The 116904-nt window shown below is 43.3% G+C and overlaps 1 protein-coding gene across 7 annotated transcripts; it reads right to left on the bottom strand.

Annotated features, from left to right (window-relative positions):
• Positions 1–1354: 1354 nt before the first annotated feature.
• On the bottom strand, positions 1355–115995 carry SNX9 (sorting nexin 9). Of its 7 annotated transcripts, none has more exons than XM_053293969.1 (18): positions 115786–115995; positions 64223–64309; positions 63210–63284; positions 62307–62420; positions 33811–33949; positions 33219–33372; positions 32168–32252; positions 31367–31492; positions 31094–31211; positions 25129–25259; positions 24138–24241; positions 14749–14852; positions 14443–14520; positions 13058–13134; positions 11485–11574; positions 10809–10923; positions 6461–6552; positions 1355–3269 (listed from the first exon to the last, which is right to left on the bottom strand). In XM_053293969.1, exons 1-18 carry the CDS (start codon positions 115801–115803, stop codon positions 3222–3224), a joined length of 1755 nt encoding a protein of 584 aa, XP_053149944.1. In that variant the 5' UTR covers positions 115804–115995; the 3' UTR covers positions 1355–3221. The 7 variants fall into 7 exon arrangements, with proteins under 7 accessions (XP_053149944.1, XP_053149954.1, XP_053149964.1 ...); XM_053293979.1 differs by having other exon boundaries at positions 33219–33369; XM_053293989.1 differs by lacking the exon at positions 115786–115995 and adding an exon at positions 95556–95948.
• Between the last annotated feature and the right edge of the window lie 909 nt (positions 115996–116904).

Genomic DNA, 116904 nt, shown 5'->3' with positions numbered 1-116904 from the left:
ATAATAGGAATATAAGCAGAAGAGAAGAAAGGGCCTAGTAAACAAGTCCAGAGCCAGCGAGCTGTAATGCGAGCCTTCTGGAGCAAAGGCAGGAAGTAGAACTGAGGAGATGTGCCCACATGCACTTGGTTAAGGATCTTCAAGTATGACTCCTTCCTGCCTTTTGGAGCATGTGGGGCAATGTAATCCCAAGCTTGGGTGACCTCCTACACCAGCTGAGAAATTTATGGTTCCACCATCTTGAATCAAGGTGGATGAAATCATCACAAACTACACCACTGAGGTGTCCCTGCGTGTCACTCACTACAACTGTACCTAATTTGGTTCAAATCGATTAGTCCACGTTAGTCCACTTGCACCTCAAATGTTCATGCATCGGGGTAGATGACATCACAAACAAGGCCATTGATGTGTCTACAGCTGTAGCAAATTTGGTTCAAATTGGTTAAGCAATTCACAAGTGAACTCACTTAAAAGTGTATGCGTCTGCCATCTTGAATCAGTGTAGATGACATCATCACAAACTATGCCATTGAGGTGTCCCTGTGTGTCACTCACTGTAACTGTACCGAATTTGGTTCAAATGTCTACAGATTAGCTGGCTTGCACCTCAGACATTCACACGACCACCATTCTGGATTGGGGTGGATGACATCATCACAAACTACACTGTTATGTCTCCCTACAGCTGTACCAAATTCGGTTCAAATCGGTTATGCAGTTTACAAATTAGGCCACTTGTGCCTCAGAATTTTATGCAACTGCCATCTTTAATCATTTTGGATGACATCATCACAGACTTTTGTTGAGGTGTCCCTGTGTTCCACTCACTGCAACTGTATATAATTTGGTTTAAATTATTTAGGCAGTCCACAAGTTAGCCTGCTTGTACCTCAGATGTTCATGTGGCCACTATCTTAAATTGGAGTGGATGACATCATCATATACCATGCCATTTGGGCATCCCTAAGTGTTTCTACAGCTGTAGCAAACTTGGTTCAAATCAGTTAAACAGTTCACAAGTTAGCCCATTTGCACCTCAAAGGTTTACACATCCACCATCTTGGATTGGGGTGGATGACATCATCACAAAGTATGCCACTGAGGTGTCCCTAGGTGTCCCTAAAACTGTACCCAATTTGGTTCATATTGGTCCAGGAATTTTGAAGTTAATAGTGGGGGGACACACGGACACACACACATAGAATGCTGGGTGATCTCATAAGCTTACTGGAAAGTAGGCTAAAGAAGGACAAATGAATTTTATTGTAGGGTTTTCATATTTTTTTAACTAAACAGAGAGAAAATAATGTACTTGCAAACATCTTATGTGATCCTTGAAACACACACCATATCATATTTGTATAAATATTTATTAACAATTTAAGGACTTGATTTGCTAGAAAGTTACAGATCTGCTTGTTCCAAATTATTTTGCAACACACATGGCTTTTCCACAGTGAACTGCCTCTTTCATTCTTATCTTTTCAAACAGTTTGTCTGTTAAAGATGCTGAGACCGCAACTTCTGTGTCATCAGGATTAACTCAAAGTTTGGTAAAAATGAATCCTCAAAAAGCCAGTTACAAAGAGTTTGACACAAAAAGTGAATATACAAAAGCTGAAAAAGTGGTGCTGTGAAAAAGTGCTTTTAAAATTTACTATACACTTTGCAATCATTTCATAAATTGCTTCTACATGCAAGATAGATCTTATTACATTTGGTGTAAAACATTTATACACATTCTTTACAATTTGTACATATATTTCAATATAACACTTTATGGAATTTTGGAAGACAAAACAAAATTAAGAGGAAAAAGTGTAGAAAAACAACTGAAAATGTGACACTGAAGAGCATCTAGCAGGGTTTACATTTTAGGATCTCTCTCTCTCTCTCCCCCCGCACCCCCCCCCGAGAGATATCGATTGATCATATTTTCCAGCCAGACACAGATTTCTCTTTATTGTTCTATTATTTATCACAAGAACACAAATGACAATGGCAATTAGAACTTACAGAATGTACCCATCATATGTAGAATAGTTTGGTGGGCAAAACAGTATATTATTTGCCTTGCTTCTCTCTACAGAAAAAGATTGCTTTATTGAAAGTTGCATTTGGCAAGGTGGTTGTGGCAATGTGTCTACCTTTCTTCAGCCTGGCCAGTTTTCTTATCATTCAAGTCTCTAGTGGTACACTGTTAACATACAGAGAGTGGCTGACACCCATGTCCTATTCCCAAACATTCCATTTTGAAATAACCATTTCTTGTTAGCCCATGTTTTGTTAGATATGTGGAAGATTATCTTTAAATTTTCTTCTGGAAAACAGACTTTTAGCCATTAAGGGATTAAGTGTTTTAAAAGATGGATCAACAGATATAAAAAGGACCCAGAAATGACCTTAAAATATGTTTCCATTATGTCAGCAGTGATGAAACACAAGCCACTAGTGATACCATACACTTGTTAAGGACCAAAGGGAAATTCCCCCAATACACAGTATGAGCTTCCATTTGGAAGTAACAGAAGGGCATGGCTAAGTTTTACATAAAGGGTAGAATTACAGGATGGAATATTTTCCAGATGTTTGGAATTGCTCTCTATAGTCAATTCTCTTCTTCATATAGCCAGGAAGGAAAATAATCTAGACTTCAACTTTTGAGGCATTTGTGGTACAAGGACAGGATATTAAAAGCCTTTTTGAGAGAGAAAATATGTATCAGCGATTTCATTACAGACACTGTATGCCACAGCTATACCAGCAAGAGGATGGACCTCTGTTCTCAATAGCACACTCTTACATTCCAACATTGTGATAGATGAATGCGGTTTTTAAGACAGCAGCTATATATCTACAGATTCTTTCCCAGAATTCTCCCCCACCCCCGCCAAAAGTATAAAGAGTTCAGGACGAAGCATGTTTTTGTAGTCCCTGGCAACAAGCCATTCAACTATTTAAATCCCTACCATATGAAGCACTTTCCAGTTTTGCTTAGGTAACTGATAGGATGAGAAAGCATTGATTAAAATATACATAAATATCAAAGGCATTTAGGCTAACAAAAAGTAAACGTGAAGTTTTCACTTTTTTTTGCATCTTGTATTTTAAAAAGGCTTTTTTGGATGGCAAATGAACACATTTTTCTATTTGCACTGCCCCGCACCCCCCAAATCAGAAAAGCACTTTGGAGTTTTCTTCATTATCCATTTCTGTATCTACGTCACTGGAAAACGACCGAGAGCCTGCCTCAGCTTTTGTGCAATCTGAAACAGACAGACACAGCACGTGAAGTAAATGACTATGCTACGCTTTAGACTAGTCAAGCTTTCATTTTTATCTCAAAGATCAGAGAAAGGGGAATATTAAGCAGTCGATTTGTCTCTTAAGAAATATCAACATGAAAACTACACAGGTTGAGACAGAATTATTCTTACATTTAGTGTTCCAGAAACACATTCAGATGTGAAAGCCTCAAAAGCCACAGCTCCTCCTAAGCCAAACATAATGGCTGTTATACCAATATACCTTGACCTGCTTATGTTATTGCAAGAAGACGGGTGGTTTTCATTCAATATTCAGTGCTTTTCAAAAGCAGCCCGTAAACAAGGTGGCCTACTAATTTGTCCCAAAATAAAAGCACAAGAGATACAGGCAACTGTTCTGCAGTTGTAATGGCAATTTTTCTGCTGCTCAATGACAATGGGCAATAAGACCTACCATGGCTGAAAAAATTCCCTCCCTCCAAATTGTTCAATTTTGTAAGTATGTTTTATAAATTAATTTGACATTTTGAACAGTATGCTTGTTATTTTTTTCTATTTTTAAATGGTTACAAGAATCTTAAGTTAGGATATGCAGTCACAAGCTACCAGGCTTTATATATGACTCTATACATAACATTTTATCTTTACTGTACTAACCTATGCATGTGTACTCAGCAGTCAGTCCCACTACATTCAATGGGGCTTCCTCCCAGCTAAGTGTGCATAGGATTGCAAGCCTTAACTGTTGAAAAATTGGCATATGCATGGAGCTCAACATGAGGACGGGTGCATGAACCTATATGGGGGAGAGAGAGGCAAGCCCTGCTTGCTCAAATTCCATATGGTCACTAGAGCCCTCAGTACTGTAGAATCACCAAGTGCTGGTCTATGGGAGGATAGGAGAGATGGTCTAGTGGTAGCAAGCACGAATTGTCCCCTTTGCTAAGCAGGGTCCACCCTCATTTGCATTTGAATGGGAGACTACATATGAGCACTGTAAGATATTCCCCTTAAAGGATGGGGCTGCTCTGAGAAGACCATCTGCATTCTTGAATTCAGAAGGTTTCAAGTTCCCTCCCTAGCATCTCCAAGACAGGGCTGAGAGAAAGACTCCTGCCTACAACCTTGCAGAAGCCACTGCCAGTCTATGTAGGAAATACTGAGCTAGATTGACCAATAGTCTGACTTGGTATATGGCAGCTTACTATGTTCCTAAAAGGTCTTTGATAACTAGTCAATCAACAAATACCCTCTAATTAGTAGGGCACATAACTGCACCTAGGTAAAGTAAATGGAGAGACCAAAATAACATTGCAAGATGTAAAAAGGGTACTCTTAAGTAAAGAGGGTTAACTATTTCGTTACAGGGTCTGTTCAGAAGACCCTTGTAACAGTCTCCCTGCCTTACATGTGGTGCAATTATTATTTTATTATTATTATTATTATTATTTTACATTTATATCCAGCTCTTCCTCCAAGGAGCCCAGAGCGGTGTACTACATACAGGTGAAACTCGGAAAATTAGAATATCGTGCAAAAGTCCATTAATTTCAGTAATGCAAATTAAAAGGTGAAACTGATATATGAGACAGACGCATTACATGCAAAGCGAGATAAGTCAAGCCTTAATTTGTTATAATTGTGATGATCATGGCGTACAGCTCATGAAAACCCCAAATCCACAATCCCAGAAAATTAGAATATTACATGGAACCAAGAAGACAAGGATTGTAGAATAGAACAATATCGGACCTCTGAAAAGTATAAGCATGCATATGTATTCAGTACTTGGTTTGGGCCCCTTTTGCAGCAATTACTGCCTCAATGCGGCGTGGCATGGATGCTATCAGCCTGTGGCACTGATGAGGTGTTATGGAAGACCAGGATGCTTCATTAGCGGCCTTCAGCTCTTCTGCATTGTTTGGTCTCATGTCTCTCATCCTTCTCTTGGCAATGCCCCATAGATTCTCTATGGGGTAACGTCAGGCGAGTTTGCTGGCCAATCAAGCACAGTACACTGTATACTTTTCAGAGGTCCGATATTGTTCTATTCTACAATCCTTGTCTTCTTGGTTCCATGTAATATTCTAATTTTCTGGGATTGTGGATTTGGGGTTTTCATGAGCTGTACGCCATGATCATCACAATTATAACAAATTAAGGCTTGACTTATCTCGCTTTGCATGTAATGCGTCTGTCTCATATATTAGTTTCACCTTTTAATTTGCATTACTGAAATTAATGGACTTTTGCACGATATTCTAATTTTCCGAGTTTCACCTGCACTTGAGTTTCTCCTCACAACAACCCTGTGAAGTAGGTTAGGCTGAGAGAGAAGTGATTGGCCCAGAGTCACCCAGCTAGCATGGCTGAATGGGGATTTGAATTCAAGTTTCCCCGGTCCTAGTCCAGCACTCTAACCACTACACCACGCTGGCTCCGAATGGGTCATGGGCTCTCATACTTTTCCATGTCTCCCCTGCTCCCTCACTACCAGGAGAGTGCATCACCCAGGTCAGGCATTACTTTCTATGTGTGAGGGCAGGAAGAGGACTGAGGCAGCCCCTGATCACACAGTTGTTAGAAATATTGTCCTCAAACACAAAGCACTCTTATCTACACCTTAGAAACTTTATTTCCTCCCATTTTCTCCTTCCCTTTCAAATCTTTTAGGATGGGAAGACAGATCAAAATCTGAAGTATGTTCCCCATCTGCAACAGACTGCTACATATACAGGATTGCTTTTTACTTTGCATGGTATATATGGAATGAGGGATTGAAGTTACAGAGCATTAAGTGGAATAACTGCACCCAGCTTACCCATTATCCCTTCTCTGAAAGGAATGAAAGAATTGCTAAGGAACTGCCAAGTACAACGCATTGTGCATCCCTGCCAAAAAGCAAGTGGCAGCTGCACAGTCTTGTCATGCGAAGTATGTAGCACAGGAAGGATTAGCAGTGCCAAGTGGCATTTTCCAAGGAGAGGAGGAAAAACTATTGCTTACATTTTAAAAATAAAATTTGTTCACTACAGGTTGTTTCTGAAACATACATGGTGAAGGATGCAACCTTTCACATACTTTTTAACAAAAGTGAAAACTGAAGACAAAAACTAACATTTGAAATAGTCCTTTTTAAAAGAACAAATGACTGCATGGCTGGAAGACATAAGGAGACAATGACAGCTTACCGTTTCATAGAACTGTGCTTGCTGCTCTAGATACAAGCGAATTGTGCTATTGTAATCATAAATCCGGTTACTGTGAAAATGATTCATCTCGGCTATAAATCAAAACCAGGAGATGCAAGTGTTAAATAACTCCAAAAAAGAATCTGTTTAACTCATTATTGAGGAATCTGACCCATTTCACACATTACTGCAGCAACATGCTTGCCACCACAAAATTGAAATTTTTGCCCCACCCCCACCCCCAGAACACTCATACCAACATCCTCAGAGAGATTAGACATTGGCGTGGGACCTTCCAAGTGTGAAGGGGCAGACATGTGTAAACAATCCACAAGTTATTATTATTACATTTAGTTGCCAACATATGGAACTAAATGGAACCAGAATATGGAACCAGCCACTGCCATGTTTAAATGCTTTTTAGCACACACAAGACCACTGCAGGTATATAGAATCTGGGACAAAGTTATTCCCAAAGCAGCTACATTGCAATATTTCACATTCTAAATGTAAAATGAACACTATTTTACAAATTGCAGACAAATAAAATTAGTTATCATCTACAAATCACTGAAATGTATTCACTTCTAGGTTAAGTAGTTATTCCATCTGCATCACTTCCACATGCATACATTTGTTATTACATACAAAGGAACAGAGTACAGAAAGAAAAATGGCAGTTACGATCAAAGTTTAGCATTGAGAGAATACTGCTGCATAAAATGGAAGTGTGAAGACAACTTCTGAGAAGAACAAAGGCCATCTAATGGCACAGTGGGGAAATGCTTGACTAACAAGCAGAAGGTTGCCAGTTCGAATCCCCGCTGGTACTATATCAGGCAGCAGCGATATAGGAAGATGCTGACAGGCATAATCTCATACTGCGCGGGAGGAGGAAATGGTAAACCCCTCTGGTATTCTACCAAAGAAAACCACAGGGCTCTGTGGGCGCCAGGAGTCGAAATCAACTTGATGGCACACTTTATCAGTGTTGAATTCTCTCTTTAGTTATATTATTAAGCTTTATCTGATTTTTAAGTTTACAATAAGCCAACTATTATGTATCTTAATCTTTAGACTAAGTAGTAAGCAGTCACAGCTGCTGTATTGCTAATGCCTGACACGCCTTAAGAGAGATGAGATGTGTTTTTTGGGTACTGGCAAGTGTACATCTTTGGAAATAATGTGAAAGAAACGACACACAATGTTAGACTTAAATAATACAGATGTAATTGCTCACGACTAAATTGCAACAAGGAATTTTTTGTGTATTTTTATTTTACACACAGACACAGTAAACAAAAGCATTATCAGCAGCATTTCCCTGCTATTCAAATTCCCTGCCGTCAAATTGGTGTTGACTCCTGGTGACCACAGAGCCCTGTGGTTGTCTTGGGTAGAATATAGGAGTGGTTTACCATCACCATCTCCCACACAGTACAAGATGACGCCGTTCAGTATCTTCCTATATCGCTGCTGCCCGATATAGGTGTTTCTCATAGTCTGAGAAGCATACCAGCGGGGATTCGAACCGGCAACCTCTGGCTTGCTAGTCAAGTCATTTCCGCACTGCGCCATTAGGTGGCAACTTTCCTGCTATTTAGGAGACTTGATTTAGTACACTAGCCATTATCAAGTTTCTATTAAAACACCCAGGTGATCTTTTGATTCCTATCCATATATTAGTCCTATTTAATAAACAACATTTGTAAAAAACTGTAGCGGATTAAAGCCTTCGTCTCAGTGCAAGCTCATGTGAGGGAAAGAAATGCTGAATCATCTCTGCTGAGCTGTCTGCCTAGGCTTCTCCTAAAACTCTTCTGGTTTATTGGTAGGTTCAAAGGCTGCCACCACCACCACCCTGCTTATCAATAGAGCTTGAACCTCCCTGGGCTTGGGGTGGAATCTCAGGGGAAAACTCTCTTTATTTTGCTATTGGATAAGTACAAAAACCTTCCATGTGTAAGCTTACATGAGATGAGAAAACTGTTAGCTGCTGAGTGTCTGAGGACGTGTTTCCACCACAGAAGTCCCCCCTTCAGCCCTCGCTTTTTCCTGAGTTAAAAACCAACTTGGAGAGGCTTGTGAAAAGAAAAAGCTAAAACACCCAACAGTTTTATTCAAGTACTGCAGACTGCTTCCATCTGAGGCTTTTTCAGCTTTAAATACAGCTAAGAATACCTAGTAAGTTACAAAAATAGTTTGTCTTAATCCACGCTTAAATGTTTACAGAGACTTTTGCAATGCCTAGGTGTATTGGGCGGAGGCTAGTATTTCAATTACGTTACAGGTAAACAATAATAGAATAGTATCAGGAATATGCAAAAGCACACACACCAAAGAAATAGAAATTCTAATGCAAAGTCTGACTAAACTTCCCTTTTCCCTAGAAGAAACTTCCCTTTTCCTTAAACTCACCAAACACCACTTGAGATTCAAGCCCCTGCAGTTCTATATTCCAAGAGCTGCAGTCATCCTCCTGCAGCCATCCTCCATGGCCACATGTGTCCTTTTCTCCTTTAACTAAGAACTGCCCTTCTTGTTCCCAGAATTCCCTGCAACCGCTCTCTAGGTCCCACCCACCTGGTGTACTGATTGGCTGCCCTGGAGTTCATCAGTGTATCAGCCAAGACAAGGGTTCACTCCCTGGTAACTCTTAAGGGGGAGGGGTGGCTGATCACTACAAAAAAAAAATTAAGTAGCAAATTGGGGAGATAATCCTCCACTAAAACTGGATTAAGTCAGAGATACCTCTTGTTTATCACTTGCCACAGCACTCAGAGCTGCTGAAAGCAGAAATGTCTAAAATCCACATTTTCTTAATTTAATATTTTAACAATCCCATATCTTTGTTCTTCCAAAATGAAGTGTGTGTGTGTGTGGGGGGGCGTGTTTGTCTTTGGCCCATTTACCTGCTCTTTCTTTCTTTTTAAACTGAGACATCATATCCTAGGGCCTACTTATATATTATTTGGCCCCAAGATTCTACCTGGAGTGGTGGATGGGGAGCTCACCTTAGATCTATAAGCTCCCTTCATAAATTACACCCCAAACCAAGTCACATTTTTAAAGCAGTGGTTATGGATTATTTCTTTTTAAGTTTTAATTCAGGTGGTACAAATAATACTCTGAGGACAATATGGATAAGAACATAAGAACAGCCCTGCTGGATCAGGCCCAAGGTCCATCTAGTCCAACATCCTGTTTCACACAGTGGCCTATCAGATGCAACTGGAAGCCTACAGGCAGGAGTTGAGGGCATAACCTCTCTCCGGCTGTTACTCCCCTGCAACTGGTACTCGAGGCATCGAGGCTGGAGGTGGCCTATACCCCTCTGACTAGTAGCCATTGATAGACCTCTCTTCCATTAAGTTATCCAAACCCCTCTTAAAGCCATCCAGTTGTTGGCTGTCACCACATCTTGTGGCAGAGAATTCCACAAGTTGATTATGCGTTGTGTGAAAAAGTACTTCAATTTGTTGGTCCTAAATTTCCTGGCAATCAATTTCATGGGTAGACCCCTGGTTCTAGTATTATGTGAGAGGGAGAAGAATTTCCCTCTATTCACTTTCTCCACACCATACATGATTTTATAGACCTCTATCATATCTCTCCGTAGTCGTCTTTTTTCTAAACTGAATAGCCCCAGGTATTGTATCCTTGGCTCATAAGAAAGGTGCTCTAGGCCCCTGAGTTTTATTGTGCAGATTTTTAACTGCTACTGCATTTCACACTGGTAATTCAGTGAAACCAGCAGTTATGCCTAATGATTTTGGTGAAACCCGGGACCCCTATAACTTTTAATAGGGTTGAAAAGTGTATATGGAGGATAAAAAAATAGACTGACGGGGGGCCCAAAACAAAACATTTCTTAGAAAGCGGTTGATTAATTTCTACCATTTGATGTGAAAACTCTTTAAAGAATTTTCAAAGTAAAGTCTACCTTAATATAATTCACCGTGAGGGAACCAATCATGGCAATCACTGCCATGCTGTATTCATTGGTCAAGTTCAATTTAGGTCTAGGACCTAAATGAAGTCTCCTACAGTTATATATAACTAGTAACATTTTTATCAATATCTGTTTTATTCCAAAAATGTACACTTGCCACTACTGAAGAGGGGAAACCCAGAAAGGAAGCAAATAGATAGTCCTGCCTGTCACCTTAATTTGGATAATTCCAGTTGCATTTTAGAGTAATACTAGCAAGTTTTAATATATTCCAATATATTTTCCATCCTCCCCGCCCCCCCCCCCATATATTTATACTTTTATTATTCTCTTTCACTATTCCTACCTGGCAGTTAACAGGGTAAAACATGCTACTGAACCCCAGGTATACTGTACCTTGTAGTGCATATGACATAGTGCTTACACGCTTCAGCATGTTTTGTTTGTCCTGTGGGGTAATTTTGCTGGTAGCAACTAGTTTATCACTTTCCTTCACTTTTTCAATTGCTCCCTGTTAAGACAAAATGCTGCATTGGTCATTGGGCATGGTCTGAAGGCTCATGATATCTGAAGTGAAGTGTATCTAAATTTGCTCAGTGCCTGGATGGTGATTGCCTGAAAACTCCATGTAGGTCACTGAGAGCCCCATGATGGAAGGAAAGCAGGTTATACACATAATGATAAAATACAAGACTGCTAATTGAGCAAACTAATTATGTCAAAACACACAACAATCCAAAAATATTCAAGGAAGTTATCTTGAGAGATTGTTTTAGCTGGCTTTTTAGAAAGTGTATCTGTTGCTTTTTATGGTTTCCTAACTGATGCTTATTGTTTTAATATATTTAAATAAGCTATTTTGTGGGATTCACATGCAAGTGATATACAAGAATACACACACAGAGTATATATACACAAACACACATGTGTGTGAAAATATTTAGTAAGAACTGCTTTGTTCACTTTGTTGTGAGAGAGTATAGATGGATTTTAAAGTGGCAAGCTTTATACTTACTTGCTCTTCAAAATCCATCTGTTAAGTGGCCATAATACAAAAGGCTTGATACCTCACCTTGTGAGCACCAATGATATCTGGGAAGCAACCAAGAAACCCTTTGTATTCATGATTGGTTTCCATCAGAAAATGCAGGTCTTTCTTTGGCTAGTAAAAGAAAAATATCGTAATTAATGTCACACCATTATTCTATTAGTCCCACATCTAAACTGAAATTTAAAGAAGAATGCATATAGGAACAAGTTGTTCTAGTAAGAACTAATCAGCCTACTTTCCTTTCACTGTCTCTACATCTGGACTAAATGGTGCAAATTAGATCTCTTGCACCTCAAATGTCCATGTGTCTGCCTTCTTGGATTGGGGTGGATGTCATCATTTCAAACTGCATCACTGAGGTGCCTCCGTGTGTCACTCACTACAGCTGTTCCAAATTTGGTTCAAATCGCTTAGACAGTCCTCAAGTTAGTGCCCTTGCACCTCAAAAATTTATGGCCCCCCATCTTGGATCGGGGTGGGTGACATCACAAACCATGCCATTAGGGCATCCCTATGTGTGTCTACAGCTGTATCAAATTTGGTTCAAATCGGTGAAGTGGTTCACAAGTTAGCCCACTTGCACCTCAAAGGTTTACCCGTCTGCCATCTTGAATCGGTGTGGATTACATCATCACAAACTACAGCATTGAAGTGTCCTTGTGTGTCACTCACTGCAACTGTACCTAATTTGGTTTAAACTGATCAGACCGTCCACAAATTAGCCCGCTTGTACCTCAGATGTTCACGAGGCTGCCATCTTGAACTGGAGTGGATGACATCACACATCGTGCTATTTGGGCATCCCTATGTGTCCCTACAGTTGCACCCAATTTGGTTCATATTGGTCCAGATATTGCAAAGTTGATGGGTGGGGCGGGCACATAAACACACACATACAGAATGCCGGGTGATCTCATAAGCCTACAGGAAAGTAGGCTGAAAATGATAACCTGAAAACCTTAAAAGCCACGTAATAGATCTGCATACATGCGAAGATGTTTTAAAAATGTTTGCATGTGTATGGATTTATCATATGATGAGTCACAGCTAAAAACATCTACTCCATGTTGTATTTCTTTTCAATTTAAAAAAAATAAAAAATGTATTTCCCAAGAGTTCTATCTAATAAAATATAAAAATAGTACTCTATTAAATGCAAGTCTTCATATTTATGCAAGTAAGTGTTGACCCAATAAGTGTTCATGAGCAATAGTCACAGCTGCATAGAAAGTCCTTTAAAGAGAAGACATCAATGAGCTGTTTGGCAGGAAGAGGAAGAGCAGGGTGGGGAAGACACTGAATGCAACTCCCGCAGAGACACTTTAAACAAAACCCAAGGTTATGTATCTGCAGCCCTGGCTGCTAGAGCAAGAGGGGGAACTTGCATACACAGCACCTGTTACAGTTGAGATTTCCCATCCTGCTAGGAATATGTACTGTATGCAGCAATTTATTCCTGTGGTTGTACAGCAGGATCAGAATGGTAGATTTAAATAATCAGGTCTTACTAAAATTCGTAACTGATTCATAATCTCTTGCAGTAGTCTATGTAGGCATAGGCATTTCCTGCATTTTGATTTTATAGCATATATACCTGTTCTGCAACAAGAGTGGCAATTTCTTCATATGTTTTTCCTGCTTCTGTTATTGCTTCATTGAGGTCAGTCTCCCCTAAAAAAAGAAGTCAAAGAACTTAATTTAAAATGAATAGTTCGAACAAAGATTGACCAACATGGTTTCCCCTGTTATGAACACCTACATTTTACAATAATATTTGCATCAGAAGTAAAATGAGGGGGGTTAAGCAAATGAATCAATATAATATTCAATAAAGCATTTCAGAGCTAATAAAACAATTCATTTTAGATACAATATAGAATCCATACATATATAAATACACAGTACACCAAGAGCAATTAGGATTAAAATTAATACACTTAATTCATACAAAGCACAATTTCAGTTCAAAACAGTATCTGACATCCAGATGCACCTTCTGCTGACACAACAATTTTCTGTTGCACAAGTGGTGATTTTTGCTGATCTCCCCTCCCCTCTGCAGCCCTTCTGTGTCATCGGAAACATTCTCTCTGAAGGTTGGAGAGGCCTTCAGGGAGACCGTCTGGGAGGCACAAGCAGCTGCAGAGAAAAGGAGAAACCACCAAAGATCACCCCACCCCCCGCTTGTATGATGCAAAACCCAGTTGCACTGGCAGAAGGTTAGTCTGGATGCTAGACAGTATCATCTGCACTCAAAACAGCTACACAGCATTTGACAACACAGGTAGTAATCTCTTATAATAACCAGTATAAGATAAGATAGATTTATGAATATTTCTTCACATATGTGCATAAAGCAAATCGCATTTAAGAGTTATCTGACTTTCAGGAGAAACCAACCTGCAAGCATTGGTGGGGGGGGGGCAGATTTGCCTTATAAAAAATATTGGTATGATTGAATATAGATCCTAGCAAAACAATGTCCAGAACTAACATTACATTCAATCTTATCTTCTTGTAAATTTTCAATTTATTTTTCCAAGCTATGCTTGGAAACATAATGGTAGGGACACTTACAAATAATAATGATAAATACTGGAACAAAAAGAACAGTGTTTCATATAATGAATGAGTTTAATTTCATAGTCGCAAACCTTCAAATTAGTTTCATAATGCATAGTTTCACCCATTTTTCTTTTACTGTAAACTACAATTTTTATTTTTATCTTTTAAGTATAAGTCATTGACAACCTACTCTAAAAACATACATCCAGATTAGAAAATGAGACTGTCTTGCTAGTAATAATTCCTCTATTTAAATCAAAATGTAATATCTAATATCCAATCCTATCAAACAGGGACAAGACAGTGCACTCTTCTATTTGAGGATAATTTATCCAATAAGTCAACCCAAAATATTTATTCTCCGATTAAAGAGGCTTGAATTTTCAAAACAGAACAGAGCTACAAGAAGAATACCTTGATAGCCACTGGTGCTGAAAACCAGTGCTAAATTCTGCAAAGCTTTTCCTATTTTCTGATATTCCTTGGGTAATGCTGAAAGAAAGAAAAATTCAATTAACAAAATAATCTCATTAACCCAGTGTCCATAAATAATGAACACTAGACATTACCTAAGCATATGGCAATATGGCAGACAGCATGGTCAAACTTACTTTCTGATAATCCTTGTATTCTCCAACTTCCTTCTCACTATTAACATTCATACCCTATGGCTTAGTTCTCTGCGCGCGCACACACACACACACACACACACACACTTACGTCCGGTACAACGTTTCCAGTGTTCATGGCCCACTGTCAGCAACTCCTTAACTCCATCATCCATAGCTTTGGTGAACCTGCCAACTGCGTCACATTTCTGATCACTGTGCAAGACACACAAAGCTAGTTAAGCATAGCATTTTATTTTTTTCAATATGTTCTTTAGCTATTTTTTCCTAGAATAGTCAACAGAGCATAAACTTGCACATCTACTCCTTTTGTACAGCTCACCATCCTTTTGCAAAGTCTAGAATAAAAAAAAATGTGCCTCTGAGCTTATGGCGAGTTCTGTTGCCTCAGCAGGCAACTACAATCAGCACAATTAGTAAAAGAGGTGTCAGTACTCACCATATGCTCAGAGGCATGTTACCAAATGCCCCAACTTTTGCTGCTAATGGATTGGAACATAGAGGACCTAGTCAAATTGTGTTTCCATGGCTATGATAGGCCAGTACAGTATCTCAGACTGGACTTCAGGTCTCATGCCCCCATGGGAAGAACAGCATGGGCCAAATTTCCCCCCTTTTTGCAGTTCAATTGGAGCTGCCACATCCATAACTATTGCTGTAAACCCAAAGTGTTCTGCTTTAATTGAATTTCCTCTCTTTTTAGAACAGAGGATCCCACATGCGCCACACTTAATATAAGTGTTTTCAGTTCAAGAAAAGTTAAAATGCTGCATCAGCACTGCTGAGTGCAATAAAAAGGCAGACATGGATGCTTACATTTACAACAAGCAAAAATTTTATTTGATCAACTTCAAATTAGTTAGAAGCCCAGCAGAGGGGGAAAAGGGAGAGTCCATCTATATCCCACCCAGTGCTGCCTGGAGTGAGAGAGCAGGTGGGTGCTGGGGTTCCTTTTGCTGTTGCCTGCCTGCTTTTGCTTCCCCTGTGGGGCTGCAGCCTCAGGTCAACATCTGTGGGAAGTGTGGGCAGGACTGGGACCAGCCCCTGAGTTATTCAGCTGGTCCTCGGGTCACCTGCTGAGTTTTGGGCTTTATAGGAAGGCTCCTTGTGGCGGCAGGCCCACCACCGGCGGGGTTGCCACCAAAGGGGCGACACCAAAGGGGGTCGCCCCTTTGGGAGTGCCACTTAGGGGGAGAACGAGGGCGAGGGCTAGAGGACTTCTGTTTAATTAGTTTTAAGCTGTTTTAGACTTGGGTTGAAGTTGCTATAATGTGTTTGGGTTCATCTGGAGATGGGGGGACAGGGGGCGCCTTCGTTGACTATGAGGCAGCTATCCTGGTGGTGGTGGGGAATAGAAGAAGTAATGTTGGCAGGTCAGCGGGCCATTCCAGGGGAAGGGTAGTCAGAAATTTAATAGCTGTCTCCCCTAGGGATGGACCCAGACTGGTCCGGAGGCCATTGAAAAGGCCTCCGAACCGGTCCGGACCTGGGTGGTTCGGATTTGGGGTGGGGGGTAGCTTTAAGAGCGGCGGGAGGATTGACTTACCCCTCCCGCCGCTTTCCCACTTGGCGCCGTAATCTGTAGAGTAATTGGGGCGGCAGGATACCTCCCTGCCGTCCCTCCCCCGCTGCTGGTCTGCAAAAACTCCCAGTAATCCTTTGCGTGCGCACACCACAGTGTGGCGGTTCCGTGCACACCCCTAGTCTCCCCTTCCGGCTGTCCTGCAAGCTCTTTGACCTCGGGGAGCACTGCCAACAACTCACATAGCTTTTCTCTGCTCCTCTATAATGCCAGGTCAGTCAAAAATAAATCTTAATTCATCTATGATCTGATCATAGATGAAGGGGCCGACTTGGTATGTATTACCAAGACTTGGTTGGAGAAGGCTAGAGGTCCAGCTTGGTCCCAGCTTCTCCCTCCAGGATATTCTGTAGAGGAGTAGATGAGGGGACGTGGGTGGGGAGGTGGAGTGGCTGTGGTCTATAAGGATAACATCTCCCTTACCAGGGTCCCTGTCAGGGTATTGGTCCATATTGAATGTATGTACTTGAGTTTGGGGACCAGGGATAGACTGGGACTTCTGTTGGTGTACCGATCGCCCCGCTGCCCAGTGGAATCCCTTACTGAGCTCACAGACTTGGTCGCGGAACTTGCGTTGGAGTCTCCCAGACTCTTGGTGCTGGGGGACTTCAATGTTTACTTCAGGCCAATCTGTCTGGAGTAGCTCGGGAGTTCATAGCGACCATGACAACTATGGGCCTATCCCAAGTGGTCTCTGGACCGAGGCATATTGCAGGTCACATGCTTGATTTGGTATTTTACTCTGATCAGGGTGGTGTTCCATGGGTGGGGACTCCTGTGATTTCCCCATTGTCATGGACAGACCACCATCTGGTTAAGGTTGGACTTACGACCACTTCCCACCTCCACAGGGGCGAGGGGCCCATTGGAATGGTCCGCACGAAGAGATTATTGGATCCACTATGATTCCAAGAAGCCTTGGAGGGATTTAATGCTGGCTTTGCTGGTGATCCTGTTGATGCCCTGGTTAAGAATTGGAACAACTTGCTCACCAGGGCAGTAGACACGATTGCTCCCAAGCGTCCCCTCCAACCCGCTTCAAATTTGGCCCCTTGGTATATGGAAGATCTACGGGGGATGAAGTGGCAAGGTAGGTGACTGGAGCGCAAGTGGAGGAAGACTTGACTCGAATCTGACAGATTGCGACATAGAGCACACCTAAAGATCTATGCTCAAGCAATACATGTGGCAAAGAGGCGGTTCTTTTCTGCCCATATTGCCTCTGCGAGTTCATGTCCAGCGGAGTTGTTCAGGGTTGTGAGGGGATTAGTATCTGCCCCCTCTCCCTTGAATCAGGATTTGGAGTCATCAGCTACCCACTGTGATGTGTTTAAAGAGTTTTTTGCAGATAAAATCGCTCGGATTTGGGCCGACCTAGATGGAGACTAGGGATGTGCATGGTCCGGACCGGCACCGCGGGGTGTGTGTGTGTGTCTCCCTTTAAGGGCGGGGGGGGTAAAACTTCCCCCTCCCGCCGCTCTTCCCCCTCCGGCGCTGTAGTATGCAGCGAAGTTTTTGGGGCGGCAGCGTTCGTCGCTGCCGCACCTGCCCCCGTTGTCGCCTGGCAGTCTTCCAAAGAGCAGTATGCATGCGCGCCCATGTGTGCGCGCGCCGTCTACATCACATATGACGTAGGCGGCACGAGCACGCCGCCGCTCCTGCATGCATACTGCTCTTCGGAAGACTGCCAGGCGACGACAGGGGCAGGGGCGGCAGCGAGGAACACTGCCGCCCCAAAAACATTGCTGGAAACTACAGCGCCGGAGGGGGAAGAGCGGCGGGAGGGGTAAGTTCTACCCCCCTGCCCTTAAAGGGAGACCCCCCCTCGGTGCCGGACCGCCGGACCGTTCTGGCTCCGAACCGGTCCAGAGGCCTCCAACATGGCCTCCAGACTGGTTCGTGCACATCCCTAATGGAGACTCCACAATTAATTTGATGTCTGAGCTGGAGGTGCCCTATGACTCCTCTTATGTGATTCGACTGGATCAGTTTCAGTTTGTGACTCCTGAGGATGTGGACAAGCTGCTTGGAGTGCTGAGGCCTACCTCTTGTTCTCTTAACCCTTGTCCAACATGGCTTGTTCGATCTAGCAGGGAGGTTGTTGTAAACAGCTTGGTGGAAATCATAAATGCTTCTCTGAGGGAGGGCAGGATGCCTCGTCTTAAGGAGGCAATCATTAGACCTCTTCTAAAGAAGCCTGCATTAGATCCCTCAGAGTTGAGCAATTATAGGCCTGTTTCCAACCTCCCACGGCTGGGCGAGGTAATTGAGAGGGTGGTGGCCTCTCAGCTCCAGGCGGTCTTGGAGGAAACTGATTATCTAGACCCATTTCAAACTGGTTTCCGGGCAGGCTACGGGGTGGAGACTGCTTTGGTCGGCCTGATGGATGATCTCCAATTGGCAATTGACAGAGGAAGTGTGACTCTGTTGGTCCTTTTGGATCTCTCGGGGGCTTTTGATACTGTCGACCATAGTATCCTTCTGGAACGTATGAGGGGGTTGGGGGTGGGAGGCACTGTTCTACAGTGGTTTCGCTCCTACCTCTCGGATAGATTCCAGATGGTGTCGATTGGAGACTGTTGCTCTTCAAAATCTGAGCTTAAGTATGGTGTCCCTCAAGGCTCTATACTTTCTCCAATGCTTTTTAACATCTACATGAAACCGCTGGGAGAGATCATCAGGGGATTTGGAGCTGGGTGTTACCAGTATGCTGATGACACCCAGATCTACTTCTCCATGTCAACTTCTTCAGGAGCTGGCATATCCTCTCTAAATGCCTGCCTGGAAGCAGTAATGGGCTGGATGAGGGAGAATAAACTGAAGCTGAATCCAGATAAGACAGAGGTACTTATTGTGCAGGGTCAGAACTCTAGAGACGATTTTGATCTGCCTGTTCTAGATGGGGTCACACTTCCCCTAAAGGAACAGGTTCGCAGTCTGGGCATAATTCTGGATTCATACCTCTCCCTGTTTTCTCATGTTAAGGCGGTGGCCAGGGGTGCTTTCTATCAGCTCCGGCTGATACACTAGCTGCGCCCGTTTCTTGAGATCAATGACCTCAAAACTGTGGTACATCTGTTGGTAACCTCTACACTGGACTTTTGTAATGCGCTCTACCTGGGGCTACCTTTGTATGTAGTCCAGAAACTTCAGGATTCAGAATGCGGCAGCCAGGTTGGTCTCTGGGTCATTTTGGAGAGACCACGTTACTCCTTTACTGATGGAGTTACACTGGCTGCCAATAGGTTCCCGGACAAAATACAAAGTGCTAGTTATTACTTACAAAGCCCTAAACGGCTTAGGCCCTGGGTATCTAAGAGAGCATCTTCTTCATTATGAGCCCCACCGCCCATTGAGGTCATCTGAGGAGGTCTGTCTCCAGTTGCTGCCGACCCGTTTGGTGGCTACACAGAGACGGGCCTTCTCGGTCGCTGCCCTGAGATTGTCGAATGCGCTCCCTGCTGAGATACGATCCTCCCCATCTCTGGCAATTTTCAAAAAACACCTGAAAACCCATCTTTTCACCCAAGGTTTCTCAGCTTCCTAAATTTTGGGGTTTTTAATATTTGGTCTATTTTAAAATTCAAAACCTGATTTTAGGGTTTTTAATCACTGTAATTGTTTAATTGTTGTTTTAAAATATTTTTAAATTGTTAATTGTTATGTTGTTTTTTAATTTGTTTTAGCTCTTTACTGTTTTAGTAGTTTGTTTTAATTGTAAATGGCCCTGAGCCATTTTGGAAAGGCGGTGTACAAATCAAATCAAATCAAATCAAATCAAACAATAATAAATAAAGTAGTGGTTTGTTTTAAATGGGGTGCAAGAGCACATTAACTATTGTTCTGTGCTTCACTACATAACAAGTGTGACACATGCCCCAGAACAGGGCACAGAAAGCGAGGCAGCTTGGTTAGCTCTTTACACTGCTGAGGCAAGAGGTTTGTTGGCCATTCCCCATCAACTGGGGACAATTGTTGCTGTCTCCCCCAAGGCCATGCTTCTTCTGTTGGTTCCAGCAGTCTTTTTTCTCCCTCCTGATTTATCGTCTCTCAATCTATTCAAAGGTCCAAAATATATATACCAGCACGAATGCAATGACAGAAAGGAAAGGCAGGTTGCTTATTTATAACTGTAGTAATTCTTGTGATCTGTGTATTCACACTGATGGGCTCAGGCATGCTCAGAGACCACATGTTGGAACTTTCTAGAAAGAGAACACACACATTTTGGCATAAGCCCCACCATCCTATACCTTGCTTCGGAGTGGGAATCACCTTAACACCTCAGTCAGAGCTCAATGCCACATTATAAAATAGAGACTATCAACAGAACTTCAGTGGAGAGGCAGACAGGTCATGTGAATACATAGAAAACCACAAGTACAAGTTCAGGTAAGCAACCTGCTGTGTTGTCTCTGTGCATTACACTGATGGGATGGCAGCAAGCTCTTATCTGGTGAAGGGTGTGGTGGAGTCAGAGGGTAGCCGATGGAGGATGGCTGCCCCCCAAATCGCATCCTTTCTAGCTTGGAGACCCCCAAGCAGTAATGCTTGACAAACATGGTGGGTTAGCCCCAAGTGGCAGCTCAACAAATGGCCTCCAAGGGAAGACTGGTAAAGAAGGCACAGCCATGGATCTTGTGGAATGGGCACAAACCTAGATAGGCAACAGTCTGTGGGACTGTTCATAGGCAAGCTTAATGGCTGAGGTTATCCATGCTGACAAACACTGGGCTAAAACTGTCCCCAGTTTTAGATGGGGACAAGATGGAAACTACCTTTGGGAGGAAGGTTATGTTGGGCTTAAGCAGGACCTTGTCTTTATGGAAGACCAAGTAAGGAATATCAGAGTGTAGTGCTCGTAATGCTGCAACATGACTAGCTGTGGCGATGGCCACCAGAAAAGTAGTCTTGAAAGAGAAACGTCGGACGTCCAAGGTGATTAGAGGTTAAAAAGGTTTCTGGGCAAGACATGAGAGAACCAGAGGTAAGTCCCATGACAGGGAAATCTTAGAAGTGGGAGAGTGCAATCTTAAAAGGCAAAGTGTGCCGTCAAGTCGATTCGACTCCTTCCTATATCACTGCTGTCCAATATAGTACCAGTGGGGATTTGAACTGGCAACCTTCTGCTTGTTAGTCAAGCATTTCCCCGCTGGACCACTTAAAGTGGTCTTAGCAGTCCCTTAAATATTCTCTGCATTGCAAGGTTTTGATAGAAGGAAATCTGGTGATGATGATCTGAGATGGCTGCTAGATCGACTCCTAATGAAGAGATGGGACAGGTCCTGGTTATGCAAGTATAAGAGCCAAGTCATGAGAAGAAAGCTGTAACTGGATTCATATTCTTAAGAGTTAGCATAGATGAAAACCTGCAAAATTTTGTAGGATTAAGAGTGATGGTTTAAATTTATGTTTTTTATTACTATTATAATAAGGGTAAATTTTATAGTTGTAATTTCACGAAGAGAGGTGAGCGGGAAGTCCATTTTTGTTTATCATGATGGTTATTATTGTTGAAAATTAATAAAAATTGAATTTGGAAAAAAAAGAGATATTATTGGAATTGGGGGGGGGGGAGGATTAAGAGTGATGAATAGATGGCTTCCTCGAATTGGGAAAGACCAGGTCCTCGGTTAAGTACTGCGAGTCATCATTCCAGACCGTTCAGGGTTTCGAGGTCTGGATGCCGAATTGTCCCATTCTGGAGGGAGATGAGGTCTGGCCAGGCAAAGGAATGCAAACCAAGTCGGTCGTGGCCATTAGGGTATGATCAGGATGATCATCTGTCTGGCTCCTCCAGAATGTTAGCTCAATAAGAGAAAAAGGAGGGAAGCGGTAAAGTGGAACTCAAGACCAGTTGCTGAGGAGAGCATCGCCCTTGGAGTCCGGATCTGTGCCTCCTCTGCTGAAGAAGCAGAGGCATAGTTGATTTGTGATGTCTCCAAACCCATCGACAAGAAGGGTGCTCCATAGCTCAAAGAGGTGATGCTCTATGATGGGATACAGTCTCTAATAGTGTGAGGGGAAGTGTTTCCAACAGAATTGGCTAGAACACTCTCCTTCTCTGGAATGTGGACAGCAGAAATGGAAGTGTTCATACTGAAACAATATTCCCAAATACAGATGGTCAGGTGAATGAGAAGCCTGGACTTCATGCCACCTTGGTGATTAAAATAGGCCACTGCCGTGGTATTGTCCATCAGGAGAACATGATTGCTAAGAAGGTGATGATGGAAACACCGAACTGCACTGAAAATGGCCAGAAGTTCCAGATAATTTTATATGGAAGCGGCATCTGGTGCTTAGGGACCAACACCCTGAAAGAAAGTGGTCCTTGCAATGAGCCCTCCAACACCAGAGGGACACAATAGGTGGTTATAACATCTTATTGATGAATTGGAAAGGGGAGACCCTCTTCCAGACTAATGAGGTCTGTCCACCAGTAAGACGCATCGATAACATGCAGGTGTTGGTTGTTGGACTGTGTGTGTCTTCCTGGTTTGAAGGTCCCTATGAAGCCATACCTGGATGACCCACATTCTTGCATGAGGGAGAATGGTGGTGGTGGTGGTCATGAGACCAAGCATTTTCTGAATCTGACAGGCTGTCAAGGTGGTTGAGTGAGTCATGTCTGTGGAAGCCTGGAGAATATCTTTTACACCGTGAACTATCAAGAATGCCTTGGCCACAAGAATCAAAGATGACACTACAAATTCTATTGTTTGGGTTGATATTAATGTTGATTTCTTTGTTTACTTTGAGGCCTAGAAAGCACAGTAGGGATGTGCAAAACATTTCAATGTTGAATGTTTCGACTCGAAATGGGCCATTTTGAGTGTTTTGAGCTTGAAACAAAAATGCCCTTTAAATAAAGAGCCCGAGTTCGGAACAAAACAACCTAATTTCAATTGAAAGGTTTTGAGCACCATTTTGGAAACTTGTTTGACACAAGTGCGCACTTCACTGCTAATCTGTAGAGCAGTGGCAGTGGACTGAATGCTGCTTTCCTGTCCCTCATGGCACACTGGTGGAGGCAGGAAAGTGAGGGGACATCTGCTTCTGGTGGCATGACCAGCCCCTTGCATGAAGCGAAGCATAGGTGGGCTCTGCTGCTAGTGGAGGTGCTAGATACTGACCACACAGCAGGTGAGCTTTCAGCAGCCAGGGATCACCAGGTGGGGAAAATGGCTGTCTGGGAAGACAAACCTTTGCCAAGGTTTCATGGTCACTGACAATGCTGCCAACATAACTAAGGCAGCTGAGATGGGTCAGTTTGTGTTCATCTGTTGTGTGGCACACACTCTGAACATAGTTGTGTGGGATGCGCTTGACCTTTCTGGGGCTGTAGCCAGGTGAGACATTCCTGCCGAAGACACTGAGCACATCTGCTGCTGCCATGGCTGCTCCTCCAAACTTAGCCATTTCCCCATGGATTTAAAAAAATTGACATTTGTTCAGCAGGTGATTTTGAGCTTTAAAATACCTGTTCTAGTATGATTAAAGCAAAATAAAAGCTTTGAGGAACCATAAAAGGTTGATGGGGTGAAACAAGGCAAGATGCCTTTTTACCTCTCCACTTATAATACATAGGCACTCCTGTTCCTGTCTAATCAGTTCATCATGTTCTCAATGGTGAAATGTATATAGATGAGCAGCGTTAACATCTGCACTGGTTAACCTTCTGCAGTTCTTAGTGAAATATATGTGAACATTGTGGACTTATAGCAAGCTAGCTAGTTGAAATAAGTGCACAGCGTTCACATATAATTCACTAAGACCTGCAGAAGGTTTTTTTATGCAAAACGAAATGCCTATTTATGCAGTTTTGTTACATTTTCAGCTTTTCTTTAGGTGACCACATATTCGCAATATAACAAACTGTATGTCTGACACCTTACATTTCTATCATATCCAAGTCAGGAGCTTCTGGTTCCATAGTAGAAAAGACCATAACACCCACAATCTCATCTTTTTCTGCCTTCCTTTTACCTGTTTTCCATTCCTAGGGATAAAAGCAAGGGTGGGAATGTGAGAGAAACACACTTTTGAAATGAAATACTGAATTAGATAGGGGCACTTAGTCTGATTCCACTAACTCTTAAGTAGGGACAAAAGACAAAATCTTCAGGTTTTTCTACAACAGTTCTGATCTTCAGGTTTTTCTACAGTCATGTCATGAGTGAAGTCTAGTCCTTATAGGCATGTGGCTGGTATTGTATACATATGGTACAGCTCAAATTATTTTTAAGGAAGAAAGGTTGATGCATATTAGCTGCTTTTGAAATCTGAGTAAGTTTCACAACATTTTTTGATGATGCTGTTTGAGAGAAGGACCCAAAATATAAAAATTTTTATATTTTATATTTTTTAGCAAAAATAAGATCTTGCATGTCCCTGAAGGGGCTCTAGATCATGACTTTGCACTAGAACACAAGAGCAGCCTTGCTGGATCAGGCCTGAGGCCTATCTAGTCCAGCACTGTTTCCCACAGTGGTCCACCAGATGACTTTAAAAGTCACACAACCAAGAAATAAGGACATGCACCCTTTCCTGCTGTTGCTCCCCTACAACTGGTATTCAGAGGCATCCTGCACTGGAATATCAATCTCAGCTGTATACATAGATAATATCTGGTTGCTCACTATCCACCTTACAACTTAAGACTCACGAGATGCTAGATACGATCTTATCTAGCATTCTTACTTAATCATGGCTTGGAAGGTAGCTAAGTCCTGCAAGCAAGCACGCACACTACCATTCCTACAAGACAATCTTCTCGAGGCAGATGGAACAAGCAGAATGTCCATTCCATGTCAAAATTAAATTACACATCCAAAGCTGAATTTTTACTATCTATGCTCTCAAATAAATAAAAAAACACCATCTTACCTTTTCATCACGGAAACTAAGAAACTGCTGAAAAACTTCACTTTCTGAAATAACTGGATGACGACACATTCTGGTCAACCAAGCTTGTAGTCTCTCCATACGCATTTTGATGAATTCTTCCTCAAAACGTCCTGCAGCACAATGAGCAATAGATGCTGGCATTCATATTTATGAATACCTACTTTTTTCCAACCAAGACAAGCTATTTTCAGATAAAGATTGGTAAATGGCTGAATACCTTAATAGAAATGCTTTTTGGTGGGGGTGGGGAATAGAACCATCTAAACCAGACATTTAAATCTCTCTCCTCCTCAGATCCCAGAGAAGCAATGCAATACTTAACCAGATGCCTGAATGAAGGCCAATAAAACAGAATGCTAATCCAGTCAAAGGCAAATGTTGGCAGTAGGTGGACTCTGTGAGGGCTTGGCCTCAGCTGGCCCTCAGTCTAAACACCTGCTAGGGATGTGCACAAACAGGTTTGTGCACTGGTTTGGCACTGAACCACAGGGAGGGAAGCGGCAAGCGGGATCTTTAAAAAAAGAAGAAGAGAGCAGGTCCTTACCTGCTTGCTGCCGCTAGATGCAGCTTCCTACTGCAATGGGGCTGCCCCCAAGAACCTGTGTGTGGCACAGGTGCACACATGGCATCCGCATATGCACGGACATCCCTAACACCCACTGCCACCAGTTTAGGATTTGGGTGTTTTTTTGTGTTTTTTAAAAAAATTTTACACTGGTTCAACTCCCAGTCACTGACGTTTCTGCCTCTCAAAAACAACGAAAACCTCAGTAGTGTGGTAAATCAATAGGGCAAGTAGGTGTGGGGTGGGAACGAAAACAGACAATGTTAAAGTATTAAAAAACTAAAAAAGCTTTTACTAGAAGAAATCTTCAAAACTTCAAACCCACAGTACAGGAACAATCGGGGAAAACTCAGGTAAGCAAGAATAAATTCAAACAGTTAAGCAAACAAGCCTGCTAGCCTTCTAAAGTAAGGCCTAGCAACTTCCACTAGGCCCAGCTCAGACACTGCTAATTCCCCAGGAGAGTCAGACCTTCCCTCTTCAGCTAGTCTCCCAGGCTTCCAGGCTGTCAGCTCTCAGAACAGTCTGCTGTTTTCCCCTTTTATTCTCTCCCCCGCCCCACACACCCTGGGCTTACACAGACCCATCAGGGCGATTCCTTCCTCAGGAAACCATAACCTTCTGTTTCTGCCTGCAGACAACCAACCAGAACATTTAAGACATTCCTTCCAAAACCCTGCAGCAAAACAACTTTTTATCGCGGACTTAGTTGTCGGAGGCTGCAACCTTTCAAACCCCGCAGAGCTTTACAGAACCCATAGGGAACATAGAACCAAACAATACAAAGAAAATAATCTCAAAAGTTGTTGCTGCTCAACTACAGAGAATCCTTGATGAAGTGGATTCCCTTGACCCTTTTCAGTTGGAATTTAGGCCATGGGCACAGAATTTAGGCCATGGAAACGGCATTAGTCGCTTTGGTGGATGACCTCTAACGGAGCCTCAATGAGGGAAGCGTGTCTCTCTTGGTTCTATTAGATCTCTCAGAGGCTTTTGACCATGGTATCCTTCTGGATTATCTGCGGGGTTTGGGAATCGGGGGCACAGTTTTGTGCTGGTTCCGTTCCTACTTTAGTGGACAGTTTGCATTGGAGGTGAGTGCTCTAGACCATGGCCTCTATCTTGTGGAGTGCCGCAGAGCTCAGTCCTCACCTCCTTGCATCTATCTATCTATCTGAAACTGCTAGGTGAGGTCGTCCATTGGTTTGGGGTGAGCTATCATCAGTATGCTGATGATACATAATTGTGCATTGCCACCCTGGGCTGATCTGGGGATGCCGTGAATGTGTTGACCCAGTGTCTGGAGGCTGTAAGGGTTTGGATGGACCAAAACAAGCTCAGGCCTAATTCTTCTGAGACAGAGTTGCTCTTGTTTAGTTCTTGATCTAGCCAGGTTCCAGTTTCGAGCGTCTTTCTTGATGGGGTCATGCTCCCCTTGAAAGAGCAGGCTCACGTTTTGGGGTCATCCTGGACTCACAGCTCCTCCTGGAACAGTAGGTGGAAGCCGTGACCAGGGGAGCCTTTGCCCAGTTTCATCTGGTGCGCCAACTGTGGCCTTACCTCAATCAGAAGGCCCTGGCAACCATGCCCCACATCACCTCTTGGTTGGACTATTGCAATGCACTCTATCCGGGGTTGCCTTTTAAGATGACTCGGAAGCATCAGCTGGTCCAAAATGCTGCGGCCCGGCTGCTTATGGGCAGCAGAAAATATGACCTTGTTTCAGCTTTGTTGCAGTCACTGCATTGGTTGCCAGTTTGCTTCTGGGTCCAATTCAAAGTGCTGGTTATCTATAAAACCCTTCAGGGTTTGGCACCTGTGTATCTTCAGGACCACCTCTCCCATCCAACTTCGACCTGCCCTGTGAGGTTGTCTCATGTGGTCCTTCTCAGAGTTCTGAGCCCAGGGGAGGTACGTGGGGCCTGGGCTTGTGGGAGGGCCTTCTCTGTTGCAACCCCTTCCTTATGGAACACCCTGCCTCCTGAAATTCATAATGCCACCTCCCTTCTGTCTTTTAAGAAGTTTTTGAAAACTTGTTTATTTTGACAGGCTTTTAGTTTTTAGTGTGTGTTTCTCTGTCTCTCCCTTTCCCCCTTTGTTTTTGTTGTTGTTTTAATTTATGTAAACTGCCTCGAGTCTATGGAAGTCAGATGGTCAATATATTTGCTAAATAAAATAAAATAAAAACATAATTTACAAAACAAAAAGAGAAGGAGTCTTTCACAGTTTTGATCAAGAAATAGATGTTTGGTCTGGTTTGTATGGGGTTGCACTCTCCCTGAAGGAAGCAGCCTTTAATTTAGCAATACCTTCTGGACCCAACTTTGTTACTTGAAGTTCAGGTAGCAGCTTTAGCCAAGGGTGCCTTTTTCCAGCTTTCCCTGACACACCAGCTATGCCATCATTTTGACAATACAGACCTGGTCTCCATTATTCAAGCCTTGGTATGTTTTAAACTGAAAAACTACTGTGCTCTGTGGAAGTAACTTTAGGAACACAGGAAGCTGCCATATACTGAGTCAGACCATAGGTCCATCTAACTCAGTCTTGTCTGAACAGACTGGCAGCAGCTTCTCCAAGGCTGCAGGAGGGAATCTCTCTCAGCCCTATCTTGGAAATGCCAGGAAGGGAACTTGGAACCTTCTGCTCTTCCCAGAGCAGCTCCATCCCCTAAGGGGAATATCTTGCAGTGCTCACACATCAAGTCTCCGATTCATAAGCAACCAGGGCAAACCCTGCTTAGCTAAGGGGACAAGTCACACCTACTACCACAAGACCAGCTCTCCTCTCTAACTCTGGAACAACAGTTTAAAAATTACAGCTTATTCAGAATACAGTGACCAAACTACTGACAAGGGCTGGCTCTAGGACCAGTCATTAAAGGGCAAAACGGATTAAAACCCTACATGATCCAGTGATTCCTCCCAAATGTTCATTCCTGTACTTTAGGATCTCCTGAGAAAGAGATTTAGTGAGCTCTCCCCAAGAAGCAGCTTGCCTAGGGAGCAAGAGGCAGTTAGTTCGAATCCCCGCCGGTGTGCTTCTCAGACTGTGCCTAGTAAATATGTATTTGTAGTCACCGATATCGGGCAGCAGTGATATAGGAAGGTAGTGGAGGCAGGTGCTCACTTCAGTGACAATGGCAAAGGCATCATTTTACACTGCGCAGGAGGAAGGCAATGGTAAACCACTCCTGTATTCTACCAAGAAAACCACATGGCTCTGGGGTTGCCAGAAGTCAACACTAGCTCAACGGCACAATCTTTCCCTTCCGCCCCCACCTCCCAGTCCCTCCATATGTGGTATCAGGAGAGGCTCTAAAATCCCGGGCATTCTCATCCAGAAAATCCAGAGCTGGGACACACCAAGGAAGGTCTATCTGAGGTCTATCTGCATACTTCCCCTCTTAAGTTTAAAATACAGGGCAGTTATTTAGGAGAACATTTGCCTTCACAAGAAATCTGTCTTGATAAAGAAAACAAAGTTGCAGCTATTTATAGCTTGAGAAGCTGGTATTTTACTATTTGCCTTTGATTTTTTATTGTGTTCTACACCACTGTTTAAAAAAAATTCTTACTTATTGCTTCACTTGTTTTTAAATTGATGTTATTGCTTTGAACACCTTGGGCTACAAAGCAGTTGATAAATAAAAGAAATCAGTACAATATAAACAATACATCTTTCATTTTTGCATAATAATCAATATTAACGCACTGAAAATGTGATTCTTAAGGCAGAAAGTATTAGACCTAAAATACTCATGAGCATATTGGTTTTCAGGATTGCTATTTAACACAGTCAGAAGGGAATAAGCATCCTCATTAGAAACTGAACAGGTTTCATCCTCACAATACCAACTTGAGAGAGAATTCTCTCTAAATTTAATCATCAATTATTCGTAATGGACTCAGAAGGTTCCTTGATCTGCTGTTTTCTTCCAAGATCATGCATGCATTTAAAAACATACTGGTGGGATTCCAAGCCTGAAGCTAGCTAGAAAGTTAAGTCACTTCCTCAGTTTTCAGTTTTTTTGGCATTCATCCCAGAGTTTGCATCAATGCTCAGTTTTCTCTCTCTACAGAATGCTTCTGCATTTTCAGCAGTAGACAGAGCTACATGGCTGGCTTTATGCCTGATTCCTTATTACTGGCTTCAAGATAACTGCTTAGAACAGGGTTCCTTAATATTGGGTCCCCAGGTGTTGGACAACAACTCTCATCATCCCCAGCCACAAAGACCATGGCTGTGGATGATGGGAATTATAGTCCAACACCTGGGGACCCAAGGTTAAGAAACCCTGGCTTAGAAGATCATGCCCAAGGAGAAGCAACTGGAAGAGAAAAATATACAGTTTAGAAGTTGCAGGCCCACCTTGCCCCACTGTAAAGAGGCTTACAATTTCCATAACCCAATATCCAAAATTAACATGTGAAACTTCATCTTAGTAAAACAAAACATGGCTTTGTTTTATAAAACTGGACCAAGTTCTAAAATCTGGCAATGTTATGAAACAGCCCAACCAAGCACCCAATGTTATCAAAAGGATTGACTTGACAATAGTCACAGTTAGTGATGTGCACGGACCAGTCCAGAGGCCATTCTACAGGCCTCCGGACTGGTCCAAGCATGGGCGGTTTGCACGAACTGGGGTGGGGGTTCCTTTAAGGGTGGGGGTAGGGTGTACTTACCCTTCCCACCGCTTTTCCCCCTCCGGAGCGCCTTTTTTGGTTAGCAATTGGGGCAGCAGGATACCTCCCTGCCGCCCCTTCCCCCTCTCAGCTGCAAAAGGCTTCAGGAAGCCTATTGCGCGCACGTGTCACATCTGCGACGTGCGCACGTGTGTGGCCGTGCGCGCATGTCACAGAGACGTGATGCGCGTGCCGTGCACACGCGCAAAAGGCTTTGATGCCTTTTGCAGCCGAGAGGGTATCCTGCCGCCCCTATTGCTAACGAAAAAAGGCGCACTGGAGGGGTAAAAGCGGCGGGAGGGGTAAGTACACCCTCCCCCCGCCCTTAAAGGAACCCTCACCCCAGTGCCGGGCCACAGCTCTGCGGTTCCATGCACATCTCTAGTCACAGTGGTGTATAAATATTAAAATGTCCTTTCTTCAGGAAGTGAAGCATAGCAGGCAGATTAAAAGCACTATTAGTTAACTTTTGAAGAAACCAGTGACTGTACTAACTATTATAGAATTCTTTGTTCTCATTCTTAGTTCTTATTCCTCCACTGTTCCCAGCTTTCAGGTGATAACATAATGGTCAGATTTAAGGTGAAAGTTCTCTCACTTCCAAAGTAAACTCTTTCATTAAGACTATTTTCCAACAACACAACACTCCAAAAAGAAAGAATGCTATAGTACAGAATTCAAAAATATTTACCTGTAACTTGTTTGTCTGGAAGAGATGGGATTGGAATGGCTGATCCAAACTTAATCAAGAGACGCTCATATAACCAGTCAAAGTGTTTATATCTGTGGTTGACAGATCGATTCGTGTTCTGTAAAAGTAGGTACACACAAAGTTCGTGCTTATAATGTCTCTAAAATATATTCCTTCAATGTTTATACTGCTCAATGTGATACTCATATTGTTTAACTGAGTATTTGGGACATTGAGATGTCATTTGTTGGAATGTCTCTGGTACGCACTTACTGTACATGTAAGCTGATATTCAATGTAGCTCTTCAGACCATACATTTTAGAACCCTTTTTTGGATCAGCCACAACACAGTCAAAGGTAGAGGTAGGATAAATCCACATTGGACCATAGTCTCCAATCTACAAGACATAAATAGCGCATGAACTTTTAACATGCTACACAGTGCTACAATATATCCAACACACACACACACACACACACTTAGATCCTCCAACCATTTCTTCTGAAAGCGCTTTTATCAACATTCAAAAGATGCTGTAATTTAGCAGAGTCCACATCAAACTTCATGCAGCAAAGGGCCAAAAGGAGTTTTACACCCAAAATAAAACAGGGTAGGTATTCAATATGCATCATGCAAACAGACTGCTATGGTCTTCTAGAGATTTCTATCTTCTCATTTATAAATCTGAGTAACAAAATTAAAGTGTGCAACATAGTTTAGCTTTGTGGCACAAAACGGCTGGCACAAAACGCACAGAAATGCAGAAGTGGCTTGATTGCACTACAAGATGCTGAACAAAGGAGGAGTCTTGGTCCATGATCACAGTTAAAGAAGCTGAATTAAAAGTCTGATTTCCAAAAAGGCTACTTAGACCTCTACAACTGAAGCAGATTTTTTATTCAAGCAGTGCTTGTACCAAGACAAATTACTGCTCAAGCGAAATATGAAGTATTTTGTTAAAAGTACATATTCTAATGGGTCATTTCGTTGCCACAGACATATATTATTTATTTATATTACATTTTGTATATAAACATATATGTGTATAAATATATATATAAATACAACTTACAATTACAGGAATTTTCTCTTTGGGTTTTACTAGCTGCTTTGCCAAAAGATACTGCTCTACTCCGGGTTTTGCAAATCCAGGAAATCTAATCAAAGAAATAAAGTGACTTAATCCTTTTTTCAGAGGCTCTTCGCCAGATTCACAACTGCCAGCCATACCTTATAGACTATCAGCCTTTCTAACGAGGTAAATGCAGCTATTACTAAGCTAATTTATCGCAAAAATGATCTTGTCACTGGCCGAACAATAGTGTATAAAGCCGCATCTAAAAGCCATTTCTGGCAGGCTGAATTCAGCCAATAAGAATAGAGCAGAGGAACTGCCACTATAACACCATCCACAAGGATTCTGAATTCTCCATCAGTTAAACTGACATTACTTTCTTCTTCAGTCCACACCACATTCATAAACATGCATGAAAAGCTTCCATGTATGCAGCAGTACTTTTTTCTCCTCACTACCTAATCAATTCAAACTCTTGATCACAGAGCAAATTGTTTTTTACTTCTTTTTACTTTTGAGTTGAAAAAGAAGCTCTTGATGCAATGCTGAATGACAGGACACTACTGTTAGGGCAAAAGCTATTTATACAGAAGTTCCACTGGGCAAGCAAAGCTGGTTTCATGCATCTCTTTATTGAGGGTAGTGCTAGCCTGTTCAGAATTGCTGCAATCAACTGAAGCCCACAAAAAAAAAGGGGGGGGGATGACTAGCAAATGATATGACAAACCATTAAATGCTCTATTTGAACAGTTCTGTATATTTAAGACTGACATTTCAGTCCAGCTCTTCCACATGAAAGTGATCAATTTGGATTAAGTGCACTCTTTTATTTGTGAATACAATTTTGGTTTGGGGATCTAGATACAAGGCTTAATTTTTCTCCTTTCTCCTTCAGCTGAATACTGAATGTATGCCCTTTTCACCACAGAATTTATACTGCATATGATACACCGGATGCAGAGTGTAAAGACAGCAAGCTGATTTAAATCTTTACTGTTCTCTTCAATATTTTCTATTTTTCTACCTCATTCAGTGCCATAAGCCTTACTTATTAAGTGGTATTTTCATAGCACCTCCACGACTATTCCCACGTTGAAGCCCTGCTGGGTCTGATGGCTCTGGCTCCTTATAACCAAGATAAGGTGCTGGTGTTGATTTGGGATCATCCCAGTCATCATCCCAATCGTCGTCATCATTTGCTGCTGAAGAAGAGAGGATACCGATTGGTTTCAACACAGCGTGCATGTACACACACCCCTACCTTGAAAACAGTGAAAGTAACGATAAACTTGTACCTTCCTAAAAATGCTTCCTCAACTAAAACAGTCTGTAGAATACTTTAATAAACCAAATACTTTAGAGGGCGGAGCATCCAATTAGTTTGCACTGCCAAGTTACAAGTGCCATAATGAAGCACTCACACCAAGCACCCATGCCCCATGACTAAATTCCAACAGATAAATACAAAAAAGGACTCGCATCTCTGAATGTCTAACCATTAATGGAATATGCGTTAAGAACCTGCTGCCCATTTGCATTCCCCTGTATTACCATAATTTTGAAATGTATCAAAGGTAATTATCTCAAGTCCCTACCCACTTTACAGTAATTACAGCAAATTAAAGTAACACTCAGCTGACCTGGACCTTGATAAGCCTGTGGATGACCAAATGCTGCTGCATCCCAGTTGTTTTTCTGCTTAGATTCAGGTTTTGCTGTCCAACCATCAGCAGCTGTTGAATTGTCCCAGCTTGACCAGGGATCATTTGTACTGGTAGCCTATATTAAAAGAAATGGGGCGGGGGGGGGAGAGAAGAGAGAAAAACACACCCAGATTTTTACTCTACAGTATAGATCAGTGTAGAACAAGATATTCTATAATGCATCTTTCCTCCAATGGAACAGATCTTTAACTTTGTTAGGACCTATACATTAGATACAGTATGTTTCATTTGCTAATTACCAAAGGAGAAGGAAGGTCATTTGCAAAAACTAGTCATTTGCAAAAACTAGTTCTTTGAGAGTGTCAACAGGCATGTGGATAAAGGTGATACAGTTGACATAGTATACCTGACTTCCAAAAAACTTTTGATAAAGTTCCCCACCAAAGGCTCATGAGTAAACTTAGCAGTCATGGGATAAGGGAACAGGTTCATGTGTGGATCAGTAACTGGTTGAAGGACAGGAAACAGAAGGTAGGGATAAATGGAGAGTTTTCACAATGGAGGAAGGTAAGAAGTGGGGTCCACCAGGGTTCAGTACTGGGACCAGTGCTCTTTATCTTGTTTATAAATGATCTAGAAGTTGGGGTGACCAGCGAAGTGGTCAAATTTGCAGATGACACTAAACTATATAGGGTAGTGAAATCCACAACGGATTATGAGGACCTCCAAAAAGATCTCTCCAAACTGGGGGTGTAGGTGACAAGATGGCAAACGGGGTTGAATGTAAGCAAGTGTAAAGTGATGCACATTGGGGCAAAAACCACCAACTTCACATATACGCTGATGGGATCTGAGCTGTTGGTGACTGACCAGGAGAGAGATCTTGGGGTTATGGTGGACAGCTCATTGAAAGTGTCATCTCAGTGCATAGCAGCCATGGGGGAAAAAACTAATTCCATGCTAGGAATCATTAGGAGGGGGATTGAAAATAAGAATGCTAGTATTATAATGCCCTTATACAAATCTATGGTATGGCCACATCTGGAGTACTGCTTACAGCTTTGGTCACTGTATCTTAAGAATGATATTGTAGAACTGGAAAAGGTGCAGAAGAGGGCAACCAAAATGATCAGGGGCTGGGAGCAGCTTCCTTATGAGGCTAGGCTACAGCATCTGGGGCTCTTTACCTTGGAAAAGAGGCGACTAAGGGGAGAAATGATCAAAGTGTATAAAATTATGCATGGAGTAGAGAGGGTGCACAGAGAGAAATTTTTCTCCCTATCTCACAACACTAGAACCAGGGGTCACCCTATGAAACTGAAGGTTGGGAAATTTAGGATCGACAAGTAGATGTACTTTTTCACACAGCGCATAAGAAGACCCAGACTATTACGCTGGTTGATAGATAATCATCAGCTTGAGCAGGTTTATACCTATAAATATCTGGGAGTGGTCTTGTATGCCAAAGGGACTTGGAAGGCTCATATGGAATATGTAACCTTGATGGCTCAGAAGTTCCCTGGCTATACAGAGGGAGTGTTTTTATACTGGAGGAGGCGAGATTATACTGGCAGCTCCCAAGTTGTTTGCAGCCAAAGCTAGGCGTCAGCTATTGTATGGTGCGCAGTTAGGACCCTATCCTTCCTATAAACCCCTGGAAGCTGTACAAAATAAATCTCTTAGGGCAATCCTGAGAGCATCCAGATGTGCTTCTACTGGCCTTGAAGCAGAGAATCCTGGATATTCAAAATCAACACAAGCTCTCTATGATCCCTGAATGCTCAAGGAGGAGGTTGGGTTTTTGTATTGCTATTAGAGTCCCACTACTTATTTGTATACGTTAGAGAACCCACGCTATCTGAGGGCTTTTTTCAGAGCAAGGTACGATATACTCCTGTCAGCTGTGCTTGCGGGGAGAATAAAGAGAATACCTAGGGAAGATAGAATCTGCCCTTGTGGCTATGGGGAGACTGAATCCATCCAACATGTATTGTTCCACTGCCTTTTTTACAGAGAGCTAAGATGCTCCCTGATATCTCCCTGTCTGGCACCTTTTCTAGGACGCTCAGAAGATTTTTGTGTTTCTTATCTTCTGGCAGATTAATTTCCCCTGTTACATATAAGCTGGCGAAGTTTTGCTCTAATGTTATGTGGTTACGTCAGCATTTTATTTCATGTGTATGTTCTCCTTGAACCTTTAGTCTTATATTCATACTTTTATTGCTAGCAATTGCTAGTTAAGTTTCTGTTTGGTACTGTATGTGATTGATGTTTTATTACTTTCTAGCAATTGTTAAACTTTTGCAAGATTTTCTGTATTTTATTGCCTGTAATTGATTTGTAAGCTGACCATGCATTGTAAAACAAACAAACAAACAAACAAACAAACAAACAAACAAACAAACAAACAAACAGCACATAATTAATCTATGAAACTCTGCCATGGGATGTGGTGATGGCCACCAGCCTGGATGGCTTTAAAAGGGGCTTAGACAGATTCATGGTGGACAGGTCTATCAATGGCCACTAGTCTGGTGGCTGTGGGCCATCTCCAGCCTCAGAGGCATGATACCTCTCAATACCAGTTGCAGGGGAGCAACAGCAGGAGAGAGGGCATGCACATACCTCCTTCCTGCCTGTGGGTTCCCCGGAGGCATCTGGTGGGCCACTGTGTGCAACAGCATGCTAGACTAGATGGACCTTGTGCCTGATCCAGCAGGGCTGTTCTTATGTTCTTACCTGGCAGCCAATTAAACTCTGCCCACTTCAACCTGAGCTGCTTTAAATTTGTGAAGGGAGAAACATGTCTAACCTTCTGGTCTACCTGTGCTGGAGTACTGGTTACAGTTATTAGATAGGCTTCATACTCCAAGTTTCAACAGACAAAAGCCGAACTGTGCCCTTTTCCCAACATTTCTTTTAATCAGGATGTGGTAGGCTACAGTTGTACTAAATATCAGCTTTCTATTTATGGAAGTACATTCAGTTTTGATTTAGTAAGTGAAAGAGTTAGTGAGGCACAAGAATCTGTGTATCTACAGATTATGGATACAGAATGCAAGTTTTATTTACTAGTCTAAAGATGTATGTAATATATCTGCACATGTATGGAAATATGAAATAAAGTACTGATTACTGTTCAGAATTAAACTTGGGTCATAGATATCTCTTAATTTTGAAAAATCTGTAATAAGCAAGCAAGAAAGCTTAAAGTTGCTTTCAACCTTTTAAGAGGTATGTTCAAACAAACAAGAAATAAAAGGGACTTTCCGGGGGGGGGGAGCAGCTACAGTATTACTTAAGTCTCAGTAATAAAAAGCGGGAAGGGAGAACACACACAAACTAGCCACAATTCCAAGGTCTTCATCTAGTGCAGGAGTGGGAATTAGGGAGCTAGGGAGCTCCTGGGCTTATCTGAAGCAGTTCTCCAGGCATCTGGGCATTCCTTTTCTTCCACAGCCTATACTGCAAATCTGATTGCCTGGAAGTATGACCACACTATTTTCTCTCTCTGCTTAGGGTTACTTTCATCCCCCCCCCCGCCACATTCATGTCTCTCCATTCCCTCCCCACCCCCACCCAACCCCAAAGAAGCCTCTCTTGCTTGCTTCACTTCTGCAGCAAAATCCTTCTGGGATTCATAAGTCTCCCTTTCCTCACCTTACTCAATGTATCCCCAATACTTCCCTGTCATAGCTCCTGCTCCCTTTTCATAACAAACTCACTGGTTAGAAGGCTGGCAGAAATGGAGGGAGTTGGACAGAAAACCAGGAATACATTTTTCTGTGTAGAACTATGAGCCTCAGTTTCCCCTCTAAAGTGAGGATATGACTAGCAATGCTGACACAACTTATTGTTCCTTAAAAATTGCAAATAAAGAATTCTCTGCCTTGATCTTTTCTCTCAGGCTCAATGTTACATCATTGTTTTTGATCATGTATTTGTCCAGCTCTGCTGGACATCTGATGTTAAAATTCCTTATTTTGCAGATGAAAAATTATTTTACAAGCTGCCAGTTTGTGACTGGCTTCTCCATCCCAAGTCACCATTTTGCGCTAAAAAAAAAAAAAAAGCTCTGGCAAAACAGCTCCCCAAAACCTTAAGTCTGCTCACCCCTGGTCTAATGCATAGAAAATGTAGCTCTTGGCTGCAAACTATTCTTATTACAAAGCTAGCAAAGCTATTTTAAAATGTGTCTGTTGCTAAGGCAAAGACTGAAACTATGAATGTGCTTTTTATCAACTGAACACAGTTGCATGAGTGAATAACTTAAACAGAAATACAAGCAATTTATACTCTGTATGAATATTTAGCTAAACTAGTCTAGTGAAACAGCTTCCAAAAATCCAAACGTGGCATGAAATTACCTTCTGAAGGAGCCTATCTGGTATGCATTACAGAAACCTGGCTGGGAGAGGCTAGTGGCACAGTTTGGTCTCCTATCAGCATATTGATAACACCCAGTTACACCCACTCTGTAGTGGAGCAGGTGAGTGAAAGTGAGCGGGGAGGTAGGATGGCTGTCGTCTATAACAGGGATTCTCAACGTTGGGTCCCCAGATGTGACTGGACTTCAACTCCCATAATCCCCAGCCAAAGGCCACTAGGCCTGGGGATTATGGGAGTTGAAGTCCAATAACATCTGGGGACCCAACGTTGAGAATCCCTGGTCTATAAGAATATCATCTCCCTTACCAGGACACCTGTCAGAGAATTGGCCTATATAGAGTGTGTATACCTGGAACTTTATTTATTTATTCTATTTCTATACCGCCCTTCCAAAAATGGCTCAGGGCGGTTTACACTGAGAAATAATAAATAAATAAGATGGATCCCTGTCCCTAAAGGGCTCACAATCTAAAAACCTCCACTTTGTTGGTGTGCTGATCACCTGACTGCCCAACAGAGTCCTTAACTGAGCTGACAGATCTGGTTGTAGAGCAGACCCAAGTTGTTGGGGATGTCAATGTTCACTTCGGGACTGGGTTGTTGGGAGTGGCTCAGGAGTTCATGATGACTATGAGCCTCAATTTGTCTCAAGTACAATGCATGATGCTGTTCACATACTTGATCTGGTCTTTTGCTATGATCAAGGTGCAGCTCCTGATCATCTCCCCATAGTCATGGACAGACCACCATATGGTCAAGGTAGGACTTGCAATCACAACCCACCTCTGCAGGAGTGAAGGATTTATTAGGTTGGTCCACCTGAGAAAGGTATTGGATCCAACAGGATTCCAAGAAGCCTTGGAAGAATTGGTTCTGCTAGTGATTCTGTTGATGCTCTGGTGCAAACATGGAATAATGAATTCACTAGAGCAGTAGACAATTGCTCCTAAGTGTCCTCTGCAACCTGCTTCAAAATCAGTGCCATGGTATTAGGAAGAACTATGGGAGCTGAAGCTGTGAGGTAGATGACTAGAGTGCAAGGGGAAGAAGCCTCAGTGCAGATCTGACAGGTCACAACTCCAAGCACATTTGAAGATCTATGCTCTGGCAGTGCGGGTGGCAAAGAAGCAGTTCTTTTCTGCCCGCATTGCTTCCACAAATTCATGTCCAGTGGAGTTGTCAAGGGTTGTGAGGGGGCTAGTATATGCTCCCTCCCCCTTGAATTTGAACTTGAAACCATCAGTCACTTGCTCTGACATCTTCAATTTTTTTTGCGGATAAAATCTCATATTCAGGTTGAACTGGATTCCACAGTTACTGTAGAGTCTACTATTGAGGTGTCCAGCAAGTCCTCTTATAGGATTAGATTGGATCACTTTCGGTTTATGACTCCTGAGGATATGGACAAGCTGCTTTGGACTGTGTGTCCTACAACCTGCTCTCTTGACCCTTGCCCATATTTGTTTATCTCATCTGCTAATCATAACTTGCAGAGACGTAGGTTTTGGGCAGTATAAAATATGTTAAATAAAATAAATGTCAGAGAGGGTCTGGTAAATATTATAAATGTTTCTCTAAGGAAGGGCAGGATGCCTCCTTGTCTTAAAGAGGCTATTAGATCTTATTTGAAGAAACCTGCTCTGGATCCTTAATTTGCCAATTACATACAGACCTGTTTCCAATCTTCCATGGTTGGGCAAGTTTGGTGGTGGCCTCTCAGCTCCAGGTAATTTTCCATGATACACATTATCTAGACCAGGGCTGCTCAGTTTTGGCCCTCTTGCAGATGTTGGCCTACAACTCCCATAATCCTTGGCTATTGGTCACTGTGGCTGGGGATTATGGGAGTTGTAGTTCAAAAACAGCTGGGGGGCCTAGGTTGAGCAGGCCTGATCTAGACCCATTTCAAACCGGCTTCTTGTGTGGGCTATGGGGCTGAGACTGGTGGGCCAGTGTGCGAAACAGGATGCTGGACTAGATGGGCCTTAGGCTTGATCCAGCAGGGCTGTTCTTATGTTCTTATGAGACTGCCTTGGTCAGCCTGATGGATGATCTCCAACTGGCTAATCGACAGAGGGAGTGTGCCTCTGCTGATCTTTTGGACCTTACGGTGGCTTTCGATACCACTGACCATGGTAGACTTCTGGGTAGCCTGAGGGAAGGGGGATTGGGTGGCACTGTTTTACATTGTTTCTCTTCCTAGCTCTCTGGTAGATTCTACATGGTGTTGCTTGGAGACTGCTGCTTTGCAAAGCAACAACTAATGTATGGAGTTCCACAAGGCTCCAAACTGACTCCAATGCTCTTTAACATCTAAATGAACCACTGGGAGAGATCATCAGGTGGTTTGATGCAGGGTGTTATCAATATGCTGATGACACCCAGATCTACTTCTCCATATTGACCTCATTAGGAAATGGCATTACTTCCTTAAATGCCTGCCTGGAGGCAGTAATGGGCTGAAAAAGAGTTTAACTGAAGTTGAATTCAAATAAGACAGAGGTACTTACGGTTGGAGGAGTCAGAACCCGAGAGATGGTTTAGATCTGCCTGTTCTGGATGGGGTTACACTCCCTTTGAGAGTGCTCCTGGATCTAAAACACTCTCAGATTTCTCAGGTTGAGGCACTGGCCAGGAATGCTTTTTATCAGCTTCAGCCGATACATCAGATACATCCATTTCTGGGAGGTAAATGACCTCAGAACAGTGGTGCATATGCTGATAACCTCCATTTTTGACTACTGTAATGCCCTCTATGTGGGGCTGCCTTTGTATGCAGTCCGGAAACTACAAATGGTACAGAATGCAGCAGTCAGACTGATCTCTGGGACAACCCGAAGAGACCAAATAACACTGATTTTAAAAGAACTGCACTGGCTGCTGATATGTTTCTGAGTGAAATACAAAGTGCTGGTTATTACCTATCAAGCCCTCAATGGCTTGGGTCCAGGGTATTTAACAGAGCACCTTCTCTCCCATGAACCCCGTTGCCTATTAAGACAATCTGGAGAGGCCTAGTTACAGTTGCCGCTGGCTCATTTGGTGGCAACTTGGGACCAGACCTTTTTAGAGGATGCCCTAGGCCTTTGGAATATGCTCCCTGTTAAAATAAGGGCATCTCCTTCTCTATTTGCTATTAGGAAGACCATCAGGACAGACCTGTTTTCTCAGGCTTTTAACTGAAAATAATCTTTGAAACAGTTTGTTTTGATCCAATGAGATTGTTTAAACTTTTTATTCTATGAAATTGTTTACACTATTTTATATTTGCAGCGGGGAAGCAGCCAGCCTAGAGAGCAGGAGGCTGTTGGTTCGAATTTCCGCTAGTGTGTTTCCCAGAATATGGGAAACTCCTGTATCAGGCAGCAGCAATACAGGAAGTTGTTGAAAGGCATCATCTCATACTGCATGGGAGAAGACAATGGTAAACCACTCCTGTATTCTACCAAGAAAACCACATGGCTCTGTGGTCACAACGAGTCAACACTGACTCAACGGCACAACCTTTCCTTTTCCTTAAGTGTTGTAGAGTTGAACATGTCAGGCGGTATATAAAGAAGATACATAAATTAAAATTTTGTTCAGGGAAATTATGGAATTTATGCTACTTAAGTAGAAGTGCACAATTTTAGCTGCATAATTTGATTTCCATTAAACCTAGGCAAGACAAGAAAGATGTGCTATATTACTGCACCATGCCCAGATGAAATCTCCTTTTCCTCATTTTACACAGGCAGCATGCAAACAACTGTAGCATGGCTCTTCTTCATGAGGTGCAACATGTACTCTTTTCAAGTGGTTTGGAATATCTCGCCTTATGCTGGCAGTGACTATCATGCCACCAGCGTAAGTGATGTCTTAATAAGTCATTCACTCAGCTTCTATAGAATTCTTTTATCCAAAAAAGTTATTCATGTTTTTTAAAGTATGCTGAAAAAGTTAAAGAATGCACAAGCATCCTTGTGTATATCCATGTACATTAGTTGACAAACCTAGTTTAAACAAAAAGGAGTACTGTACTGGTCACTCACCATGAAGGCTTCTTCTTGTTACTGGATTTGTAAACATCTCACGTGGGTTATCATTTCCATGTGCTCCAGTAGACAGGACTAGGATAATCAGAACAAAAAGCTTATATAGTCTGGGAAGGCTAGCCCCCACCCCCAGGTTGTAATAGCCAAGTCAAAAAGGTAGAGAGAAAGCAAACAAAGAGTCTAAGTAGAGGGAACAGAACCAGCAGGCGCAAATGCCCAGATGGGTGGGTCGAGATGTCCTCAAACCCAGCAGCAAGAAGCCACCTTCACGGTAAGTGACTAATGCTCCTCTCTCTGCTGCTGGATGAGGATATCTCACGTGGGACATGCCACAGCCAAGAGCACCAGGTGGGAGCTTTGAAGTCTACTGGGGTGAAAGAACTTGCTGCAGAACTCATCAGCCAAAGGCCATTTGAGTGGTGATGAAAATCCAGCTTGTAATGATGTGTGAACACTGGAGACATTCAGGTGGTGGCTTTGCGGATTTTAGCCAAAGGGGCGTCTTGAGAGGCTGCTGATGTCCCTGCTAACCTAGTAGAATGTACCATGATGTTGAGGGGTGGCCATATGTTTTGCACTTCATGTAAAGGTAAAGTGTGCCGTCAAGTTGATTTCAACTCCTGGCTCCCACAGAGTTCTGGTTTTCTTTGGTAGAATACAGGAGGAGTTTAGCATTGCCTCCTCCTGCGCAGTATGAGATGATGCCTTTCAGCATCTTCCTAAATCACTGCTGCCCGATATAGTAGCTGTAGGGATACTAACCGGCAAGCTTCTGCACTTCATAGGGCAGCACAATACATGCCTTAATCAACATGGCGATAGTAATGGGAGAGATCTTCTGATCCACTGATGAAGGTAGAAAGGAGACAAATAGGTGGAACGTAAAGAAGCAGAGAGCAAGAGGTAGGTCTTAAGACAGTGACAGATGACCAGCTTATGCCAATTATTTTCCATAGCATGCACCAGCTTAGGGCAGATGGAAGGAAGAACTATGTATGGAAGAACTATGCGTAGTGAAAAACTGATGCTACCTCAGGTAAAAAGGAAGGGTTCAGTATTAGGCGAACTGTGTTGAGTGAAAAAATTCATAAGTTAGGGTTGGCGGATAAAGCATGCAGTTCTGAGTCACGTATGGCTGATGTGATTGCCACCAGAAATGCTAGTTTTGGTGTATACGGAGAGTTTACAGAGAGGAATGGACCCGGTGGGCTCAAATGGCAGTTTATGGAGTACATGTAGGTCACAAAGATGGGGACCTATGAACAGTTGGGGCGAGATTAGTGACATGCTCTTGAGGAATCATTTGATGTGTGGGTGTGAGTGAAGCCCTTTTGCCAAGGAGGTAGAAAGAAGGCTTGCCAGGGAGACTGCTTGACATTTAAGTGCCTTGAGCCCCTTTATCAAGGCCCTCTTGAAGGAATTAGAGGAATTCTTACAGCTCACAATCATCTCCTGAAAGGGTGTTGCATCTGTATCAACCAAGAAAAACCCTCCATGTTGCGATGATTGCAATGTTCTGGTTGGTAGAATCTCTATGGGATGCGTAGATCGTGTCTGAAACTTTTGAGGTGTAGGCATGGCATCTCAGGATATTCTGTACAGTTGCCAGGCAGCAAGCTTGAACCACACTGGATCATGGTGGACAGGTCCTTGGTGCAGGAGGTCTTGTGTCACTGGAAAGAACCAAAGCAAGATGATACGATACGAGATGAGGAGATGATACGATACGAGATATATGAGGCCTCTGAACCATGGCCTTCAAGGCCAGTGTGGTGCCACAAGCAGCACCTGAGCTTGTAAGAGATCAATTCTGCGAAGCAGACAGCTGAGAACCAGTATGGGTGGGAAAGTTTAAAGTAGAACCGGCAGCCATAGAGCCAAGAGAGCATCCGCCGCCTTCCGCTCCCTCGTATGGGAACCTGAAGAAAAACCTGTGAAGCTTTGCACTGGCTGGTGAGATGAACAGGTCCACCTGTGACATGCCCAAGGTTTGCATCATGAAGTTGAATGCTGAGTGCTGATGCTCCATTCAGCTGGCTTGATATCCATCCTGCTGAGCCAATCCACCCAAGTATTTAGGATGCTGCTGACATGATGGGCTGTTAGTGAGGCTAGATTACATTTCACCAAGTGGAGCAAGAGCAATGCTTCCTGGTGTAGAGATCTGGGTCTGGTGCCCCCTTGTCAGTTCACATGGGCTTTCACGGTGTTGTTGTCCATCCAGACTAAGACATTTTTCAGAATCTGATGGAATGATGTCAGAGCAAATTGAATGGCTCTGAGTTCAAACCATTTCATACTGTGGCCCTGTTCTTGCACTGTCCATTTCTCCTGTGCCGAGAAGTGCAGGCAGTATGGATGTGCACAAACCTGATCCGAGACCCTTTTTAAGGGTCTCCGAACCGGTTTGAACAACCAGCTGTTCGGCCAGTTCGAAGGCATGGAGGAAGGCATACCTTTAAGGGCGGGGGAGGGTGCCCATACCCCTCCCGCCATGTTTCCCCCACCAGTGCTCCATTTTAAAAGTGTCAGTCGGGGGGGTGGGTGGAATAGTCTCCCTCATCTGGAGAGAAAAGGCATTCACTCTCCTTTCTAGAATCTCCCTCCACATCTGGATCATTTGTCTTTGGGATAGGGTAATCTGGTACAGTGTCTGGGCCATCTACATCAATAATAAATAAATAATAGAGCCTGGGTTTCTCGGGTTTAGATTCAGTCCCCTGGGGTGAAGATCTGGGGACTCACCCCCAACATTGCAGACTAGGATTCCCGGCCACCCTTACTTTTATTGTTACTCAGATTTCTTATTTTTATGAGATTTCAAGGTTTTCCTCTGGACCATTTTTTCCTCTTTTGGGGGGAGCTGGATGTGCAAGATGAGGAGGAATCCATGTTCTGCCCCATTTTGGGACGTGGTCTGGGCTTATCACTTTATGAAAGTGATTTATCTAACATGCCCTGAAACCAGGCCTGCCACGCTGCTGGCACTTTTGTAGGGAGGGTAGGTGAAGGATTAGGTGAAGAAGTGGGCTGGCCAGGAAGGACAGGATGGGATGGGCAACAAGGCCCAGGTCTCACACGGTGCTGGTGCTTGGTTATCCTCCAGATCTGGGCTTGGGAGCAGAAGAGATACAGTACAAGCCGGGTTTGCCTTTTTGCCCGCATCTGGGGCCTCTGATTTTCGCAGGCTTCTTCCCCACAGCCGCAGCCTGTTGCCTTCCCTCACAAGGACACTGTCCACGTGGAGCTTCTGCTGGTCCTCCATGTGGAGGCCCTGCCTCTGCGTAAGCTGGTCCGTCAGTCGTGGGGCTGTTGTGGTACTTGTCCTGGGTGGGGATAAGTCGTTCCGATGCAGGAGTTTTGCAGGTTGCATGGAGGAGGAAGTGTAGCCTGTTGTGATGGATGTGGCAGACTCTGGCTGTGGTGTCAGCAGCAAGCTCAAAGGGAGCAGTGAGTCCGCTGGGGAGGATGAGCCCCAGCGCCTGGTCTCTGTTCTAAAGCCCACATGGCCAGAAGGGACTTCCATTAGGTCCACACTGCCTCTGTGTTCAATGGACACTGGCAAGAACTGTGTGGTTGTCAGTGGGCTGGAGGAAACAGATCAGGGTGTTGTCAGCTGTTGTGAGGTTTTCCCTGAAGGAGGAAAGCTTGTGGTCTTCTCCCTTTGGGAAGTAAAATATGGCAAGTTCTGCCAGGCCATGAGAGAGGAGGATGGAAACGGTTGTTGTTGTTTTTAAAGTAGATAACAAGGGAATAAGCTAGAAAATGAAAGCATATTAGAGGGGTGATAAAGAGAATAAAATCTTGGCTAGCAGAGATAAGCTGCCTCTGAAGCTAAACACAGGACTATGAGAACTGGGAGGGGCTATCCTTCCCAGGCTATTTAAGCTTTTTGTTCTAATTATCATAGTCCTGCCTACTGGAGCATGTGGGAATGATGACCACATGAGATGTCCACAGCAGAACAGCAATTATTTTGGATAGTTAGCAACATATAAAAAGGTAAAGTAGTCTTATGCTTCTAGGTAACCCAATACACATAAAGCACATTTTGGCACTGAATTTAACAGTCTGCATTCATATAAAATCTGCTGACTACAGAAGACATCACTTCAGCTGTGTGCTATCAGTTTGACAGGACAAGCAGTAGATAGTCACCAATCATTAAAATGAAGCTATTAAGTAGAAGTTGAACATCTGTAGATGATGGGACAGACTTTTCAGGAACTCTCATTCCCAAGAACTACTACAAAACTGAACTACTTTTTGTCTACACAGTGCAACACCTTTCCAACAGCAAAGCAAAAAAAGAAGCAGGCTACTGCTAACAGAAGTTTGCAAGCTCTGGAACATGTCACTTAATTGTCCCAAATATTTTGAATACCTATTCATTTTTAGTAAGTGTACTCCAAAATGTAAACGACCTACCAAGTATCACATATTTCTCTGAAAGATCACTGATAATATTGATATGCGCAGTTAGAGCCTTTGAGTTGTGCTTTAATTGAGTTGTGGCAGAGTATAGAAGCACCTGCATTACACTGGGATGCTTAGAGAAATTCTTTCTATCCAGTATGTGGTGGACAGGGGACATCTTGGATTCATGGATACCCAACTATCTCCACCCACTCTCTCTTGGTATAAAGAGATGAGGGAATCTCTCTTCAGTATTAGGTTTCCCTGTATTCATGTTCTTCCCTGCATCCTATTCTATTACCTGTATTCTTCTTCCAATCCAATTACAGAAAGTGGATTCTGATGAACCCAATATTGTGCCAGGTAGGTTTATGAAACTACTTTACATGGCATCAAACAACTGGTCTACATTGCCTGGTACTGTGTACTCCAGCTTGTAGTGCCTCTACAGGATCTCAGGCAAAGGTTCAAACATTACTTTTTGCACAGGACAAGTGAGATAAGTTCATTCTCCTCTCAAAAGGGGTAGAAGAGTGTTATGTTTGAACAAAGGCACTGTTTTGTAACCAAAATAGACAGTTACTAATATCCCGGTGATATCACTTTTATACAGATTTACTAAGAATTCACACAATCAAGGGGAATGCCTCCTAGAAGTGGCCTGTAGTTTGTAAAATCAATTCTTTAGAAATATACATCTCTTTGGGATATGAAGAGGCTTGTATGGAATATTCCAGTGACCAAGGAGGAAGACACTTCAAACTAAAATGTTCTGGTGGAAGAACAAGCCAGTTTCCGTGCAGGTTGTTCCCCAATAGATCAAATGCATATCCCACAGCATCTAGTTAAAAAGTACACTTGTAAACCGGGAGCTGCACTGTATGGCGTGTTTATCAATTTTATGTCCGCCTTTTATTTGATCTCCAAAGAAAAATTGTGGTTAAAATTTAAGAACTCTACTACAGGTAGCATTCATTGCTTCTGCTGTATAAACCATGAAAATTCTCACTTGAAAGTTCACTGCAGCGTTCAAGGTCATCTTACGGCAGAGATTCTGACCCAGAGAGGAGTTAGAGAAAGCTGTATACTGGCTTCTTTATTTTTCCACTTTTATATAAATCTCTTGGTCTCTCATCTGAATAATCTTGCTTATCATCCGCCTAAGTTAGCTAAGAAACACCTAGCAATTCTGCTCTATGCGGATGATATGGTTCAGTTCTGTCAGATCCCAATCGGGCTAAAACATGCTCTTGGCTCCCTTCATATTGCTATGAGGAAGCTCTGGAGATTACTCACTCTAAAACAAATAACTACCGTATTTTTCGGACCATAAGACGCACTTCCCCCCCCCCAAAAAAGTGGGGGGGAAATGAGTGTGCGTCTTATAGTCTGAATGCTGGGGGTGGGAGGTTCCAAAAAAGGACAGGGGGGGCTTTACTTACCCCCCCAAGAACAGCCCCCTCTCAGCGCGGCTCATCGGCTGGCTCCTCTTGAATTCTTTCGAATTCTCAATCAGGCGGCAGGGTATCTCCCAGTCCCTGCCACCCGGCTCTTCAATGCCCCCGCTCGGCTGGCGGCCGCCCCCTGCGCAGCCCCAATACCCCTGCCGCCCCTTCCCTTCCCATTTCAAGGGGTCGGCAGGAGAACTCCCCTGCCGTCCCTGTCCCCTTCGCCGGCTGGGCTGCAAATGGCTTCTAGGAAGCCTTTTGCGCGCGTGAGCAAAAGGCTTCCTAGAAGCCATTTGCAACCCAGCCAGCGAAGCGAGCGGACGGCAGGGAGTTCTCCCGCCGCCCGCTCTCTAAAGTTTGAAACCACTCCGCTCTTGCCCGGCCGAGCTGAGAGGCTTGTTTGTTGGCAGAGCCCACCTCCGAAAGACGCCACTTGCCGCCCTAGCGGCTCGACGGAACAGGTGAGGGACATCGAAGGCGGGAAACGGCGGCGGCAGGTGCCTCTTGAGTATGCTGCCTGCTCAGGGGCGCGTTCCGAAGGCGGCTGCGCAGACTGGGTCTGTCCCGGGTTTGTCCCGCACCCGTCTCAAAACTAAGCTTGACATCCCTGCTCCGTTTACCTGCAGACATTTCCAGGCGGCTGAGGTGCCAAAAGGCAAAAGGAGTTGCTGTGGCACCTCAGAAACCAAGCTATACAGTATTTTTGCTACACACGGGTACTGCTTGCATGTCAGAAAGAGCACTATAGCCCTATCCAGACGACCGCTGAATGCGGGGCAGAGGTGAGGGCTTGCTCCCATTGGTTGCATTCTGACCTCTGCCTGTTCCCCTGATCTTCTTTCCAGAGGATGCTGGACTCAGGCTGAACCTGTCCCATATTGCATGGACTCTCTCCAAGCTTCCTGGTACTTTTCCAAGTGCAGTCAAGGGTCTAAGCGCCCACACAACTTGTAGACACCCATAGCTTCAGACAGACGTGCAGAGATGGGGCAGTGACAGCGAATTCGGAGGGGGCATTCGGGCTGGCCTCCCTTACCTTTTGTTCCCACTCCTTTAGGTACTGTCCTTAGGAAGCTATGGGGAGGGGATGTAATGTGCTTAAATTTGGGGAAAGTCAAGGGATGGGACTTGTGAATTTCATTAAGGGCCCCTCTACCCATTATGCACAATCTGAGCACAGGTGCAGCAGGTATGAGCCTGATCCCAGTCACGTTCAGTGGTTGTCTGAGTAAGGCTTATTTTGCCCTGTGCATGTGTCATGGGAGGCCACAGCCACTGCTAAAATAGTGTATATACTGCCATCATATATGAGATGTATATGATTGCCCTACACAGAAGATTGCCCTACACAGAAGTGGCAGAGCAATAGGTGTGAACTGTTGTTGTCTTGTGACATGAGCTTTTGTTATGAAACACCCAACAACAGCATACACAGAATTTTAGATTGTTAAGTACTTTTGGGACAGAGAAGCCATCCTATTAATTTGTTGTGTATTTTTCTGTGTAAACTGCTTTGAGAACTTCTATTTAAAAGTGGTATAGAATGAAGTGGACTTATAGAAGCTCAAGCCCTTGGGTATACTAAATATTTTAGTATACCGGTATATTTGGTTCAGAATATTTTTTTCTTGTTTTCCTGCTCTAAAAACTGGGTGCGTTTTATGGTCCGAAAAATACGGTAGTTTTTGCCAAATGACCTAAAATCCACTCATGGTACTTGAATAGTCATGAAATTGAGCAGGTTAAATTTTTTAGATATCTGAAAGTACTTTTTCAGTCTTCCGGTAGGAGTAGTGCTCATTTAGATTATGTATCTCAAAATGCTCAGAAATCAGCGTCTGCTATATAATATTTTCATTATTCCGAAGGTGCCTTATTTGTCCCAGCAGAAAGCAGGTTATTCCTAACAAAATCTCGGTCACAGCTCTTATACGGAGCTCAACCTGGCCCCTATGATAATTATACTCCATTGGAAACTGTCCAATCCAAATTCTTAAGATCTATTTTTCAGGTGCCAGGCTGTGTTCCCAATGTGGTTCTCCGCTGAGAAGCCAGTGTTATCAAGATAGAAACGGTGCTTTGGCTATGCATTTTGCATACTGGTTAAAGTTGATATTCTGCCTGGTCAGCTTAGTTTCCCTGGCCATGGTTGGTAACTATGACTTGAGGTGGAAAAGATCTTTAAAGCAGAAATTATATTTTTATGGCTTTTCGCAGGAAGAACCTAGGATGGGTTCTGATCAGTCAAAAAGAACACTCAAACAGCGAGTATTGATTTGGGAGGCTGTAGTGACCAGCCAGCCCTCCCCTAAAGAGTTAACCAGAAGTGAACCCTGTCCTCCTGACTGACAAGCTGGTGAACTCCAGAGATCAGCCAATCAGCACACCAAGTGGGTGAGACCTAGAAAGCTGTTGGGAGGAAGAGAAGAGTTCTTTGTTAGGAGAAGCAGGCTGGGAGTGCAGAGAGGCCAACATGTGGCCACGAGAACTGGCTGCAGGAGAATGTCCCTTCTGCAAGTCCTGGGAAGCCAGGAAGGCAGGCAGCTTGAATGTTCATCCAGGATTTGGTTAGTTTATGACAAAGGAAGCCAAGACTTTGGCTTCCGGAAGTTTAGTCCAGGGAAAGTTTGCTTAGTCAGATTTTGCATTAGACTTGGTTTATTTTGTGTGCACTTTGTATATCCTTGGTACTGATCTATTATTGTTTATCTGCAACGTAATCAAGCTAAGAAACACTAACCTATGCCAATCTAGCCAGGGCATTACAAAATACTAAGTTTTAATTCTGCTGTTATATTTTCCTACATACCTATTCTGGGTAACCACGATTTTTAAAGCGTGCCGCCACAACTTCATCTGGGGTGCTTTCTGAAGTATTTTTGTAACTTACTGAGTATTTTTATCTCTAGCTAAAAGCTGAGAAAGCCATAGGCAGAAGCAGTCTGTAGCATTTGAATAAAATTGTTTTTCTTTTTGTTCTTTTCTTTTACGAGCCACTCTGAGTGGATTTTTAACTCAGGAGAAAGGGGAGCTGAAAGGGGGCTTTTCTGGTGCAAAACCGCCTCAGGAGCTCAGCAGCTATTAGTTTTCTCACCACGTGTAGGCTTGCACATGGATTTTTTTGTACTTTTCTAATAGCAAAAGAAAGAATTTCCATGGGATTTCCAACCCAAGCCCAGGGAGGTGCAAGCTCTGTAATAGAGGGGTGGTGGTGACAGCTGTTTTTGAACCTACCAGAAATATAGGAAAGTTTTAGGAGTAGCCTTTGCCAGAAAGCACAGCAGGGATGATTCAGCATTTCCTTCCCTCAAGTAAGTTTGCTCTGAGACAAAGGCTATAATCCACTACAAAGGCCAATTAGATTTAGCTAACCTTCCAAGAGACATATTTCTGATTAACCAACTCTTCTCCTTAAAAGCTACGAATTATCTTAATAATCTAAAGATAGCAAAATTCAGAAGAGCTTTGACTCTTGCCCAATTTAATGTACTTCCTATAGCAGTATTAGACGGGAAATATAAGAAAATACCATATATAGTTTGGTTATGTCCCTGTGGTAGCAGAGCTATTGAAATAACTGCATGTTTTACTTAATTGTTTGTTTTATAAGGATATTTGCAATAGTTTTATTTCTTTATTTTCAGTAAAATATCCCAGCCATACTGATATGTTTTATCTTCAACATTTGTTGTCCAATTATAATGATTCAATTTCTTTAAATGTGGCTACATTTTGTTTTGTAGCTTGTAAAATTCGTAAAGATGATATCTTTACTTGATGTAGATACCCCCTTTTTCAGTTTCTTATGTATAATGATTACAGTATGATGTTCTTTAGCAGGTAGATGACCACAATAAAAGAATCCTACTATTCACACTTAATGGCTTTTTCTGGAAAGCAAGGAACTACCACCTTCGAACAGCCTAGGATCTACTATGAAGGTTAGTTTCTCTTACTAGAGCCCCAGAACCTTAATGCATTTAAATGGCATTACAACCGAAGCAGCAGCAGCAGAATCTATTCATAACTCAGGATTCATTTTCAAGATTTCACTTCCCTTATCGATGTACAAATAGCATCTATCACTCATATAAACAGGCTTTTCAACTTAAGTGAACCTTTTTAAGTGATCTAGGGAAAAGGAAAGTAAGGAATCTCTTAGCAGTTTGGGGCATCTTCACTAAATATTAAGAGTTTATCAAATATTGAATACATATATTCCTAAGAAGGCTACCTTATGAAGGCAGAGCTATTTCCCCACTCAGCTCTGTTCCTATCACTTCAGGAAGCAAAACTGTAATACAGACTTGTAGATAACTGAAAAACAAAGTAGGAGTTTATTGTGCCCTTTTTGTAACTTGCGTTTTAAATTTTACCTTTCTTGTAGAAGGAGTTGAAGGTGGAGATTGAGTAAAGATTTCCAAAATATCTGTATGAGTGGCAGATGCTAGAGAATCCACCTTAAAAATAAGAAGCGCTCAGTAAAGGAGAAAAGAGAAGCAGGAGAACCTACAGCACTTGCAACAGATTCTTCCAGGCAAGGCAGATTGTTGAAATACATGCATAGCATACAACTATCATATCAGAAGCACACATGCATACAAGCAGAAGTTCTTTTCTGAAGATGGCAAGATTTTGCCCACTCAGGCATGTTCAACCTACACTAGCTCCAGCTCCTAGATGTTAAAAACACAAGAGCAAAACTTCCATCCACATATTGAGTAAAACCATGCAAAGAGCTACAAGATATAGTTTTTGAAAGCCAAACAATGCCTCCCCATCATTAAAGTCACAGAGAAACGCTTTCCAGTGTACTTACAAGTGAACCTAATTTATGCAGCTTTCACACCACATATCACACAATTTATGAAATCCCAATATTACAGTGTTTCCATTGTAAAGGCCAGTGAATTCCTTCAGTGTTCATATTCTTCAGTAGAAGCATTAATATACTGTGTCATGGCTTAAAGGCTAGAATAGATAAATATATGTTCATTCATTCCATTAGAAGCCTTATGAGAATCTGAGATACTGAACATGTTCACAGGATATGAAAGGAGCCTGTTACATGCAACAATTAGAACAATGTACTTTAAGGATTTTTAAAAATGGATTAATGAAAATACATCAGATGATGATTTAAAAAACTGATCCTAGACTTTGCACACAATGCCAAATAATTTGTTTGTATTATGGTTTGCCTTATCATTTCTAGGAAAATGAATAAAATTTGAAGTGCTTTGTGAGACTGCCATACTTTGTGTATGATAGTACAGTTCTGTCATAACTGTAGCGAGAGTGCCACTCCATATTGTTTAAACATTTTTCTTCAAGTTCAACCCTAGATTTATCTGAAATAGTGTTTTCAGAAGTGCAAGAATTAATAAAACTACTGATTATTATACAATATGTCACTTTGGCTTGGTGCAGACAATGTTTAACTATGGCTAATGCTAACTACATTTTGTCATAAGTCTGGTTAGGATCCCAAACGTACAGTGAAACCATGTTCCAGCTGACTGAACCAACGCTCTACATCTAGAGGGAGTGTGTAGGGAGAAACCAATTGGTTAAGAGAAAGACCAGAGCTTGTCACCTCATTCATCAGACTTCTATTCTGCAGGCTTCGAGTTAGCTCGCAAAGCAAAAGGGGTTGAGAGGCAGAGAAGCAGTCTTAACCGCTGTTTTTCTGATGCAGGTATAATACTCAAGCACAACCCGCACCATGGTTCAAGATTCAGATATTCAGATAAAATGCTTTAACCACGGTTAAATATTATATCTGCATAGGACCGAAGTACAAAAAAGAATTTTAAGCATGTTCTACTGTAGGGGCAAGTAGAAGGTAGATTTGCATTTACTGGTAGATCTCTTGATGACCTGCAACAGATCAGCAAAGATTTCCATTCCCAATTGTTTAGAAAACAATGTTTTTTCTGCCTCTATTAGGCTTTTGAAAGTGAAAAAATATTGCTGAAAAATCACGAGTGAAGTGAACTTCTGGTACTAAAAACAAACTTCTGAGCTGAGCATGAGCGCAGAGGCCCTCTGTTATTTATTTCCAAGTGTCTGCCTGCCACCCCCCCCCTCTCTGCCCAGTGACTACTTTTTTTGTATCTAAATCTAGTTGGTGGACTTTGAAGTTATATATATATTTTTTAAAAAAACTGGATTGTGGCAAAGATCCCAGAAGCCTGAAATCTGCCCACCCCTTGTGAAGATGTTCCCAAGGACATAGAATATTTGGCAATGTGAAGTATAGCCCAGGAGTAAAAAAGTTATAGTTCAGCAAAGGGCAGTGTCATTTTACCTTCTGTACATGTTTTGAATTAGTAAAATAATTTTATTTACTAAAAACAGTTGTATTTTTACAGCCCTGGAGTGCCCCCAAAGCAGTTTACAATATCATAAATCAAATAAAACCTCCAAAATAAGAAACCAAAGCAAGGAACCATGTGACAGTTGCCAAGAATCAATGGCAACATCCCGATTAAGACTTCCATTTGTTGAAGTCCTAGTCAGGAGTCTACCTATAAACTACAGAAAGGATCATGGGAGACAGCAAATCAAATCAAACCAAACATACAGCAAAACCAAAGAGTTTAATAATCCAGCAAAACTACAATAAATAAGGGGCAACCAGGACTGTCAGGACAGAGGACCTTTTGGGAAGCCTTATTGATTTAAACCACATATCCCATATCAGCTAAGAGTACAAGTGTACATAAATGCATATTGAATACAAATAAGTATCCAAATGAAAGTAGAGCAATTCAAAGATAGTAAACAAAATGGAAGAACTAACAACCTCAGCAGTTTCAGCCAATAAGTGATGTTTTATATAAATCCAAACTAAAAAATTAAAGGCAAGAAATGACTCCATTTGAAATGCTAATATTTAAAAGGAAGAACTGAAGAGGCACACTCTCGCAAATTGCCACTTAATATTGGATCATGATGGAAATTTAAATAATGTTAATGCTAAAGCTTTTCAAATGAAAAGGGAGGGGGAGGAGGAAGGTACAGCAAATTTAAATACCACCTGGCCAAAAAAAAAAATCTCTATAAGAGACCCTACAGCTTCTTTCTACAGCTTCTCTTTCTATTAACGTAAAAGAAAATTAACTGCAAAATTCTTTAGTTGATGTGATGTTAAATGCCAGCAGACTATATAGGAGTGGAAATAAGGAATACCAGGAATATTTCCCACCTAAGGCTAAATTTTTCTGCTTAGTGGGAATACTCCCCATTAAGGTATATTGGAGAAAAATCATGTGTGTTTCCCATAGTCTGGGAAACATACCAGCGGGGATTCAAACTGGCAACCTCTGGCTTGATAATCAAGTCAGTTCCCCGCTCTGCCATTAGGTGACTACAAAACATAATATCTTCTATATTGCTGTACTGCACTCATTTCCGAGAGGTTCCATGAGTCAACAGCAGAATCTATCATCTGTAAAGAGATTCTTGCACTGAAATTAAGTAGTTTCAGAAAATTAGACCACAACTTTTCAGTGATTAATGAATGCCAGCACAAGCATCCAACTCAAAAGTTTGTTTTTAGATGGAGAGACCTAACAGAGAGAACACTATCACTCAGAAAGAAGCAAGTGTCATCCTGCTCCTGACCCAAGGACTACCACAAAGACCTGAATATACTAAAAGTTATCATGCACAGATATAAGCTTTATTGTGATATATTAAGGAATTTTGTGGTAGTGGCTGTGCAGTCTTTGGCTGAGCTCCAGAAGAGCCTCTGATTGACAGTAACTAAACTGCTGAAACATTAGGGAGACAGAAGGATCTTTAGGAAATGACAGGTAAAAGTGGCAAGGGCTTATGAGAGTAGGGGCTTTAGGAGGCAGCAAGCTAAGGGAAGCTGGGGGCTTAAGAACTGAGAGCTGCAACATAGCAGAATGAGTGGTCCAGAGGAATGAGGGTATGTAAGTAGGTGGAGGGTTGATGCAGCAATAGCAATGGCATACACAGCCAAACTCTTGGGTAGTTCATTTGACATCTGGCAACGAATGAGGAAAAAAGGCAGAACAAAGGTCAGAGGGAGCAATCAGAAAACTAGGAAACAGAAAGGGCAGAAAAGAGAGATACACATGCCCAGGAAATGCCTATTAACTGGGTAAGGAGGCATCTTTTAAGTGGTGGTTCTCAAATTCAGCAGGTGGAGAGCAATTTTTTCTATTCAGCCCAGCCTAGCACCTTCTCCAGTAGCTGGACTGCTGATGTCTCCCTTATATCTCTTTCTTCCCCTCGCAGATTATGATCTCTTGAGAGAGGGAACCATTTTTTCCATTTATTTTGCTATGCAAACCACTTTGTGAACTTTTTCACTGAAAACGGCATATAAACATTCATAATCACAATAATAATTATTATCCACAATATTATTGACATTTGAAATAACCAGCCAAGTCTTTGGCAGACGGCACCTAGGAACTGAGCTGATCTTAAAACACTCTAAGTGATAGGAAAAATAAAATAAGCAACACAGAATGTTCAGGCAGTTCTCTCAAGGGAAAGTAAGAGGTCATTTTGGCTGGGACTGGAACTGCACACTGGCTCTAGGGACAGGTGGAGTCATGTGAAAAAGGTATGCAAAGCCAAGACTTAAGACTTACCAGAAGTGTATTAGCCAAAGCACTACTTTACTGAGAAACTGCCAATACAGTCAAGCCAAGCAACAAGCCACATTATCAAAGCTGCCTCCTCATTCAGTTCAGAAGGATCAATACTACCACTCGTTTCCCCCCCAAACACAATCAAGTGGCTGACAAAACTGAATTCCTAGTGTTTCTCAAAAACCACTGTGCATAAAAAAAAGTATTTCTATACTACAGAGTTGAATCAACAACACTAATCTAAGTTTTACTTGGCAGTTGCTTGTAATAAGTTAAAAACTACAGAGATACCAAGCCATATAGAGTTTGGGTTGATGTAAATATAGCAACTATAACAGTCATTTCTCTAGTAGCATTTGTATACATGATAGTTACAAAGGAGTTCATGGTATTACACAGAGAAAACTATGTTCTTACTACACAAGATTCATTTTAGCCTCAGTTATACTAGAAGTTCAGATTTGACTACTTCAATGCGCTCTGTGTAGGGCTGCCCTTGAAGACAGTTTGGAAGCTTCATCTTGGCCAGAATGCTGCTGCAAGGATGCCCGTGGGTACAAGTTGCTTCATGAATGTCGCACCCATCCTGTGGCAGCTTCACTGGTTACCAGTATGCTTCCAGGCTAGATTCAAGGTGCTGGTCTTGACCTTTAAAGCTCTACATGGCTTGGGGTTAGAGTACCTGTCTGACCGCATTCGCCCATATGAACATGTCAGGGCCCTCAACTCAGCATCCCAGGCACAGCTCATGGCTCTGCCACTAACAGAGATCCAGTTGGCAGGGACAGGGCCTTTTCAGTGTGGCCCCTTGGCTTTGGAACGCACTCCCCAAAGAACTTCACTGTGTTCCCTCCCACAGATGCTTTTTAATGTTTTATCTGCTGCTTATATCTGGTAGGTTTTTTACTTCTCATTTTTTTAGCTTTTTATTAACTTAATTAGAATTTTTTTTTATTTGTAATTTTAAATGTGGTATTAGTCTGTCTTAACTTGTTTAATTTCATGAATATTTTACTTTACATTGTATCTATTTTATTAATGTTATGATCCACCCCAAGCAGTCATGTACTGGAGGAGCAGAGTATGAATATTTTAAATAATAATAAACTCCTAAATACATAATTTGTTATATTGTACTACCCTGTTCTGTCCCCAACAACTAGCACATCTGTTTAGCAAAGACTTGACAAAGCTTATAATTCCTTCAAGGATACTGGTATTAATTATAATGATGCTGTACTTTTATGAAGCAAGTCTCTCACTACAGATGTATTTCTTTAAAAGAAACAGAAGGAGACACTAAATGTACTATTGGAGAGATACCATTTCCCTCCACCACTGCCCAATGGGGTGATCTTGAGACAAATCGGGGAAGCTTCCTAAGAAGAAAGTGTTGTAATAATGGGAAATCTTCAACTGTCATTGTATTGACTGAATAAGTGTTCAGGCTGCAAAACTCTAGATATACCGTATTTTACGGACTATAAGACGCTACAGACTATAAGACGCACCTTAATTTTAATCCAGTTTTTCAGAGTTTTAACATATTAAACTGTTATCAATAGTTTACAAAGCCAAACTAAAAAAAACACCATTTGCCATTATTTATAAAACCAATCAGACCTTTAAAATCCCAGAAAACTTTCATCTGAACTTTCCTCCTCCCCCCTCCCACTTCTTCTTCTTCTTCGTCATCGTCCTCCTCCTCCTCCTCTTCATATAGAAAATGATCTTCACTGCCATCGAGACTATTACTTATACCACACTTCTTGAAAGATTTAACAATAATGGCTTCACTCACTCTTGACCACGACTGTTTAACCCACTCACATACTTGTTTGATTGAAGGTCGTTTTAAAGCACCCTTTGGAGTAAATTGATGTTGATTTTTATCCATCATCCATTTATTCCATTCTTCTCTCATATACACTTTAAAGGGTTTATTTATTGAGACATCAAGAGGTTGCAGTTGTGATGTAAGTCCTCCAGGAATAACAGCCAGCTCTGTATTTCCTTCCCTTAATTTCTCTTTCACTGAATCTTTCAAATGGCTACTAAACTGATCTAGTACAAGCAGCGAACTCTTCTTCAATAAAGCGCCTTTTCTTCTTTCCCACACTTTGGTAATCCATAATTTCATACCAGTCTCATCCATCCAACCCTTTTGATGTACGTGAACAACTACGCCTGGCGGTATCTCAGATGGTTTCGGCATTGTTTTGCGCTTGAAAATTGTCATTGGAATAAGTTTAGTGCCATCTGCACAACATGAAAGGACAACAGTGTAGTGCATTTTTTCATGCCCACTCGTTTTAATTGTTACAGTTTTATCACCTTTTGTGGCAACGGTTCTGTTACTCGGTACATCAAATGTCAAAGGAGTTTCATCCATATTTGCCATTTGTCCTAGTTCTACACTGGTTTTCTTTCGATGAAGAATGATAAAGCGATGGAAAGACAACATTTTCTCTTCATACTCTTGTGGCATTTTCTGCGATATTTTGGTTTTGCTTCTCATGCTAAGCCCATGGCGCTTCATAAACCTATAACACCAACCTACTCCACCTCGGAAATCTGTTAGGTTACACTTTTGCGCAAACTTACGTGCGTGTATTTGAATCATCTTCGTTGTAATTCCAATGCCATTTTCACGGTGTCCTTGAATCCATTTCAGAACGTCATCTTCTAGTTTAGGCCATTTTGCAGTTTGTCCTCTGTTTGCACATTTTGTCTTCTTCATTTTTTCTAGTTCATCCTTAGCAGCCCGCCAATCGCGAATGGTTTTTTCTGTCGGTGGAGGGCCGAAGTGTCGCTCTGCTGCCCTGTTCCCATGTTCTTCAGCGTATTTAATCACATTGAGTTTAAATCCTGCATTGTATGAATGCCTTTTCGTTTTCTCCATGATCGGTAACACAAGGGTGTGTACCCAAAAGTCCTGCTAGCTCCAGGAAAGGACTCTCAGCCTTGCTTCAGCGGGTGCCCCGAAGAAGGGCTGCTGTGTGTGTGCGGGCACAGAGTGATGGCCACCACTTTGCAATGGCCTTCAGGCGCCTTGAAGAAGGGCTGCTGTGTGCGTGCGGGCGCGCAGAGCGACGGCCGCCACTTTGCAATGGCCTTCAGGCGCCTTGAAGAAGGGCTGCTGTGTGCGTGCGGGCGCGCAGAGCGACGGCCGCCACTTTGCAATGGCCTTCAGGCGCCTTGAAGAAGGGCTGCTGTGTGCGTGCGGGCGCGCAGAGCGACGGCCGCCACTTTGCAATGGCCTTCAGGCGCCTTGAAGAAGGGCTGCTGTGTGCGTGCGGGCGCGCAGAGCGACGGCCGCCACTTTGCAATGGCCTTCAGGCGCCTTGAAGAAGGGCTTTTGCAGCTAGCATGCTCCTCAATCCTTGGAGGCCACCGGCTCGTCGGGGGAGGAGGAGGAGTCCATGGCCCAAGCTGCGGCGGGTGAGCTGGAGCGGCACGGGGGGGGTTAATAGAGGGTCGCCCCCTCCTTTATTTATTGTTGCATTTCACTTTAGCATAGGTACAGGCTTTGCCGGGGGATAGCCCACCACCCTCGAACCAGGCTTACGAGTTTAAGATTAAGTTTAAGACGCAGTTACAAGTAAAAGACGCACGTGAATTTGGGCGGATATTTTTCTAGGGAAAAAGTGCGTCTTATAGTCCGTAAAATACGGTAATAAATGACTGCTGATAATGTGATGTCAAAGCAAGGGTGGTGACCTATTATTTAATCCTGAGTGATATCTAGGATCTAGAGTGAAATGGTAAACCCCTCGCAAAGAGTGACCATAATGCTATCAACTTAAATATATATGTAAATAGACAGTTGCACAGGAACTGTACAACAGCTTATCTTCATAAAAGGAAGCTTCTAAAAACTGAAGGGACTAGTTAAAAGTGAGATATAAGAGGGTCAAATTTAATCATCATTTAAAAGTGTATAACAGCAGCTCAACTAAAATGTATCTCATACAAATTAGGAAAGGTACAAACAAGTCCAAGAGGAGGCCAGTATTGTTAACAAGTAGAGTCAAGGAAGCTTTGTTTTTTAACAAAGAAAACCCTTATCTAAATGAGAACAAAAAGGAGCAAACATGCTAGCAAAACCAAACCACCGCAAGTCAACTATAAGGAAGCCAAAAAACTCTACCACATAAGAAGAGCATATTGCTAGAAATCACTCCACAAAATCCAATTTTTTCCAGGCACAGCATCTGAAGAATTCAGTCAAATGATGACAAAAAATTAAGTTCTAGAGCTAACTTAGAAATCATTGGGTCCAGTTGACATAAATCTGAGAGTTCGTAACAAACTTAAGAACTGTTAATTAGGGATGTGCATGGACTGCAGAGGCATGGTCCGATACCGGGTGCGTGTGTGTGTTGCTGGTGGGGGGGGTTGTACTTACCCCTCCAGCCGCTTTTGCCCCTCCAGCGCTCCAGTTTTAAGCAAAATATTTGGGGCGGCAGCAGTCCTCCCTGCCGCCCCTGCCCCCTTGTTGTTTGCCAAATGCGGAAGTAACTTGCCGCCTTGACATGTGCGGCGACGGGCGCATGCATGGAAGTTACTTCGGTGGGAGGGGTAAGCGGTGGGAGGGGTAAGTACAACCCCCCCACACACACACCCGGTGACGGTCTGCCGAACTGCCAGACCAGCGAACTGGTTCGCAGGTCTCCAACATGGCCTGCAAGCCTGTTCGTGCACATCGCTACTGTTAATCTTCTAAAATATACAGCTTATCATTGCAGTTGATGTTAGCTGAGCGATAACAGAGATGACATCAATAGAGGGATGTCAGCCCTGAAAAGGGTGATGAAAAAGGAAGATAAAATGATCAAGGGGTTGGGGCACCATCCCTCTGAGGAGCAACTAAAATGCTTGAGGCTTTTTAGTTCATGGAAAGAAAGAAAAAAAAACACCAAGCAGAACATGATAGAGGTTTAACCTTAAGAGTGGATTGAATGAAATTTCTCTACCTTTCATAATAATAAAAATAAGGTTTTGATTACCCAATGCCATTAGATCCAAAATGGCATTAGATTCAGTACGGATAAGCGGCATGTACTTCATACAATGTATAGCTAACATGCAGAATTTCACACTCAGAAGATGCAGTAAGGGCCATTGTCTTAGATGATTAAAGGGATTAGATGCATGTATAAAGGCTAGATCTATCAAATGGCCATGACAGCTAAATGGAGTCTCTATGTTCACTGCATACCTCCAAACACTTGGAGGATAAACAAAAAGGAAGACCTGTTGCTTTCATGCCCTGCTTATGGCTTCCTGAAAATATCTGGCTAGCCATTATTGGAAATAGGATTTTGGACTAGTACACTCTTGGTCTGATTTGCAGGGCTCTTCTCTTATCAGCAGAACTTAATGCTTTCATGCCATTCTCAGCCGTCATGAACTATGGCCGATAGAAAGTTGTCTTTTCCATGCTTGTTTCTAGCAGTTGTTTTTTCCATGCTACTTCTGCTCTATACAGTCTGCCATGCTTTGGTATTCAAGAAATACAAGGTTTTTTTAAAAGCCCAAAAGATACCAACTTGACTATTGTTTTTCACATCTTCAGTGTTAGTTTGTGCAGTATTAGAGGAGAGGCAGTCAAAAAAGGCTTGATCAGCTACTGAAATTCTGTCTTTGGCACCTTCTTGTAGAATCTGAAAAGACAGAATGCTGCTGAAAAGACATATCTGAAAAATTAAAATTCCATATTTATAAATGTATATTAAATTGAATTGTAGACAGACAATATAAAACTCCAGGATCATATATTTACCTTCCTATATCCAGTATTGTATATTTACCTTGCCAAGTTAGAGCTATAATTCTATTCAACTATTCGCACAAAACACTGTTTCGACAGTAAGGAAGATCTCTTCTTTTTTAAGAGAGGCAATTTATATATTATGGGTATGATCCAATCATACAAATGCAATGGCCATGTTAGGGGGTGCTCATAGTATGAAGAGAGCTCCATTTCTCTCTGTGGCATGCACACAAGCATGCAGCATGACAGAGTCTTACTAGGATGTAACAGGATGCGGAGGCTCATTTGCAACTTACTTATTGCCTTCCAGCCCTTCCTTTTCTGCTTTGTCAAGGAAAACATGTTTAGCAATACAGCGTCCCTTGACCAAGCAGAGGACTGAAGGTATGAACAGACCTCCCATTCTCCATAACTATCTAACAAGGTGCCAGTGCATACAGATGGATGGCGTGGGTGAATGAATGGGGTCTCTCCATATGTGGGCAGTGTATCCATAGAAAGACTATCATTCCCAATTTATTTCCATCCACTGTTTCAATGCAACTAAGCTCTTGCAGTTAAGCCTCTCAGCAGACTGCAGAGCTCATTTATTGATTTGCAACAGAAAGCATATGAAGTTTCTAGTTTTAAAAAGTCACCTATATATGGAATTCCTAGCAGTTACATTTAATTATCTTACTTCAACGTAATCTGTTGGAACTAGTCCTCGATCTCCTTTGCTGTTTTTGCCTTCCAGCCAACCTCCACCTATATCCTACAATAATAATAATAATAAAAACACACCATACATTAGTGGTTAAATTATAAAGCCAGGAAGTTAAAAAAAAATTAAGAAAAAAATGTTTCTGCTATACATTTAGCGTGTTCTGTTGTATCTTCAGTATGAAATTTTTATTCCACTAGAGTAAAATATTCAATCACCATACACTGAATTATCCCAGTTTCCTCTCACAACCATGACAGTAGTTAGGTTTAGTTGAGAGAAAGCAATTTATTTCAGGCTAAGCAGCCAACAGCACAATTAGCTGGGAATCTGAATCCAGGTCTTGACACAATGTGTCCAGCCCACTGGTACAACAGAAACTCAAGACAGCTAAGACTGCAATCCTTTCTGTAAATTCCTTGTGAGTAAGCTCTGCTGAACACAGCAGGACCTACTTTTGAACAAAATATGCATACAATTGGGCTGGACATCTGATTCTTGATCACTGCAAACTGGGTCTATTCTTTATTACTACACAAGTATTAGACAACTGCAGCAGAATACTTTTTTAGTAGCAAATGTTATGAAAATACAAGTTGATATATCTATTCAAAACAATATTGACTTTGTTTTCATAGTTTGTTGTTAGAATTTCAGTTCTGGCAGGAGGTAAACAAAAAAGCCTCCTGTAGCAGTCAATCCTTCCACATCTACCCAAAAATAAACACCAAATTCAGAGGGATTTACTTTCAAGTGTACATTGCGTTACAGACCAAATCTCTTTACATCACACATTTGTTAAAGTGTATTTGCGATGCTGAGCAGCAATTCAAAGAACAGAACTAGTTATCGTCTACAAAAGAAGAGGCAGAGCTATCAACTGCATCTATAGGTTTCCTGGCTCAGCAACAGAATTACTCAAATCTTCACCAAAATTCCTAGAAGTTGGTTAGTGCCTAGTATTCTGATTTCCACTGGATACATCTTACCGGATTGGTAATGGTGATGATTTCTCCTTCATTAACTGTCAGTTCATTGTTTCCAGGTTCAGCTGCAAAGTCATACATAACCCGAGCCTGTAGGTGTGAAACAGATTATCTCAGTAACATTGCATGTTCAATTAATTAAAATTCAAGGCAAAAACTTAGCCGAAAACAGGGCCCTAAGCAAAAGGACAAACCTATGGGTGGGAAGAAAAAGGGCTGAATAGAATTGGTGACATCACTTGACAGGAGATCAGCACACTTGAAAACCTGAACTCCAAATTCTTTCACACAAAGTATCAGATTTCAGTTAACATTTTAAGTTGCATCCAAAAGATTAGGCAATCAAGAACTGAACCTCACTATCTCTAGATTTTCTTACTATCCCCTAACCAACTCACAAGCACTCTTCCCCAGATTAGTCTAAACCACATGAACAATATTGGCAAAAACAAGTGACTCTCCCTTCTACCAGGCATCCCATTAGGGATGTGCAAAACGTTTCAGGCACAGATTGATCTGTGCCCGAAACGAGCAATTTTGGGTGATTCGGGGCTGAACCGAATCACCCCCGATGCCCCAATATTTTTCGTGCCCGAGCCGAATCACCCCTGATTCGTGCCCGAAAAATTAGGGTGATTCAGGATGATGGCTCTTTGAATTTCCCGCCTTTTTGCCTCCATTGATCTGAATGCAAAAAGGTCTGATGTGACGTCAGCTTGAATTTCGGGTCCCAGGGGGAAAATAGCAGGGTGGGGTGGTAGTGCCTAATGGGTGGAGGCCACCACCCCAATTGCAGGGGAATTGGGCAAAGGGCTGATTTTTGGGGAATTTTTGAAGTTTTAGTGTCTTTGGGGCAGAGCGGGGGCAGAGCATGGGATCTGGGCAAAAAGAGTGGAGTGGGGTGGTAGTGCCTAATGGGAGGAGGCTACCACCCCAATTTCAGAGTGATTGGGCAGAGGGCTGATTTTTGGGGAATTGTTGAAGTTTTCGCGTCTTTAAGGTTTTTCTCCATAAAGAAGCATGGAGGTGTCAGCAAATGTATAGCTTCACGTCGGGGGCAAAGGGGTGGCCTAGAGCAGTGTGGGGTTGGTGGTAGTGCCAGTTAGGGTCAAGGAAGCTACCTGAATTTTTTCAAAGGATTTGCACAGAGGGCTGATTTTTGGGGAATTGTTAAAGTTTACGCGTCTTTAAGGTTTTTCCTCATAAGGTATAATAATGGAGCTTTCAGCAGCCCCATAAGTGCACTTGGGGGGTGCTAGGGTAGCCCAGAGTGAGTGGTGGTTTAGTGCACATAGGGTGCCAACCACCCCCATGGGTTTCTAACCCATGGGGTACAGGGTTCTGTTGTTTCTGAGGTATTCTGAGTGTGGATTCTATGATAGCAAATAAGATTTTCAATGAAACACCATGAATCCACTCTAATTCAAGTTCATCCCTGTTTTCTTACTCTTATCCTCTAAAATGATGATTGCCTAAGTGTTAGTTGCCCCTATAATTTGATAGCCACACAGTAGGCTCCCCATTTCCTTCCAAATATCCTGGAGATTGGAGCTAACAGATTAGCCAAACTAACTCAACAGCTACTAGTTGGAGGACTATAGGCCACCTCCAGCCTCAAAGGCAGGATGCCTCTGAGTACCAGTTGCAGGGGAGTAACAGCAGGAGAGAGGGCATGCCCTCAACTCCTGCCTTTGGCTTCCAGTGGCATCTGGTGGGCCACTGTACGAAACAGGATGCTGGACTAGATGGGCCTTGGGCCTGATCCAGCAGTGCTGTTCTTATGTTCTTATAACTGCTTGCCAAAGGGCCTTAACTGTAGATTGATTAATTTGTACAGTTGTGTTCCATCTTTTGGAGCTGATTCGAACCTTCAAGGCAGGTAATAACATCAGAAATTTAAAAATAGCTAAACATAGGAACCTAGGAAGCTACCATATAACAAGTCAAACCATTGGTCCATCTAGCTCAGTATTGTCTGCACAGACTGACAGTGGCTTTTCCAAGGTTGTAGCAGGCAGAGGTCTCTCTCAGTCCTATCTAAAGATGCCAGGGAGGAGAACTTGGAACCTTCTCTGTGCAAGCATGCAGGATTGAATTTTATTTTTATTTTTTGTATTTACAGAAGAACATACCGAGTTACCACAATTTATTAGACTTTGAAGACAAACCAGCATTTAAAGAGCTTTTAAAATTAATTTCCTGTGATGAAGTGCATAAAAATAGATTTTTTGGTGGGGAAGGGAGAAATGCTTAATATTCACTTTAGCAATTTGCGAAGCCACTTTCAAGACGTTGGGGTATTTTAGTGCATTGCCAGCTTAGTATTCAGAAGATGGCCATTTCCTAGTAAACCCCATTTAAAAATAAAATGAGTGAACTGAACAGTCACTGCTGACAGGCTCTGGGGATGCTGCTGGCCGCTCAAGCTTCAAAAAGCACAGCAGGCTCCACCTAGGAGTGCTAACACTCGCACACACACCCCAGGAAGAATTAATTTTAACAAACTTTATTTATTATTCGTTGTTGAATTTTTTTACTGCATTTCATAAAACATCCCAAGGCAGTTTACAAAAGTTAACACACAACAAAACTCCATAAAAAGCACATTTAAAACCTTAAGATCAGTAAAAACCATGAAACACCAAAATAAAAATAAAAAATAACCACCATAAAAAGACAAACAGAAGCAGGAAAGCGGAAAGAACCTGGCAAACTACACTGCAATCAGGGTGGATTTGATTTAAATCAAACTGATTTAAATCACAATTTAAATCACGATTTAAATCACTAGCAGGGTGGATAAAAATCAAAAAAATCTGATTTAAATAAAAAAATTCCGATTTTTTTGATTTAAATCGGATTTTTTTTATTTTTATCCACCCTGCTAGTGATTTAAATCAAATCCACCCTGATTGCAATCATGTCCATGATTTACACTTTAGAGTAATTTAATTCCAAAGTGAAGCTAACATTAACAAAGCTGCCTACTTTTAACTACAATCACGTCTGAAATGTCTCAAAATCATAGCAATGTTTAAAACTAGGGATGTGCACGGAACTGGCGGTTTGAAGGCGGAGGGACAACTTTAAGGGTGGGCGAGGGTGCACTTACCCCTCCCTCCGTTTCCCCCCGCTGGTGCTCCGTATGTAGAGGCTCAGTCAGGGCGGCAGCATAGCTCCCTGCCTCCCCGTTCCCTCTTTGGCTGGAAGTGCCAGGCACATGGGCGCTCACTCACACACCCAACACTTCTGGTCAAAGGGGGAATGGGGAGACAGGGAGGTATGCTGTCGCCTTTATGGAGCCTTTACACACATAGCACCGGCGGGGAGAAAGCAGGAGGGAGGGGTAAGTACACTCTCCCCCACCCTTAAAGTTGTCCCAACCAGCCTCTGAACCGCCTGGTGTTCGAACCTGTTCAGAGGCTCATAAAAGGGCCTCTGAACAGGTTCGTGCACATCCCTATTTAAAAAAGCAAGCGAGTCAAAATAAAAAAAGCAAAGCACAAGTATCAAAAGATTTTTTTTGAACGATATAAATATTATAATGTTATGCCCTGCAGCTGAAAATAATGTAGGACCTTACTGAGATTTTGCTCCCTTTGCATATATATTCCACTCACAAAAGGTGTATTAACTTGATGCGAGACCATGTATTCTACCAAGGCAAACCTTCAAAAGTAGGTAAATGTGCTCTGTTATTTTCTAGCATCAACTTCTTTTATCCTACTACATATAATCCAACTCCCTTTTAAATCATCAATATACAAACTTAATTCCAGCAATAAACTTCCAATATTCAATTTAACTAATAAAGCCCCATCCTAACAGCTGCAGTTAATTCCTCTGTTTGTGAAGGTGTCTCATTATGTAAGTTCATTGAACTTCACACATTCTTTCAGTTTTGGCATTAGACAGGAAAATAATTTATTCTTGTTGATGGCGAACAACACACTAGCACGAACAACAAGGTCTCCTTCACAGTGTTTAATTCTCTCATCCAACAGAAATTTATTATGGGCAGTCCCCCCTAACCTCCCCTTCCCCCAACATCTTATTTATTATTTAGTACATCTTGCCTGTTGCGGCGGCAGCGTGGTGCTGAGGCGGCTCTGGGCTACCGGGAATCGCCATCACCTCCACCTCCTCTCCATGCACCTCCACCCTCTTCCGGCTCTGTCTGCAGATCTTGACAAAAGTCTCGTGAGAGGGGACTTTGGACTCTAACAAGACTTTGGATGGGATCTGCAGCTGCCGGAGTTGGTGGAGGAGGAGACCTGGCCGGGGAGAGGGAGGAGGAGGAGACCCAGCTGGGGGAAGGGAAGAGGAGGAAGTGGCCACGGCGGCAGCAGCCTGGCTCAGAGAGGGGGAAACTGGAACCTTGGCAGGGAATTGGGCAGCGGTGGAGGGAGCAGCAGTGGGGCAAGACTGTGCGCCTCCCAGAAACAGCTGTGCGGGGAGGGGGCTGGTGTTTTGTACACAGGCACCTTAGAGGAAACAGTGTTTACCATGCTTCCACCCTCAGTGTTTTAAATAAACAATTGAAGATATCTTTTTAGAGAGGCTTTTAAATATTATTTATAAGTTTTAATTTTATACTTTTAAAATTTATAACTTAAAGTTAACTAAAACCATATTTAATTTTTCTTTTATACTGTATCTATTTTATTAAGGTAAGCTGCCCCAAGTCATAGTGTACTGGAGGGGTGGGCTATACATGTTTTAAAGAAATAAAAAACCAACAGATCAAACATGCCAAACATATTTAGGGCATTGAGAAAATTTGTATAGTAATTTGAGAAACATTATTTATTGTTGAATTTATTGTTGAATTTCTATACCGCCTTTCATTAAAAACAATTTCAAGGCAGTTTACAAAAGTTAAAAACATACAATAAAAATGACAATTAAAATATTTAGCTAAAAATATAAAACACATCTAATTTAAAAACTATAAAATACAAGCATAAAAACACATAGACAAGAATAAAACCACATAAAAGCAGCATAGAAATGGTCATGTAAAAGTCTGGGTAAAAAGCCAAGATTTAAGAAGCTTTCTAAAAACTGTGATGGAGTCTGACGAGCGAATGGCCACTGGGAGAGCATTCCAAAGTCTGGGGGCAACAACAGAGAAGGCCCTGTCCCGAGTGCATGACAGACGAGCCTCCTTCATTGTAGGCACACGGAGCAGAGCCCCCTCAGATGACCTTGTCAAGCTGGCAGCAACCCTTGGGAGCAGGCGGTCCCTCAGATACCCCGGGCCCAAACCGTTAAGGGCTTTAAAGGTCAAAACCAGCACCTTGAATTGGACCAGGAAACGAACTGGCAGCCAGTGCAGCTCTTTCAGGATGGGTGTGATGTGTTCCCACCGGGCAGCTCTGCAAAAAACCCTAGCTGCCGCGTTTTGCACTAGCTGCAGTTTCCGGATGTTCTTCAAGGGCAGCCCCATGTAGAGCGTGTTACTGTAATCCAGCCATGACATGACTAAGGCATGGGTAACTGTGACCAGATCTGCCCTCTCGAGAAAGGGACGCAGCTGGCGCACTAGCCGAAGCCATGCAAAGGCACCCCTGGCCACCGCCTCCACCTGAGCTTCCAAAAGCAGAGCCGGGTTCAGTAGTATCCCCAAGCTGCGTACTTGCTCCTTCAAGGGGAGTGCAACCCCATTCAGAACTGGTAAAATCTCCTCATCCCAATTGGCTCTCCTACTGACCAACAGTACCTCCGTCTTGTCCAGATTCATTTTCAGTTTATTAGCCCACATCCAACCCATAATGGCCTCCAGCCCCTGATTCAGGACACCTACCGCCTCCCTAGATGACAAGGAGAGATAGAGCTGAGTGTCATCCATATTTTGCTGACAACTCAGTCCAAGTCCCCGGATGACCTCTCCCAGCGGTTTCATGTAGATGTTAAACAGCATGGGGGACAAGACCAAACCCTGCAGGACCCCACAGGCCAGAGGTCACGAAGCCAAGCAGTAGTCCCCCAGCACCACCCTCTGGACCCTCCCCCCCAGAAATGAGCGGAACCACTGCAACGCAGTACCTCCAATTCCCATACTAGAGAGGCGGCCCAGAAGGATACCATGGTCGATGGTATCGAAAGCCACCGAGAGGTCCAGCAGAACCAACAGGGACGCACTCCCCCTGTCTAGTTCCCAGTGTAGGTCATCCACTAGAGCAACCAAGGCAGTCTCAGTCCCACACCTGAGGCGGAAGCCAGATTGAAAAGGGTCCAAGTAATCCATATCATCCAAGACCCTCTGCAGCTGGGACGCCACCACACGCTCTATCACCTTGCCAAAGAAGAGCAGGTTAGAGACCGGTCTATAGTTGTCCAGGTTGAAGGGATCAAGGGAGGGCTTTTTTAGTAGTGGGCTTACCACCGCCTCCTTGAGGCATGGTGGCATCCTGCCTTCCCTTAATGAGGCATTAATAGTCACCTCCAACCATCTACCTGTACCCTCCCTGGCAGCTTTTATTAAGCCATGAAGGGCAAGGGTCAAGAGCACACGATGTTGCCCGCACACTGCCCAGGATCTTGTCCACATCCTCAGGCCGCACCAACTGAAAAGAATCCAACACAATGGGCCCATATGGGACCTAAGGCATGTCTGCCAGAACTGCCAAAGCTCTGGAGTCCAAATCGACACGGATGCGAGCGACTTTATCTGCAAAGTGACAAGCAAACTGATCACAGCGAGCTGTGGATGATTCCTCCCCCATTACCTGGGGGGATGTGTGGAACAATGTTTTTACCACACGAAACAACTCTGTTTGTCTGCACTGAGCAGATGCAATGGAGGCGGAGAAAAAACGTTTCTTCGCCACCCCCACGACATAGTCCCTAAAATGGGCTCTAGCCCATGTTCGGTCGGATTCGTCACAACTCTTCCTCCAGAGTAGTTCCAGCCGTCGGCCGAGTTGTTTCATCGCCCTAAGCTCTGAGGAAAACCAAGGAGCAGATCGGGCTCCATCAAGCCGGAGAGGGCGTTTAAGAGCAACCGTGTCAACAGGCTGTCTCTCCATTCCAGAGATCGACCAGGGCCTCAACAGGGTCACCAGCTCTGGACACTGGAAACTCCCCGAGTGCCGTCTGGAATCCAAGCGGATCCATAAGCCTCCTGGGGCGGATCATCCTAATTGGCCCACCACCCCTGCAGAGGGCAGACGGAGCAGTCAAACTAAACCCCACCAGATGATGATCTGTCCATGACAAGGGAGTTGTCTCAAATTCCCCCACCTCCAGATCATTTATTTCCCGGTCGGCAAAAACCAGATCCAGAGTATGTCCTGTCACGTGGGTAGGGCCCGATACCAACTGAGACAGGCCCATGGTTGCCATGGAGGCCATGAAATCCTGAGCTGTACCCACTAGGAGGCCCTCAGCGTGAACATTGAAATCCCCCAAGACAATAAGCCTGGGGGAACCCAAGGCCACCTCCGAGACCACCCCCGCCAGCTCAGGTAGGGAGACTGAAGTGCAGCGGGGTGGTCGGTACACCAGCAGAATCCCCAGCCTATCTCGGAGGCCCACCCTCAAGGACAAGCACTCAAAATTCTGATATTGCCTGACCGGGCATTTGGAAACGGGGAGGATCTCTCAATAGATGACTGCAACGCCCCCTCCCCGATCCTCGAGGCAGGGCTGTTGCGCGATCTGGAAACCTGGAGGACAGAGCTGAGAGAGACCAACCCCGCCCAGCTCATCCAACCAGGTCTCCGTCACACATACCAGGTCAGCATGCTCATCCACAATCAGATCGTGGATGAGAGAGGTTTTTGCATTAACTGACCTGGCATTCAGCAGCAGCACCCTAATCCTCGGGGGAGTGTTCTCAGAGCTCCCTGGGGTCAGAGGGTTGGGAGAAGAGCTGGAAAAAGGAACAGGCCTCAATTGCCTGGACCATTTCCCCCTGTAACGGCCAGCCCAACTCCCACCGCCATACCTCCCTCTGCCCACTACCCGTGATATTTCTGCCCCCACTCCATCTCCATTTTTCCGCTCTCCCAGACACATCTCCCTAGACTAACCACCACAGCTCCTTGGCTTAATAAAAAACCAAATCCAGACTCAACTCTTGCCGACTTCTTGGTAACAGAAAGGAAGGTCTTCCGGGCAGCCAGCAGCTCGCCCCACAGCTGAGAGCCACAAGGATGAGAGCCTTTCGGCTCATGCCAAGAGGCTCGCACCCTTGGGCCAGCCTGCCCTATATAACAGCAGAGCCCCAGCAGCAGCAGCCCAAAGGAGATCCAAAACACCTGGAGGAGAGGTGGGGCAGAGGCAAAAGACAGCACAGTCAGTGCCCCACCCAAGTTGTTCCCTTCTTCCTTAGCTGTTCCCTTCTTCCTTAGTGCAAATGAGGGGAAGTTTGCATGAGAAAAAATTTCAATTCAAGAATTTCCAGAATACCCGCCAATGTTCTAATTTTTTTCATCTGTGTATGGAATGAATTTTGTTCTGGATGGTAGTATCAAGGCAGTGTGTGCGCACATGTATTCAGAGTGGGAACTGAGCAAGATCCAAAATAAAATGCGTGGACATTTAAAAACTTGTGAGCGTGCACACGTGCATGTGCCTTAGAGGGAACACTGATACCAACATCTCTGTGCCCTAGTAGTCTCCATGTTAGATTACTTAAAGCAGGTCTTGTCAAGAAAGCTTTTGAATTATGGTCTGTCGAGTTGTTGATATCACTTGGATACAATCAGGCCAGAGAGGTGATTAAACAGAGTATTTTAGATGCTGAATTTCAGAATGATTTAAATTTAGTTCTGAATGACATTAAGACTTGGATGGAGAGACATAGAAACAAACCACCTAATTATTTTTTCCCCTTCGCAATTGCTAAATATCGAAGATCTTTTTCTATATCACGATTTAGTGTGTTCTCCCTTCTGTATTATTGCAAGGTAGGTTTCATAATATAAACAACAATGTATATACCGCTTTTCAACAAAAGTTTCCAAAGCAGTTTACATAGAGAAACAATCAATCAATAACGTCTGCTAAGAGATTGTAAAGGGTGCTAAATTGAGGAGCAGGTGCAGGGATGTGGGTGGGGAGGTGGAGTGGCTGTGGTCTATAAGAATAAGCTCTCCCTGACCAGAATCCCTGTGGAAATGTCTGACCATATTGAATGTGTGTAATTGAGTTTGGGGACCAGGGATAGATTCCTCAGACTTCTCGTGGTGTACCGATTGCCTCACTGCCCAATGGAGTCCCTAACTGAGCTGAAGGACTTGGTCTCACGTTTGGTGTTGGAGTCTTCCAGGCTTGTGGTGCTGGGGGACTTTAATGTCCACTTTGGGGCCGATTTGTCTGGGGCAGCTCAGGAGTTCATAGCAGCCATGACAACTATGGGCCTATCCCAAAGGGTCTCGGGACAATGCACATTGCAGGTCACACGCTTGATCTGGTCTTTCATTCTGATCAGGGGGGTGTTCCATGGGTGGGGACTCCTGTGATTTCCCCATTGTCATGGACAGACCACCATCTGGTTAAGGTTGAACTCACATTCACACCCCACCTTCGCAGGGGCGAGGGGCCCATTAGAATGGTCTGCCCAAGAAGGTTATTGGATCCAATAGGGTTCCAAGAAGACTTGGAGGGATTTAGTGTTGGCTCTGCTGGTGATCCTGCTGATGCCCTGGTAGAGAACTGGAACAGCAAGCTCACCAGGGCAGTAGACATGATTGCACCTAAGCGTCCTCTCTGACCCGCTTCAAAACTGGCCCCTTGGTATATGGAAGAACTATGAGGGCTGAAGCAGCAAGGCAGACGACTGCAGCACAAGTGGAGAAAGACTCGACTCAAATCTAACAGATTACAATATAAAGCACATTTGAAGATCTATGCTTTAGCTATACAGGTGGCAAAGAAGCTATTCTTTTCGGGCCGTATTACATCTGCAAGCTCACGTCTGGCGGAGTTTTTCAGGGTTGTGAGAGGGCTAGTGAGTGCCCCTCCTCCCTTGAATCAGAATTTGGAACCATCTATTACCCGCTGTGACGTGTTTAATGATTTTTGTGTGGATAAAATCTCTCGTATTCAGGCCGACCTAGATTTAGACCCCACAATTACTTCAGTGTCTGAATCGGAGGTGTCCAGTGATTACTCTTATGTGGTTAGGCTGGATCAGTTTCAGTCTGTGACTTGTGAGGATGTGGACAAGCTGCTTGGAGCAATGCGGCCTACCACCTCTTCTCTTGACCCTTGCCTGACATAGCTAATACTATCTGGCACGGATGTTGTTGTAGAAGGCCTAGTAGAGATCATAAATGCTTCTCTGAGGCAGGGCAGGATGCCTCTTTGCCTTAAGTAGGCAGTTATTCGACCACTTCTGAAGAAGCCTGCCTTGGATTCCTCAGAGTTGAGCAACGATAGGCCTGTCTCAAACCTTCCATGGCTGGGCAAGGTAACTGGGAGGGTGGTGGCCTCCCAACTCCAGGCAGTCTTGGATGAAACTGATTATCTAGACCTGTTTCAGACCGGCTTTCAGGTAGGCTATGGGGTGGAGACTGCCTTGGTTGGCCTGATGGATGATCTACAATTGGCAATTGACAGAGGAAGTATGACTCTGTTGGACCTCTTGGCGGATTTTGATACTATTGACCATAGTATCCTTCTGGAGCATCTAAGTTAGTTGGGGGTGGGAGGCACTGCTTTGCAGTGGTTCCACTCTTATCTCTCGGGCAGATTCCAGATGGTATCCCTCGGGGACTGTTCTTCAAAAACTGAATGTCCCAGGTTGAGGCAGTAGCCAGAAGTGCCTTTTATCAGCTTCGGCTGATACGACAGCTGCGTCCATTTCTTGAGATAAATGACCTCAGAACCGTAGTACATCTGCTGGTCACCTCCAGACTTGACTACTGCAATGCGCTCTATGTGGCGCTGCCTTTGTACATAGTTCGGAAACTGCAGTTAGTCCAGAATGAGGCGGCCAGATTGGTCTCTGGGTCATCTCGGAGAGACCATATCACTCCCATCTTAAAAGATCCACACTGGCTGCTGATAAGTTTCCAGGCAAAGTACAATGTTTTGGTTAGAACCTATAAAGCCCTAAACAGCTTGGGCCCTGGATATTTAAGAGAACGCCTTCTTTGCTATGAACCACACAGACCATTGAGATCATCTGGAGAGGTTTGTCTGCAGTTGCCACCGGCTCGTCTGGTGGCTACTCGGGTACGGGCCTTCTCCATTGCTGCCCGAGGCTTTGGAACACACTTCCTGCTGAAATAAGAGCCTCCCCATCTCTTACAACTTTTAAAAAGGCAGTCAAGACGCATTTGTTCACCCAGGCTTTTAATTAGACATTGTTTTAATTATGTTTTAATAGTTTTAACATTTTAAATTTTAATGTGCTAATATTTTTATTGGTTTTTATTGTCTTGTAAACCACCCAGAGAACTCGCATTTTGGGCAGTATAAAAATGTGATGAATGAATGAATGAATGGAATGTAAATATTGAATATCAAAGCATGTGGGAGTTTATCCGGAGTTTATTTATTTGTCTGAAAGGTAAATGTGTTATTTTGGTTTTATGTATGTGTTTATTATGGTTTTATGTAGTTCTGATTTGGTCATGAACTGTAATAAACTTGAACACGAAGACTACTGTAATAAGCAATATGCCTCTGAAGAGCAGCTGCTCAGAAACTGCAGTAGTAATCTAGCAGCTGTATTTTGCAGTAACTAGGATTGACTGCTGGGAGCACAGCTCATTAGTATTTAAGAAACTTCAATAGCTCCCAATCTGCTTCAAAGCACAATTGGAGGGTTTTAAAATTGTAAAGTCCTCCATAGTTGCGGCCCAGGTACTTGAAGGAATGGCTGCTTCAACATGAACCTGCCTGCATGCCAAAAGTCATTGGAGGTCCTCCTTCAACTGCCCTACTACCTGAGGTGACTGGAGAGAGGGGGATCCCCAATTTTCACTGCTCGACCTTCTCTCCAGAACGACTTTTCACTTCCAGGAATATGTCTGAGGCTTCGCTTCTTGGAAGTGAAGAGTCCATCTGAGGAAGAGGCTAGTGGCAAAAAAATATCATTCCTCCTCTGCTGGGCTGTGCAACAAGGGTGCAGCATGGATTTACAACAGCCTCTTTGTGGTCCTGCAGTGCTTCTTCCAAGTCCATAGTTCTTTGAGACATATCAGCCATTGAGTTTTTAAATGTACTTGGTCTGGATTTTAGCACTGCAACTTTATTTGCTGCTTCGCTTATTGATTGTTTTGTTTTGTTATGTTATAAACCACCTTGGGAACAATCAGTTGATGGGTTGATAATAAACACTTTAAAATAAAATAAGTGATTTCTGTGTTGCTGTGCTAGAGTTGCAGGCTTCTTCTTTTTTTTAAAAAAAAATCCTTTTCCTGTACTTTTTAAAACAGCCCGATATTCACAGACAATGTATTTCTGGTCATGGCAATGAAGTAATGGGAATAGAGCAAAACAGTTTCACCAATGAATCTTTGGATAGGAGGCTGCTTTTAGAGATGCAAGGCATGGGACAGTTTTTAAAAAAATAGCAAATTTAGGAGTTGCACTCACAAGATGTATGCCTGTATTTAGATATAAAATTAGGACAGAGAAAATAGGCAATATACACATCAGCTACTAGAGAGAGATGTGTGGGGATGTCACAAGAGGAGAGCAGGAATGAACAAAATGCACTGTTCTCAACTCACAGTGTGCTACAGATCAGGAACAGGAGGTAGGGAGCAAAAGTCAGGGACTCTTCTTTCCCTAGAGAGCCAATTAACTCACACAAGCAAATAACAAGAATCCCAGGGCCCACAACACAAAGCATTAATCCCATATTCCCATTTCATAGAATATGTTTGCACAACCACCACTTTTTGAAGCATACTGAACCACACGATACTCCTAGGTTTTTTCATGCACAAAAGGGCTTTCCCATAGTCTGTGTCACACTTTTTAGTTGTGCTATATTGATTCAGATTCTTGTTAGAGCCTACTGAACCAAGGGAACTCTTTCCACCAAGAGCACCTTAAAGTAGAAGCCAACTTTATACTATAGATTAAAAGTCTATAGTAAAATAAAGTGGGCATGTGTCATCAGGGCAGTGAATTAGTAGCCCCCCCATAAAAATATGGGCAGATACAAAATCCTTATCTACCAATCGTTTTTCTCTTTATTTTGCACACAGGCACGCACACACGCACAAACTTTTCAAACTTGTATTAGAGTACCGCATCTCTCTGTCAGAGGAGGAACTCATGTCTGCTGCTATCTTTTGCAACATCCTGCTGCTAACCAGTAACTGCTATCCTAAAACCTGGATTTCCCCTTTGCCTTCTATGGATAGCTGTCACTTCTGCTTCCTTTAGATTCCATTTTTCCTGCCTCACAGCAAAAGGGCAAAGCTGTGTGCATCTATCAGTTGAGTCCATGGTTCAGAGCAGTTGAGATAGTAATGGGTCAACTGAAAAAGTAAGACAATGGATAGCAGACCCTTCAAGCCTTCTAACAGTTTATAGAAAGTGTTTCAGAATTAGGATTGAGGGAATGCCTTCCATGAGGTTAATAAACTCCTCTCCCTGCACTATACAGGGATGTTTCAGAAGGAAAGGAAAGTATCTGTTTATCTTATCTTCAGCCCCACTCCACTCCTACTACATAGCAATAAAATGCTCAGCTTTCAAGGCTGGCAGAGAGCCCCTGATCTGACCATCTACTATAATATAGTACAACAGAAAAAGGAAAAGGAAATGCAAGTCCTCCACCCCAACCCTGTGGCCCTGTTCCAGGCTGACTGGATTGCTGAACAGAAGCACTTGTTTTAGGGGCTGGGAGAGCAGTGCATTTTTTGGGGGGGGGGGCAGATCCCAGTTGCTTAAGCCAGTTGTTGAAGTTTCAGAAAATATACAGTCAATGTTCTAATTAGTGCACTAGAGAGATGCACAGTACTGCTTGTTCTAGACAGTGAAAGAACATAAGAGCAGCTCTATATCAGGCCAAAGGTATATTTAATCCAGCATTCTGTTTCCCATTGTGGCTAACCAGATGCTGCTGGGAAGCCCTCAAAAAATACATGAAGACAATACTCCTCAACTAGCTTAACCCATGCAGAGCATCTGCGCGCCTGTACTTGATTGCTCCCTTTACCCCCTGCCTCAGCCCCCTCACCTCAGAGTTCTCTCTACCCTCACCTGAGCTGCACGCTTCCTTCTCCTCCTCCTCCATCTCATTGCTTCCATCCCCCTCACCCCTCTTGGTCGCAGCTGCGGCGTTGCCAGTACCAACTGGCCAAGCCGCAGCCTCCTAACCCCAGAGACCTCCCCACCCTCACCTGAGCCCAGCTCCTGCACCTTCCCGCAAGAGTAGCAGCAGCAGTTGATTGGGCCCTTCCTCACTGCTGCCGCTGCCATGGCTGCTCGTTCAACTCAGGACGATTACAGGCTTGGGCCCGTCCCTCGCCTGCCCCCCTCTGGCAATGGCCTCTGTAACTCTGAGCAGCAGCGATGATTAACCAGGCCCTTCCTCATTCCCCTCAGGCCTCTGACAAGCCCAGGTTCGCCCCTCACCCTTCCTTCTTTCTCTCTTCCCCTCCCTTCTTTTTCCTCTCTCTCCTCCGCTTGCTCTTTCCTTCTGTCTTTCTTACCTCACTCACTCAGCTCCCTTCCTTTGAGTTAACAGATCTTGTTCATGTTGTTTCCTTATCTAATTCCCACAGTGGCAGCCTCCTTCTCCTGAAGGGGCTCTTTCCTCCCTCACAACCCCATTCTTTGCAGACCCCTGCCCACTATCCATATTTACTTATTTTTTCATTCTTCTCTCCGCTACAATCTTCCCACCAGTAACAGCTACATTCCAACTGACCTTAACAATCACAGGCTCCTCTTCCCTATCTGCATATGGAATTCCCACTGCCCAATCACCAAGGTGCTCCTGCTCTGTTACCTCCAATTGGTAAAGCACTGTGTGGGAGGAGTTTGCCACGGACAAAGCCTTTTATATATTCACCACCTAGAGATGTATATACCAGGTGGTATACACACACACACACACACACACACACACAAGCTGAACCTGCACAGAGCATCTGTGCACTAGGACTTTGTTGCTCTCCTTATCCCCCACCCACAGCCCCTGCTTTATTGCTCAGTGTCAGCCACCCCCCCCCCGTAACCTTTCCTTATGAGAACGTGCTCCTTCACCTGGTCATTTTGGTTACCCCCTTCCACAGCTCTAGTTTCATGAAATACTGCAGTGACTGTTAGATCCAGCTTCTTGAAGTTCTGTCGGTTCCAGCCGATGGTCACCAATTGCCCCGCTTCAGCTGCTGGTAGCTGGCAATTGTTTGGTTCTACAGCATTACTGTCTGATAGATGTCCTAAAAGTACAGCCCCAAAAGATGTTCAGATTGTGGCACTCTCTGCACATTAGTGAAAAGACCATATTACTCATGCACATTTCCACACTTTAAGGGCACACTAAAACTGTAATATGATCTATTTCCCCCCTTGAAATGCTGTTTGTGCTCTACGACAAAGCCTTCAACATACAACAGTCTTGTCTGAGTAAAGAATGTTTCAGACATGATCAACAGGGCTTTCTGTTCCAATAGTTATCTTCATATTATTCTAGTGTCATATATGAGAAAAAATTGCAAAGATGTCCTTCTCACAAGTCCTTTCAGTGCCCTTGAAAGAGAATGAGCTGGTAAATATACTGACAGAAAAGGTTTGCTAACAAGTCAAGTTTTGACTAGAGAAAGACATACCAGCAATCCTTCTGTGACATTTAAAGCACCAATGAAAATACTATTCAAGGCTTCATAGTATCAGTCTTACCGAGCACACTATGGCAGGCGCACTGGGGTTACCACCATTTTGAGAGAGAAAAACCACAGTGAGAAATTTTTATTCTGCCAACATTGCTTTATGGAGGAATTTAATAGCATAGACCGACAGACTACTGCTTTCCTTATTCAAGTACTTTTGCTTTGAAAACTTACTAATAATTACTAGTAATATAGACTAGTTATTTTTCTTTGGCTTGCAATCCACTATGGTTTCCAAATTTCTTCTTCTGTTCTGCTTAAAAGGTAATCAAGTCTACATCTGGAGAGTTTGCCCTAGTTTTTCACATTTCATTCTAGAAAGGTACCTTATTGTTCAGAACGAGGCATGCTTGTAAACAAATGAACAAAGTAGGTTTCAGCAAGGGTATTGCAATCAGTACAACACGCTAAGGACAATGCATTTCTGCCTACCTTTTACATAGCTAACATATGCTGTCTAGACACAGGAATTAAGAATATACAAGCACACTGTAGCACAGAATTAGTTTTAGCATATAAACTAATCTGACTACTATTAGGAAACCTGCATGCTCAAGGGACAAAAAGGTATTCCACTGTCAGAAACAGCTGCTAGCACTACTTAGTGGAAGTAAACTCTTCAGCAAAAATTACGTTGCAAGATGCCACAAGTCTTCTGACAGACTCAAAAGTATATTCAGCAGAAATTTTTTTCCATATAACCATATAATTCCATAACATCTCACCAACTACAGACATTCAGCCATGTTAACTGGGAGAAGCAGCTTGATACCAGAAAACTCACCACTAAGACACACATTTTGGACATGTAGCAATATCAAAGGATTGTTTTTTTACTACCTATACACTCTTTATCTTTGCCATAAGTTATGTCAATTGTTTTAATTAGTCTGCACTGATGTTCAGTCCTTACTGAACATCAGTGACCTTACTGTACCAAAGGGGCAGAGGGCCCATTCCTATTCTACTTGATAAAGAATAATATTTATCGTCTGTAATATAAAGTGGGCATATTCAGTGATGATATGCACCTGTGTCCTCACAAGAAACATGACTATCAGAATGCAACCACAGTGATAAATAATTCTAGAGAAGTATCAGTATTTGTCTGTTGCAGCAAATCAATTATCTTGTGGCACCTTAAATTCTGGCCTACTTCATCATATACACAATAAGGCAGATCTGGCCACAGTTACCCAAGCTTTAGTTACATCAAGGCTGGATTACTGTAACACGCTCTACGTGGGGCTGCCCTTGAAGAATATTTGGAAACTGCAGTTAGTACAAAATGCAGCAGCTAGGATTTTATCTGGAGCTACCCACTGGGATCACATCACACCCATTTTGAAAGAGCTGCACTGGCTACCAGTTTGTTTCGGGGTCCAATTCAAGGTGCTGGTTTTAACCTTTAAAGCCCTTAATAGTTTGGGCCCTGGATACCTCAGGGACTGCCTGCTCCCAAGGGTTGCTGCCTGCTTGATGAAGTCATCTGAGGGGGCTCTGCTCCGGGTGCCGACAATAAAGGAGGCTTGGCTGTCGTGCACTTGGAGTCTTCTCTGTTGCTGCTCCCAAACTGATGATTAGATTTGAACTAGTCCACAGCCCAAAATGTGCATGTGATATAGGCCTCAGCCTTGGAACACTTGAAGTAATAGAATGCTCCAACAGTGGGTGCAGTTTATTATTATAAAATCAAACACCAAGTAAGATGGAGCTTGAGTAAGCTTTGAGCTAATTTCTTACTCTGCTGAGATTTCATATACCTGAAATGCTATAGATGTATACATTATAATATTCTTGCATTATATAGAGAGTAAGCAGTCACAAGAGCCCTCTTCAGACTTTAAAAAGGGAGGGGGATGCTGTACTCCATTCAGAATCCCGTAAACATGCCCACAAGCCCTGCCCTGGTGTGCTTAAACAAGCCTCAGCCTCATGCTATCCATGTTTACAGCATTTATCTGAAAAGACAAACACTGTAACCGTGAAAGATTCTTTCTGTTGGACAGTCCCGCCTTTTGATCATTAAAATAATCTGTTAATGGTTACAGTGTGTCTTGTCAGACAAATGCTGTAAGCATGGACAGAGGATGGGTGGGACTTCTGAGCATGGTAGTGCCAGTGGAGGGCTTCAGGGCATGCTCTCAAGTCATTGTATTTGTACACAGTATCTCCCTCCCACCACTTTACTGATGTCTGTAGAGGGCTTATCTCTCCCCAGCATACGCGGAGGAGTGTAGTTCTTAGAGGCATCCAAGGATCTCTAAGGAACAATTATTATCCTCACAAAAGCACAATTAACAGAATTCAGAGGCAGGCAAAATGAAGCCATGACAACATGTACCACCAAGTTCAAGAGGACGCCAGCATGGCTAACAAGTAGAGTCAGAGAATTTATAAAAGGGAAGATGACTTCCTTCAGAAAATGGAAGCTCTGCCCAAATGAAGAGAACAAAAAAACAAATTCTGGCAAAAGAATTGCAAGGAGACAATAAGGGATGCAAAAGGAGAATATGAGGAGCATATAGCTAGAAGTGTCAAGGGGGAATAACAAAAACTTATTTAAAACCTGCCAGGGAGGCAGTTGGACCCTTAGATGAGGAGGGTGTGAAAGGGATTATTGAGGATACGGAGATTACAGAGAAGCTGAATGAATTCTTTGCATCTGTCTTCATGGTAGAGGATACTGACCGCATACCCACTCTGGAACTGAGCTTCTCAGGCTTGGAGGCAGAAGAACTGGGCCAATTAGAGGCAACAAGACAGGATGTTCTGAACGGTCTTGAAAAACTAAAATTAACGAATCGCCAGGGCCAGATAGCATCCACCCAAGAGTTCTGAAGAAACTCAAATGTGAAATTGCTGATCTCCTAGCAAAGATATGTAACTTGTCCCTACAATCAAGCTCTATACCAGAGTACTGGAAAGTAGCTAGCTGTGATTTTCAAAAAGGGATCCGGTGTGTGTGTGTGGGGGGGTGCGGTCTGGGAAACTACAGGCCGGTTAGCTTGACTTCTGTGCCTGGTAAATTGATAAAAAGCATATTTAAAGACAAGTATATAAAATAATGGGTCTTGCTGAAGGAGAACCAGCAAGGCTTCTGCAAGGGCAAGTCTTGCCTCATTAACCTTTTGGAGTTCTTTGAGAGTGTCAATGGGCATGTGGATAAAAGTGATCCAGTTGTATACTTGGACTTCCAAAATGTTTTTGACAAAGTTCCCCACCAAAGGCTATTGAGTAAACCTAGCAATCATGGGATAAAGGTACAGGTTTTTGTGTGGCTTGGTAACTAGTTGAAGGACAGGAAACAAATGGTAGGAATAAATGGACAGTTTTCACAATGGAGGGAAGTAAGAAATGGGGTCCCCCAGGGATCTCTACTGGGACTAGTGCTCTTCAACTTGTTAATAAATGATCTAGAAGTTTAAGCAGCCAAGTGGCCAATTTGCAGACAATACTTAACTATTTAGGGTAGTGAAATCCACAATAGATTGTGAGTAGCTCCAAAATGACCTCTCCAAACTGGGGGAGTGGGCGACAAAATGGCAAATGTGGTTCAGTGCAAGCAAATGTAAAATTACGCACACTGGGGCAAAAAACCCAACTTCACATATTCAGTGATGGGAGTCTGAGCTGTCAGTGACTGATCAGGATCTTGGGGTCATGGTGGACAACTCGTTGAAAGTGTCGACTCAGTGCACAGCAGCTGTGAAAAAGGCCAATTCCACGCTAGGGATCATTAGGAAGGGGATTGAAAATAAAACTGCTAATATTATAATGCCCTTATATAAATCTTTGGTGCAGCCACATTTTTAGTACTCCGTACATTTCTGGTCACCATATCTTAAGGAAGAGACTGTAGAATCAGAAAATGTGAAGAAGAGGGCAACCAAGATGATCAGGGGCCTGGAGCACCTCCCTTATGAGGCAAGGTTACAGCATCTGGGGCTTTTAAGTTTGGAAAAGAAGTGACTATGGGGAGTCACAATAGAGATGTATAAAATTATGCATGGAATAGAGAGAGTGGACAGAGAGAAATTTTTCTCCCTCTCTCACAACACTAGAACCAGGGGTCATCCTATGAAACTGAAGGCTGAGAATGTTAAGACCAACAAAATGAAGTACTTTTTCCACACAGCACATAATTAATCTATGGAATTGTCTTCCACACGGATGTGGTGATGGCTAGGGATGTGCCCGGAACTGTTCTGGAGGCAGCAGGGTTGCTGTCCTAAGCCAGAAGAGGCAGTAAGTACCAGGTACACATGTTCCCATCACGTGTGTGTGCCTGTCTGCTGTGCAGGTGCATGCGCACGCAGTACTTCTGGCTGAGGACGGCAACAGGGCGGCAGGGAGGTACGTTGCTGCCTCAAGGGGCTTTGCTACAATGGAGCTCTGGCGGGGAAAATGCAGTGGGAGGGATAAGTACACCCTCCCCCACCCTTAAGGGAACACCCCCGCCGCCTCTGAAAGCTGAAACAGCCCCGGTGGCCGAAACATTTTGGAGGCCTCTATAATGGCCTTTGAAATGTTTCGGGCTCAACCCTAGTGATGGCCACGAGCTTGGATGACTTTAAAAGGGGCTTAGACAAATTCATGGAGAACAAGTCTATCAATGGCTACTAGTCTGGTGATTATGGGCTACTTCTAGTCTCAAAGGCAAGATACCTCTAAATACCAGTTGCAGGGGGAGCAACATCAAGAGAAAGGGCATGCCCTCACCTCTTTGCTATGGGCTTCTCAGAGGCACTTGGCAGGCCACTGTATGAAAAATGATGCTGGACTAGATAGTCCTTGAGCCTGATCCAGCAGGGCTGTTCTGCATGTGTGTGCATGCATGCACAATTAATATTCCCAGATATCCGTATCAAAAACAACAAATGTACTCTAATAAGGGAATATTTGGTTTCAGTGATGTACTTGTAAAAGTAATACAAGGAAACATGAGGTCACATTACTGTATTGCATCTGAAAAGAGGACAAAAAGGTGCATGAATTGGTAGTTTTATTTATTTCTACCTACAATTAGGTGCAACACTAAAGCTGATGCACGGCAGACTAAACAGAAATGTGTTGAATGCACTCTATGTTTTGAAGTTTACACTCTGGCTAAGAACTTTAATCAAGGATCTTTGCCACTGCAGAATCTATCAGAGTCCCTCAAACAACATGCCAAATTACACAAAAATTGTGCTAGAATAGCAGAATGAAAATATTAGCTTCTTGTGCTTTTTTAAAAAATAGAACAAAGTTGATTCATTAATAGACATGTTTTAAGGTGGCAAATAGGCAAATAAAATGGTTAATTTTAATATATCCTACAAAGTGTTTGTACAGCCAGACTGTCCTGCTACTCAAATTTATAGCATTCATTAATGAATTAATGAATGTTATAAGGATAAGTTTGGATTAAAATCTTCACAAGCTGCATACTGGCTCTGCCTGGGATCAATTTGTATAGAGAACTGTAATATCAGCCAATATGTCCTCAGATATGGCTGCAACTACCTAAAAACTATTCTTGTGATACTGGCAATAAATGGCTTGCTACAGTCAATGGATACTGGGAAGCTGTTGCTGTACCCATGGATACACCATGTCACACCTTACTGATTTCATGGTTCCTTGTCAACAACTGGAATGCATCACATGGAGATATATTTACGTATTAATATTTCAACCAGTCATTTTTTCACAATTTTTGCAGCTATATTAATATTGGATTTGTTTTAGCTATAAGTCATACATAACATTCAGATGTTTGCTTTGGCTTGTCGTTGGTAATACAGCAACAATGTGAATTCACAATAAATCTCTTGGTCTAAGATGTTACTAGACTATACTACTTTTGTTACAACAGATTTACATGGCTGCCCATAGAATAAGCCAACCACGTTAGCACAAGACTGCTTTCTAGTCACCTCTGACTCTGACTATGGGTCAGTTAGTCAGAATTCTATGGGTTCATCAGCAGGGACCTGGTGGAAGGATGGCCTAGCCTTACAACAGGGGGTTAGACGAAGGACCTGTTAAATTTCTTCATAAGGTTGGCAGCGACTGATTGTCTTAGCAGACCTTTCCTCCAAAAGGGCAAATACCTCTTTTAAACTTGGGTCTTAATTATGGCAAGAACTACTACTTATCACTTGCCTTCCAAAGCACAAAAGCAAGTTTAATTCATCCCACATAGGGAACTTGGGCTTCTTCTACAGAGAGGCATGTGAAGGCTATACAGCAGTGTTTCTCAATGATTTTGGAGTCATGGACTGGTATGTTCTTCGTGCACAGTTTCCTGGACCAGCAGTTAGTAAAGGGGTCACACACACTCCTCGCTACTAACCCTACTCCAGTGATGTCATGCACAAAGGGGGTGGAGCCCAGGGTCCACGGAGCCCAGGCAAGCTCTCCAGAGCTCATTTCTAGGCAGGCAGCGCTTGCTACTGGATAACATTAATTTCACTTCCTCAAAATGAACATTATCCAGCAGCGAGGGCTGCCTGGAAATAAGCTTCAGATAGCTACTGGTGGCAGCCCCTGCCAGCCCAAAATTGGTTTGGAGGAGGATTCTTATTAGTGATGCCTTGTGGACCGGTACCCAACGCCTCATGGACTGGCACTGGTCCACAGACTGGCAGTTGAGAAACACTGCTCTACAGCATTGCAAATGCAGCGCACTCAAAAATGAGCCAGAGCTGCACAGGCTATGTGTCATTCTATGGGCTATGTGTCATTCTAGTCTTAAGGAGTCACTAGCCTTTTAAAGTTAGAAAAGCAAGGTCTACAGAGTATAATGTGATAGAAATGGGAGCAAGTGGCAGCAGGAGAAGGATCAGCAGCAATACTGACTGGATGGGAAAGAGGGGTGACCACCCTCTGAATTATTAGCAAAGCTACATGGTTGCCATATTTTTTATTTGCCATGCTTCTGACTTTAAACACAGTGATGTATTAAGTCTAGGTGTAGAGATAGTAAGGATTGCAGGGAGGACTAGGCCTCACTTAGAGCAACTGCTTGGAGGGCAAACCTTTCCTAAAAAGAAAAAGAAAAACCCAGGATGTTCAAATCAAAGGGACCAATCCATATGACTGGGTGGGGATTTCTGGCTCAGCCAGGGCCGGATTAAGCTAGTGCGGGACCTGTAGCATATGTTATAAAGGGGCCTTAAATTTTTAAAAAATGCACATAAATATTAAAACATAAATTATTTACTTGCACAGTAAAGTAATTCCATTTTTTCATTTGCTATATTTTGGAGTATGGGAGACCAAGCCACAAACTCACACTTACTACAACAATGAACATTTATATACCGTTTTCCAATCAAAATTCTCAGAGCAGTTTACATAGAAAAATAAAGAGTGGATAGATGATTCTCTGTCTCCAAAGGGCCAACACTCTAAAAAGAAAAATGTGGTAGGCAATGGCAACAACCACTGGACAGATTCTGTGCTGGTCCTCTCTTAAAAGGCACATTTAGCAGGAAAGGGATATTTATTAGAAGCCAGATGTGTGGGGCCCTCGAAAATGCGGGGCCTGTAGCAAATGCTACATTTGCTACTACGTTAATCCGCCATAGGGTTCAGCCACGAGCAGAAGCTTTGGCTTGTTAGTATGTCTCAGGAGGGCCCTGAAGAAGCAGCAGGCTGAGAGCTGCTGGGCATATGGAAAAGTCATAGCCTGTAAGTAATAGGTTAGGACCAAGTCAGTTACACAGGTAAGTTATTTTTCTTTACTGATTGCTTGGAATCTACATTGCCAGGTTAATAAAAACTATCTTGCAATCTGTTTTATGAGAACACAACTGTTCTTATTGCATACCCTTTTCTTTTAATCTGATAAATCCTTGTTGCTGAAGTGTGCTACTCTCAATTTTGGGTCTTCCTTAATCATACACCTTTGGAGATCTAGGACTGCTCAGCCCTTTTTGGGAGGGTTTTGCCACTTTACACCACCACCACCCCCAGAACCTTATATGGCGAGTGGGTTTTCCCACATCAAACTAAAGTGGATGGTGGCAGCCTGTGAATCCCTTACAGATAAGGATTCAACCCCAGTGAACTCCCCACACCTCTTCTGGCTCTGGTAGGAGTCATAAGACTAGCAGAGAAAAGCTTTGCTGGCATAGGGATATGCATTGGGGCAAGCTTCACACACTAAATTAATAGGTCAAACTGCTTTAAAAAGCACCTGAGCAGGCTTTTTTTTTAAAAAAGGTGGCAATGATACAAAGCTGGGCAAAAATATCTATCTGCTGCCACAAAAAAAGACTTAAATCTGTGTGACTGCATCAACTTGCAGTCACTGAACCCTCTGTCACTTAAAAGCAAGACCAAAACTTTTTAATGTGGTAAAAAGGGCAGGTAGGCGTGAGGTGGGACTAAAATAACTGACAGACACACCAATAAAATATAGTAAAAACAAGAACAGATTGTGGTAAAAGGTTTCAAAAATGCAAGACACAGTACAGGGCCAGTAGATAAAAGATTAGGTTGGCAAAAGTACAAACAATACAAAATGCAAAAAAGCAAACTTGCTAGCCTTCTGTGCGAAGGTCTAGCATGTCCGAGTAGGATCAGCTCCCCCACTTCTACCTTCCCTAGCTTCTGCTCAATCCACCACTGCTAGTTATTTGCCTTCTGGCTCTCTCAACACTCAGCAGCAAAACAGACTAACAGACCTCACCTCTCCAGCAGCCTCCTCTCTCCCGCTGTTACACTCTGCCTTATATTCTGTTTCATGGGGATACCTTAACCATTTAGGGAGTTTCTTCCCTCCAAGAGCCAGAACCACCACTGGCAACCAATAGCAACGCTTTATAACTTTCCCTCCAAAACTCTGCAGCTGGCAATATTTTTACCCTCATACAAGGCTACAAGAGGTTGTTACATTTAACCCTTGCAGAGCCTGAAGCAGGGTTGGAGGAAATCCACTAGTCTACTAGTCTGTGACGAGTGCAGAGGCACTCTTCGCCCTGGACTTCGGGGCCAAAATCCAGGGCCTGCATACCCTCTGCCCCCCCCCCCCGCAATCCTCTTACATCTGTCCTGGGTAGTGTGGTTTGTGCCCTCAAGAACCTATGTGTTAAAAAATGATGCTTAACTGGGGGGGAGGGAGGGCTCCAAAGACCTTTAAGTCCAGGCTCCAAAATTACCTAGGTGCACCTCTGGACAAGTGAAAAATGATGTCCAACAAGTGAACAAGGTTCTGATGTACCAACATAGTTTGAGGAACCATCTGACAAGTAAAATATTTTGTCTGGCTGTTCAACTGAGCCAACATTTCTTCACCCCTGTCCTTGAGAGGACAAAGAACAAGGCAAGTACAACTAGTGATGTGCCCGGACCGATCTGGAGGCCATTCTACAGGCCTCCAGACCGGTCTGGACATGGGCGGTTCGGATTTGGGTGGTTCAGGGTGGGGGGTCCCCTTAATGGCGCGGGAGGGTTTACTTACCCCTCCCGCCGCTTTCCCCCCTCCGGTGCCCGTATTTTATGGAGTAATTGCTCTTACTATTTCCTTGAGCACCCCTTCTCCGGCACTCTGCTGCAGCAATTGTTTCAGTAATGGGGTGGCAGGATACCTCCCTGCCACCCCTTCCCCCGCTTGGCGTCATGGCGTGCAGTGCAAAAAGGCTTTAAGAAGCCTTTCGCGTGTGTGCGCACGTACTTTAAGTAAACAGAGCGGCAGAATATCTCCCTGCCACCCCTTCTTCCGTTCCGCTATGCTGCAAAGTGCACTCTGCTGGTACACTGTAAAAATTAGGTGTCTGCTATGTAGCCCTAGTTAAAATCTCACATAAACTACAAACTCACCCAGCAGGCCAAGGCAAATCACTATATTTCAGCCTCAAGCCTTCATATATAGTACAGGGATAAGAATATGGACCCGATAGGTTTGGTGAAAGGAGTACCAAATAGGGATGTGCACGGACCGGTCCGGAGGCCATTATAGAGGCCTCCGAACCAGTTAAAAGGTGGGCCGGTCCAGTGGTCCAGCACTGGGGGTGGTCTCTCTTTAAGGGTGGGCGGTTTGCACTTACCCCTCCCGCCGCTTTCCCCCCGCCGGCGCTCCATTTTTGTGAAAGGTTTTTAGGGCGGCAACGTTCTTCCCTGCCACCCCTGCCCCCATCGTCGTCCGGAAATACTGGAAGTAGCAATTGTACATGCAGCCGCGGCATGTTGTGTGCGCACGCAACATGCGTGGCAGGTGCACGCGCAATCGCTACTTGTTGTATTTCTGGACAACAGGGGCAGTGTCAGCAGGGAGTAACGCTGCCGCCCAAAAAACCTTTCGCAAAAATGGAGCAGCGGTGGGGGGGAGCAGCAGGAAAGTAAGTGCAACCCCCCCCCCTTAAAGGGAGACTCCTGCCAGCGCTGGACCGTGCCTCCGCAGTTCTGTGCACATCCCTAGTACCAAAACTATACATGAAAGGCATGTTGAATGCTCAAATATAAAGGTAATATTATATGTGACTGAATTTTAAGCTAATTGCATGAGATAAGTTATCACAGAATTTCACAGTTTCAACACATTATTTGGAAAATATACCAGGATAAATTGATCATACAAATACACCTTGGCTGTTACACTTATTTAAGTGCAATTGGATTAGTATAGATTATACTGGCATTTCAGAAGGAAGTCCCATTTAACCATTTTAGTTCTGTGCATCTTTTGTCTTCTACGGACTTATAATGCTGTTGTAAGCCGATAACTGAGCAAAGAGGCACCTGTTAAAAGTGGTGATTCTCTTTATTTAGCAAGGGGAGAGCAACTGGCCTGATCCCAGCACCCCTCCTTTGGCTGTTGCTGATGTCTATCTTATGCTTCTTATTTTAGACTGTGGGCCCTTTGGGGACAGGGAGCCATTTTATTTATTTATTTTTTATTTCTCTACGTAAACCTCTTTGGGAACTTATGTTGAAAAGCGGTATATACATATTTGTAGTAGAAGCAAAGCATTTGACATTTTCCCTACTTTAACAATATGTTGACATTTCCCAGTTACTTATGGTGTCCCCCAGAGCTCCATACTGTCTCCAATACTTTTTAACATCTACATGAAACCACTGGGAGAGATCATCAGGAGATTTGGATGCAGGGTGTTATCAGTATGCTGATGACATCCAAATCTATTTCTCCATGTCAACATCATCAGGAGAAGGCATAACCTCCCTAAATGCCTGCCTGGAGGTGGTGATGGGCTCGATGAGGGATAACAAACAGACTGAATCCACATAAGATGGAGGTACTTATTGTAAGGGCTGGGAACTTGGGAAATGATTTTGATCTACCTGTTCTGAATGGAGTTACACTTCCCCAGAAGGAACAAGTACGCAGTCTGGGGGTGCTCCTGGATCCAAATCTCTTCGTTGTCTCAGGATGAGGTGGCAGCCAGTGCTTTTTATCTGCTTCAGCTGATATGCCAACTGAATCCATTTCTTGAGAAAATGACTTTAGAATAATGGTACATATGCTGGTAACCTCCAGACCTGACTAGCACAATGAGCTCTATGTGGGACTGCCTTTGTACGTAGTCTGGAAATTGAAGTTGGTACAGAATGCAGCAGCCAGGTTGGTTTCTGGGTCAACCATATTACTTCTACACCTACACGGGCTACCAGTACGTTTCCAGGCAAGATACAAGGTACTGGTTATAACCTATAAAAGAAGGTTATACATAGCTTAGGGCCTGGGTATTTAAGAGAACGTCTTCTTTTCCATGAGCCCCACTGCCCACTGAGATCATGTGGATAGGTTTGTCTGCAGTTGCCACCGGCTTGTCTGGTGGCTATGCAGCAACAGGCCTTCTCTGCTGCTGCCCCAAGACACTGGAATGTGCTCCCTGCTGAAGTAAGAGCCTCCCCATCTCTGATAACTTTTTACAAGTCTCTAAAGTTACTTCATTTTTTACCCAAGCTTTTTAACTGAACTGTGGGATTTTTTTTAAGAAAAGATTTTCATTTTTAATCTGTTTTACGTGGTTGTAACCTGTCCGGAGACAGAAGTTTAGGGTGGCCTACAAATTTGAAAAATAAATACATTTCTTAAAATAGCATTTAAGTTACTTTTGAAAAATGTAAACACCATCTGGTACTTGAATCTTATAATATTTAAAATTTAGGAATGTAAACTAAACAGAACAAGAGATCTGTTTTATACATCAATTCCCTACTTTAAAACTTTATTTCTAAATGTATATAATTTTATATTTTGTATAGTACACAAAATACAGAAATAGTTTTGCTCTATTATTCATGATGCAATTTCATCCAAGGACAGGGCAGTCTACAGTTTGTTTCTGGAAAGCTAGTCAAATAAAAGACGCCACAAGCCTCTATGTTTACAAAATGAAGTTGTGTTTGTCTGGCATTGAAACAGTGACCCTTCACTTCCTTTGAACACAGTGCAGTAGCCTATTTCAAACACTGAAATAAGCAACAATTGGACTATGTTTCTGTTAGTGGGGAAAACTGTCAATAGTTTTGGATTCTAACAGCTGGTAAAAGGAAATTCACATTGCATCCTAGCATTAAAAAGTCCTCCGTAAATGTAGTTCCACATAAAACTGTGAATGAATGCAAGCTGGGCATAGCACTATAAGACTTCAAGAACAAGTAATACTTTGAGATCTCTTTAGAAAGTCCTACATGTAGCTAACAAAGTATCTGCTCTATATACTTCCACTAATAATTTGTTTAACTGAAATATAAACAGATATTCTTTCGTGCAATACCCATTAAAAGCAGAGTAAAACTCCAAGCAAGTCAAATAGCTTATGCCCATCCTTGTTTCAACAGCACTGTAGCCAGGAAGTGTAATAAAGCACACAATGCATCTCAAACTTCTAAGACTCTGGTTTCTCTTATTCTAGTTTTTGCCCCTGTTTCCAAAAGCCAGCAATAACCACCCAGTGGATGATATTGTGCATGAGAATCTGTATATTGGATTTCCAAGTGACACTGTGACACTAAACATTTCCAGCAATTGCTCCTCTCTCTCACCCTCACTCTTGCACCCAGCTCAGGTCCCACTCATCCAATGAACAATGCACTGGATAGGATAAAGTATTGGCTGCAAATCACTCTCAGTATCCCAGTTCCCCTCCAAGGGCAGGTGCCCTGAATCCTCCAATTAGGGCCTACCTTAATTAAAAAAAAAAAACACCCTTCAAAAAAGAACTAACCATTGCTAATGAATTACACAGAAAGTGAGCCACTGAAGCAAAGCAACATTTACATTACTAGCCACTCCCCCCCAACAAGTAGTGTTACTTCATTAGCTTTACATACATACACATATCTGGCAAGATACTTAAATCACTGTGATAGTTTAATATTATACTTATTTTATATATCACTTCAGGAGTCTAGGACCAAGGCAGGGAATGCTACTCAAACAGCATAAACAGAAACACACACAAGCACACCAAATTTCCAAATTTGGGCTGCAAAACTAAAGCCACTCCAAATTTTCACAGGGCTATTCACCAGTATTTTTAGGATACATACGTAAGTCTGCATTCCAAACTATCCCCACATAATATAAAACACTGAAGAGTCCCCATAAGGAAATTGGAACAAGACACCCCTGATATTTGACCCTGAACCATACACTGAGAATTCACACATAAGGAGTTTCACTATTGCTTGACTGAGAAAAAGATAATTCAAAGGAAACAAAAAAACCCCTATATTTAGACATTTGTGAGGTAAGAGCCTTGCTCATCAGTTCTGCCTTCCTTATGATTAATCTTCTTAAACTTAACTCATTTTTTCCTTTTCCTGATTGAATGCTGAGCACTGAAAAATAAAGAGAAACACAAACAACCTTTATCTAGTTCTGAAGATGTTGACTGCTGAATCGCCAGAAAAGTCACAAGGCACTCCATAGTTCTGAAGAGTAAATCCTTGGGAGTTCTGGATGAACTAGTGTGAAATTAAAGAGCAGCAAGCAGCAAAGACCATTGAGGACTTAGTCAAGCTACAAATCTCTCAGCCTCAGAAGCTCATCTACAAAAGGGGTGGGGTGAGGTGGGGACTACCAAACATTTGTGAGAACACACACAATGAAAACTATAAAGTCACTTTTTCAAAAACATGCTTCACACGTCAAGAGTAGCAGCAACAATGTCGTAAAGTGATTAATTTTTTTTTTACACAAAATATTGGCTGATACTACAATAAGTATCACATGTATTTGTATTTAATAAGTATTTGTCACAAGCCTTTTTGTTGTTTTGGCTACTATGGACTATCACAGATATCCCTCTGCAAGTTTTCTCATCATGTGCAAGTTGGAAACACTAGTCACAAGCATACATTAATGATTCAAACTACCTCAGTAATGTAGAAGGTTAGATAGATAAAGGGAAGATATTAGAATGTATTTTTGTAGTGGCTAGCGGTCCAAATTTTCATGGCTGGCACTTTAAATATAAAAACAAGAACAGTGTGGGTACTGTATTGGTTCTGCTTTTCATAAGTTTCCACATCCACCACATCAAGATTGAAATATTTGCTTATATTTAATTAGCTGCTGCCTTGGGGTCAGCATTTTGCCCGTCTCCACAGACTTATTCTTGAAATATTTTCCTGCAACCTAACACACACTTAGATACAACAGACCTGTAACGTTTTTACTGCATCATGCCAAGTCTCTCCCCCAAATAATAATTTGTCAGAACTACCAAACACACTACTATCCATTGTGACATCGGGAAACAGGAGTAGCAGAGGGTGAGCGCAACTGTTGTGTACAAAATGTGAACACACCTACAAAAGCAAGCGGTGGGGGCGGGGGGGGAGGCAGACAAAGATTTGGGAAGTACTTTTTTTATATCATCGCATTCTCTTCCAGCACTGAACTTGAGAAAAGTAACTCACTAAGAAACAAGGCTAAACTACTAAAGGGGTGGCGTGCTGGTGGTCTTTTAACGCCGTTTTCTCTTCTGACCATCTAATAAGTCGCATTATTACCATTTACCAGTAGTCAACTAATAGGTGGGGTAACACTTTCTATCTAGCACGCAAACGCCCCTTCCCTAGCTTGAGGTCTCAATGAGGAAAACACGTTGAAGGCCCAAGTCAGCATTATCCAGGCTGGCGCGCGTGAAGGGAAAGAGAATATGAGAGTCCGAACAAAACGAAGCAAGAATCCGGACCGAGATTCAGCTGGGGGTGCAAGGGAATCTCCCATGACTTGCCCCCGCGATGAGCAGACGGCCTCTGATGCCTGCGGGCAAAGTCCCGCCTGGACACCCTCCGGTTTCTGCCAGTCCTGCAGAGAGACGACCCCCGCCCGAGAAACCACCAAGACCCACCCTCGCCCTCACCGGCGTCGCGCCCGAATTGCTTTTAAAAAATACCACCACGAAAAAGGGGCGGTGGGACGAGCCACAGCCAGCCGGCCACTCCGACCGCCGCAGCTGAGCGTTTGTGGCGAGCTGCGGAAGGGAGTTCGGGGCGGCCGTAGCTCACGAGCGGCGGCGGCGGCGGCAGCAGCGACGGCGCTTTTTCCTCACCTTGGTGGCCATGGTGGGGCTGTGGCCGCAAGTCTCCCCCTACCCGGGAAAGGGCCCTGGGCTGGCTGGTTCCTCCGGGTACCTCCCTCCTACTGGGCCGTGGCGCTGGGGGAGGAGGAGGAGGAAGAAGGAGAAGAGGGTGGCGGCGGCGGCGGCAGAGGTTCCAGCGCCTCTCTGTCTTTCAGCCGCCACCTCCTCTTCCTCGTCTCCGGCGAGGCTGCCTGGCTGCTCAGCAGACCGAACGAAGCGGCAGAGAGGGAGGCGAGGGACTCCCGAACTGACAACAAGCCAAGAGCCCAGGCGCAAGGCGGCCACCCTTTTCCTTTTCCCCCTTTGCTCGTTCGCCCATATCCAGGGGCGGAGTTTCATTAGGGCGTCCCGAAACCCAGGCGAGGAAAGGGACGGGAAGCAACTGGAGTAGCCCTGCCTGTCAGCCAACCCTCACGGCGCACGTGATGCCAGGAGCCACTGGCTAGCACCGACGGCTCGGAAAAGGAGTTAGGACGGAGAGGAGTTCCTCTCAGTCCTTGTTGTGCCTGGACTCTCCTGCTCCCGACGTGCTGCACTTTCCTCGAAACTGGCGGCGTTAAGCCAGACCATCAACTTTAATCTTCGGTGCCTTCACTTGTGTCTAGGAAGATAGGACGCTGCCTTGTACTGAGTCAGACCATTCGTCCATCTAGCCCAGTTGTCTACCCAGACTGGCAGCGGCTTCTCCAAGGTTGCAGGCAGGAGTCTAAGCCAGGGAGGGAACTTGGAACCTCTTGTATGCAAGTATGCAGCTGCTCTTCCCAGAGCCCCAACCCCTCAGAGGAATACCTTACAGTGCTCACACATGTAGCCTCCCATCCAAATGCAAACCAACTCTCCTCCTGTAATAGTAATATTTATTGTTTGTTGAGCCCCTGAAAAACTAGGCTCTGTACCGAAGCATGAGAAGGAAGACACTGTCACAAATAGAGTTAGGACATAATATTCTAGGACCTATGATCTAATATTGTGAGGTGCGGCTGCTGTTGTTTTAAGGCAGGGGTGGGGAACCTTGGCTCTCCAGCTGTTTTTAAACTACAACTCCCACCAGATGGGGATGATAGGAGTTCATCAGTTTACACAGAGAAATAATAAATAAATAAGATGGATCCCTGTCCCCAAAGGGCTCACAATCTAAAAAGAAACATCAGATAGACACCAGCAACAGTCACTGGAGGTACTATGCTGGGGGTGGATAGGACTGGTTACTCTCTCCCTGCTAAATAAAAGAGAATCACCATGTTTAAAAGGTGCCCTTTTGCCAAGCTAGCAGGGTTTTGGTTTTTTTTGCCAAGCTAGCAGGGGTAATTTGCAGATGACACTAAACTATCTAGAGTAGTGTAATCCACAACGGATTGTGAGGAACTCCAAAAAAATCTCTCCAATCTGGGGGACTGGGCGACAAAAATACAAATCTGGTTCAATGGAGCAAAAAACACCAACTTCACATGTACGCTGATGGGATCTGAGCTGTCGGTGACTGACCAGGAGAGAGAGATCTTGGGGTTGTGATGGACAGCTCATTGAAAGCGTTGTCTCAGTGCACAGCAGCGGTGAAAAAAGCTAATTCCATGCTAGGAATCATTAGGAGGGGGATTGAAAATAAAAATGCTAATATTATAATGTCCTTATACAAATCTATGGTGTGGCCATATCTGGAGTACTGCGTACAACTTTGGTCACCGTATCTTAAAAAGGATATTGTAGAACAAGAAAAGGTGCAGAAGAGGGCAAGCAAAATGATCAGGGGCCTGGAGCACCTTCCTTATGAGGCTAGGCTACAGCATCTGGGGCTCTATCTTGGAAAAGAGGCGACTAAAGGGAGACATGATCGAAGTGTATAAAATTATGCATGGAGTGGAGAGGGTAGACAAAGAAATTTTTCTCCCTCTCTCACAACACTAGAACCAGGGGTCACCCCATGAAACTGAAGGTTGGGAAATTTAGGACCTATAAGTGGAAGTATTTTTTCACAAAGTGCATAATTAATCTATGGAATTCCTTGCCATGGGATGTGGTGATGGCCACCAGCTTGGATGGCTTTAAAAGTGGTTTGGATGGATTCATGGAGGACAGGTCTATCAATGGCTACTAGTCTGATGGCTGTAGGCCATCTCCAGCCTCAGATGCCTCTCAATACTGAGCTGTCGGTGACTGACGACTGAGCTGTCAGTGACTGACCAAGAGAGGGATCTTGGGGTCATGGTGGACAGCTCGTTGAAAGTGTCGACTCAATGTGCGGCAGCTGTGAAAAAGGCCAATTCCATGCTAGGAATCATTAGGAAGGGGAGTGAAAATAAAACAGCTAATATTATAATGCCCTTATACAAAACTATGGTGCGACCACACTTGGAATACTGCATACAGTTCTGGTCACCACATCTAAAAAAGGACATTGTAGAACTGGAAAAGGTGCAGAAGAGGGAAACCAAGATTATCAGGGGCCTAGAGCACCTTTCCTATGAGGCAAGGCTACAACACCTAGGGCTTTTTAGTTTAGAAAAAAGACTGCAGGGAGACATGATAGAAGTCTATAAAATCATGCATGGTGTGGAGAAAGGAGATAGAGAGAAATTCTTCTCCCTCTCACATAACACTAGAACCAGGGGTCATCCCATGAAATTGATTGCCCGGAGATCTAGGACGAACAAACGGAAGTACTTTTTAACACAACGCATAATCCACTTGTGGAATTCTCTGCCACAAGATGTGGTGACAGCCAACAATCTGGATGACTTTAAGAAGAGTTTGGATAACTTCATGGAGGAGAGTTCTATCAACAGCTACTAGTCAGAGGGCTGTGGGCTTCCTCCAGCCTCAAAGGGAAGATGCCTCTGAGTACCAGTTGCAGGGGAGTAACAGCAGGAGAGAGGACATGCCCTCAACTTCTGCCTGTGACTTCCAGTGGCATCTGGTGGGCCACTGTGTGAAACAGGATGCTGGACTAGATGGGCCTTGCACCTGATCCAGCAGGGCTATTCTTATGTTCACACACACCCCTGGGCTGAGAACTGTGCAGCCCTTGCTTTAACTTGAGCTGCAAAGGCTACTCATTAAACGTAAAGTTGTGCCATTGAGTCAGTGCTGGAGTTTAACATTGCCATCTCCTGCGCAATATGAGATGATCCCTTTCAGCACCTTCCTATATCGCTGCTGCCCGATATAGGTGTTTCCCATAGTCTGGGAAACATACCAGCAGGGATTTGAACCAGAAACCTCTTGCTCCCTAGGCAAGTTACTTCCCTGCTGCGCCATTAGGTGGCTGAGCTACTCGTTACAAAGCTCCGGATTGCTGCTCCACTCGCTGCAATGGCAATCATGTGAGCAAGCAGCACAGCAAAGCAGAGAAGGAGCCTGATTGTGTTTGGGAAGGTGGGTATGATCCTGCCTTCCCCGCCAGCCCTCCCTACCTCCAGTGATTTTGGTTGTGCCTGAGACAAAACGTTTTTGTCTCCCTAAGGGGTGGTCTTTAAACTGCAAGGAGCTTCCCTCCACAACCAACCAGCCCAGACTGAAGCCAAGCCAACTGTCATGTGCACCATTTGCTTGCTGTTTCAGGTCCCAAGAAACCAGGATAGAGGCTCCTGCCTGAGCACATGCAGAAATAACAGAGTGGAGCAAGACAGGGAGATGGTGGGGACAGAGCACATTGGGTGGGGGAGGAAAGGAAACCAGAGACCAGTTAGGACAATTATGGCTGGGAATTATTGACCATTTTAAGTCTATCTCCTTCACTGTCCTTTATATATTCTTCAAGGCCTCTTTTCTCCTCCTCTGCTGTTTAATGGACTTGCAGCATTCCTCTTCCACCTGACCTGCGAGGGAGGTAGAGCCTATCTACATCACTGCGGGGGTGCAGAGCATGATTGATGATCATTATTGTCCTGGTCTTACGATCACGCATCTCTAGCTCTGCCTGGGTCCTGTCTATTATTCCTGCAGTGTATCTTATAATAGGTATAGCCCAGGTGTTTATGGCTTGTATGGTGTTCCCACCATTGAGTTTGGACTTTAGGATTTTTCTAACTCTCCTAATGTATTCACTTCCAATTTTTCTTTTAATTTCAGTGTGTGCGATGTTATCGGCCTGGAGAATGCCCAAGTATTTGTAATGTCCTTTCTCTTCCAGGTTCTTGATGTTGCTTCCATTTGGCAGTTCTATTCCTTCTGTGTTTGTTATTTTTCCTCTGTTCATTTTTAACGCAGCACACATGTCTAGTCCAAACTCCACTACTGTATCACTACTGAATATATGGACAGTGTTTAGCAGTGATTCGATTTCTGATTGGGACTTTCCATACAGCTTCAGATAGTCCATGTACAGCAGATGGTTGATTTTACTTGATGTTTTAGATGTTTGGTATCCGAGGCCTGTTTTGTTTAGTATTTGTGAAAGTGGAGTCATGGCGATTACAAACAACAGAAGGGATAGTGAGTCCCCTTGGAAAATACCTCTTATAATGCTAACCTGTCCGAGTGTCTCGCCATTGATTGTTAACTGTGTACTCAACATGCTAATTGCTTTTTTAAAATAAATATCTGAATGTTTTTGCTAACACCAGTTGGTTCTAAATATTTTAGTATCCATGTATGAGGCAATTAGTTGAAGGCCTTCTTGTAGTCAATCCATGCAACACTTAGATTTGTTTTTCTTCTCTTACAATTTTCTAAAATCATTGTCAATCAGCAGCTGGTCTTTTGTGCCTCGGGCAGTTTCCTTTCTGTTCAACTGGAAGCTGCTTATTAGTTAATAAGTGTTGCATTACTTCATCTGCTATTATTCCAGTAAATAATTTGAACCTGGTTGGCAGGCAGGTTATCAGTCTATAATTACTTGGAACTGCACCTTTTGCCCAAGTAATTATTAATAATAATAATAATGTGGCTCCCTGTCCCCAAAGGTTCACAATCTAAACAGAAGCATACTGTTTCAAACATACTGTTTCAAACTGGAGGTACTGTGCTGGGGGTGGATAGGGCCAGTTACTCTCCCCCTGCTAAATAAAGAGAATCACCACATTAAAAGGTGCCTGCCAGAGGTACGACTCTGAATTTAAGACAACCCCTTTAAAAAATACAAGGTATACGTATTTACCTGAAAGAAAGAGGACTCTGAATTTAAGACAACTCCCTGATTTCTAACATCACAAAACTTGGGGAAAACCTAGTCTTGGATTCAGGTAAATGTAGTATGCTTGCTCAGTTTGAACACTACACAGTTACACAGGAGGTGTCCTGTGTGGGCTTCCCCCACATTCTCCGTGTCCATGAGCTTAGCGAAGAGAGCTGGTCTTGTGGTAGCAAGCATGACTTGTCCCCTTAAGCTAAGCAGGGTCTGCCCTGGTTGCATACAAAAAGGAGACTAGAAGTGTGAGCACTGTAAGATATTCCACTTAGGGGATAGAGCCACTCTGGGAAGAACATCTGGGCTCCACGTTCCTTCCCTGGCATCTCCAAGACAGAGTTGAGAGATATTCCTGCCTGAAACCTTGGAGAAGCCACTGCCGCTCTGTGCAGACAATACTGAGCGAGATGGACCTATGGTCTGACTCAGTATATGGCAGCTTCCTATGTCCCTATGTTCCTCATGATACTCAAGATTCACCTTTTCTAGGTCACCATTTTCAAATGGTGATACACACTGCTTTCAGATCAGCATCCGACTTCAGGGAGATGAAAGGCTTCATAATAGAAATGTGCTCTTCATCAATAGCAAATGTCTGGGTTAGAAACTGTTTATTTCAATTTTGACTGCTATACTGTCTCTCTGGTCTGTTACAATTTTGTGATATTCTAACCTTCTCAATATTGTGTGGAAGTTCACTGCCTTCAGTTTAATCTCCTCCTCCTAACATTTTATCTGCTCTTCCAATTTTTCATCCCAGCCTCCAAGTACTTTCAATCTGTGTAGATTCTTTTTCACATTAGATAGATGATAATCTGTCTATGTCTAAGATAGTCAACAAGTCTGATTGAAGATTATGCTGCTATCAGGAGAGGAGAACGTAAGAACATAAGAACAGCCCTGCTGGATCAGGCCCAAGGCCCATCTAGTCCAGCATCCTGTTGCATACAGTGGCCCACCAGATGCCGCTGGAAGTCTAGAGGCAGAAGTTGAGGGCATGCCCTCTCTCCTGCTGTTACTCCCCTGCAACCGGTATTCAGAGGCATCCTGCTTTTGAGGCTGGAGGGGGCCTATAGCCCTCCAACTAGTAGCCCTTGATAGACCTCTCCTCCATGAAGTTATCCAAACCCCCACATCTTGTGGCAGAGAATTCCACAAGTGGATTATGCGTTGTGTTAAAAAATACTTCCGTTTGTTGGTCCTAAATTTCCCAGCAATCAATTTCATGGGATGACCGCTGGTTCTAGTGTTATGTGAGAGGGAGAAGAATTTCTCGCTATCCACTTTCTCCACACCATGCATGATTTTATAGATCTCTATCATGTCTCCCCACAGTTGTCTTTTTTCTAAACTAAATAGCCCCAGGTGTTGGTTCTCCAGGTCCCTGATCATCTTGGTTGCCCTCTTCTGTACCTTTTCCAGTTCTACAATGTCCTTTTTTAGATGTGGTGACCAGAATTGTACACAGTACTTCAGGTGTGGCTGCACCATAGTTTTGTATAAGGGCATTATAATATTAGCAGTTTTATTTTCACTCTCCTTCCTAATGATCCCTAGCATGGAATTGGCCTTTTTCACAGCACCACAATAGCCGTCTCCTCCCCAGCACTGCCTAACAGTCTATCTAGATGCTGTGTGATGTCCGCAACCTTCACACCTGGCAGGCAAGTCATTGTGCGGTCAACATGCGAGTCACAAACCCATCTCTCTATACCTCTAATGATCGAATTGCCCACTACATCCCTGAAGGTCTCGTCCGCATGCCTCTCTGTCTCTCTGAGCTTCTCCAGATCCACCACCTTGGTCTTGAGGGAACAAACTTGTTCTCTGAGAGCCAGGAGCTCCTTGCACTGAGCACATACCAATGACTTCTGCACATGGAGCAAAGAGTCATACATGCGACACTCTGTGCAACACACTGAGAAGTGCCCCCTCTCCTGCTGGCTTTCTAGCTTTATACAGGTTTTGTTGGCTGTTTACAGCATTTAGAAATAGTTTATTAGAAGGATAGGTCTCAGTTGTAATGGTCAGCTATTTAATTGTCCAAACAGCCTTTCTAAATAGTATGAGGGAAGGATTTGTACTTACCTTCTCTTTTCTACCAGGCTCCTTGTGATCACAGGGGCTTGTTCCTGGCTCCCCTGCACACTTCCCGCTAAGCTCCTGCAAAACTCCAACATCCTGTTTGCTATCCCTGTTCACTATGCTCTCAGGCCTTCACCTCTTATGTAGAGAATACGTTTCAAACTGAGACACAAGTTGTGTCTCAAAGGAATGTGGGGCCTCCCCCAGCCCTAGCTGACTCCATCTACTCCAGGCAGGGACAAACTAAAACACAGGAGTTTGCTAGCCCTGACAAACAACACACACAGAGAGACTAGGACTTATCCCTTAAAGTGAAACCAGCCCCTCAAAATCTCCCTTCCTCTTGTTAGTTTAAAGGGATGAATTAAAGGCTAGATGTTGTTGATTAGAAAAGCTTGCTCACCTCCTGAAGCTGCTCCTGCTTTTCCCAGAGTAGGCTAGCTAGAGGACATGCCAGCCAGGAAAACCTGCAGGTTCTCAGTGCTTGTGAAGAATTTGCAAGTATCAGGATGTTAGAATTGCATTCAGAAGATTGGAGGTGAATTCAGTCCATTGAACCTCAAAAACCCTTTGCAACCTCATCAGATTCATATAGTTGTAAGCAGCCACTTGTTGGAGTTCCTAGGTGCATAGCCCTGACTTATGGAAGAAATAACATACCCCAATCAGCTGTTGAAAAATATAACTCACTTCCACAACAGGGTCACTCACTGACTACAATGCCAGATTATACTATGCACACCATACAAAACCCTGAAGAGAGATCCAAGCTCATTGTTTGAGCTCTCTGTGCACATGCTTCCTAGCTTCATCCACAGACATTGGATACCCAGTGTTGGCACTTGCTCCATCTGTAACTAGAGAGGACAGGAAGGATAAAGTCTTTTCACACACTGGTATTCCTATAGCAATTTGAGCATGGAGACCTCATGATGGTATATGCAGTATATCTACTTTGTGCTTGCTCTTGTGCCTCAGCAGTACCAAGGAGTTAGAGATGCCAACGTGGTGCAGTGGTTAGAATGCTGGAGCATGACAGAGGAGACCTGAGCTCAAATCCACAGCCATGAAACTCACTGGGTGACTCTGGGCCAATCACATATGTCTCATCCTAACCTACCCAGAGGCGCTCTTACCCCTGGACTTCAGGGCTGAAGTCCAGGGCCCCACAGGCCCTGCCCCCCCAAGTCCTCTTTAGTCTGTCCCAGGTGGTGTGGTCACCTGGCTGAGCATGATGATGCTTAATTTGCAGGGGAGGGGGGACCTCCAAAGGCCTGTAGGTCCAGGCTCCAGAATTACCTTTGTGTACCTCTGAACCTACCTTCAGGGTTGCTGTAAGGATAAACATAACCACATATACCACTTTGGTCTCCTTGAAGGAAGAGTGGAATATAAATGTAAAAATAAATAAATGAGGAAATACTTACTCTTTGGCCCTTGTTTTTGTCACTACATTTGCAATAAAATAAATTACATCCTACACAGTGTTCCCACTAATGGATTCCCAGAAGTTGTTGACTACAACTCCCAGAATCAAAAGCCATTGCAGCTGGGAATTCTGGGAGTTGTAGTCAACAACATCTGGGAATTCCCGCAGACCCGGGAGAAGCTCTTCTCATGAATCATGAGAAGAGCTTCCAAGAGTAACCAAAAGAATGAGCAGATTGAACCTTTTAATTCAGAGGCTGCCCCTCCCCCCCCCGCCAACACACGCAAAGATACACAGCACCTTTCTCTCCCCGGTTCCCCCCAGAACACATACAGGTACTGCACTGTACTGTGCACAGATACATGTGTGCACATTGATATACACACACGCTTCTCTCCCTTTCTCTTTCTTTCCTCCTTCACACACACCTACCTACCTCCTTTTCTCTCCCCCCCTCTCTCTCTCTTCTGCTTCTCTCCGTCTCTCTCTCACTTCCCTTTCACGCTTCTCACCACCACAGTGGAGCAATAATTCGCACATACTCAAGTTGGGTTATGTGAGACCAGCTACAAAATCCCATTGTACTGTACTGTACCTCTGACCAAGAGGGAATATAAGTAGCAGGCAGGGGCACACCAAGGTAATTTGGGCACCTGGACTGCCCAGCCGCGAGGGGGCCCCGTGTGTGAGTCCCCCCAAAACCTCCTTTGTGGGCCTCAGCCTGCCAAAGCTCCACTTTTTATAAAATTCTTACCACGGCCAAGGGGTGGATGCGGCGGGTGTGTGTGTGTGCGCTTGTGCAGTTTAGAGATCCTCATAAGCCCGTGACGTCATGGGCTTGCAATGATCTCAACTGCGCAGGCGCACCTTGCAGTTGCTTAGCGACACTGGCCTGAATGGATGGGCCCAGTGTTGCTCCTGGTCCCCACCACCGCTGGAGAAGGGCGGGGGGAGAAGTGAGAAGGACTGCTCGGCTCCCCCCTCAGCCACCCCTTGACCGCAGTAAGAATTATTTTTTTAAAGTGGAGCTTTGACAGGGCTGGCATGGGGTGGTTTGCGGAGGCCCCTGGCCCCAGCCATTTGGAGGCTCCCCCGGACCTTGGAGGACTGGACCAGGTCCTCAAGGTCTGGGGGTTAGTGTGCCTCTGCTAGCAGTCTAGCAGCCATGCCTGCTTTCTGTCTGGAGAACCAACCCAGGTGAAGACAAAAATTGACATGTTGAAAAAGTCTTTAAAAAATTTTTTTTGGTGCTTTTAATGTTTGTATAGACTAATGAAAAGCTCTTTGTAACTTAAACACTTGTATCACTACAAAAACTGTTAGAGCTTTCAGTTCTTGTAAGAAATACATTGATGATGATGATAATAATAATAATAATAATAATTCAATGTCTATACTGCCCTTCCAAAAATGGCTCAGAGTGCTTAAATACATGTAATATAATAATACTAGCTGAACCAGCACAGAACATCTGTGCCTCTAGTTCTCCCACTTTCTCCCACCCCCGCCCGCCCCCTGCATTCTCCTGCTACTCACTGGCCTGCTATTTGGCTGGCAGGCGGGCCCAGAGAGGGAGGATGCGCTGCCCTCTTTGAGCTTCACATTCAGCCCCAGTGCAGGCCATCCTTCCATTGGGCGGGCAGGCCGGCCAGAGAGGGAGGCTGCGCCGCCCGCCCGCCCATGCTTCACACTTGGCTCCAATGTGGACTGGCAGGCAGAGGCATATCTAGGGAAAATAGCACCTAGGGCAAGCACTGGAATTGCGCCCCCTGTCCAGACATCTGACACCCATCTTTCAGATAACCTTACCATACTATCAGCTGAAAAATACAAGTCTGAAGGTCACATACAAGTCACATACCTGAATATGTGTACAATGACATATTTTTTTTTAAAAAAACCTGTATCCCCTTTGGGGGGCTTCCTAAAGACCATGGGGGGTCTGCAAAGGTTCCCCCCCTGGACTCTAGGGCCTCACAGGGACCAATTGAGCATGTGCGGTGATCATTTTTTAAAATAATTTTTTTTTTAATGGCCGCTGAAAACAAAATGGCCACCGTGCATGTTCAAATGGCCTCTGCGGGACCTGGCATTGCTAGGGCTTCACAGAGGACATTTGAGCATGTGCAGTTTTGTTTTTGGCAGCCATTTAAAAAAATTTCAAAAAATGGCGCCCACCCTTCAAGTGGCACCCGGGGCACGTGCCCTGCCTGCCCCACCCTAGATACACCCCTGCTGGCAGGCGGGCCTCTCATTTGCTGCTGTCACTTCCACACCAACTGTTTTCTTCCCACCTGCGCACTCCTGCCTGGCCACCCGCCGTTTCCTCTGTCTGCCCTTCCGCCACCATCTTTCCCCCCTGCCGATCAGCTACCGCTGCCATTTTCTTCCCTCCCGCTCATGCCCGTCGCTATCCAGGCAGCTGCTCGCCTCATGTAAGAGCTGCCACACATGGGATTAGCAACAGGTATGCCTAAGAGAATGAATATACATATATATATATATAATAGATAGGTAATATACATATATAATTATATAATAGATAGATAATATACATATATACAACGATGAGGTCATCGGAGGGGGCTCTGCTCTGTGTGCTGACAATGAGGGAAGTTCGGCTGTCATAAACGCAGAACAGTTATTGCCACATGACTTTGGAATGCTTTCCCAGTTTGCATCCACGCACCATCACAGACTCCATCACAGTTTTTAGAAAGCAAGTGAAATCTTGGCTTTCTACCCAGGCGTTTATATTTTATTTATTTATCTTTCAATTTTTATACCACCTTTCATATCTCAAGGCGGGTTTACAAAAGTTAAAATACAATAAAATTTCATAAAAATCACATTTAATGAGTGCTTCTGTTGCTGCTGCTCTGTATTTTATGGTTCTATTATAAATATTTAAAAAACTTTAATTAGATTTGTATTTTTATATTCCAATTTAATATTTTTATTGTGTAACTGTTTTATAGTCGTATATTGTTTTAAATGTTTTGTCAACTGACATGAGATTGTTTTAACAAATAACTATAAATAAATATATTATATATGTACATACAATAGATGTAAGAAATTTCATTTTGTGTAAGAAAAATTAAACTAATACCAAGAGAGGGAATCTATAACGTATTATAAAATAATGGTATTATGCCACCTTTTACCATCATTGTTCCACCCTGAGTCTTGCTTGAAAATCAGATTGCAGATTTTCCCCTTGCCCTCTGGGGGAAAAAAATGAGAGAGAAAACCCCTGTGCATTAATTGTTGCTAATAAAAACACTATTTGTAAAAATATACACTTATTTTTATTCAAATTATTCATTTCAGTCTATTTAAAGCTCTCCCCAAAGGAAACTTTAAGGTCATGATATTTCCTTTTAAGTAACGTTTCCTCAAAATAAATTTAGTTGCTTTGATAGGGCAGCTGTAGTACAAAGCAAACCCCCTTTCCTCTTTCATAATTAAGATTGCATTTGTTGGCCTGATTACATTCCCTTCAGCCTGCAGAGGACCTAAATAATGGCCAGCATTTTAATTAATTGCCTTTCTGCATGTTTTTGTACAGACCTTGAAATGACCACACTGGTACAGAGATGTTAACCCTCACCTGAATAAAAAGTGTATTTTACTGATCGGATGTGGGAGTCAAATACAACCCAAAATAAGGAACAGAAAGAAGAAAGTGGGGGAGAAGGGGTGAGCTGCCATAGTCATGGCACCAGCTGCTAAGGAAAAAAAGCAGCCTTTATTAAGTATTTCCTTTTGGCAACTAGAAAAGAAGAGCGTCAAAGATAATAGTGCATTCATATCGATTTTTTTTTGCACACAAAAGTGAGACTGAATAACATAGCATAGTATAGTCTTTATTTTGGTGTTTGACGAGCATAACAGCAAAATAAACAAAGAACAGTTAAGACAATCTACTCCTACAAGTTAATAAGGGATCGCTATAAAATTACCTAGAAACATAATTTAGTGAGTAGAAGAAGCTAAAAGTTAAGACTATGATCATAAAACTATATGTAAAAATTAATCAACACTGGTATCAGAATGATACTGAGTATAAAGGAAGGCAAGACAGCAAAATCATGTGCCTAATACAGAATGGTGTTAAGTCTCATTCCATATTGCATTCTATACTATGTATGGCAACAGCATATCCAACAAGTGCGACTGAATAACAGGTGCTGGTCAGTTTCAGTTTCTCATTTAGTGCAATTTGAGGTAGAAACGACCCTAACACTGTCAATTTTTAAAAAAAATTACATTGCAGTTTCAATCAATCAGTCAGTGTTTATTGCAGGCTTTGACCAGGAGTACATTAAAATAACATTGAAGCAGCATTTGATTGATTGATTAAGTGCCGTCAAGTTGGTGTTGACTTACAGCAACCACATAGATAGATTATCTCCAGGATGATCTGTCTTCAACTTCGCCTTTAAGGTCTCTCAGTGGTGCATTCATTGTTGTCGTAATCAAGTCCATCCACCTTGCTGCTGGTTGTCCTCTTCTCTTTCCTTCAACTTTTCCCAGCATTATGGACTTCTCAAGGGAGCTGGGTCTTCACACAATGTGTCAAAAGTATGATAGCTTGAGCCTGGTCATTTGTGCCTAGTGTGAAAATTCTGGATTGATTTGTTCTATGATCCATTTGTTTGTTTTTCTGGCTGTTCATGGTATCCTCAAAAGTCTTCTCCAGCACCAAAGTTCAAAAGCATCATTGTTTTTTCTATCTTGTTCTTCAAAGTCCAGCTTTCGCACTCGGAGTGTCATGGGGAAAACCATTGTCCAAACGATTCTAATCTTTGTAGGTGTATACGCATCACAGCATTAAATATCTTTTCCAAGGACTTCATTGCAACTCTACCAAGTGCTAGTCTGCGGCGTATTTTGTGACTGCTGGATCTTTTACTGTTGATGGTCGATCCTAAAAGGCAGAAGCTATCCACCACTTCAATGTCAATTCTGAGGCTGGTTGCTGTACCCGTTGTCATTAGTTTAGTCTTCTTTACATTTAGTCGTAGTCCATTTATTTATTTATTTACATTTTATATACCGCTCTTCCTCCAAGGAGCCCAGAGCAGTGTTCTGCATACTTAGGTTTCTCTTCACAACAACCCTGTGAAGTAGGTTAGGCTGAGAGAGAAGTGACTGGCCCAGAGTCACCCAGCAAGTATCATGGTTGAATGGGGATTTGAACTTGGGTCTCCCCAGTCCTAGTGCAGCACTCTAACCACTACACCACGCTGGCTCATGACTTTCACTGTGCTCCTTGGCTTTCATTACCAGAGCTTGCAGATCATCCACATTCTCAGCTATCAGAGTGGTGTTATCAGCGAAGCGCAAGTTATTGATGTTTCTTCCTCCAACTTTAAACCCACACTCAGCTTCTTCCAAGTTCCAATCCAGCTTCTCTCAGTATATGTTCAGCATATAAGTTGAATAGAGAAGGAGAAAGTATACAGCCTTGTCTTACTCCTTTGCCAATCTGGAATCAGTCTGTTTTGCCATGTTCCATCTGGGCTATGGCTTCCTGCCCCATGTATAGGTTTCTCATGAGAACAATGAGATGTTCTGGGACACCCATTTTCCTAAGGATATTTCACAACTTGACATGGTCAACGCAATCAAAGGCTTTTCTGTAGTCAATAAAGCACATATTGACTTCTTTCTGGTATTCCTTGGCTTTCTCAATTATCCAGCATGCATCAGCAATGATGTCTCTTGTTCCTCGACCCTTTCTGAAACCAGCGTTTCCCTTTCCATATATGGCTCTAATTTGCGTTGGATGATCCTGAGCATTCTTTTGCTAGCATGTGAAATTAAGGATTCTGTGCAATGGTTTGCACGTTGGCCACTGTGTCGTTCTCCAAATTTTCTGCATTGCCGCATTGCCTTGCAGTAAAAAACAAAACAAAACAAATGGGGGAGCATGGCACTTGACCACAAAAATATGACAAGGCACTTGACCTCATAAAGACTGAGGAATACAAGGAGTATGGAGTTGTAGAAGAGACATATAAAAGCTTTATCAGGGGGCCCCCTTCTCCAGGTGATTTTGGCACAGCTATCCGGGTGAACGTGTGTGTGTGTGTGTGTTTGTGTTTTAATAGCTGACAAACTCCTCAACTGCCTTTCCTCATTGTTTTAATAATCAACAAGGAACTTGTTCTGTTTTCAAAATTAATACTTTAATTTTGAAATTAAGTAGTCTCTCAACTCATGTTGATTTTTTTTTTTTTTAATGTGTAGGATAATCTCTTATAGTCCCAAGCCAGCAGAAAAAATATTCTTGTTAGAATCATATACTGCCAGACTGGAAAGAGAGGCTCTGCTTGTTTCAAGTTGTTTGGCTTGCTTCAAATAGTAAATATATTCTCTACCACCTTCAGAAATCATGAGAAACCTGAGATAAACTCACCTCAGGTTGGCCCCTTGTGATGTCTGAATAGTCAGAGCTGCAGTTCCGGGACCCAATTTGCAGCTCCAGTTCCTACCTCCAGCCTCTAGATCAGGGATTCTCAAACTTGGGTCCTCAGGTGTTATTGGACTTCAACTCCCATAATCCCCAGCCTCAGTGGCCTTTGGTTGGGGATTATGGGAGTTGAAGTCCAATAATACCTGAGGACCCAAGTTTGAGAATCACTGCTCTAGATGAACCATTGGTTATAAGTAAGGTTCACTTACGAAAGCGAGGGTCTGGAGGCTGGAGTGTGTCATCTGGTTTGGGCGACTTGCCCAACCAGAGTTAAGAAAGGAAGCTCGTCCCACTGCTCAAATATCATTGACTGGTGTAGCTTTCCTTCCTGGGTCCCCAGAAGCCTGTGCAGCCAGGTTCCACTCCCTTCTAGGCTTGGTGAGTGTGTTGGGGGGCCTTATCTGGGAGTGTGTTGGGGGATGGAGAAAGGAACCACAGGCTCACTGAATCCATGGTTTGGTGGCCTCTGTCTTTCAAACAAACTTTGGGGCTGTTCACACAACCACGCATGGGCAGGGTGTGGGCAGGGTTCAACCTACAGTACCTTCCCCCAGATGACTGCTTCCAGCCCCAAAGACACAGAAGCCAAATGCCCACACAACTAGCATTGCCCGGAGCAGCATGGATGAATCTCTGCACTGCTCCCGGCAGCACAGGTAAACAGAGATCCCACAATGTACCATGTGACTCACATGATGCATTGGAGGATTCCCCCAAGAGATGAGCACTCTAGTTGCCCATCTTGGTGGGTGGTTGGGCTGGAAGCAGCCCGGCTCAAACACGAGCAAGTAGCCCAGGTTAAGGGAGTGCTTGTTTTGGCTAGCAGCTGGGCTAAAAGGCCAAGCTAGGCAGTGCTAGGTGGGCCCAATCCCAGTGGTTCTCATGCTCAGCCTAACCCAGGCTGGGCGTCCCTAGCCTGGGTTAGGCTGCGCATGAGAACAGCCTCTTCATCTTTTTATTTAAGGTTCACAGAGCTCCCTCAGTTTGTGTCCACTCTCCTCTACAGCTTGACAGGAAGTGGGCATTGCCCTTAACTTCTTCCAGGTTCCTACCATACCCTATACTTTAACTAGTCTGCCTCCAGTGGCTATTTTAATTGCTACATCCCTTCCCCTTTAAAGGAAAAGGATAACAAAAACAAAAATATTGCACATAGTCTTTGAGATAGGCAGGCCTATTAATAACTCACCCATTCCAAGCACATTTTGGTTCTCCATATTGTTCCACACCTGTCTCAGTGTGTTTCATTGGTACAGTCTCCCATTCTGCATTCTTCTCTTCTGTACTGTTCTCAGGCATGACTCCCTCTTTGCAAGAATGTGATGTGGGTTTTGTCTTTGTCACCTTGTGCCAAACCCTCAGTTAGTTATTTGTGTGCCTCATATCTGAGTTCATGGGAGCAACAGATTCTTCCGCTGTTTTCTGGAGGTGTCATCTGTTATGTCTAAAAATCCATCCATTGTCCATTTGCACCTTATAGGATCATTGGTTCTCTTACTGAATTACTGTTGCCTTGCGCTATGCTTTGTCCTGTTTTGTTAGTGGTTGTACTCTCATGGTATCCCCTGGTGCTACCTCTGGAAAATTCCTGGCTAATTAGTTGTCGTACAGTGCCTGTCTCAGTTGCTGCTGTTGTTGGGGACCCCCTGACCCAACATTCAACCCAGAATTATATGGAACCCAGGCCTGTGTCTGATTCCATTTTATTAAGGAATCAATTAATGCCTGAATTCAGATGACCTAACCAGTGCATGACACCCAGATCTCATGACTGCCTGGTAAATGATTTGTGAAGGCACGGGCAATCTAGCATTGTGTATCAGTGCTTGTGAAACTCACAAGAGACACAATGGGTCTTGCTTGATTACCAGTCTCACACTGCTAAAATTAACTTGCTCTCCAGTAATCCTCTTACTATACTGACAGGATGTTTCTGCCTTAGTCAAATGTATTGATTAACTAGCCTCAAACCTGTACCCCTTTTGATAATTGCACACTAGATAGAGGTACACAAGTAGTAAATTAATTGCTGTCTCACACAAATAGAGCTAATTCTTTCACTAACTCCTGACTTTTAACATTCTTGGGACCAAGAGGCAAATTTACTTTGGAAATGACAATAGAACAATACTTTGCTAACAGGAGATGAACTGAGACCCTGTTAACCCTGGACTGACCAAATATCTTGAGCTAATTTCGATAATTAAAAGACAATATCCAGAGGATAACAGGAATGGACATCAAAGGGAGAAGCAACTACAGAAAAGGGAGCAAGCATCTTTTGCCTACAAGCAATACTTGCTCATGAGTGATCCTAGAGTTTGCTGCCTAAGCCACAGGGCTAAAGGCAGGAACTCTTTCCAGGGAGAAGTCAAGACTCCCCAGCCATGATACTCCCAGCAAGCTTTGCATAACCAGCAGATCTGTGCTCAAGAACCATCCCAGAGTTTGCTGTTAAAGCCGCGGAGCAACAAGCAGGAACTCTGTCCATGGACAGGGACTGTTTGTGACTTCTGCTGTGCAGTGAGAAGTCAAGACTTCCCCAGCCATGGTAATCTCACTCTCTGCCTTGCTCTGAGCCAACTGCCTGCTTGACTGCTAGAAGCCTGCCTTGCTCCCAAGCTCCTTTTTCCAGCTACAGCATCTCTTTTTCAGCTGAAGCCTCACTGCTCTCAAACCTCTGACCCTGGTAATATGCTGCTTCCACAAGCCTTGGATCCCTCTTCCCTCCTCCCTACTTGTCACTGCCATGCCTCTCCTAAGCCCTCCTTTCTTCCTTCTTTCTCTGCTTCTCTCTAAATGTGTTATTAGGATTTGTTAGATTATTAGATAGCTGTAATTATTGAGTGCACACACATATGTTAGTTAGGCACATTACACTACACTTTGAATCTGAAACATGTTTTTAATTTGGATTATTTTATCCTGATAAGCAACTTTCTATAATAAAGCCCATTGAACTTTCTGAGTGTGTCTCTCTCTGTCTCTGTTTGCACACCCAGATCCTACATGGTCACCATCTCCAAGAACCAATTCAGTTTGTGTATGATATGACTTTCCCTCTGAGCATATACAGAGTGCAAAACCAGGTGTAGTTCACAACACTGTCTCCTCAGTTCACCCAGGGATATCCCTGTGAATCCTGGCACTAATAGCCTCCGCTTGTTGGTAGAAGTGTTTTAGTTCTCCTGCTCATTCGTTGTTTTTCTGTAGCTTCTTAGGATTCAGTCACTGCTGCCACCAGGTTTCAAGTTGTTTGGCTTGCTTCAAATAGCAGACACTCTTTGTCTTTCAAACAAACTTTATCTTTTTATTGAAGGTTCACAGAGCGCCCTCAGTTTGTGTCCACTCTACAGCTAGGCAGGAAGTGGGTGTTGCTCTAACTTTTTCCTGGTTCCTCCCATACCCCATCCTTTAACTAATCTGCCTCCAGTGGCTCTTTTAGTATTGCTACATCTCTAACAGAGAACACTTTAATTAATTATTCTGATTTAGTAAGCCAATACACACTGTGAACTAGTTGAATAAAATATTTTCAGTGACTGAATTAGATAAATGGGCTAGATTAATATGATAGGGTAGAAAGTGGGAGGTTATAATTGGTTATTGTAGAGATGGTTCCTTTTGTTGTATAAAGGGGCTATCTCTACAACAACTCATTACAATTTGTTGACCTGAATATCAGCTTCCTAAGTATTCCTTAGGAATACATTGACACTACCTTGTTCAGTTACTGTTATTTTTTTAGGGATGTGCATGAAACATGATTCAGAAACTGAATTACAGCACATCCCTTTAAAACAGAGGGATTACACATGTGCATGCCAGTGTCACACAGGGGCAGCTGAGAGACACTGTGCCAGAGTGCGAGCATAGCTGGGGGGAGAGCCATGATTACAGAAGTGGCAGTGAACAGAGGAGGAGCAGATCTGGACCTGCTCTCCTCCATGTTAAAGAGGATGTGCAATCCCTCCATTTTAAAAGGATGTGCTACGATTCAGTTTCTGAAAAGTATTTTATGAACATCTTTCTGTTAGGCTGATCCTTGTCTGTATACTAGAAATAGAGATGGAAGATGGACATTCATTCTTTTATATGTAGATGATCTGATTGTTTGTCATCAGGATGAGAAGGATTACGATGAGATAGTGGATAATTTAAACAAAGAAGTAGAAATTAAGGATTTGGGTGAAATCTTATTATCTCAAGATACAGATAAAAAGGTGATATGATGGAATATTTTTTCCTCAATCAGAGGCAAAAGATAATAGACTTAATTGAGAGTCTTGGGTTAATAGAGGCAAATGAGATGAATACTCCAATGGAAGTGGGTTTCTTAAAGCAGAGGAAATCCAATGAGTCTCTGGAAAGCAAAACTACAGAATGGGAATTGGAAAGCTACCCTTCATTACAACTGTATCACTATATTCCAAGCGCTGCTGCAATATCAGAATACTGGGTAGGAAAATGAATTCACCAACAAAGAAGGAGTGGATTGCACTTTAAAAAATTGCACAGTGTTTAAAGGAAACAGCAGATCTGGAATTAGTACTGCCAGCAGGTGAGCAGCCCAAGTTAGTAGGATACATGTATGCTAACTGGGCTGAAGACAAAGATGACATAAAGTCAACTAGTGGCAATATATTTTTCTATGATAGAGGAGGAGCAACCTCATGGTTAAGCAAGAAACCAAAGCTGAGTATATATCGGTGGCACAAGATTGTCCAGAGGTTAACATAAACATGCATAAACTTCTAGAAGATTTTGGAGTAGTTGCATTGAAGCCTACTATAATGTATGCAGACAATCAAAGTTCTATTATTCTGTCACAAAGTGAGAAGGTTACACAGGAAAGTAAAATATCATTTTGTAAGATAATTACAAGAGGAAACATTTATTGATATACAATATTGTGCTTCAGAAGAAATGGTTGCAGACATACTGACAAAATCATTAACCAGAGAACAGTTTCAAAATCTTTGGGTGGCAATTAGGTTTATAAATTAAGAAACAAGACAATGAGAAAGGGTGTTATGCCCCCACCTGAGGACTCTGAATAAGTGGACAGTGGACTTACCAGGAAGCAGGGAGACATCTGAGAAGAGTCAGGTTTATGATCCTAGTAGAGAGACATCCAAGATGGGCCAGGGTGAGCAGTTACCACAGGAGGAATCAGTCGGGCAGATTAGCCTTTGGAGAAAAAAGTCCAAAAAGGAGATTAAGCAGCCATTGTCTCCCAGAGAATACAGATGAGAGAAGCATCAACAGCAGGTTATGGAGTTGAGGAGAAGGAGCAAGAGACTGGCTGAATGTATAGCAGCTGCTGGGGGTGGAGCAGTGATTGCATGCAGTGCACCTGGCTGTTGGCTATAAATTCTGCAGTTTGTGCCCTGAGCAGATTGCTGGAGACAACTCCTCTAATCAGCCTTTGTGACTCTAGTCTACTGGATTGTGACCCAAGAATTCAGACCTTTGAGATTCTGTTAGAAGGTCTAGTTTATTGGATTTCAGTAGGAACATTAGTGCTCTGACTATTTGCTTCTGTGTTCTGGGTGTGACTGGTTGCTCAGTATAGCTGAAACCTGAGACACTCTTACTTCACGATCAGCTAATCCAGCTTGGCAGGCTCACAACAAAGGGAATGTTGGGATTTATGTATATATACTTTGAGGCTCTTTTCACTCACAACTTAGCCCAGCCTAGGTTAGGCTTAGGGTTTCTGTACTCCCCAGAATTCTGGGTTTCACCTGGATTTTAAGCATCTCACCCAGATTGCTTAGCCCACCCAGATTCACCCGGATTTCAGCTTTCTTTCTTTTTTTAAGCTAAGCTCTAGCCCTTGTAGAAGTGGAGTTATGAAGCAAAAAGTGCAGTCAGTATTCTGCTCAAAAATTATTTTCAAGCCAATGTATATAATATGCAAATTAGGCACCTGGATTTGGAAAGCCAGAATATGGCAACCCTAGTTAGGCTGAGCATGAGAACCACTGGGATCAGGCCCAATCCCAGTTGGGCAGCACCACCTAGCCCCACTTTGAAACCAGGCTCTTAGCCAAGGTTAAGGGCTCAAGCGAGCCCTTAACACAGGCTTCAGGATCATGTGTTCACTGGGGTGACATTCAGCCCCAGTGGACACAGAGACAGGTGCCTAGAGTGTCCATTTCCTGGGGGAATTCTCCAATGCATCGTGCATGTC

This window comes from Hemicordylus capensis, chromosome 1 (assembly GCF_027244095.1).
Source record: "Hemicordylus capensis ecotype Gifberg chromosome 1, rHemCap1.1.pri, whole genome shotgun sequence".
In the NCBI taxonomy this organism is placed as follows: Eukaryota; Metazoa; Chordata; class Lepidosauria; order Squamata; family Cordylidae; genus Hemicordylus; species Hemicordylus capensis.
The sequence above is the reverse complement of the archived record's forward strand: the minus strand, read 5'-3'. Positions and strand labels throughout refer to the sequence as shown.

Excerpts from the sequence above, each read along its gene's own strand:
- SNX9 (XM_053293969.1), bottom strand. Across the intron at positions 33,373-33,810 it reads ACAGGCTTATCAAGGTCCAG|CAGCAAATGATGACGACGAT; the intron begins GTCAGCTGAGTG and ends TCTCTTCTTCAG. Across the intron at positions 14,853-24,137 it reads GACTTGGATATGATAGAAAT|TGATCAGAAATGTGACGCAG; the intron begins GTAAGGTGTCAG and ends TGTCTTGCACAG.